This window comes from Seriola aureovittata, chromosome 9 (genome assembly GCF_021018895.1).
Source record: "Seriola aureovittata isolate HTS-2021-v1 ecotype China chromosome 9, ASM2101889v1, whole genome shotgun sequence".
Lineage (NCBI taxonomy): Eukaryota > Metazoa > Chordata > Actinopteri > Carangiformes > Carangidae > Seriola > Seriola aureovittata.
In genome coordinates this window covers 1,459,251-1,586,341 of record NC_079372.1, presented here as the reverse complement: position 1 = coordinate 1,586,341, position 127,091 = coordinate 1,459,251, and the positions used below count along the sequence as shown (strand labels likewise).

The 127,091-nt window shown below is 40.5% G+C and overlaps 5 protein-coding genes and 1 long non-coding RNA gene across 16 annotated transcripts; 3 read left to right on the top strand and 3 right to left on the bottom strand.

The window, feature by feature from the left end:
* The first annotated feature begins 6,772 nt into the window (after window positions 1-6,772).
* espn (espin) lies at window positions 6,773-46,223 on the top strand. Of its 4 annotated transcripts, none has more exons than XM_056385757.1 (14): window positions 6,773-7,877; window positions 10,466-10,659; window positions 17,279-17,465; window positions 17,915-18,097; window positions 19,578-19,709; window positions 21,405-21,660; window positions 22,031-22,317; window positions 26,016-26,174; window positions 28,734-28,962; window positions 33,321-33,466; window positions 33,969-34,346; window positions 42,248-42,327; window positions 42,891-42,902; window positions 43,966-46,223. In XM_056385757.1, the coding sequence occupies exons 1-14, from the start codon at window positions 7,578-7,580 to the stop codon at window positions 44,111-44,113; spliced, it is 2,691 nt and encodes an 896-aa protein (XP_056241732.1). In that variant the 5' UTR covers window positions 6,773-7,577; the 3' UTR covers window positions 44,114-46,223. The 4 variants fall into 4 exon arrangements, with proteins under 4 accessions (XP_056241732.1, XP_056241731.1, XP_056241730.1 ...); XM_056385756.1 differs by having other exon boundaries at window positions 26,013-26,174; XM_056385755.1 differs by having other exon boundaries at window positions 6,776-7,877; window positions 42,882-42,902.
* Window positions 34,356-39,274, top strand: LOC130175324 (espin-like protein). Its single transcript, XM_056385758.1, has one exon. It carries the CDS (start codon window positions 36,138-36,140, stop codon window positions 38,280-38,282), a length of 2,145 nt encoding a protein of 714 aa, XP_056241733.1. The 5' UTR covers window positions 34,356-36,137; the 3' UTR covers window positions 38,283-39,274.
* A 4,377-nt stretch (window positions 46,224-50,600) lies between the features above and the next one.
* On the bottom strand, window positions 50,601-78,852 carry LOC130175422 (voltage-gated potassium channel subunit beta-2-like). Of its 2 annotated transcripts, XM_056385896.1 has the most exons (16): window positions 77,004-78,852; window positions 70,506-70,586; window positions 68,802-69,142; window positions 66,434-66,477; window positions 61,949-61,986; window positions 60,325-60,404; window positions 58,690-58,734; window positions 58,045-58,089; window positions 56,764-56,807; window positions 56,512-56,598; window positions 55,986-56,071; window positions 55,654-55,774; window positions 55,317-55,411; window positions 54,414-54,534; window positions 53,933-54,021; window positions 50,601-53,157 (listed from the first exon to the last, which is right to left on the bottom strand). In XM_056385896.1, the coding sequence occupies exons 3-16, from the start codon at window positions 69,029-69,031 to the stop codon at window positions 53,068-53,070; spliced, it is 1,215 nt and encodes a 404-aa protein (XP_056241871.1). In that variant the 5' UTR covers window positions 69,032-69,142; window positions 70,506-70,586; window positions 77,004-78,852; the 3' UTR covers window positions 50,601-53,067. The 2 variants fall into 2 exon arrangements, with proteins under 2 accessions (XP_056241871.1, XP_056241870.1); XM_056385895.1 differs by lacking the exon at window positions 70,506-70,586.
* Window positions 78,853-78,995: 143 nt separating this feature from the next.
* si:ch211-218o21.4 (actin-associated protein FAM107A) lies at window positions 78,996-87,487 on the bottom strand. Of its 7 annotated transcripts, none has more exons than XM_056385897.1 (5): window positions 87,289-87,487; window positions 86,182-86,504; window positions 84,213-84,314; window positions 81,726-81,874; window positions 78,996-79,736 (listed from the first exon to the last, which is right to left on the bottom strand). In XM_056385897.1, the coding sequence occupies exons 2-5, from the start codon at window positions 86,327-86,329 to the stop codon at window positions 79,617-79,619; spliced, it is 519 nt and encodes a 172-aa protein (XP_056241872.1). In that variant the 5' UTR covers window positions 86,330-86,504; window positions 87,289-87,487; the 3' UTR covers window positions 78,996-79,616. The 7 variants fall into 7 exon arrangements, with proteins under 7 accessions (XP_056241872.1, XP_056241873.1, XP_056241874.1 ...); XM_056385898.1 differs by having other exon boundaries at window positions 86,182-86,501; XM_056385899.1 differs by having other exon boundaries at window positions 81,726-81,867; window positions 84,212-84,314; window positions 87,289-87,478.
* Window positions 87,488-90,854: 3,367 nt separating this feature from the next.
* efhd2 (EF-hand domain family, member D2) lies at window positions 90,855-102,267 on the bottom strand. The gene is made up of 4 exons (XM_056385256.1): window positions 101,746-102,267; window positions 95,692-95,839; window positions 95,471-95,605; window positions 90,855-94,553 (listed from the first exon to the last, which is right to left on the bottom strand). Exons 1-4 carry the CDS (start codon window positions 102,030-102,032, stop codon window positions 94,422-94,424), a joined length of 702 nt encoding a protein of 233 aa, XP_056241231.1. The 5' UTR covers window positions 102,033-102,267; the 3' UTR covers window positions 90,855-94,421.
* A 9,453-nt stretch (window positions 102,268-111,720) lies between these two features.
* Window positions 111,721-116,692, top strand: LOC130174319 (uncharacterized). Its single transcript, XR_008828574.1, has 4 exons — window positions 111,721-113,554; window positions 114,992-115,014; window positions 115,232-115,270; window positions 116,412-116,692. It is a non-coding gene; the product is annotated as an uncharacterized LOC130174319 (long non-coding RNA).
* Window positions 116,693-127,091: the final 10,399 nt, after the last annotated feature.

Here is a 127,091-nt window from a genome sequence, read left to right as displayed (position 1 = left end):
CTGTAGTACATGTGCGTTTTATTGCGCATGGTACAAACCGAGCATCACGCGCCACTTTAAAACATGAAACATCCCAGAATATGCCATAAAACAGACCAAAAGGCACAGAATTAAATGCTGGATGAAATATCACAGATTATGGTTCTCTGTGTAAACAATGTGTGGCGGGCATGAAGACTGTAGATTCCTCGGAAATGTTACTGTAATAACTTTGTGCTTTAATCACTTTACAGACGCTTTACTATTTATCATATCCAGTGTCACTGCTCCAAGTCAGCGCGAAGCATCAAGCCTGGCGTCGTTTTCAGGGGCGGAGAAATATTTGTACCTATTGTGCAATGGCTCAGACAGGATTTGAATATCCAAATAAGTCTAACCAAGCCAAAAGCCAAGCTGCAAGGCAGAGCACACATCTGGTGGTGCGCATTTGTTTTGTTTCTTCGAAGTTGTCAAGGTAAACTTACAGCGTCGCAGTGGCTGGATGCTTCTCCGCCAATAGCTGCTCACCTCAGCTCTGACGGACTGAGCGGTCATGCACCTCAGTGTGCGCTGCACAAGCAGCCAGAAGTCTAATGATGCGCAGAGATAAACAGATGCATTTACCGAAAACTGCAAAAATAAACTGCCGTTTATTTCATCATTTCTTGGTAAATGCTGCAGCATGTTAGAGGCCGCTGGACACGGCGGACAGGCAGCTTGTTGGCGGGTTTTTTGAATATTGGATTTCTGATTGAAGGAGATCCATTGTGCAGCCATGTCAGGGGCACGAGAGCAGCACGAGCCAGTCAAACAAAGGTGGCAGATGGCTTTCCTGCTCCGATGAATTATTTTGAAGTCACAAAGACACAGGGACCATTAAGATATTGCAGCAAGGTCAGATGGCAGATTTATTTTATGTTTCAAAAATTAATAATGTCGTTTCTGTAACTGCTCATAAATTATATATACATATATTATAATGACAATAAAAGGTTCACATTCACAAAAACACATTCAGAAAAACAGAAAAGGTGGTGCCAATACTGAGGATGTAGACTTTTCCTTGCTGCTGAGAACATCAGAACATGAACGCCTATCGCTGCAGTCCTGGATTTCTTTGGAACATTTACCCAATCAATGTTAATACAATTTGAATTGAAAAGGAACCTGGTAACAAGGAATAAGCAAACGGTTCTTCTTCAGGTTGCAGAGGGACTCAAGCTTTCATCAACTGAGTAACACTTCAGCAAAAATAAAATCAGCTCTAGCCTTACAGAATTTAAAATCTTTTAAGATTTGCAGACCATTAGAAACTTCTGTGTATTTTTCTGTGCTGTGCAGTTGCATGCACCCGCGCAGTCCTTCCAGGTTGCAGCAGAGCCGAGCCATCAGAGGGCGGGGCATGTACACGGGGTCCGCCCACAAAGACAACGCGCCTCATGTCATTGAGCCACAAACCTCGTGTTGTAAAAGGGCGCTCAATACAACTGCAGCCGTCAGCCAGCAACGATCTGCAAGCGCTGCAGCACTGGCTTTAACGCACAAGCAGAGGAGCAACGTCTGGTAGGTTATTGTTTATTTATTCGTTTATTTACTTTCGTTTTAAAAATTTGTATCATAGCTGTTTACTTGTTTTGAACATGTCGTTTGTGTGAAGTGTATAGGACTTCATTTCATCCCAAAACACCACGATTTACATGTAATCTCAAACTGCTGTTTTAATATGATAAATGTTCGTGGCTTTGGAATTAAAATATTATTTTATTTCATGTAGGCTTATGTTGTCTGAGCTTGAGTAAGATTTACACCTATAACCAAAGCTTTTAACTGTAACACGTGACTCTGAAAATGTGGATTAGATTTTATGATATTGAGACGTGTGTATAATCTGCTACTGTACATCTTTACATTTCTTGTACGGGCAACATTGTGTCTCCAGTGTTTGATGTAGTTATTTGGTGTAGCTGCAGTAAAACTAGGCCGCTGAACCTGACTGTAAATCCTATCAAATAAAGTCAGCAGAGACACAGAAACTATTTCAAGTCCACTTTACCACATTGCCAGTAAATTACATCACACCATGAGTGGTCTCAATATTTTTTTTTTTGACTTTTCACTGCAGACGCTGCATTGTTCAAACGCTTGTCTTGTCAAATTAGTTGTCCTGTTTCTGTCTGTTGCTAATGAGCCTGAGTGTGAGAAAGTCTGAGCACAGATATTCTCACTGCAGCTCATGGATGACTGGGTCGCTGTGGGAGAGACACCGTGACGCAGTTCAGGGGGACAGAAGACGTCTCGCTAATGTCTTCAAGCTGCAGGACAGACAGGAGAAACAAGGTGAACTTTAGGATAAGATGATAGAACTTATGATAATTTAAAATTCTTTATGATTCTTAGCTCCACATATGGTCATATAAGGATCAACCTCAAATGATATGTTATCATTACTATATAACTATAAATATACAGGTAATGTGATCTCTTTATAGGTCTACATCAGTCTGGAGCCTGTTTATTGACAAAGATTTATGTCCATATAAAAACTAAGAATAACTTGTTTTTCCACAGCATCTGCACAGTTCCAGTTGTTGCAATGTGTTTATTAGATATATATCAGCTGCTAACATGACAGAGACATGGAGAAATTTAAACCTCACATTCTGTGTTTGTTTGTAACGTTTACGATGAAGGAGTGTGTGAAGAAGGGGAATCCTGCATTCCATAAAAAATCTGAAAATGTGAGGAAAATCATTGTACATCAAAATTTAAAAAAAATGTCAAATCAGTTACAGTATAGATAATCAATTTCTATACAACAGAACCTCCTAAATGTTTTGTGCTTCATTCGAAAAACAGTAGTAGCCTAAATGTCAGAGTAGTCTTATAGCACTGGTTACATCAGGAAATATGGCTGCAATGTTTATTCAACCATCATTCAAGAACAGATTGACCTATATTGATTCCATATTCATGTCTTCAGGTCTAAAGCAATGTTGGCAAAGTGTGTAAAATTGCAAATGATCAAGCTTAAATATCAAAATGTATATGTAGGCTATAATTAGATTTACATGTGCAATCATCTACTTTTGAATTCCTCCTGCAGAGAATGCTTCACAAGAGACTGCTTTAATTTAATATGTTTCGCTGATGTTTTAAATGTGATACAAATTCATTTCAGCTCCAGCAAGAATGACAGACAGTCAGAGAAAGAAAGAAAGAAAGAAAGAAAGAAAGAAAGAGAGAGGAGAGAGAGAGAGAGAGAGAGAGAGAAAGAAAGAAAGCTTAAGTTTGGGGATAGTAGATAAATAAAGTAATATCCTCTCTGTGTGCGTTGGTCTTCTTTCAGCTGCTTAATAAAGTTTATTTTGCCTGGTGTCTTTTTTATGAACAGTACATCTACTTATTATCAACCACGGTGAGCAACAGCTGTGTGCTTTTTTTCTTTTGTTATACAAACGTGTAGCAGGTTATTAGTACTGTAGATCACACATTAAGGTACAGACACGCTTCTCTCTGTGCTTCGACATAGACTGAAGGCCTCTTCCCTGCACGCGCCCGTTTGCTCAAGCGAAAGCAATTAGTCTATGGCACGCGCCAAACAGCTGAGCCGCTGCAGATGGAGCGTGGAGCTGCTCAATGTAACTGCAGGCCTACGCTGTAATTTTGATGTAAGAGTGTGTACAATTTATTTTGAAATTGTGACGCCTGATATGGTAAGGAAAAAGAATACATTATTATTATTCATATTCATGTTACCCTTGTTTATTATTATTATTATCATTATATAATATTAACATACCTCATGGACAAAGTCGGCACAGTAAATTTGAGTCATCAGAGCTGGCCTCTCATAAAGAGGGTTCTGAGTTGGCCATAAATTTGAAATTAACGGCCATCTTTGATAAGCTTATAAGCTTGAACTGCTATGAAGAGTTTGAGGAGCACAACGGTCAAGTCTTCACTTAGTAAAAGCCGAGAGAATGCGGCACTCCTCTCTTGATGGTACCCCTCTGTTTAAGGTACTTTTAGGCCATTTATTGTTGCAAACAGACAGTGGGTTGTTACGTTATAGGCAGCATGAACTTGAGCAGATAATGTCCTAAATTTGAATGTTCCCGCGCGGCGGCAGATGTAACGACACAATAGATGGGGCCCACGCGCTGAATAATCGAGTCCAATTTGAATAACTGTCGCACGTCTGACGCGTGCAACGAGTATCCCAGCTTTCCCAGGCTTCCCAGGAAAACCGTTGGCAGCCCCCTTTCCAGTTCAATAGGGATTTAGCTGCTCATTGCTTGAAGTTGTGGGAGCGTCTTTAGAGAACCCTGGGAAAAAGCCCCATTTCACCTACACATGATTAAACCCTGTGTAACACCCATCATTATACAGAGCAGCTACAGGCTGCAGCTGCTGCCAACACGTCGTTTGAAGTGTGGGTTTTATGAACCAACAGACAAACGAGGACAAGTAAACAGTATTTCAAAAAGACAACCGTTAAGTAATCAATACCCTATTTCATATAAAAATAGGCGAGTGTTATCCAAACGTCATATCCTGTAAATAGTCCGTTTGTGCCATTATGTTGTTAGAACTGGGTCGGTATATTTAAACAAAATGTGGGTTTATATTTTCCTATAGACCAAAAAAATCACAATAAATAAATTCAATTTACTATACTGATAACAAGGTACTGGCATACATAGCCTATATTATAAAGAAAATAAAATATCCCATACACACCAATAAATGGGCTGTATTCAACCTAATAGTAGCCTAGCCTATCTGTCTACATTAACCTATATAGCCTAATATTAAGATGAAATGCCTGCAGGAGGTAATTATAACCCCCTAAATATTACATTTATTATAGGCCTACACATAGGCCTATTTTTATCCGCAAGAAAGACCATCATTATCATTCCTAAAGTGAAATATAGCCCTATGCAAGATATTTAAGGCTATAATGGCATTGATGAAGTGTCCCCTAAATCGTGTTGGAGAGTTTTTATTGTCCATTTCCTTTAGGGAATTGTACCATTAGTCCAAATGCTCGTGGGAATCCCCCACCCCACATTGGCGCCCGGTGTTTATTACAGTTGGACTTGTGCAACAGATGGGCCGAGGAGGCACGCGCCTAGCACGAGCCTCGCCCGCAACCCCCCCCCCCCCCCCCCCCCTACTCCGCAGTGCACACACCCACATCCTGCAGAGGCCGCTTGAGCGGAAAAATCAATCAACCTAACCATTGCTCTGATACGTTAACGCCCTGACGTGAGTAAGACGGCTCACAGTGACTTAATGAAGCCAATAAAAAAAAAAAAGATGACGTCACACCTGCACACCTCTGCAGGCATTGCTGCACCTGGCAGAATATGAAGCGTTCCTGCCACCGTTTGGTGGTTAAAAGTATAACAGTTCACCACAACGGCGGATTCATAAACTGAAAATATGTGTCCCCTTCTTTTCAAAGCAGAGAGCAGGGTGTGAGGGGCTACATGCAACAGCGTGTATTTATGGGGGCACTGCAGTAACTAAATGTAACTTAAAGAAAAATGCAAAATGGACTTATGCATAGTGTTTTAAAGGCTAATGTCTCTATTGTACATAAAATCTTATGTGGCAACTAATGCTATAAGCCTAATTCTCAGTGGACTACATAGTTGGCCAGTATTTCCCTCTGAAATGCAGTGAAGAGAGTGGAAATACTCAAGTACTTAAAATTGCAATTAATTGCAGTTCCACCACTGCACATATCACAATAAAACTTTATAAAAATATGAATAAAATAATAAATAAAATTCAAAAATATTTTCGGTACCCCTTTACAATAAGACTATCCTTATAAAGGATTTATAAATGGTTTCTAATGAGGTTATTAATTCGGTTGTTAACACTTTATAAATCATAAATAAACAAAGTTATAACACAGTTTTCATACATTGATGCAGCTCACTAGCAAGATCAAGTTAATGAGATACTGCCATTTATAAATGGTAAAATGAGCCTTATAGTAACTCATTAATAAATGTTGATGTGTCTCACACTTTACAATAAGGCTCCTTTCACCAGTTCACCAATAACTGACAGCTACAAACGCTGATGATGGAGAAAACAAAGAAAGCTCAGTAACTAATGAGACATGATGATTAACAGTACAGGCAAGCAACAGGTCACTGTTGCCCTTTTTATCTTTAGTGTTATAACAGCTTATAAATGATTCATAAAGTATTAACAAATTAATTATTACTAGTTATAAGTCATTCATAAATTCTTTATTAGATTAGTCTTATTGTATTTATTTATTATTTATTATTCATTTTATCATCAACCATTCATTACTCAGAGGTAACTTGTTCAACTTAGACCCTACCAGAGCATCAGTGATTCAGTCTTCACACAGTTATAAAGTAAAGCGCTTCTCCAGAAGCACAAATGATGTTGCTAAATACCAGAACATTTAAACCAATCTGATTATACTGTGGCTCACTGGCTCACAAGACAGTCATTGTTTTTATTCAAATTATAGCAACACTGCAAAAATGACTGATGCATCACCATGAACTATCACAACCATAATTTAATATAATTTAATAAGAGATTTCTTACTTTAAGAAACGCGGCTTTTTACCAGAGCTTTTTTTTGTACACATCCTAACTTTACAGAGAAACGCACACGCCATCATCATCATCATCATCATCATCATCATCATCATCATCATCATCATCATCATCATCACCATCACCATCACCATCATCATCATCATCATCATTTTGAAGGTTACAGTTTCACCAGGGACCACCAGATGGACCTCTACTGTCCGCAAACTGTGTGTGTCCAGTGATGCTGGTTTCACGGCCATATGTGGACGGATGCAAACAAGACTGTGCATGTGTTCAAAAGCTCATGGCTGAATTATCATGTAGCCGTGGGTCTATACCTGCCCGACACTCACCACCACCGTTGTATAACTTTCTCTGACGGGCTATACTCAGAGGTTTAAGAAGCCTGCTCGTACTGCCCCTTTAACTTCTGAGCCGATTTCCAGAAAGCAGCAACCTGTAACAGGCTCAGCGATCCTCCCCCTGATGGATTATTTAACAGGCGCAGAGTCCCATGTCGCCATCTGCTATAGGAAGAAAAACACGGCGGAATATTCTCCGAGGCTCATGATACACGTTAGTTATTCGGAAACAAATAGGGCAAAACAAAGAAATAAAAAATGTTTATGGGAACACAAACAGCAAACTAGTGCAACAGGTGTTGAGCGTCCTGCGGGCGTCAGACAGAGCAGAAGCGGATTACTGGCCCACATCGCCCGGCAAAACATAGAAAGCAGGTTAGTTTACCACCCAGATACAGAATAGTGGACTGAGCTTCATGACAACATGTAAAACGCGTCGCCTGTGAAAGGAAACTGATCTTGTTTTGACCGTTTGGCTGTAGAGAGATGTGGAGCGATAGTTGCGCCTTCCTGCTAAACTGACCGACTGCAAATATCTGAAACTTTGTGAGTACAATGTTGATCCCATCCACACGGTGAACTGATCGGGCTCAACCAGCGCAACCAAAGGAAGGAGACGTACAACCTGCAGCGGTCATGGTGGTGGAGGGGGACAGGACGCTGCTCGCCGCAAGGCAAGGGGATGTGCAGAAGCTGAAAGTGCAATTAGCGGCAAAAGCGCTCACTGCCGACGTCAAGGATGTGCTGGGGGCTTCACCGGTCCACCACGCGGCCCGAGCCGGAAAACTGACCTGCCTGCGTTTCCTAGTGGAAGAGGCAGGACTGTCGGGCAACTGCCTGGCGAACAACGGAGCAAGTCCGGCGCATGACGCTGCAGCCACCGGCAACCTGGCCTGCTTACAGTGGCTGCTGACCCAGGGTGGATGTCAGCCTGCGGTGAGTGACCTGAGCGGGACCGGTTGGAGTGTGGCAGACAGAAGCCTAATTCTCTGTTTCCTCTGGCTTGGTTGTGTAGCCTACGTGCCATGCCCCCGCACCCAGTTCCTTTCCAACATCCAACCCCTTTTCAGTTAGACCTCTCCAACTAGAGCTGGAGCGGTCTACATGGGGTCCTCTGACCAATGACAGTGTATTTTCATGCCTAAAACATACAGTAGATGTTTGGTGTATCAGAACAGAGTTCTGATACACCAAAGTGTCTGAAATAATATTTAGACCGTCATCAGATACTAAACCCGTGCTAATAAAATCCATAAGTGGCTAAATGACAAAATAACATTCTACATCTTTTACAGGGCGCTGTGTCTCTGTGTCCATAAGAATTATGATCTAAACCTAAGGACACTGTGAATTCACTTCTTGTCCCCAAACTGAAACTGTGTGAAACTGTAAAACCACAGTCCTTTTCTCCTGAGTGGTAATTATCAGAGATGAATGAAGTTAACTTCATCCAAGATGGCAACTGCCTGCAGAAATCCACCAGTAACAGATGTAGCATAAGAGCGAACCAGACATCACAACATGGTGCGTGTACAGTGGTCTGGTTAAAAAACACGCACTGCTCCCTTTCAAAAAGAAGAGATCCTCAGACATTCACAAGAGCCTGAATGCTGTTGTGTTACTGCTCTGAGAAGACATATTTAAAGTGCTAACACTCTGATATGAATACAAACATCTCATGGAACACATGAGACGTCAGGTGTGGGTCAGTGGAAATGCTCTGAAAATGTTACAAGATCTCTTTGGTAATTTGTGACATTTAGTTGTAGTTTAAAAGCCACTATGCTGGCACCGCCTCATGTCCCAGTGGTAATGAAGTATGCAAAACTGGATTTGCAAATGTAATTTCCTTTATACAGTGTGTATTGTGACGTCGAGAGAGCAAAATTAGAAATACATAATGACAGTGTTGTTTGATCAGTGGTGGTAAAGATGTTTGGTACCATAAGTACTATAGTTAAACCTTCACATGACAGATTAAAACCTTATGAGCTCTTATGACTCAGTTACCTCGTTCCCATGTCCCTGCTGGTAGTAAGATGCGAGGCATTCACACCAGTGAAGGAATGCAGCAGGCACCATGAAGGAGCGTACTGCTCTCCAAAATATACACTCATGCACCGCTCAGTTTCCCAGCACTCATACAGACATTATAGTGTGTTGTGACTGTAATTACAATACAGTGTTTCTCTTTAGAAACACAGAATAATAGATACAATCCATCCATCCATGTTTAATATCTGCTCACACTACGCAGGTTATCCCAGCATGCTTTAGGTGCGGTCAGGTCACCAGTCTATCACATACAGGTAGACAGAACATTTAGAATTAGTTGCCACTGTGACTGTAGAATGAAAGCCATGCACACATGTGGAGACCATGCGAACTCCACACACGAGGGACGGGCCAGATTCCTAACCAACACTGTGTTCGGTCTGAGGCCACAGTGCTGAGCCACCGCGCTGACCCATAATGTTTTCTCTCACTCAGAAATGATTTATACTAACACGACAGAAACAGAAGCACCACACCTGAGTCATTCAGGCACTTGATCTAACCTGTAGTAATCTGTGACTCTAAATTTGAAACACAGAGTAATAAGAGCTCTTTTATCTCCATACTGTCTCCATTACTTTTGAGGACTGCCTGACAGAGCACATAAGAGTGGCAAAGAAAACCCCATGCCAAGAACTGATAAGATACTTGGCTGACATTTAGTAAAAACCTATCAATTACCAGTTGCAGGGCAGTTTACTTGATGGTAGTCAACGCTTGTTTCCACTTTTCACTATTGTGTCTTTTGCTTCGTGTTACTCCACTCGCATCCTGATTTCATCTGAAGGTTCTTTAGTAAGACTTCTATCCAAAGAGCATGTAATTACAATTGTTACTTATTGGTCCATCGCTTGATCCAAAGAATGAAAGTAAGCAACGGGTAAATAACAGTTTTAAAAGGAACATGGCAGCTGTAAAACATGTCTCTTTGCAGTCAGGGTTGGAGGAGAGAGTTGGAAAAGCCATGACAATTGAAATCATTTCTTTTTTTAATTAGTAACCACTCCAGCCCTGACGGGTATGTGGCTTTAATGTCTGAGTCCTTTCAGATTCTCTTTTCTGGCTTTTCTTATTTCCAGGTTTGAGTGCAGTTGTCGGCCTATGCTGCTTGGAAATGCAGCAGGTTAGAGGCTCATTAGAACGTGGGTTGTGTGTGGACAATTTTGATGTAGAAGGTATTATTATACACAAGCTAAGCGTCCTTTCTCAAATATGCCCACTACCCTTGTAGTAGTTGTGATGGTTTCTTACACATTTCAGAAAATCATGTACAATAATGAAAAAAGTCTCTGTTTGAATATGATTAGTAGGAACTGCTTCCTGAAAACCTCTACAGGAGCAGTATGCTGTATAACTGATTAACAGCCTGATAATATAACTCGTGGTGTTATGCCGTCAAAGTATTGTTGTTATAAAGTTTTTCATGTTTTACATATTTCAGCTCTCTTGCTCTTTGGTTTAATTTACAGGACAGGGACAGTTCCGGTGCCACCGTTCTCCATCTTGCATCCCGCTTCAGTCACTATGAGATCACTGATTGGCTGCTGAAGAGCGGTGAGGTGGACCCTGGGGCCTCCACCGACACAGGTGCCCTACCTGTTCACTATGCAGCTGCCAAGGGAGACCTGCCATCTCTGCGACTGTTACTGGGGCACAGCCCGAAGTAAGAGCAACATGGTTTTGTCTTTAAAGGGCGCTGCAGGCCTCCGTTCACTGTGCTGAAAGCTGTACAAGCTGTTGGTTTCTTCTTGCTGTTGACTAAAAGTGATTTGAATTGGTATCATAAGTTTTAGTTGATCTTAACACCACCTCTAAAAGCAGACTGGGCTTCATTGTGTGTAAACACAGTATTCAATACAAATTGCTGTTTTACTTAAAAATGTGGAAAATGACATATATATGATATTTAGTGATACACAGGTTTTGTCACTTCATGGTGATGAGCATCACTATAACTGATCCGTGCTAAAATCTATCTTGAGAACTTATTTTCTTGTATCATCTTTTTGTTATTCCCATCCTCTATGATTCCGAAATTCCAATATTGAAATGAAAATCTGAAGTCATCTTAAACCATTTAACAGACATGACAAAATTAGGATCAACAAACCAAATCAATATGAAAGTACATTATAAGAGTTGGATTTAAAGCTCAACTTTCATGCCAGATCCATCACTCTCACCCACCATTTCTTTTTCTCTCTCTCTTTCTTTGATCTGGTCCCCTTCAACACTGCCTTCAGCCTTGAAGCAGCTGTACAGATTTGATTTCAAAAGCCTTTGATGATTTTAATTCTTTCAGCTTTTGCCCGCTGTTTGTGACTGGAACAGGTTGCACTGGATCCACAGTTCAGATTCAGATTCCAGACTCTTGGCACTGTAGCAGTCTCACATTGATAAGTCAACTCTCATTTCTTTTCGGATGCTTACCAAGTAATTCAGATACAGAAACAGCCGGAGTTTTAGTCAGGAGATCAGCTTCTGGCTCATACTGTAGGAAGTATTTGTTCCTGAACCTGAACTTTTTGATACCTGTGGAACAGTCAAAATACTTTGTGCTCAAATCCCATTTAGAAAAGAACAACAACCTCTCAGTGGTTTGATTGTCCCAATTATGCGTGAGAACTAATATTATTAATCGTCTTGTTTTGTCAACCAAACGGTCCAAAACCCAAAAATGTTCAGTTAACTGTACTAGAATGCAAGGCCAAAAAAACAGCAAATTCTCACATTTCAGAACCTGTGACCAACAAATATTACAGATTAATGAGTGGTTTTATATGTGTGTGTTTGTGTGTGATTACCCCTTGATGAATATCATCCTTAATCAGTGCAGTGCGCAGTATCAGGCCCACCCGTGCACTACAGAGATAACACCCGCCCATATGGACCATATGATCGCCATGGACACGGGTGAGGTCTGAGTTGTCTTTGTTGTTCTGGGATGCAGCTCTGATCACACAGGATAAACTCACACCACAAACTCATTATATGCAGCAGTCAGGTCATTTGCAGGTAATATTTGCTAAAAAGTGTGTGTGTGTGTGTGTAAAGGGTGTGTGTGTGTGTGTGGGGGGGGGGGGTGTTAGGGTCACTCTCATTTCAGTCAGCTCAGTAGGTTTCTTCTACAACAAACACCAGAGAGTTGGTTTTGGTTGCATTAAGATGTATGATGATCATGAGATGCAGCAGTGTAGGGGCAGATTTGGCAGCTCAAACGCTCCAGTATAAAATGGTTGTTAGACGGCTTTGACCAAGTGCCTCAAAGTTACTATAACTGTATGGTTCAAAGAAAACCTGAACTGAATCTCCTCAGTCAGATTAGTTATTTGTTACACATCAGCCACACTGAGCCACCAGCTGTGATATGAGAAAATGTGCTGCACTCCCAAAGTGAACTGCAGTTTTGATGTATAGTGTATTATCCTCATCAGATCACCGTGAATACATTCTGTAAAAAAAGAATTCACAGGGATTTGTGTTTGGCATTGTAGGTGAGTGAGCTCATTAGTTGACAATTAGCCATATATTTGTGGTCAACAACCCTCTCAGCACCATATACGTATATATGTATACATATGTATATGTGTACTAATTCAACCACTGTGACAGAAGGTGTTAGCTGTGCGTGAAATGCTTCATGTTATTTTTTATTTTTTTTTCTTTTTACAGCTTATAGCCTTTAAGCTAAACAGCCTTGTGCGTTGAACTGCTCGGACACAGCTGACCTCGGTGAGTTGAGCAGTTTGTCCAGGCACTAGCTCCAATATTGTCTGGTTGCACCCCAGACAGGTGCATAGTTGCTGAAAATTTAATGAGTCTCAGGGACACGGTAGCTCCCTGATAGCTGGCTCCCATTCACTCTTCTCCACCACCCCTCCCTCTGTTGCTGTTTACCACCATCTCCATGGCGACACACAGTAGCGCCAACCAGCGATAAGATAATGAGGAAAACAAAAACGTTTGAATAGACGGACTGCTTTCTACTCACTTCTCTGGAGCTTTGTTTAGAAAGGAACTTTGCAGCAGTGAGATAGCATTCTTGTTTCACCGTTTATTTCAAGCCACAAATTTCTATCAGCGACTTTTAAGAGGTGATTGGATGGAGTTTGCTCTACTTGAAAAATCACAAGGATAACATGACCCCCTGTTACAGCATCATTTTAGTAACTGGTGGCCTAATGATGGCGCTACATAATGAGAGTGTTGCTGCAAAGAGGTAATAGTATAGTTAGTCAACAGTAAACAAACAAACCTACTACATTTCAAGTCCTTTGTTGCTTATTTCACACCGTTAACCCTAAGACTGAATAAACTCCACACAACCTCAATTTTATGTTCAACACAGCATTTAGAGCAACTAAAACAACTACAGCTAAAATTCACTAATAAAAATACAATTACCGTATCTATTCATCGACTGTACAAAACGTGATGAAAGAGCAGGGCTGCAGCCCCCGCTGAGATGACTGCGTTTAAAATTGTATTTTTATTGTGTTTCGATTTAAAGGGTCACAAATGTGACACAACAAACGCGTTTTCTTTTGAACGCAGACAAAAGTCCTGTGTGAACTGCAGACAGGCATCTCAGTGGAGCCGCCTTATCATGAAACTGCTGCAGCGTTTAACTGCCTGCAATTTTCTACTCATTATGCAATCCCTGTCTCTTTGTTTCAAGATCGAGGGAACACAGATGCGGCTGTGTGTCGTGATATTTTAGTGTTTGTTAGATTTATAGGCCACATCTGAATTGGTTGGTTGTTCGCACGTTCAGGCTCATGTGCTGTGTCGCTGCTGATAGCCTGGGTACACAAAAGACTGAATGAATGACAGAGAGAGAGGGGAAAAGAACACAAGAGAGGGAGAGGGAGGGGGGGGGGGTGGGACTACAGACAGGTTAATCAGTCAATTAGTGCAGATTAAAATCTTTGTCCGAGCCATAATTCCAACATGCAGTTGAGAAGGCTAGAACTCTGCGTTAGGATTTTCTAGAAAGTTATCTGCCTGAACACACGAGGTGGAGTCACAGGGGAAGACTTCATCAGTTTCAGCTAATTAGTCCTCTCTTTCACTTCCATTGTTTATAGAACAGTTGCTGAATATGTGTAACTCAAATTGTTCAATCAGTCCAAACATAAAATAATAACAAATATTCATTTCCTCACCCTCAAAATCAAGACTTTGTTTAAACGTGAAGCAGGAGTTCCCCCGGCATCGAAGGCAAAGCTCCAGTGTTAGCACAAAGGAGGAAACACAGACAGGTACTGACAGCACGGATCAACTGAAGATGACAAAGGAAAGTGATCAAGATGGCTGTTAAACACCAGCAGTGTTTTCTGAGGATCTCTCTCTGCTTCATCGCTGAAAGTCATGCATGTTATTACGATTACAGCAGAATTGGAAGTGGATAAGTGGGACTGATGCTTATTCTGTGTAGCAGTCCACTAAGATGCTCAACTAGTTCTCTCTCTGGCTTTGACTTACTGGAATAAGTTCTTAAGTTGTTCACCGTTAGGCTTAGATGCACGGAGAGAAAGGGCTAAATAGAGTAGGAGAAGAGTTTTTCATCCAGCCTTTTTTGCCAAGTTGCACATATTTCCTTCAGCTTTAAGCGTCTCAACTTCTTGCTACAAGTTTGATACAAAAACCCTCTTTCTGTTCTCCTTAACAACAGGAGGTTTAACATGCCATTTTCAGATGGCCCACAGTGTCACAACTGTACGCTTTGTAAGAGCATGTTGTCAATGATGTGCGATTCACTCAAGTTTTGATTCTGTGTGAGAAATAACCTAAAGCTAAAAGTGTTCTACTCATTTAGGACCACACAAAACGTCAGAAGAAAACATACACAAGACCTGTGTGTATTATGAAATCTATAAATATCCATGTTGGAATATGTAAAAGATATCATACACAAGACACTGAGGTCACATTTCTAAACAAGACATGAACATTTGTCCTCAAACTTTTCATTATTTAGACAGGAAAAGCTATTGAGAAGGTAAGAAGCCTTTATTAAGCAAGAAGACCATTAGTGTGACATCAGTTCGTCAGTAATGAAGATAACCTCGGTCTTTGTTGTCATGTACATGGGGGGGAAGGGAGGGGACGGTGTACAGGCAATTACTGAGCTAAATTACTTATCGGCGCTGAACTGGAAATATATCAAATGTCTGCTACTTCACAGTGTGTTTTTTTTTTTCCTTTGACTGACAAGGCAGCACCCCTCGTGCCACTTGCTAGCTGTGTTGTCACACAAGGGTAACCTCTTTCTTAGCTCTTTGAAATCTACACCTGTTCTCCAGAAGCACCTCTTCAGTGGAGAGAGTGTTGAAGACTCTTTGCGTTGAAGCGGTGAAGCCGTGTGTGTTTGGTTCCGATGGTTTCCGTCTCCCTCACGTACTCTCAACTTTGCGTCTCTCGGAGTTTGTGGTTAGGATTAATGACAAATGTCAGCTCTCCCACACGGACCCCGGTGCACAGGTGAAACTTCAGCCCACTTTGGTTACAGTCATGAATAATTTACCTGTGTGCCCACTTCCTGATGACACAACTGCAGGTTACTTCCCCTTCTTATTTAAGATGTGTTTGTTTTTACTTGTAACTCTTCCCTTCAATTTATTTGGTACACTGGACTTTCCATAGAAGATTTCCTATCCATTTCTAGTTCAGGATAAAACCGCAGTGATCATAAACAGATGCAGACCTGCATGTTAGATTTGGACAAGAACAAATCATTGTCCACATGTAGTTTTAATGCAGGGTCTTTGGTGAGTAGTGTTGGCTTGAGCCACATCCCTCAGAGGGAAAGCCTGGTAGGATCATGTTTGTGTCTACAGGATCCACCCATCCACTTAAGCCATGCCTCTCATTTTCCCCACCTTCTCCACTCCTGCTCTTCACTTACTCACGCTGTTCTGGGCCCTGGCAAACCCTCGTTAAGCAAACAGCAAGTCGGGCAAAGCTAGTGGAGTGCTAATCCTCTTAGGAGACTCACTGCTCATTTGTCAGTGTCCAAATAAAGCACGACCTTATTGGACTTAGTGGGGAAGCGCTCATTCACTCCCTGACCTCCCGCTGTGACTGAAAAGATCTGGGCCAAGGAGGAAAGCAGGCATTGGACGAGCGTTTGCATTAGAGGCGGGACTAAGGGCCTTTGGAAATAATGGGGAGCAGGATTTGGCTCAGCATCACCGCTGTCTGCTCTCAAAATAGTTGCATGTTGACACTGATGAAGGCGTGTTTTCCTGTCACAGTAGCCTGTGACCTCCATTACTCATCTACACTTTCAGATAAATGTGAAAACACAGTAGTGTGTAGAAAATAAATAGATAAAACTTTACATCCACTCTGTACGGCAGGATTTTCTTCTAAATACTCTTGTAGTTGGCCAACAACTAAGTGTCTATTATAGCCGTCAGCTGGTAAGGAGCGGCACTCACTCATGCCAAACAGACAGTCCAGCTGTGCAGAGTAACACAGTCTATATCTGCTTCTGCTGTTGAACAGCTAAACGTGTATAAACAATCATTTGATGGTAAATTGTGTATTGGTTGATTATGATTATGATATCTGTTAAATCTTGCCTTAACCTGCCAACTGCAAATATTTTTTCCAGTTTGGGTCTCAACAGAGTTTTATTATCAAGAACTGAAGCCTTAAAATGTTCTTTATTATAAGAACAAACTGTATATGTTACATAATGGGAAAGTTTGTGAATATGATGTTTGTAGACTCAACACCAGGAGTAAAATGGTGTTTTGTTTCTTTTGCCAGACTGTGTAATTGGTTTTGCATTCAATTTAAATGTTGCATTGTCATTTGAAACCCAGGTTTCCTTCTTGGTTCATTTGGCCTGAGAAAAAATATAGCTGCGAGCAATCCATGCTTTCATGGTGTTAAAAAGAAATACTGTACACACACTTAATGCACACACTGTTAACTATAAACTTTCACCACTTCATTTGCTTCAGCGTTAAAAGTCGTTTTAGATATTCAACAAAAAGTTTTTACGTTCTACTGCACCTGTGGGCCTGGACATGGAATTAGTTCCACCTTCACCAGTCAGTCCTGTTTGTACCAAGATACCATCACACACTTAAACTGTGGAGTCACAATTGTAACTATCCATTTCTGGATGTCAGTAGTTCTTAGATAGGATGTCACCAATCCGGTTTATTTGATGCAGAGTGTGCTGTTGTGCTACTGCAGGTATAAGTGACAAAGAGAAGATAGGCTGCCACAAAGTCTTTTTATTGAGCATCCCATTTCATTTCATGCAGCGTTGTCAACTCCCAAACTAAGAATGGTGCCACACCGCTCTACCTGGCCTGCCAGGAGGGCCACCTTGAGGTCGTCCAATACCTGGTCAAGGATTGCGGAGCGGATCCGAGCATCAGAGCCAATGACGGGATGACGCCACTGCATGCTGCTGCCCAGATGGGCCACAACACCGTCATCGTCTGGCTGGTATGTTGCGACGTCAGGACACCATTGTAAACAAATACAGAGTGCACTGATTTATTCTAAGGAGAGGGTACGTACTCAATATACTTAATGTGTTTTCATTCTTTTTTTTTTTAACTAAATCTGATCAAATGTAAATGAACTCACGGATGTCAATGATCAGGGAAATGAATGTTGGGTCATTTGATTGAATCTTTAAAATGTTATTGTAATTGATGTTATGTAATGTTATGTAATGGATACTTGGTTCTAGTCTACTAAGTATTTTGTTTCCAAAATGACTTTAACACCAGAACAACGTTGTTTCATCATGATTTAACTCTTAATTTAAATTTTATGAAGAACTACTTCCATATAAAACTGTATTGATTCATCATTTATTTAAAAATTGGGCAGAATTCCTACTGTTGTTGAACACGACTTAACTTGTGTCATTATTCCCCCTCTTTTAGATGAGTTTCACAGAGATCGGCCTGACGGACAAGGATGGAGACGGGGCCACGGCCATGCACTTCGCGGCGAGCCGCGGCCACGCGAAGGTGCTCAGCTGGCTGCTGCTGCACGGCGGAGAGATCGTCACTGACAACTGGGGAGGGACCCCACTTCACGATGCGGCAGAGAACGGTGAACTGGAGGTGTGTGTGTATGTGTGTGTGTTATTTTTTTTTTTACTTAATGTCGTGCGCAGAGTCAGACTAGAATTAACAGTGACATAAAATACAGGTAAATAAAACCGCTCCTTTTCACATTATATTGACATAGACATTGAAAAATGTCATCAGAGAAAGTGACTGTAAGGTGCTAGTGTTTTAGTTTGGAATCTCGTATAGATCTCATCTCTTTAGCTTTTTCATTAGTTTAACAATCATTTCTCAAAACTTAAATAATGAACATTAACAGTAACAATAAAAGTAGAAATTTAATAATATAATAGCAGCAAGTTAATGTTGGAATGTCAAGGCTTTCTACAGAGACATCTGGTGTTTGATACAGTTTGTACATTTTAATGGTAACAGAACAGCTTAAAAACTACTAGTTAACTAATTTATGAATACATGATTCATGTAAGTTATGTGGGAGCAATATGATTCTTGGTTCTGAGCTATCCATACTGGGTTTCACACGTAACCATATGTTTTGAATGGAAGGCCTCTAGCGTGTGGTTTTGTTGCCACTCCAGACTAATACTTTGAATAGTGCTTTGTTGTATCAACATCTGGTCAGTGAGCTGTTTCATCACAAGCTTAATGTATTAAATGTAAAAGAAACATAATTTTTGTGTCACATAAGCAGTACAGAATTGAACTCAAAGGAAACTGACCCAAACCTTGACTTACAAGGTGCTGGCCCAGGTTTTGGACTGGAGAGGACATTTTTAAGAAGCTAATTGAAACACAAGTCAACATGGAAACACAAAGGTCGCTCAGTGTGAGAACAACAGGCTTAGTCTGGCTTCCACCTGGCGCTTTGCAGAGGGGTTTCAAAACAGATGCTTTTAACTGTTTCCAAGTTCCTTCTGATTACGAATACCTACACTCTGTCTTACAAAAGATGGAAGTTTCACCCACAGTTAATAAGCCATGGAAGTAAAGCATAACAAACAAACATTGACTCATTCAAATGTCGCGGTTAATGCTCATACTTTATAACCAGAACGTCCCTGGGTGCAATTATTTAGCGAGGGATATTTTTAAGTTTAAAATGATGGTATTATCAGTAGAAATATATCATGGGAATTTAAATATAAATATGTTTTATACTGTAATAAAGTGATAATGGTGACATTTTTCAGCTGTATTCCTCTACAGTTAATTATTCCTCAAGTTGGGTGCGGTGTCTTTGCTGGACATGTCATCATTATTGCAGAATACAGACTATGTGCAGAGTTGATATTTACTGCCATGGACAGTGTAAACTGCCAAAAGCTAAACCAGGGACAATTCCTGCCAACAACAGAAGGTCTACATTTGAGTTATCCAGTCAATGCTTTCAACTTTTTTTTACAAAGTTTGCACAGAGGTAATTATCTGCAGGTGTTTTGTGTGGATTCAATTTATTTCCACTAACTGAAGCACAGCAGTGACTTTCTGTCTCCTCCGTCACATCACTCTTCAGTGCTGTCAGATCCTTGTGGTCAATGGTGTGGACTTGGGCATCAGGGACCAGGACGGCTTCACAGCAGCAGACCTGGCTGAATACAACGGCCACTCCCAGTGCGCCAAGTATCTGCGCACGGTGGAGAACATGGTAAGAGACACGGCGATGCTCAGTTACTGCATCCTGACCTCTGACCTGCCAGAGGACAGGCTCAATCAGAGGGGGGGGGGGGGTTTATCAGCATTTTGTCTACACAAACATCCAAAGTTTATTCTGTCTACTCAAGAAAGTAAGTTGTACAGTTAGGACAGTTGTATATTTAGCCTCAATACACATTTCAAAACAGAAATCTGTGATTTCAGCAGGATTTTAATCAAATCACTGGGAGGTTTCTCAGGGAATTTTAAATCTAATAGTATCAACAATAACATTTAATTATCTCTGAATCATAAACAATATCTTTCACTCCTGATTTCCTAAAACTTCACTGAATTATGTGCTACTTGTTAATTAAAAATTCCACTGACCCGCAACCCTTTAGGTCAGTAGTTCCCAGCCTCAGGGTTGGGAACCCTAATGGGGAACCGAGACAAATCTGAGGGGTCATATGGTTAAAGAGTTAAGAAAAACACAAACTATGCTTAGTCTTTACAATTTTTCTAAAATCTTTACTTTTTGTCAAATTTTGACATTTGACCTTTTTCAGAGCGTTAAAAATTCCCCAAATGAGAGAAGGGAAAAAAATCAGTTCTGGGCTGAACTGTTCATAATTCATAGTAAAGGTATAACCTATGACGGAGTCGTTAGTAGACTGTCGCAAGCCGAGAAGACTGGTAACCACTGCTTTTAGTTCTCACCAAACTTGGGGACATACTGTATGTCTTACTGGTGTGTTTTGCATTTTCTAATACTAATTGGTCCCGAGGGATCTTAACTCTCACACGTCAAAACAAGTGAACATACAGTATTTGTTCTAGACGGCATGTGAAATGTTGCCTTGTGTGTTGAATCAGTAGCACAAATAGCACGACCCCAGCCTCCACTTCATCCTACTCTGGATGAAATGACTGTTTGTTTTCATCATTCATGTTTTTATCACATCTGCTATGCAAACTGTAGTCTATATTCTGCATCATATATGTCAAAAATGTAAATATTATTAATAATAATTCATCATTTGAATCCTAACTTGGTTTGTGCCCGAGAACAAAAGTACAACCTTGAAAAACACAAGACTGTGCACAATGCAGCAACAAAATAGTTGTCACTGAGCCAACATGTCCCTTGACTGACATCAGTTTCTCTCAGCTAATTACTACAGCTATTAACACTTGACATACAGTGGCCTCCATAGCTTCAACCCGCTGAAATCCCCAAGTGGTTAGAGGAAAAATAACTCCTTCACACTCAACTCTTCTCTGGTGTGCGGGAAACACACACCTCCCCCTCATATTCTTCCCAAGAGGGATTGCATTGTGGGAAAAGCAGAGGGCCCCAGAGGCTTTCTGATCAGCTGTGAGATGTTTCATTAGTGTGCAGTAATTAAACTCATAATGCTGTTCTCCTCCTGTAACTCATTAGGGGCTGAGAGGTAGTGGAATGGGGAATTATGAATGAAAAAGATGATATTAATGATAAGTCGTTTTTGCATCTTGTATAATGACGCTGTATCCTCGCATCTAAATTTAAAGAATCAGACATGATTTTAGAATGAGCAGTTATTTAAGAATAAATAGAATAATGGTTTTGTTGTTTTTGCTACTGTGGAAATCATGTCCACATGTTGGATGTTTCAAAAAAACAGATATAATAATGCTTGTATTCATGAGCTGCATCCTCTGACAGAGTGTTGAGCACCGGGTTTTGTCCCGGGACCCCTCAACGGACCTCGAGTACAAGCAGCCGGACTCGGGCCTCTCGTCCCCAAACACCACCATGCCCCCCGCCAGCCAGGTGGCACACTTTGACATCAGCTCGCCGTCCAGCTCCCTGTCCAACTACGACTCAGCCACCTCCAGCCAGTCCAGCACCGGGGAGAAGAGGAGCAGCTTAACAGCGTCTCGAGGCCCGCCTGCTCAGCTGAACACAGTTGCACACACAGGTCTGAAAAGTTGCCGTTTTCAATCATTTAGCCATGAATCCTCCACTGCTGTCTCTTTTACAAGCCAAATATAGCATTTTAGAAATGATGAAAACCTCAACTATTTACTGAGGTAGAGCCAACAACATGCACCAGTTTGCTTCTTGCTGTTCCAGGTCACAGGGGCATAATATAGTGGTGCTGCACCCTAGTGGTGAAGAGTAGCTCATGTGTCTCATTCATGTTTGAACGCTGTATTAAGAGAATGGAATGGAGTAAGTGTTGAAAGATTTACTTAATGCTTTGTCTTATTCATTTGAAATCAGCAGTTCACCGTGTTTGGGTTCCTGTAAGAAACTCAGACAGTCACGTCTACGTGTCTTTGTGACAGGTGCATCAGAGTCGGCCATTTCAGACATGCAGGCCTACATGGACATGCTAAACCCAGACATTGGCTCTGACACGCGCAAGAAGAACGACGCACCGGCTGATGCCACCTCCAAGCCCCCGCCGCCGCCACCAACCTACCCACCACCACCTCCCCCACAGTCTCCTCCGGCGCCCCCTCCACCCCCGACCTACCCAGCACCGCAGCCCCCTCAGGAGCCGTCGTCGGCCGAGTTCCTCAAGGTGAAAAGCAACTTGCGGCACGTGGGAAGCAACACCTGCAAGAAGGGGGTAAGGACAGTGGTGATGAGCTCCCACATGAGCTCAAGAGATTTGTGCTCATTGATGGTGCACGTCCTTCAAACAGTTGCACTGTGCTCAAATACTAAGCAGACTCTCATCTGACTTATTTGTAGTATAAAGAGTGAGCAAACAGAGTGTAGTCACTTCTAGTCCTTCTTATAGGGGACGTATACTGTAGCTATAGGTAATTGTGAATTATGCATACATTAGTTTACTATAACTGTAGATATCCTGAATTCTGTCCTGAGTGATATAGAACAATCCTAAACAAGCAGAAGGAGTGGGATGTTTGGGATAAATCGGCCATTTTCCCTTGTGTCTAATCAGTTGGCCTGTTGCTCTTGTGTAACAATGTGCCTTGTCTGGATACCCACAATGATGTTATTGTGTTAGCATGGCTAACAAGGCTAACAAAGATGCTCATTAATGTGACAGGCCTCTAGGTTGGCACACACAATGGTTGTTGTGATGGGTTTGATCTTAATTTCACTAATTAATCTGGCCTCAGATCACACAGAAGTGTGTGTAAAGAGCTGACAAGGAGGAGCAATTAAAACTGACAACAGTAGTTCCAGTGCTGCTTCTGAGGGTTGAGTGCTGCTGTAAAGCACAATAAAACTGGTTGTGAAGTTGTAATTCTGATTGAATTGTTGTTCAGTTGTTCAGGGAGCATATGACAGATGACCAGTCTAAGGACTCACTTTCCCCTCATGCAGTGGTTTTATCCTGATTGTTACCATGTCTTCCAGTAAGATGATAGCAAGAGTCTCTCCAGTCATTGCTTTAGCTTCAACCAAACACCACAAGAGATACAGAAGTGATGAGATGTGAAAGATATATTTTTGCTAAATAATTTGTGTCAGCAGTGACAGAAGGAGTGACAGAATCAGCTGATTTACAGTAAAAATCAAATGTTCAGACAGAAAGACAGAGGCTGGATGTATAGTTCAGTTATGCAATAGTCAATTTCTCTTAGCTGTTATAAAGTCCACAGGTACAGTCCTGTCTCCAGGCTGAGCTCTTTGTCTTTGTGCATATACGCATGCGCCAGCAGCCATGAGGGGGAGAGTTTTTAATTAGTGCTGCCCCCTCCCCTCTCTATACCCAGGTGACCAGCCCCGGGCACACTCTCATTAACAATTTAACAAAAAGGAACCCATGTACACACACACACACACACACACACACACACACACACACATCATATACATTGGGAAAAACAATCTACCTTGGTCAACATAGTAACAGGGAACAGTGCCCTAATCACATGGACCGATCTCAACCTGTAGACATTAAGCTTTGTGTGTAGAAAATTTACAACCCAGCTCTTATTCATTCTCACTTGAATTGTCTATTTGCCTTGACTGAAGTCAAATGTCATGTGACGCAGCCAAAGCAAATGACTGCTTTGCTAAACACTTTTTTACTTTTTTGACCTGCTGTAGTCCCTTGCACTACGATTAGGAGTCCAAGTTCACCGTTCTTGCTGCTCACTTGAGGCACTTAATGCTTGAATATTGTAATAATCCTAAATCTTGAGAGATCTGAGTGCAGCCGACCATGATGAGCCGGCCAGCACCGGGGACTTTGTGTTTTACATAAGAGGCAGGGTTGGGGAGTGGTTGGTCTGTGGGCTGGCGGTGACATCATTGTCACTGCTGTGGACGACCTGATAGGTTATTGATGAGGCCTGTGGGTAAAGTGAGAGGGCAGGTAGAGTGACAGGTGTAGCACTGAGCAGAGCGGTGGTAACGCTGTGGATCTGGTGACAGCTACTCTCTGTGCTTTGCTGAGCTTTGTGGATAAGGCTCGGTCCAGACCGGAGGAGTGCTGCCGGAGAGGAGTTTTAACGCTAAGGTAAGGTGTTAAGAGGAATAAGAAAGCTTCGTTTTTAGCAGTGGCAAAAGTGATGTCATGTCAAAGACGGGGGGTACGGATGAAACATTTTACAAGGTGCTTTGTTTAGTTCGGCTAATCTCCGGCTCCTGGAGGCGTTTGAGCTGCTGAATGGTTGGACATTGAATGTGTAACATCATCATGTTTTAACAGTTTACTTTCCTCTGGTTTTCTTTTTTATTTGGTTGTTGTAAAGCATGCGTGTAAGTTTTTACTCATTTTAAATGACACACACAGTTTACCAGTATATGACCTTTTGTAATCTGCAAAACCACATGAAAATGTAACTGAACAATGTGAAACAGCCGCCAGGCTAAACAGCCTTCCATAATGCATCCAAAACCATTAGACCGAAAGAACAAATATATCACAATGACTTTATGCTGACAGACACATCCATATAATGGGAAGAAAGGCTGTCTGTGTGTGTCTGTGTGTGTGTGTGTGTATACGTCTGTTAGGGGATGGTGTGCCGCTAAAATGCTTTGTACATTTGCTATTGTTGGCCCACCTCCCTGGAGGATGACAATCAAACCATCTGTAGCGCTCCCCTGCTCACATTACCCTCCGACCTGATGAGTGCTCAGGGACCATTTCTTTGACAGCAGACATGAGTCAACAAAATGAAACAGGCTTGTAAGAACTCAGAACATGACACCACAAAGGAGGAGAGGTCAGGGGTCAATTATTTCAGCTTACATTAGCGTCAGACATCTGCTTGACGTCTGAGGCTTTGGCTTTCGTGAGAAGTCATGGCTACGTGAGCAATGAAATGTAAATCAATTCAAGTCTGATTTGACAGGCAAAGTAACGTCACATTTCGCTGTGATGACTAAGGCGTGTTGACATCTTTCAAGGTTCATTTCTGGAAATATACTGTAAAAAGAGATTTACGTTTTCACATTTACACACCATTTTTGTGAAATGCATTGTTGGAAAAAAGTAATTCCAAGTAAAGGATTTAACACAAGGTTTATTTAGAAGAGTACTAAATGCAAATGCACGGCTTTTTGCATAAGGGAAATGTGGTCACAGATTGACCAGAAAAAGCATGTTAGTCACAATGGCTGGTCAAAATGCAGGGTGAGCTTAATTCCCGCTGACGTCCGTTTACTCTGAATTATATACAGTCTGAGCCACATGGGCCACATTTTAACAGCAGCATACAGCGAAGACTTGCTAAATGACATGAATTCAATATCCTGCCTTGGCAGCTTCAGGTAAAGATAGATGTCAAAGCAGAAGGAGAGAGTGCTCAACTAAAAAGGCCAAGTTAGTGACCTCTGACCCTGCTCTGTGGACAGGAAGATATTCTTACACTGGACTCAAAGCTGCCTGTGAGTTCTTACCTTCTGTGGCCCTGCGGTCTTTACATGAAACATGCTTGTGTTTTACTTGAACTGAATTAAAGCCTTGTTCTGTTATTCAAACAAAGCGGCTTTGGTCACACGGGAGAGCTAATCTGGTCGCACACCTCCTATACATTTTACAGTGTGGTGTTCCACACGCGACAAGCTCACTCCGAAAGCACCGTTTATCCACATAAATCCATTTCCCACTGAGTATTTTTTAAAGCACCATGATTCTGTTACTTTGTCAGCAAAATACATATGTCGGCAACTTTTGTTTAAGAAGCGTATTTTATCACTTTCACTTTCTTTGACTCAATTCAGGTTACTATCACATAAGACAAGTGATTGCCGTAAATCATCATTATGGTGGAAAATCATTAGGTGGAACCAAAGCCTTTTACGGGGTAATTATATTTCTCTGATTTATTTCTTAAGCAGCTCACTGCTGGAGAAAACCACGAGACATTGCGGCGCGTGGATTCAAACAGAAGGTCAAGGAGCTTCAGCAAGCAGCCCAGCACTGGGGACTACTATAAGACCCTCGGCAGTGACCCGGCCGAGCCCCGTGGGAGCAAAGTCATGGCGCCCAACGAGGAGGTAAGACGTGCAGGTCTCTGCTGTTTATTGCAACATTAATGTGTTCAGTGGCAGCATCACACAGAATCTGGTTCATTATATAAAGCATATGGATACATATGCTTGTGCATGTCTAATGTCCAATATGAGTCCTTTGCCATCTTGTCCTTGTCTTATGGTTCAGAAAATGTATTAAAAAATCATCAGCTGCTGATTTCAGAGAAGTACTGATAATAGGATTATTTGGGGTTTTAAATGACTACATTTTAACATATATTGATATGTAACGAAGCATGCACTGCAAAGTGTTTGCAAAACAATAGTATATGGGCTGTAATTCCGATGAATACTGGGATATGGTTTGTAAAGGCTTAATATACTGTGCCCTTGATGGACTGTGCGCATCTCAGCATCCCAGCTCCTTATCAGGTCTTTTTCAGGATAAGGTTTGGCTGGGTGATGGCATGTTGGCGTTAGGTTACCACACTGCCTGCACCATTTGCCTGTGCATTATGCCACTCAGCATGTTGCATAATCTTGTGTCCTCTTCAGCTTTTGTTTGTCACCTGATGCAAACTGCCCCCTAATTTCCATTGCCTCTTGAGTCTCCACCCTGTTGTGTAAACTGACAATGGAACAAACTCAGGACAGTCCCAGATAACACACAGCACATAGCAGGAAGTCACCAATGACCAGATATGAATACTCTTAAATCTTGTATTTTTGATATGTTGTATATATTAGCATATCTTAGTGACAGCTGGTGATTTGTTTCTTATTGTTTTAATAAATGCTTTTTATTTTCTTTTTAAAATCAGGAGGGGGGGGGTAAGCTACAAACAAATCTGTGAGATCACAGTAAACAAATAAGGATAAAGATTAAAAGGTTAATTTAAGCCTGACATTTAGGTATTACACCACAGTCACATTTTCTCTAAGTAATCGATCAGCACAAATGCTGTGATTTCTTTTGGCAATAAAAGCTCACACGTTAAATGTGTTGCACCTTGTTATTTAGATTTTTCTGAATTGTAAACGTTTTTCAAAATAGAGTACTGCTCATCATCCAGAATAAATAAAATATGCATTTTGTCTGAAATGTTTAATCTTTAATTTAGGTTCAGTACTTGATATTGGCACTTCAGTTACTCAGTCTGGGTAGGTTGTAAGAAGAACACTGTCATTTCTCATTTTTGAGTTGATGTGTGTCGGAGCTGCCACTGGTTGCTGTTGATACAATGAGCAACACATTATTTACTTATTATACAAAAAAAAAACTATAAAAAAACAGTTAGTTTTCTTGTCAGTGCTAGATTACAAGGCAAAATACATTTGCTTCTGTATGTGCCCTATAAATGTTCATCAAGGTAAATTTCTGTGACTCCAAGTGTTCCCCCAAGATTATTGGTTAAAACACTTGTTAGCTGCCACATGCCTGCACAGGCATCTGAATAAAGAGAGTCAGACTCTCATCAGTGTCCCAGGAGATTATAATTTCATGGGTATCAGGGGTGGGGGGTGTTCTGGGTGATATGGGGTATAATCCACATTTAGCCAATTAAGGTCTCAGTGCGGCCCCTCCTGGTCTCAGAGGCACCCAAGCAGATGGGCCGCTTAATCAACGGAAGCAATGGCACGTGCTGCAAAGACCCATCTGGACATGGGAAACCCCCCCACCCCACCCCCCCACCCCCTCCAACTCTCAGGGGGGTTTTGAAAAGTAAAGGGGACAACAATGATGAGCACGCGTCTGAAGAATAAAGGAGGGGCGGGTCGAGTTAAATGTCACAGTCAATTACGGCACACTTTCAGATGGTGTCAGACGCGTGTGTGCTGGGGGAGTGCAGGGTGTGGGGGTCAAAGCACTATCACTTGCAGTGACAGATGGCTTCTTCCCACTGTTTTCCCTCCGAGTTTCCCCCAAGAGATTAGGTCGTGTTAGCGCCGTTGTTCGCAATAGAGTATTATGTCTTTATGAGGTGATTAAAGATGGCAGGAAGCAGAGGGAAGGCACCTCTGTTCAGGCTGCAGACATCTGTCACTGTCCACGGCCTGTGCACAAGAATTCAGTGCTTGCTCCGCCCAGCAGGAGTTTCAACTGGCATGCCAATGCAAGCAGGGAAAACACATTCACTGTCGCTGTTGATTTATTAATTGTTTTCAATTTAATGAAAAAGCTAATTTTTTTTATTAATAGTCAAAAAATGTATTTTGAAGAAGCAGATGTGTTAAATGTTTAATGTGTTTACTCCTGTTTTTATTTTTGTTGTTGTTGTACATATTTTAAGAATATAAATTCTGGCATGTGGGATACAGAAATCCCACTATTTACCAGAGGCAAAAAAAGCTTTGGGATTTCAAACACCAACATTCAAGTGGTGTTTAAAATGAAGTGGACAACATCACTACATGGGCCACCTGTTTCATCCCTGTTATCAGTGACCAAATATTGGCAACAGAGCAGTACAACAATGTGGTTGCTAGGAGAAATCCACCAGGGTCACCACAACAAGTTAATGGGTATACAATATGACAGGCTAATTGAATTCTGTCACGTCCCTCCCCCTCTTCTCCCACCAGGGCTCTGTGTTATTGGAGGAGCCTACCAACAGCCCCGCCCACAGCTCTGAGAGTGGCACCACGGAGGAATCAATCCCGCCCCCACCGCCACCTCCGCCCCCTCCTCCCCCAAGCAACCCAATGCCAGCACCCCCTCCACCTCCTCCTTTGCCCCCGGAGACGCCAACCACCCAGAATAATTTCACTTCCACCTCCAGCAACCAGCGACGCCCATCTTCCTCATCAGGAAGTGAGTGCTCCCTAACTTTTTTCCTCCTGCTTCCTACACCCTTTTATTTTTTGTTTTGTTTCTCTTCATTTCCTGCCTTTTTGTGGAACTAGACGTCTGTTCAGAGTTCTTGAAAAAAAAAAAAAAGGCAACACATTTATGCACGTTTTTTCTGATGAATGGTTTGCTTACACATCATTGTAAAATCATTCCTAGAAAGCAGAGTCCCTTGCATTATGGGTACAATGTAATCCTTCAACAGATAGATTGAGTCTGACCCTATAACAGATTATTAATTAATGAAGTTGGGCTACGATTACCCTGAGAACTGGTTTAGTGTTCAGCCATTTCCTTAAGTGCCCTGTTGCCCTGGATACTGCTGTCTGTACACGTTGTTCTAGTTACAGGGAAATTTTAACTGTGTAACGTGTGATGAGTTTTTTAAGTGGTAAAAACTGCCCAAGGTTCCCATGAATCTTGAAAATGCATGAAGATCAACTACACGACTAAATAAATAAATGACATACTTGGAAGCAAATTAAGCCCAACATCACTCAGCCCAGCCTGTTAGGCACTGGTAACCTTTCAACCTCAGAGAAGAAGAAGAAAACTTCCCAAAGTAACCTTTATTTGTCAAAAAAAAAGGTGAAAAACAAGAGATAAAACACACATATTTCTCTTTGGTAATGACTTTTATACTGATTTCTGTAACAAGCCTTTTCTTCTGCTATCACCCAATCCTTTCTCCTCATTAACCATTTAATATACGTTACTGTTAAAATATTCCTTCTTTTCTGTCACCTACTCCATTTCCTCCCGTTTCGCTCTGTTTTGGTTTTTCTGCCTGCCATGGCCTGTCCTCACTGCTGCTCCGCCAAGTTGGGGAAATCTCTGCCTCTCAAGCAGAGGGAGGGACACTAAGACCGATAAAGAGTAAGTACAGACTAAAGCGAAATCAGTTCATTACACAACACATTAAGGCGTCACCACAGGCCTTCGCACTTTCCTAATAAGATTTTAAAATCATTATGTTGGGCTTTTCATAGAAATATTTTGCCTCTCTCTGTTGCTGACATATGAAAACAACAGTGACCCAAACCTGTATATGCAGCTTATCGTTGTAGTTCTGAACAATCAGTGTCTGTTTCACAGTAAGTGGTGTGTTGTTGGTCCAATAAGAGGAAAAAGCCCTCTGAACTGTGTAGATAACCTGATATGGCTTTGCAGACAAAGGAGCAACATCTACAGAAGGCGGCCGTTTCACCCTTAAGTCAACAAGTTTGCAAATTTAAAGTGCAAATTACAAGTTCAAGTACCCATCTGATTCCTGAGCTGAAGCAATTTTCTTTTACGCGCCAAGATGCTCTGTATTTATTTTATTACATTTTTTCAGTACAAAAAATGACCCATTTAATTAATTTACAGTAAGAAATAATTAATATTTTAATTTTCTCAAAAAATAATTCGATTTTTCCTGAATATGCTGAATCTTTTTGTTTCATCTTGATACAGTAAAGCCAAACCTCCAAAACATACTGTTCTCCTGTATACTTGCTTGAGAATATACTTCAAATTCAACTTTTAAAAAAGGTATATTTATTTACCCAAAATATTTTTCCTGTAACATACTTTTATAAATCAGTAAAACCGCCACACAGGGTGCAGGATGCATATTTGTTTTGGACCAAGTACGTGAGTCAGCTCATTATCTTAAGTAAAGGTTTAAGTGAAAGAAGGTTTTCAGTATAATATGGCTTCAGCACTGGGTTACAGCTGAGTCATAAACAGCAATCAGTTCAGCTGTAAACTATTAAATTCTTCATTTGGGACCTTTTTACAATCGATGTATTTTATGTAAACACTTTGTTCACCAAACATCCAATTGCCTCATCAGTTCATGCTCCACCTGCTGCCTAATGGCAGGACGGCAATAAAACGGTATTATATGTTCACTAATGGCATGATTTGTGCTACAGCGTTAATCAGGCGACAAACAGGCAATTAGGTGGTCGTAAAATTAAAAACCACCAACACATCTGAGAGCTCGAGATGAGTTTACAGCTCAGGCACTCTTTGAAACGATGGCAACACACCAGGTGGCTGATTTAAAGTGCTGCCACAACATCGTAAACGCTTGCAAGTTCCCTATTGTTTTACATTGATTAACGGGATAGAGAGGATCCTACTTTTATTTTTAAAAGACATACACAGGTACACACCTCTATCTGATGCGCTAACAGATGCAGCAGCTAACCCAGAGAAGAAAAACCTTGTTCCATGATGTCGATCATGAGAAGCTATTTGTCAAATGTTCTCCACCTGTCACAGCTCCACCCTCCTTTTCATTCAGCCTGGCAGACCTGCTTAGTCCACACCCCTAGCCTAAACAGAATTTAACTCACACACATACATAACCTTTGACTCCAAAACACACAAATGCGAAGGTGTATTCAAGGAGATTTCCAGCACCAACTTAATTTTTCTGCCTTTGACACACCTGGCTGTGGATGATCTGCTGCTCAGGGGCTCAGGGGCTTGTCAGGGGTATGGATGAAGGTAGGCTGTTTATATTTCCAAAATGTGAAATTTTATTATTAGTATTAGTATTTTTTTGTGACTGATCCAGTTACATTCTAGGAAAAAATTACAAGAATTACATTTATATATGATTGCTGTATCCACAAACTATTTACAGGCAACAGTTAGAGTGGGTGGAAGCACACTTTGTATAAGGCTTGTGTGTGGATGATGGTCCTTAGTCTGTCTTTCTCTCTCTCTCTTTGTAATCCAGTAAATGTGAGGTGAGACTGTATCAATGCGTGTGTGAGTGAACTGTGTTCCAGGTTTGTTGCGGAGGGGATTGGTCCGGTACGCAGGACTAATGAGCTAGGGATTGGACGGTGACTCTGTTTGTGTGTGTGTGTGTGTGTGTGTGTGTGTGTGTGTGTGTGTGTGTGTGTGTGTGTGTGTGTATGTGTGTGTCGCCTGACTGCATCCGTCCATGTGTGCGCGTGCACATGCGTGTTAATTCCTAGCCAGCTTGCCAATGGCTCGCTGTCACTTTCAGTTACTGGTGATTCCTTTAGATTTCCCCCAACTGTGATGATGGGTTTTTAATAGAAAGCCGCTCTCTCCTCCCTTGGAGAGAGACGGAGAGAGGGAGAGCAAGTGAGAGTGAGGAGGGGTGGCAGGCTAGTGAAGCTCTGTGTCCAGCTCGACCCCATTGTGGTCGCCTCGACGGGGAACATTTTTACGGGAGGACTGTCTTTCCATTCTCCAAGTAGAAAATGAGTGACCAGTGAGGGACTGAGGAAACTCAATTCACTGAAGGTTTACATTCACTAAAGCAGGTGAGGCAGCAGTTGGCTCGTAGTGTATTCAGGCCACAATATGTGAAATTTAAATGTTGTAAATATGTGTAGTGTAGTTGTACATTACATTATGGTGCTTGACTTAAGAATTTGAGAGTTCAGTTCTACAATACATCTTGGAAGATTGTTGTGTAGATAATGTAATCAGCACTGCAGTTTGCTGTATGAATATACCTGTCTGTGGTTCATCGTGTATTACCGTCACCATTTTGAAATGTTGATGTTTTTAAAAATATTAATGTGGCCTCACATGTAAGCAGTATTTTGCTGGATTGACATTTTTAGTTTCTTTAATTTAGTCTGTCCCATGAAAATATAGTTCCTGCGTAGTCACGTTACCAATAGAGGTCATAGTTGAAATCTATGTGAATTTGCTGCATTGTTCACTGTAAGGAGATTAGGTTCCGTGTACGATGAATGCATACATTTCACCATCGACCTACTTTTTAAAAAGATGAACATTCAGCAGTAGCTTGGCTGGATATATTAACATGTACGCTCTGAGAGAGATTGTGTGTGCCTCCTCTCTTTGGGTTCACTGTAGTGAAATAATTTTGGAATTGTTCCTCCCCATCTACCCCGGCTCACTGCGACTGTGGACTGATGCAACAGTTTGGTAGCTGGTAGACCATCTGATTAATCCAAATACTGTCAAGCATTTCAGAGAAACATGTCTTAAGCAAACCCTGAACCCTAAGAGGTATAAAGGCAAATGCCAATATATGTAAGTAAACAAGATACAAACAACAAAAAAAAGACACTTATTAAGTTTATCTATGAGCGGAAGCGTACACCATAATGATCTCCCATCGCTGTCCAACCCGCTCAGCTCAGCATTGTTACCTGCCTGATCCAATGAAATATTTAACACTGAAATGCCATCCAATCCCTCTTTCAATCCCTCTTCTTCAGTGGATCTCTCTCTGTCACTCTCTCTGTTTCTCTTTCCCTCTATTCTATCTTTCTTTTACCCGGTTTCACTTTCTTGCTCCATCCTTTTCTCTGCAGGCACAAAATCTTTCAACATGATGTCCCCCACTGGTGACAACTCCGAGCTGCTGGCAGAGATCAAAGCAGGAAAGAGCCTCAAGCCCACACCTCACAGTAAAGGCTACACCACTGTCTTCTCCAGCACTGGGCCCACAGGCAACAATGTAGGTCCACCGCCACCCTCCACTTCTGATGATACATTTAAATTCCTAATTGCAGGAATTTAGCTACAGCTTTTGTCTACTGATTTAAATGAATCCACAAAAGACAGAAATTAAGGAAAATTATCACAAACCATCAAAAGGAACAATATGTATATATATATATATATATATATATATATATATATATATATATATATAGCTCTCTGACTTCAATGGATAGACCACAAATACCACTACCACCTTAAGGCTAATGAGTAACTGAATACACATTAAGCATGAGTTTAGCTCAGTAAAGGATGGTTACAAGAAAGATCACATCTCTTGGGAAAGTGGGAAACTAGTTGATGTGTCATAATGAAAGAAGCCTTTTACCTTTGCCTTCTAGCTATATCTGTTTAAGGATGTGGTTAAGAGCGCGCTTGCTGGTTAAAAAATTCCACCAGTTATCAGTTTGGTTGAGCCCCATGTTCTCCATCCATCCGAGTCTTTATTTTTCCTCCAGGGAGACACTACATCTCCACCAGAGACCCGCGCATCCAGCCCACCAGCCAAACCAACTTCCCCTCCACCATCCAATACATCCGTCACCTCCCCACCTGCCACCCCGAGTCCCAGCCCCAGTCCCACTGGCTCTGGATCTGCCAGGTCCATGTCGACCTCTGCGAGCTACGAGCAACTGCCCTCCAACTCTGTAATCAATGGGAACAGTGGCGGTGGCACGACAGGAGCGGAGTCGGGAAGGAAGACTAGCCTTTCAGACGTGGAGGCTCTAGTGCCCACTCATGATGAACAGGGAAAAGCGATACCCGAGTGGAAAAGGCAGGTGATGGTGCGAAAGCTTCAGGTCAAGATGCAAGAGGAGGAGGAGCACAAGCGCAAGGTAGGCATGATGTTGCAAGGATGTACAAAGGTCCAGAAGTTTTGTCATGTCTAAGCTATCCCCATTTCTGGTCTTAAAACACTCTATAAACTTGATAATAAATGGCTTCAGTTTCAAATAATTAAACACCACAGAGGGGATAGCTGCCGCTTGGATTTGAGTGTGGATTTTTGTGATTTTGGCAAAGAGCCTGTATGAATGTGTTTTTAGTATTCATGCATGTAATACTGGCTCTGATACTGTGGTGCAATTATGTTCATGTAGACAAGGTATAAATTAGTAATTCACACTGCAGCAATCTGAACACTTGTTAGTCCTGAGTAATTCATGCAGGACTTTATGTAATTGATCTGCAATCAAGGTTTGCAATCTTATACTCTTAAATGATCCAGCAGGTAGCAATTTCTTTCCAGTGTCTCTTAGTGAATGTGGCATGTATTTCTTTATTTGTTGAGATGCAGTGGGATTATCAGTGTAATTGTATTAAACTAAGCTGAACATAAAGTATTCTCATGATATATTTCTCCCTGTAAATAACACAAAGGAAAAATGACTTATTAGTACTTGCATGAAATATTGGACCTAGATAGCTCTGAATCCAGACATCCATGTGCTCACTACTTTAGTTCCTTCTTTGTTTCTTTAGGCGTCTTTATGCATGTTTTTCTTCCATATTTATGGTCTTTCTTAATAGCAATAGACTTTTTGGACTGCAGTGAACTGAATACTTGGCTACAGTGCCCATCACAGCATTAACACACTTGACTAACAGATTCACAGTGTGAGCTGGTGTTTGATGGAGTTTTGCAGCTTCAAGTTGTTACATGCTGATTCAGTGGTGTGATGTCAGGCCTATTCACACTACAGGTCAACCAGTATTGGTAAAAAAAAAAGTACATAAAATAATAATAATACTAACTACAATTGCATAGCATGTTACTTTTAAATTTTCAAAATAAGGCAAATAAAATGTACATCCAGTGGAAAAAAAGAAACAAAAAAAAAAAGTTGTTTTTTTCCTTTTTTTGGAAAGCAGATCAACACCTCTCTAAGAGTGATACCACACCCAGTCCCTTACTCAGAAAAACCTTTGTTGCACTGACCACAGTTGACAGTTTCAACTTTGTTGCACCTTTAACCACACCCAGTGTGGTTTCCCATCACTGTTGTATGCCGCACTGGTGCCTGTGCCCAACAGTGATGTTTGGGATGCAGCCAGAACATGCAGCAAGATGAAAATTTCAACTGCGGGATGTCAGTAAAAGCAGACTTCTCAATGTTTGTGTAGTCACTCTTTAAACTAAGAGAAAACATTAAAAACTGACTCTCAAAAATGGGAGAGAAAAACTGTAAAGAGGGATTGAGCAAATACAGGAATACAGATGTAAAAGTTCTGGTCAGTGTCAAAGGCCTGAAAAACACAAAAGTAGACACATTGTAAACTTATGAATTACTTATGGTTTAATTAATATTTGCCAATTAATTCAAGAAGGACACAGGTTTCTGTTCTCTTTGACTCAAAGTGAAGTAGAAAGTTTTGTGCTTTTAATGAGGCAGTGCCATTGCACCACTAAATCCATGTAAAACCTGTGTGTCACAATGGATTTGCACTGAAGCGTGTATTAACACCAGGAACGTCGAGCTGAAGGAATCCCCCCCTCCTCCCCTTTTTTCTTGTCCTCTGGTCTCCTTTGACCTCTGATTTAGTTTGCGGCAACTGGACACTACCAGCTTCAGGAATGGCACTACTCCCATGTCCACAATGCCATTTTGGGCCCATTTGGGGAACTGATGACAGAGGATGATCTAAACCGTATTGAGAAGCAAATTGAGAACCTGCAGGTCATGCACAAGGTCTCAGAAGTCGAGAAGGAGCTGGGAGATCTAGAGCGTGAGCTTCAACAGCTCCTACCAGTTTCTGCTGCCCTCAATCAAGGGCATTTCTCAGTCAATCCAAAGCAGGTACATGGCCAAGCTGAAGATCTTCCAGCTTGGTGCAGCAAGATCTCTACCCTACTCAAGAGTATGGCTATTCTTCTTGCCACCCTAGGGGGGAAAGAGATAGACATCTTGGATCTTATATGTCCTGGATATTCTCAGGAAGAGGCAAGGACTGTGAACCCAGGTCAGTCTGAAACAGCAGCATCAGCTGGCAATGGATTTATTGGACGTTCTCAGTCCTTCTCAACAAGAGAGGATGTGGAGAAGGAAATAAAGCAGTGTGGAGTTTCAGTGAAGAACCTCAAGGCCAATTATGAAATTCAGAGTCAGTCAGAGCCTGCAGACAACAAAACGAATAGGGTGTACAAACGTAAGAGGTCACTCCCTGTGGTAAGTGAGTCTAGTTACCCACCAGAGACAATTCAGGAAGATGTTTCTTGTTCCTCTGCTACAATCATTCAGTCCAATACCAATGGAAATGTACCTTTAGTGGAGGAATCAGTCTTACCGCTTGTTGAAGAACCAGTTATCATCGCATCTCATGTTCCTCAGACATATGCACCCCCTGAGATAATGGCTTCAACTAACATTGAACAGTTCAATCAGATTCTTTCTGCAGATGCCATTCTAAATAACGAACAACTAACAAGAAGCTTGGAGGTGCAGACAGATCTAAGCTATGTCCAGGAGTGCATTGAAATTAGGAAAGAGAGAATTGTTTTCCTGTTCCTTGAACACTGGCGGAAGTACACTATCTCTGAATCTTATCGGACTAAATATTCAGGCAGGAGAGGTAATCATTTAGATGTTGGCTGGGAGGACTACAACCAATTTAGTGCACAGATTGGTGAGGAGGTACAGAGTGAAGATGACAAACTCCTTCTTTTCATGAAGTCAAAGCAGGTAGTAGGCAATCTGATTGGCCACTGGAGGACAATCATGAGTCAAGTGCCCACACGCCAGATCCGCAGGCTGAGTCGCACCCAGATGATCTACTGGCCAGAGCACTTCTTGCCACACATCAACGGGTCACCTGTGAGCTACGAAAGCCTAACCCTTGACCTTTTCATGCTTGGATACTTCCAGTTGCTGGAAATGAACATGTCTCGCAGTGAGCGCAAATTCCGCCACCTCTTGTGCTATGAGATGTTTGACCGTCTTGGTAACCGTAAGTGGGAGATCATAAGGCAGTTTCACAAGGAAGTCATAGAGGAAATTGAGAGAGGGAAGAGAGACTGGGCGGATGGTTTTGAAGACATAAAGCTTAAGTATTTTGGAGACTCTGATGAGGGGGGAGGTGTAATGACAGCTTCTCTACGTTCCATGTCTCCTGACATGCCCATTATTCCAATGCAGGAATCACTCCCTCCCCCACCTTCACATCCTCCACCTCCTCCCCCACCCACACATCCTGCACCCCCACCTCCAAATGCTCAGTCCTCTTCACCTGCATCATCACCACAACCTTACCCACCAACCTCACAATCACTTGCTTCTCCATCATCATCATCATCGTCATCATCATTACCATCACCTCCTGCAGCCCACGATGGTGTATTCAACAATGGCCATTGTGTGGATAAGAGAAGCCTGAAGAACTCACTGGAGGACAATGGTCAGGGGCATGTAAAAGCCAGTGAGCAAACATCATCAAATGAGTCTGCAGTTTCTAATGGGAAACGTTCAGAGCAGGACCAAATGCAGAGCTTGGCAACTGAAACTGTACAACACACTGATCCAACAGCAAAAGTCAACACAATACAGGACACAAGAGAAAGCTCAGAACTACATCCAGTGAAAGATGTTCCACCTGTCACTGTTAAAGTCATAGAGGAACCTCATGTTGATAAACCCCCACCAAGAGATGAACCTAATGAAGACTCAATCAAAGTGATCTATGATCTAAAAGAGTTTAGCAATGAAGAAATCATCAGATATATTGACCGAAGCTTCGCTTTCTGGAAAGAAAAGGAAGCTGAGCTTTTTGATATCTAACAACTATGGATTAAGGGTCCACTAAAAGCCCAGTTCACCTGTACAACCAAAGAGGAAAGAGCAGGATCAGGGAAACTAATCTGGTGTGTTAGTGTTTAGGCCACATAAGGGACTTAACTGCAGCAAAGCAAAGAGCATCCACTTAGCTGTACTGACTTTATCATTTGCATTTGCTTAAGTGGATGAAAAGAAAGCATGTGATGTCAAAGAGACATACATTTGCTACAACCATTTCATTTTGAATTGTGTTGAACCAAGAGCTCTTTGAATCTAGTATGATCAATTGCCATGGTACACTGCTTCTGGGAAAACAAGTTTTTAAAGGAAAAGATTTGCCATAAAAGTTATAGTGTATTGTGTTTTAGATCATCTTTGTAATGAAGGATATAACTGGTTAAACTCTGCACACTTTGTTTATATTGAGTAATTCAGATTCCATTTCATATTGAGATCACTATTTCAGAAAGGCAAGGGACTACACAAGTGAACTCAGTACCTGATTAAACACTTGATAGAAATAAAGCAGTTTAATAAAACTTAATCTTTCATCATTTCAAAACTGCATTATTTTACTTTGTTGCTTGATTCAAGGGCAATGCAATCAAAGGTGGTTTGTAAGAGTTTCAGGTTACTAAGTGGTTCACAGATGGTCCTTGTTTTAAAGTCTTTGATTTTGTTTATGCAATGGGTGCCTTTCAGTATACAGTGTGGTAAGTGCAAGGCATTTTGTTACTTTTATCATTAGTAATTCAGAACTTGAAAACTGCAAATTGTTGTCAGCAAATGGAAGCGTTCACCTGACAATGCTATTATCTAAATTAAGAGTTTGTAGTTGTTTTATGAAGAATGTCCCATCGTTTTGTTACTATTTATAATTGTTGAGTGTTTTGGAGAGATTTGCTCAAACTTTCCATAATTTCATTTGTGTTCCTGTATTTTTTTTTTTATTTCTAGTTTGCCGTTAGAAATAAAGTTTGTTGACATTTTTGTGATTATAGGATTTCAGTAGTTCTTCCCGACTCAGTTCTAACTGCTGGAGGTTAATCTATCAATAAACAATCGATTAATAAAATTTACATATTTTCTATCACAGTGAGAACCTTAATAATCACTTTTATACATGTACCAATGAAAAGGGTCACTGTCAAACACTGAGCTCTTGAATGTGTCATCCTTCACTTGGAAGAACCACAGTATTCTAATAGTGCATTCTCTGCAGCATCAAGATTACCTTCAAATAACCCTCTTAGCACCACCCGCTGACATGCTATCTATGGCTTACAGGAGCCATAAGGAGGTTACAGTGAATCTTGATAAACTCACAGCTCAAAAAGGAAGGCAGTCAGCTGGTAAACTTAAAGGCAGATTTGTTTTTATGTACAGTATTTCTGTCAGATTTGATGAATGTATAACCACCCCACTAAAGAGTGTGAGTTTAATTATGGCAGTGAAGTTGTGTGTAGTCAAAAGACTAAGTAATGAAGAGCATTAGCAAATGACACAAATAATCCATTAATTAAACTGATTTTGCAGTTCTCTGCCCAATTCAACAGAGTGTGTCCGGATTGTACAGAGTTATACGTATTGCTTCATACAGTTATCTGTGCAGTAAAAACTGGTAATAGGCCACTGTTTAGAGTTGATTCAAACTAAATGTCTCCTGAGGCATGATATAGATACCCCAGTCTTTCAGATTCAACCTGACTACCACGTTCACAACCAACAATGACCCACAAGCACAAAATACAAGTAGCTTACAATTGCCAATAAGCTATTCCTCATATTTAGTGTTAATATCACCACACAAACTACCACAAATAACCAGCACATGACAATTCATAATATCATAATAAGAAAGCATCTGCCTTATCTGTTACTATCGTCATACAAGTTTTGCCAGACTCAGTGGGAATTTTAAGAAGCTTAGCTGTTTTTTCATTATTACATCTATTATTGATTGTAAATGATGTGTGTCAGGCTAGTGCAGTGTGCTGTCACTCATGTGGATGCAGTCCGCTGGCGCAATACATGACACTAACCTGACCCACAAGCCAATACCTTTTAGCAGAACCTCAACAATCATTTATCAGCTGCTTTTATTAGCTTAACTTTTGCCATTACTTAGGAAGTTAATTGAAACATGGTTCAGTTTTAAAGCAGCAGAGCACTGATAGCAGTTATTGATTTCAGAAATAAAACTGACGTGGTGCTCCTAACTGTTAACCTATCACAAGAAGGTCATGGGTTCAATTCTTGTGAGGAGCCCATTCACTTACGTAGCTTCCTGCTCCAGACAGTTGTGTGAATTGAGGGTTTTGATTCTGAGGTATTTATGTGAGTGATGTCATGTGAGTTAAATGAGCAGAGCACAACAGTGACATTGCCAAGGCTCTAGGTTCAAGACGTCACTGGTTGAACGTAAGCATGTCTGCATGTAGCTTGTTATCAATACATATGGCTTGTAGCCCCAAGGATCCATTAGCTTAACGGCATTGTGCGCTAACTAGCTGCATTTAGCGGATATGACAGAGCTCAATAAGCCTTTTCCCAAAATGTGACAAAAGTATGGTGACTCTATCATCTATGCAACATAGGTGCCATGCTATTGGCCTTATTGGCCCACATAACCCATTCTAAGAAAGCACTCACAAGGAATCTGACTCTTGACTAGTTTCATGTTACTAAAGGATAAACAGTAAGTAGCCTTATTCCAGTGGTAATGCAAGCCGTATTTAACTAATAGCAAATTATAATTCCAGCAAATCTATCAGCCATTCTTTGTTTAGATTTTTTTCCTGTTCTGTAATTTCCAGGGGAATCATTAAAAATTCACTGTGTGGATAATTTTACCTGGATTCTTGTTTGCCAGGGCGAGTGAAATGCTTTAGTAAAAGGAATGCAAAAGGGTAATGTATCTTGTGAAGATGGGATATCCAAGATGGCTGCCCTCTGGTTGCTCCACCTCCAATTACAGCCTGAAAGAGAGTAAAGGATCCAGTTACTGTGTGTGTGCACTGTCTGAGAGAGCATCCTGTAAACAGTGTCCTGCCCATTTTAAAAGGCTTTATTTTAATTCAAAGACACAGGAGAAGACTACCTATTGTGATTTCTGTCTGCTGTTTTAGGTAGATACAGCGGTTTACACAGTATGCTGTAGCTGTCTTTAGTCTTCAGAGTCTTCCATAAAAGCTATTTGTATAAAATTTGAGAATGTCTGTTTTGGTTGAAATAATAGGTGGACTAACATTTCAGTTTTCTCTCTATTCAGGTGCTCACCTGCCCCCTACAACATTTAGAGAGGCATTATGTGACACTGCAGGCATGAAACACCTCAATCACACCTTTGATAGATTGTGATTGGTTTGTGGTTTCAAAGCCCATGACACAACCGAAAGTTATTGTGAAAAAATGTTACAACCACCTAGAAAATCCAATTAACTCCAGATCTATCTGTGTTATCCTTTCAGAGGGTAAAAACCTGGAAATGCCAAAAAAAACACAAATTGATTGAAGTATTTAAAAAACGAATGAGTGGCTCTGTTTTACACACGTAACGTGTTTCTGATGGAATGCCATGGCACACAGTGAATATCAGTTAGATCATGTTTTACTTGATTTTGCATGCATGTTTTTATATAGTTAATTTTATAGTTTAAATTTAGACTGATGATTCAACCTGTGAAGTTACAAGACAGTGATCATTTTGCTAAACAGCTTTTGTGCTGCAGCAATAAAGAGTATATTTCACAAGCAGAGGAGGGTTAGAGAGGCAATGCGTTTGAAGCTGATGCTCAGGTATTCAGTTAGTTCCTTAAATGATAAAAGAACCTCGGTCATGGAGGCTGATCTCTTCATTAGGGGGATGAGGTCATGCAAAGCAGGAAAGCGGGGCTTCCGTTACTATCACAGTCCTTTACCAATCGGGATGGGCCCCCTATCTATCTCTCCTATTTGTCCATCTGCAGGTGGAGGAGGAGGCGGCGCGCCTGGCGTCGATGCCGGCCTGGAGGAGAGACATGATGAAGAAGAAAATGGATGAAGAGAGGTGAGTAACAAAGCTGTGTTACTCTGCACGTGTGATTTTCATCTCATCTTGTTTTCAGATGTATTATATCCTGAGCCAGCGAGGGAAGATTGTGCTCATTGCGTTTGTGTATGTTAGCGTGTCTCTTTTTTGTACTCATACTTCGCATTCTGCCATTCTGCACCACACTGTTGCACTGATCATTTCATTAGCAGTATTCTTATGCAGTGCCTGTTATCTTGAACAATCAATGCTTTTTTTGACAGCTCTTGTCCACCGGAATGTAATGTAAGTCAGGCAGTATCTGAATTTGTGGTTCACATGGTTTACTGAGGCAGAATGTTGGAGACATCTAACTTCTAGTTTTTTATGTGAAAAAAAAGATGAAGGATTTGTGTTCTGCTGTCTTCATCTCTCCCTTCAGTGTTGCATCAAATGTTTTGTGGATCTGTTTGGAAATGTTTCTTCATTTCTGTTTACTGTATTACTATTTCCACATTGTTTTATATTGTGGAATAACTGTTGTTGCCGTTTAAGATATTTACACCTTTTCTTCTTGTGCTTACGTCATCCTGATGTGACAGGGAACAAAAAAGGTAAGGAAACATTTTTTCATCCACACATTCATGTTTATATGACATTAAGCTTCTTGTGAAATGACTTAAATGATAATATAAAAAGTCTCCAGAATTTCATAATGTGAATGAATGTAGGAATTTGAGGTCAAGGATCCCATCTAGTGGTCAAAAATGGTCACATCATGTCCCATGAAACAACAGAGACAACTCCTTATCTACAGAAACCAGATACTTCACAAACCTGTGTTAAAAGTAAAAGGCACAGAGGAGGCTCTCCAGCAGTCACACTGTTGTAAGGACTGATGCCAGCAGACGGTGCCCTTCTCTTATAAAGAGAAAACGTGAGCCTGGATAAATCCTCCTCCACAGTTGCTCTCAAAACTAAGCTAACTTGCATTGAGCCCTAAAACACTCTGGACCAGGTCACATTGTGCACACACACACACACAGATGAGTGTACATGTGTGCTATCTACTGACACAAAAATAAATCAAATGTTTTCCAGAACTTCTTGTAGTTACTCTTACAAGTTCAGTATAGCAGCCCCGGTTTCAATACTGCTGTTTTATTCAGCCTGCTTAAACAACCAATCCCATGGCTTCATTCCTGAGCGACGCCTAATAAGGTCCGGCTGCGGCCTATAGCATCTCAAGCCACGCCCATGTCATGCTGGTCTCAGTGCCAAAATATCTAAAATCATCTAAAATAGACCTTCTTCCACAGTGGACATTCTGGCTTGGAATAGCAGTGTATAGGTGCATACATACATAACAGTTAGGTAAATTAGCTTCATGGTGCTGGAGGGCGCACAGGGACACTGAGCCGTCCTTAACGAAACTTGTGTCACCTGTGCTTTTCCTCTTATGACAAGTCAAAATCTCTGCTGAGAAAAAAAGGTGTCAAGGAAGATCAGTGCAGAAACACTATTTTACCAAAAGTTGAATATGAGCAATGTCTTCAGTCAGGTTTGGTCCAGGGAATTGGACCAAATTTCATGTGACTAAAAACAGAGCGTGTATATTTCCTGTACAAATTCTAATTGCTGTTTTGTTTTTGAACCTTTCTTCCTGGACGCCTTTAGACAAGCAGAGGAGCAGGCCAAACAGGCTAAGGAGAACGAGGAGAAGACGGAGCTGGAGCGTCTGCGGACACTGGGCTACGATGAGACCAAGCTGGCGCCCTGGCAGCGGCAGATTATCTTGAAGAAAGGGGATGTAGCCAAACAGTGAACTGGGCCATCTTCCCCTCCTCTGCCCTGCAGCACCCCCCCACCCTCACACACTCAGCCCAAGGCCTTCACTGAATGCCTCCCCCTTCCCCGAGCCTCAGCCCTGCACTGTACACCGGACAGTGGGGAAGTGCTTGCTTGTCTCCCCTAAACCCTGTCTCACTCTTTGGCCTCCAGAAACCCGGGACCATGCTGTGGTTGCTGCTGTCCACAGCAGTGTGACCCTCCACCTCCCATTGAATGTCTCCTGGACACAAACTCATGGCAAGGATTCTCCTGCTTAAGACACTTGCTATTAATGCACCTGTCCTGAACCAAGTTAAGATTATCTGTAGTATCCTTCCATTGGCTTTCCTGCAAATCAATAGAAGCTATTATACATACATTAGAACGTGTAAGAAGCTTGTGATAGATAGAGGAGGGGCTACTGGTGAGTATGCCATGGGGAAAAAGCCTGTTATTGCGTTATATTTGACCTTTATTAGCCCCACTCTCTATTAAGTAATGAATGGAATAGTAGCTCCAGGACAGTTTTGTCATATAAACATGGCATGAACATTCCCAGCAAAGGCATATTACACCCTGAAGCAGCTAATGCATTGTATATGTAGACAGTCATGAGTCTTTAGTCATGAGATTTTTGTATGAAACTCATAGAAGCCCTTTCTAAATTGCTTCATTTTACTGCCAGAGTTGTAATCCCTAACTCAAACTCATCTGTTTCTTTAGATAAGCTTGTTGTCACTTCTCTGTGGATTTGGAATATTGATATACCGTATATCCTATTTTACATAATGTAAGGATTATGTAGCTGTGCAAATCGAATTTTATTCATTGTCACTGGAAAAAAAAAGCCGCAATGTTCCGATTTAATTTTTCTATATGTGACCTAAATGTCAAGCTATCGTGATCATGAATGTGAAATGTTGTGTGCATGTGTTGCATAATGCGTATCAAGCATGTTGTGATGTATTATTAAGCACATTTGACCCCCAGGGCCCTGGGCTTTCAGAGAAAAACAAATATGAGTACAATCTATTTGAAAATGGCCTTTTCTAAAAAACAGTACATGCACATGTGAAGAGCAGCATCTTATGCCAGACGTCTCTGGACACACTGAATATTGCAAAAGTAGAGAAAAGACATCGGTTTGTCCCGTGTGCTGCTCCGGCCTTTGTCCCACTAACCTGGAGGATGAATGTTTGATGAGCAGATCTGCTTACATGCGTGCACGCTGCCTGCCACAAACAACCGTGACATCAAAAAGGTACTGTTCCTTAGATAATGTCAGTTGTGTTTTAGTAATCTACAGCAACTAGTGTGACGAGTGCAGTTTCAATACTCAACCCGATGTCTTTAGGCAAACATCTGATCACAAAAATGATTAACAAAGGTTATACAAAGTACTGTATAATTAACTGTAGACACAAATGCCAAGTTGATTATTATATAGCTAATTTAATATTCATAATTTCTCTGGTGTAAATAGCTCCTCCCAGTTCCAGGTGTTCAAGAATTCCCACAATTCACACGTTTTTGGGACGTTCATTAGTCAATGTGGAAATTCGGAGTTGAATATTTTTGGCAGAACTGAGGAGATGCGTAGATTTGTTATGAAAGCATGAAGCTGTGCATTGACATCTAAGAGTAACTGAAACAAACAATCATGGGCGATATCTCTTTCTCAATATGACACATTATAGAAAATATTCCTTATGTTTACTAAAAATTATGTTGGATGTACATTTTTACAAATGTAGGGTATCGAGTGTAGACATGTTGTCATGAAAGACATGATCCTGGTTTGGGAATCATTTGGAAATATTCAAATTCACTTTCATCGGATGCCATATGATGTTGAAATTGAAAATTATGTTAACGTCATTGCCATTTGATTTTTCTATATATAGTCTATATCTATCTATACAAATATATATATAAACTCTGTATATAGTGACCCTCTCAGAATTTTGTCATTCATTGTTTCCATATTGCATTATATTACATGTCTCAGCCTTGCTTGAATAGAATGTTGGCTAATTCATGTTTAGCCATAATTATATTTTCAGACAGTGAAAAATGAAAAAATAAATAAATCTTTAATCACCAAAGTTCAGAATGTGCTTGTGTTGCCTCCAACAAACATGAACAATAAAATCCACTAGAGTTGTACAGTAGTAAAAAGCCCACAAATAAACACCTGAAGAGACCTGAAGCTTATAATGATTGCTGATGATTCATCTGTGCTGATTTTTGAGGCCTTTGTTTCTGCTGTTGTATTGGACTGAATTATGGAACATGCTGGTAAAACAATGTACAATCACACATCACAGCTTGAACAAAAGGTAGGGGAATTAAATATTAGAATGAGAATTAATACAATAAATACAAACAAAATACAGCCAATGACAAAACCAATGATAATAATAATAATAATAATAATAATAATAATAATACACAATAAAAATCAACAAATAAAATAAATTATCCAAAAAATGTGCTCCAATCTTTATGTTACATTTGGCAGTATAATTTCCATATATTTCAAACACTTATAATATGTATTTATTTATTTATTGTTTGTTTGCTGCTTTCAATGAATCAATGTAATAAGAAAGCTCAAACCAAAAATCTCTGATATTTGGGAAAGACTGTTGACAGTTTTGATGTTTGTATGTGGAATTTTCCATCACATGTATTGTTTACATGTTTGGGGCACCGAATGTAAAAATTCACATTTTATAGCTGATATATTTTAAATATTCAGCTCACTGTACTTACATTTAGCTCATTTTGCTCTCACTTGAGACAAAAATATGTAGTTTTTAAAAGTGTAAAAACCTAAATGTTAATCTAAATATTAAATCTAAATGTTAAATCTAACTCTTAATGTTAATTGTTAAATCTAATGTTAACTGTAAAACTAAATGTTAAATCTAATTTTAACTATAAAACTAAATGTTAAATCTAAATGATGAATTTTGAATGTTAAATCAAAATCGAAATCAAAATATTAAAATGAATCTAAATGTTAAATCTAAATATTCTAAAATATTAAAGCTGAATGTGAGTGAGCTCAAAATTCAAAATATATCAGCTATAAAATTGTAACAGAATTTTGAAGATAATAAGAGCAGATCAGTCTGAGCTCAGTATTATTATTTACAAGCTTTGAAACTTGAACATTTTTGTTGATATTTCTGTAAATATTTGCTTATTACTATTATTAATATACATATATTAAGTTTAAGTTGCGTTTGCTCAGAAAAATTAATTCTCAGCTCGGTATACACTTCAAGCTGTGTTTGCATCAGAGAGGCTTTACGAGGAAATGTCCTCATGCAAACACTGAAAATCCAAAGAATATGAGGCTAAATGTGCTTTTATGTCTAATTCTGTCGGTACAGTTCAGTATGACGTTAAACCGTCTTTCATGTAGTTTCACAAACACATGTAGGCTACTGTTCAAAAACATTCAAAGCAGGCAGCCAATGAGGGAAGAGATGGTTTCATGTAACTTTGATTAGTTCAAATCGTCTGCAGTCTCTCTTTTGGGTCACTTTCCTTGAGTTAAAGTCATTTTAACGTCAGCGTTAAATTAAACTATCATTCCTTTCATGCCGTTTTGGTAACTTTAATTTACAGGCCTTTTTAATTGTAATGTAAAGAAATTGCCAAGAAATAACAGTCAAAGTCAGAGTAATGTAGTAGTATAATCACTGGGAATTATTGGTTGATTATGGAGTAAAGTTGAAGGAGAATAAAGAGGGTTGGTCGGTCACTATATGGGAATTGTTGTAGTAAGTAGTACAGATCACATACACACTAAGACAGCAGGGGCGTTTCTGTATCAGCTGCCATTAATATCGATAGTATTAATATCCCTTATTGCCTTGTGAAGAGGCTGTTAGCAGGTGATACCAAGGCTCATATAACAGCCAAGTACTTTCAGTGAAATAAACCTGATGTATTTGTAACTTCCACAGTCTTAGCTTTCGATGAGCCAGGAGGACTGGTAGCCACGGCAACAGTTGTGGTAGATGTGGCGACTGCTGGAAATGTCACTGTGGTTAACCCATAATCACCTCACCACTGCCTGTAAAGTGTAGTGTGCCTTGTTTCTTAGAAATATATGGGTAGTTAACAAGAACTGTCGCTGTTTTTACATCATTGTGTCACAAGAAGTCCCTTAACAACAAGTCAGAGACAGCAGAGTCCGAACGAGCATTTTAATCCTAGTAATCAGGCCACGTAATGTTCACAAACATGTTTATTTTCTGATGACAACGACTTAAAGGTAATAAACAAAATAAATTTGAACTCAACTTACAGATTTAACTATGGATCTCTTTTTATACAACACAAACTGCTTCTATAAGAATATGATATTTTTGCAATACGCTGCAATGTCTGGCAGAAATAACAGTTTTAACAGTAACGCAGTGGCATAAACAATAGAGGCCTACAGATTGAGTTGAAAATGACCAAAAATTAGCAACAGCTATAAAATCAGTTCAACACAGTTTCATGGTTTGTATTATTGCATCGTCCATATTAAATAAATAAACGAACTAAAACTAAAGGTGACTCATGGTTGTATATACGGTAAGATAAGTTAAATAAAAACACCCTTGTATATATATATTTTTTAATTTCCTTATGCTGTAATTACTAGTTAAATGCCAACTTGATTGTATTTCACTTGTTACTGTGTTAGAGCGATACTCCAACAGGTCAGTCGGTGGCGCTCAGCGCCTGTGAACCTTAGAAACCCCGCAGAGGCCGCGCTGCAGAATAAATCCTGCAGTCAAGCTACAAGCAAGCTGAAGTTGCGCCTCTTTGTTTTATACACACAGACAGAGGCAGGATTTACAAATACACCCCCCTCTCCCCGACACACACACCAGGCCAGGAGGGGGGGCAACAAGGATAACAACTGCAGTGCGTGTCTGCGTTATGATCCATAAACTAAATCAAACTAAATCTGCCTCAGCTGTGAAGAAATAAGTGCGTAAAGAAGCTTAATGTTTGGCCCATTCACCCAATGCAAGTTCTGCAAACTTTCAAATTTAGTCTACATTATATTAAATAGTTAACAATTTAGTTCACTGTTAGTAAACAATGAGGTTTATGCATAGTAGATGGAACAGGTTGTTTTCTTTGCAAATACATTATTGACGCGTAATTACGCACCAATAACTATTTATGGTTGGAAACAAAGCGTTGGCTGAATAGTATCCATTTATTTGGTGAGCTAATGAAACATTAAAAATAACATTTTATCTGAAACAACAAATTCTGACTTTGCATTATTAATAAGATTTGTTTGATTTCCTGTTGCTGTTCCACGCTGTTTACTTTTTATTATGCTTATGAGCAAGTTTGATCACATATCACTGAGGTAATGCTGAATGTTTTAAATAAATAATAATATAATAATTTGAACAACAGGGTGCAATACATACATTGCTGACATAGGGGTCAGGGTTGCGTGTATGGAAAAGTGTTTGCAGAGATACAGACTCTTACTCCAATCACATACCCAAGCCACGCTACTTTCAAATAACATCTGCTCTTAGATTTTGACAACAATAGTTTTGCATATGACGTTTCTATGCAGTTTCTGCCCGGGGGAGTCTCTACCTGTAGGATGTATCACCTGGTTGCCAACGCCTCACGCAGCGCGGTGGGGGCTGAGAAACGGTGGGAAGCCAGGCAGGAAATGTGATTGTGAAACCTTCTGGAGAGAAATGACGTGAATAAAGTGAAAAATGAATCTGAATTGAAGAAAAAAAACAGCATCATCTTTAATGCAGAATGAAGTGCTGTGAGCGAGAGAAGCGCATTCTTAGGTATAATTGCAGTCACACTAATCATCAGTGTACTTCAAGTGTGTTAATGATTAATTAACCTTAAGTTTGATATTTTGAAAGAACTAATTTTGTACTAAGTACTGTTGTTGTAATTAAACTGTAGAAAAGCACAATTTGAAGTGTATTTAGTGTACTTCTATATGTATACCTAGTACACTTAAGTGTATGGCTGTGTTTGTACATAAACACTTGATAAGTGAGAATAAAGTTTACTCTGTTTTTATTAGAAGTACATGAAAAATGATTGTGGGAGTCCTACAAATATACAAGAAATAAACCATTAAAATATTATTATTGCAATAAAAGTATGCTCTGTTATACTTTTAGCTTCTTCCAGTTAATAAAAAAAGTACACTTTGTAATTAATCAGCAATATACTTTGTCATTATTTACCTGTGGTGAAGAGCAGGTTTGGAGGAGGAGCTGCCTCAGGAGAAGCAGGAGGGATTGATTTCAGGTGTCAGGCCCTTTGACCAGCAGCAGAAGAACCTGGGCTCCTGGTCACAGTCGTTTGACTGAGTGTAATGTGAGTTCCTTTGTTGTTTAAACTTTACAAGATGCAATTATTAGTTATGTTCAAGTTGTCAGGCCTGGACTAGAATGAGGACTCAGATGCAGAGTGTCAATAAGGCAGTCTTTATTTAAATACTCCTACCTCGAGAGGGAGTGACAAATAAAACCAACTATGAAAAATTATGCTATTCAGGAAGAATCTAATAAACAAAAACCATTCCAACTGGAGGGACAAAACTGCTGAAACAAAAAAGGAATAAACCAACAGAAAATCACTCCACAAGGAGGCTACAAAAACTGCTATGAACTTGACAAACAAAACTCTTCACTATGAGAATACAAACAAAAAATCACTCACATGGAGGTTACTAAAACCACTCTAAACTTGACAAACAAAAAACTCTATTCTATGAAATTACAAACAAAAAATCACTCACAAGGAAGTAAAGACGAAGTATAAGGCAAAGACAAGGCAAGGCATGGACCGTGATAGGAAGCTGGGGTGCACGACTGGAACGAGACACTCTGGCACAAGACAAAGGGAGACGCAGACTATAACACACATTAGGGCAAATGGGGAACAGGTGGACACAATCAGGAATCAGGGAAGACACTCAGACAGGTGACACATGAGGAAGGGCAAGTGACCTGAAACGAGAGGAGAGTTAACCTTTCAAAATAAAACAGGAAATGACAAGACATGGAGACAGGACAAACCCAAACTTGACCTCACCGTGTGACACAAGTTATGTTAGTAGTTGCTTATGACAATTTATATGTTTCTAATGGAATTAATACATACAATCAATACATTTTCTGTTTAATAGATAAAAACGAGCCACAGTTGTCAGCCACCTTCCTGTGATAAATAAGCTTAAGCTAAAGACTGGAATTGAACTGCTGCTTCTCCCGGTGTCTCATTGTGCCTGACCACACACACACAGTGTTTGCATTCCCTGGAAACCAGTACCACCACCATCCTACTCATATTTAGCCTCACTAACATTAACTATACTACTTTGTCCATTACATGCTCCTACACATAGAAATATATATTGCCAGTATACTAGATTAGCTGATCTTTATACTAACCTCATGAATTTATGACATCACCCACATCCAGAAGCCATACGGGTCTTGGTTCAGGTTATTGGAATCTCCAGGATACAGGTCGATAAGTTCCTCTGGTGGAAATGGACTAATAGCAAAACAGTTTTTTAAAAAAAATCTAAATTTTAACTCAACTGTGAACATTTTGGCTAAGTGGAATCTAAACCCAGTGCAACAGTGTGGTGTGTGTGTGTGTGTGTGTGTGTGTGTGTGTGTGTGTGTGTGAGAACTTTTAGTTGCAGCTCTCCATATTTGTGGAAGATGTCATTCTACAGACATTCATGTTATTCCAGTTTCGAGCGTTTGTTATTGTTGACCCCCTTCAGCAAAGACATGTTTCCAGAATTTGACCTCATACACTGATGAAATATTAAGCCACATGAATTTGCGACCAAGTTTTAACCCCCCCCCCAACACACACTTGTGAAGTTCCACATTATTTTTCTGACATATTGACTGATTTCTTCAGATTTTCCCGTCAAAGAGGCAGAGTTTGTAGTGTATGTAAACTTCTGACTCATTTGCCTCATTTATTTCAATATTGTCTGAACAGTCAAGTCATGTTCCCTTCTCTCTCCCTCTCTCTGACACAAAATATTGCTGCAGCTTTTTGTTTAAATGTATTACTTTATTCTTACAGAGGGTCACTTGGGGATATGTTGCAGCTATCTGAGCGTTAACAGGTGAAGGACACTGGATGCTTTGACAGTCACCAGTCAGTGAAATCAACAACATTTAACATTCAACATAATGTTCAGGTGTAAAACCCACTGTGTGGCATCCTGTGTAAAAAGTGCGCCTTTTCCAAATGCGTTATTTAATAAGTCACTGCTCTGTCTATTTCAGCTTTATTGACAACTTTACGACCGGACCGACTGCATTAAATGTATTAAACAGCACCATTCACTTTAAGATTTGACATACAATCCAACAAGTCCTCCAATTCACGACCTACCTTCAGATCCGACCCTCAGAAGCGCGACAGACCTCTGTCATCCTCGTAACAACAACATCCCAGAAAATAAATCCAAATACCAAAATGAACACCGTTTAACATGCTTGTTGTTACTGCAGTGAAAATGTTATTATATCACACTATTAGGTTTTGTGGTCAGTCGGCTTCATTGCACAGAAGTTACAGACTCTGCAACATGCTAAGGCAACAAGACTGTGTAGAAGTGTTTGTGTCCACCAAGCCGGATCGAACTCCCATGATTCACTTGTTCAGTTGATTCGTTTTACAAATTGTAGAAACTGATAATATTAGGTGGCGATAAGTGCAAACGTGACGAAGAAGGTGGAGTGACGGTACAGTGACTTGGTGAAATGAATGATGGCACAGTTTTTGTTCGTTGTGTCTGTTGTACTGGAAACAGATTCCAGATCATTCATGGTTGCTGCTGTGTGTCGCTGCTTGTTCAGAAGCAGAGGACAGTGTGACAGTTCATCACCGCTGCTTCTAGGATCTGAAGTCCTTTTTATTATAGGGCTTGTTTCCCAAGATGCCATCCATCTCCGATACAACAGACAGCGATAACTTTGGAAGAACCTGTGGAGACGAGAGAGAACGGTCACTGTCATTTTCTCAAACAGTTTACCTCCTGCCTTATATTTGAGACAAACCTTCACTTCAAGTGTCGCACAGATCTCTGGTGTGCTGGTGTGTTTGGTCATGGGCAATTTCAGCTGGTGTGAGGCCTTTGACCTCTGACGTAGCCTACAACCAGACCAAGAGGTGTTTGGACAATCCAGCTGCTGGGTGCTGAGGAGCTTGGGCATCCTCTGGCAACAGTGAGCACCAACATACTGTGAAGTGACCACTGGAAGTCAAAGCAGCCTCTAACAGGAAGAGGTGCAGTGGATGCTAATTTGTCTCAGAATACAAACAACAAACCCTCAGAACACATTTCACTCACAAAAACTGATCTAAACAATATTTTCATCTACTTTTACAGTCTCTATTTTTACAGTTCCTCATTAAAGCCATATCATTACAGTACAAGAGGACTTGAAGGCATATGAAGTACAGTTGCAGTCTTGACTAATAATAATAATAATAATATAAGCACTCAGAATAAATCCATCAGTTTGTGTTGTTTCTCAGGCTCGGGGGTTGAGGCTGTGGGGAAATCAGTTACTTGTGGGTTCATATGATTTTGTTTTTACACTTGGGGTTTGTCTGTACAAAGTCAGTCAGATCAGAATTAAAAGGCAACAGTGGATCATATATTTCTTTGGTCAGGACCAAGTAAACTTAACAACAGGTGTTTGGTATCATTTCATGTTACCTGCAGTTTCTGGAACTATGAACAAATTGTATTGACCTGTATTGCTCTGATATTCTCCAGCAGCTGGTCGGTCCTGGAAGCTCCCAGCAGCACAGAATTCACCCCTTCGTTCCTCAAACACCAGGCTGTTGGAATTTACAACACAGACAGAAAAGACTGAGAGCAGTCCACCAGCTGCCATGTTGTTAAAGTCTTGTGGACAACAACACAGGCTAAGGAATTACAACAAGCATTGTAAGTGCAGTCATGTATTTTTTTATTGTTCTACATGCTGTGTAAAGAAGATTTTGTGGTGTGCATGTCCTTTTTTATGAAAAAACAAAACTAAGACTTTTTTGAGGTGGAACAGTGGGAGACTATAAAACTCGAGGTCACCGTGAAACATGGGAAATCAAAGATGGTGTTCTGCAGAAAACCATGGATAGAATTTACAGAAGTGTCAGGTATTCCAGTTATAAAAATGTAGTAGGGAACGATGGATGAAAACAGAGCGCAACACATTTCCGCTGTGTTTTACCAATAGCTAGTTGGGACAGAGTGCAGCCCAGTCGCTCGGCAACCGCCTGCAACTCCTTCAGTTTTTCCTGCTGACGGTGTCCCTCCTCACTCAGGATCTTGTCCTTCATCCACTGATAACCCTGTAGACAGCACAGTGCAGAGCTCAGGCCCAAAGGTAAGACAGGTACTCGACCATGACTGCCACAACAGATAACTTCTCTACATAATCCTAATAACAATAGGTCAGTCTTGATACATGGAAACATGCAGTTCTAATATGAACAAACTTCATTTTCTTTATTTTGAACATAATGCTGGTTTTCATGCTGATAATGCTGGTCCATGAAGCCATGAAGGTGTAGTCCTAACTACAACGGCACGGGCAGGAGTCCGAAATGCCCCTGTGTTGCATGGCATCCCCTCCCTCTCCCTGACTTTCCGTCTCTCTCACTGTCGCTGTTGGAATAAAGGCAAAAAAAATGCCCCCTAAAAAAAAAAAGAAAAGTGATGAACCCGGCCGGGACACACTTGCATGGATGTATTATAATACAGCCATGCGCACTTGATGAGTTTTTTTTTGTTGGTATTTTTACTTTTATTGTGATAGCAGAGAGAGAGACAGGAAAGTCAGGGAGACAGAGAGAGGATGACATGCAGCAAAGGGCCGCGGGTTGGACTCGAACCAATGGTTGCTACGGTAACGACAGAGCCTGAATGGTACAAGCTCTTCCAGATGAGCCACCGAGGCGAAGACACTCAACTTCAAGAGTCACAAAGCATTGAACAAGTGCGTCCCAGCTGGGTTCATCACTTATCAATGTCCCTTGGAAACACTTGAGTTGTGTTGTGAGTGTAGATGGAGGTGATGAAGAACGTGACACAACAGTCTGACATAATAAGTAGTGGAAGACGCAGGTGTTACCTTCAGCGAGGCACGTGAATGAGGGGGGATCCCACTGTTATACTTCCCTGAGATAATCCCACAGGCCAGTGGAGACCAGGTCATAGCTCCAATACCTGCAATGCCGCACATTCATGAGGGGTTTATTTGCAATTTTAGGGACAAACAAACAATATTTTAACTAATATGCTTAAGGTACAACGTGACAAAGAATTCAATGACTTCAACAAAAGTGAAATGGCAGCTCGCCACTGCAATTAGCACAGCTGATTCAATCTTACAAACCAAATAAATAATAATACATAACACTGATGAGGACTGTGAGCTCTTCCTCATTTCCTCTATGGCAGCTGCTCACCGATCTTGTGGAAGAGGTCAGGGAGCAGCACCTCAACCTTGTCCCTCTGGAACATGTGGTACTCTGCCTGTTCGCAGATGGGTGGAATCTGGTTGAACTGTCGTGCCACAGAGTAGGCCTCCTATAGCAGAGGGGGCAATGAGTCAACATCTGCACACAATACATCTCCACCTGATCACAAACCCCCCCCCCAAACCCAATGTGCAGCAACACAAGTCTCTATTAGACCAAAGGATAATCTGAACCTGAACCTCAGACTGAATCTTAGTTACAAAGAACCAAACATATGATGCTGATAAGACGATTTGCAGGAAACTTGTGCGCGAACTCACCATGATCTCCATGGAGGTCCATCGTGATGTACCCCAGTACATGGCCATCCCGTGGTTGATCACATGGGTCATCGCCCTCACCGTCTCTACCAGAACAGCCCAAATTAGCTAAGTCACAAAGATTCAGCAAACCTCAGACAAAAGACAGAAACAGCTATAGGAAGAGAAAGGAGATGCTGCTTGTAAGAAGTTGTGGGTTCGGCACACGGTAGATAGAACGCTCTTCACTGCAGCAGAACCACCTCTTGGACTTGAGCTCCCCAGATCAGAAAAACAACACAGCAATATTGCACAAGGGCTTGTAGCATAAGTGAGCACAACCAGGTTTTCTGAATGAAAAGGTGTTTAACAGCTAATATCTGAACGTGTGTATTTCTCAATATATTTGTGTAACCTTTAAAAAACTGTTAATGTCTTAAATATTATAAAGTAAATAAGCAGCATCACCAGGTTGGACCAGTCAGACATGAGTTAATGAGTGTAGTCTCACCACCACAGGAAGCTCTCGGAGGATAAACATACTCACCTTCTATAGGTGTGTTAGGATCCGGTCGATTTGCAAAAATCACATCTATATATTCGAGCTGAAGTCTCTCTAGTGACGCTCTTAGACCTGTTTCATAAAGATAATTACATATTGATTGTGTTATCATATATAAGCATCCAGATGTTGGGCGGCTGTGGTGGCACCTGCAGCTCTGAACAACTTGTGTGTGCTATTTTTCAAACAAATAAATGCAGGTCTAATTATAATTCACAGAGATCTTTAGAGCCTTACCCTCAATGATATGTTTTCTGGACAGTCCTCTTTCCATCTCTGCTCTGAAAAACAAACATTTAAATTTCACAACTCAGGGTCTCAAAACTAGATCATTTCAGAGGGTCTCTGTTATATCGGTCATTGAAATACATAAACACAAAGCACAGAACTTAACGTTACCTATACTTATATATTTCTTGACTCAATTACTTTATTTCGCTTCATTTAAAGTTGGAATTGTTAAAAACAAAAGTCATGTGATGAAGTCATGACTGACTGTGTGAGAATGCAACAAATGACCAGCAGCTGCAGCAGAGAAGAAGCTGCTGATTGGAGGCATCACACCCGGCGCCCACAGGTGCATGCTGGGTGCGGCTAACTCTAAATGCTGAAATACTGATGGTGGATCCTCCAGCTGTGTCTGAGAACCAGCAGGGAAGATGGATTTAGAGCAGATTGTGAAGGACGCAGAGTGGCGTTCAGACAGATGTGTGCACACTGTACACATCAACAACTACTGGGTTGTCCAGCAACATGGCATTTTGTCTGAATTTGTCAGCTGCGGTTTATGTAGTTTATACATCTCTGCTTGCCTGTCTAACTGTCACTGAACACCTAAACACCTGTCATGATTATACTGCAAGAGACCAACTGAAATTCAGTGTAACAGACAAAGAGTTTTCCAAGCTGCCAATTACTCAAACCAAACCACCTCCATTAAGAAGGAGAAACCCAACACCAACAACCGTCCTGACTTTGTCTACTGCTCAGCTGATCAGCACGAGATCTGACGAGCTGGAATCACTGATTCGAGAGAACGAAACTGAAATATCACATCTGAAGAAGAAACAAACACTGGGTCTGTGAGGAAATCAAGTTTGAACAACTTCAGAAAGAGAGAAAGTGCACTGACACCTCAGAGACGCGAATCACAGAGAACCAAAAGGTGTGAATCGAGATGATTAAAATATACCAGGCTGTCTTACCACAAGTGATGGACACAGTGCAATTACTGGCAATGAGTGTGCTGTGTGTGTGTGTGTGTGTGTGTGTGTGTGTGTGTGTGTGTGTGTGTGTCTCTGCTGCTGCGTTATAGTGAGTTTTAAATCATTCATAAAATATTTAGCCTATATTCAGCTAATAAATCCTAAGTAAGGGACCTAAAGTAAAATCCTCAGTCATCATGTAATGTCTCCTGCCTCTAATGCCTCAGCTTGTTGCTAATCGATTCTGCTTCACTGTCGTCGTTGAGAGAAACAAGGAGAGATAAAGAGAAGGGGAGAAAAAGATGATACCTACTTTCCACCCCAGAAGATTTTGGTGGTGATGACTAAACTGGAACGCCTGCACGAGAAAACAGATATAAACGTAGATATTACACTGGGAATTTCATACTATCAAATATGACAATATGTTTCATTGACAAAATATTCAATATTGCCTTATTTTATCTGTCAAATACCAAGCAGTCATTTTTTATTGAAAAATATCCTTTTCAGGCTTTTCTGGCTGGTGTGAAATAATGTGTCTTTGCATTACAATCTTGAATGTCTCTCAAAGAACTGAGTGTGAGACTGCCCCCTTGTCATTGGTGTGAAATAACAATAGAATAGAATGGGAGCCATTTTCTCAATGCATCAAGCAGACTGAAAGACGACACAGGGACAGGGTTATATGTTCCCCCTGGATCACTTGGATCCAGACTACTTGTAGCTGAAGACTTACTTTTCTACTAGAACAAACAATTGTTTCAAAATAAGGGGCCAAACGTGAATTATGCATCAACTACTGAATTGTATTTTTGCACCAATGGGGTAATGCCGTTGAATTGAATATATACTTAAATACTAATTATGATTATTATTGTGATCATGATTTTTTTCATAAGTCATGCATATCAGTTACTAATTTGCACAAATAAGACACACAATGTGAAAAGTCTACCTCCATCCTTTCTTCTTTATGATACTTCCCAAGACGATTTCAGCCCTGGAGAGGGAGAGGAAGGGGGGGTGGGGGGGGGGGGGGGGGGGTGGGGGTGGGGGTGTGTGGGGGGGTGATGTTTCTTTAATATATAAAAACACACTGAATAAGGTACAATTTTTCCCTTTAACTGTTTCTCAACAGCCACTTGTCTAGAAATGTATTGCAATTAACTAATTAACAAAACAATGAACAGGCAATATAATCTGTAAACAAACCAACATTATGTAAAGAAAGTAGCACCAGAGCAATTTAACAGTTTGACTAGTAATAGAAAGATGCAATGAAACCCATGCTCAGGTGTTTCAATGTGCAGCTCAGGTTGTTCTAAATAGAACAGATGAGGTGAAGAAACATTACTATATCATACGCTTCATTTTTATTATATTAAAATATTCAATGTCTTCCTTTTATTCTTCTTCTTAATTGGTTCAATTATCTTCCCTTGATGTAATTACAACAATGACATGGTTAGTACAACAGTGATGCATTGTGGGGCTGATCTGGTCCGGCTGTGAGGGGTCTGGAAAAACTGTTCCCCACATTCCTGGGCCAGGGCCCCGGCGGGGGGGCGGTATTGGGTTAGATGGGACCAACCTCTCTCCCTGATATTAAACAACAACCAGAAACTAGAATGACCTCCTCGCAGTTTCATGCCTCCACTCACCAACCTAGTTGCAGGAAAAACCGTCACAATCTACTTCCTGAGTTACAGCATTGAATAATGTCCAGAAGTGTTTTTTGCAGAACATTATGATGTCACAGTGACCTTGATCGTTGACCTGTGACCTGTGACCTGTGACCACCAAATTCTAATCAATTCATCCTTGAATCTAAGTGGATGTTTGAAGTTCCATCACGGTGATACTGAGCTGGCTGTCACCAACGTGAAGGGAAAACAGAAGAGGGGAGAAAGGTGCTGGCACTTAACAATAACATGGAACACCCTTTCCTGGACGATAGAAGGAATAATGAGCTGAAAGTGACTTCAGCATTAAGTATTTTGTATTAAACTCAGTGTAGCGACTACTTTTCCATAAGGCCGCTGAGAGACTTAGTCGGCTCTTGTCTGTGACGTGTCCACAAAATCATACTAAAAACCAGATGACGTTTTAGTGAAGTTTATTGAATGAAAATCAAAAAGGACTGACAAGGAGCTGTTCCACAAAACTATAAAACCTGATGTGATCCGACTGTGAGAATAAAGTGATGAAAAGACGATGGTGATAATGATGACGATGGTGACGCGATACGTGCAGCCCAAGCAAATATAAACATAAGCAAAAACATATTTTGGCTCCTACACACAGATCTGGACTGTTGATCATGTTGGCTAACACACTTAAGTCCAGAGAGGTTTTAACCAGTTTTGTCTTAATTTGATCACAATGGGTCACGGAGACGCACATGGAGGCACATTATTATGCCAGGTGTGAAGTGACGTACTGTCCACTTGTCCTTAGATTACCCAAGATGCATATTAATACCAGGTACATGAACGGGGCCCAGGACAGCTACAGTCAGATTTGTGATTTAGCCAGATGCTTTTACAGAATGTGGATTAGTGAAACTAAGTTTAAATAGAGCCATACTTACTTTCCAGCATTATACACTTCAGCCGTGTCAAAAAGATTGATTCCATTTTCATACGCCACGCTCATCAGCTCCTCTGCCACCTTCAACAGTAAATTTGAGTTGATAAAGAGAAAGATGAGCAATGTGTGAAAATATCTTCTCAAAGCCCTGCTGACAAGAGTGCTTCACTCTACAGTATGTCCTGTTTTCTGCCACAGCGTTGCCATGGCTACAGGAATGGCTTAGTTAGCTATGGAGCCGTTTTGGTAAAATTCTCCCCTCAGGTTGTGGCACATGGTTTGGTTATGGTTTGGGGTCAAAATGCATTGGCAGGCATATTCCCAAACCTTGACATATTCAGTGTGATAATGGCATCTGTGCATTTTTTTGTATGAGTATAAATTTATTGCTAGCCAATAAATTTAGCCTCATGCTGCCATTCATCCTAATTCAATAGTCACTTGGTTAGAGACTTGGATCTTGTCTTGGGACTTGCTGCTTACTTTGACAGTGGACTTGACTTGGAGCTTTACAGCCAAGTAACTAGTAAGTCTTCAAAAACACTGACTCTGTCTCTGTTGTCAGGTGTTTGGTCAAATCTTTTTGACCGGATAATCATGCTAAATGAAAAGACAAGTTCTTACAGTTCATCCTGTGGGTGCCAAAATCTAATTTCATTGCAATTCATCCAATAGATATTAGGGTTGTCACGATGATAGAATTTCGAACACTATTTTTAGGTTGTCTGAGGTAATGCAATATATATATATGTATATATATATGACATGCAAATGTATTCAGCTACGTATTTTCTGTGCTCCTGGTGACTTGGCACCATGTTTTCGTTGCTGATCAAATAGAGTTGTCGGGTAGGTCGCGCTGTTTCTGTCTAGTTGCTGGTTGACTTTTCCCAGCTTCAATCTGGGACTTAATAATAATAAAAAATAACACCTTTCAGACACAAATAACTGTGTTATCCTGTTAAATAGTCTAGTTATCTAGTTAAACAGCTAATGTTACTGGGTGCCGCCGGCCAGGTAAAATAATAATGCTAAATAATTCCAAGCGGCACTTTTTCCAATTTCAACTAAAACAGTTTGCGATGGTCCTTCAGCAGCAGCAGCACCTGACATGTTAATGTAGTTTTTTTTGCTGGCGACACCAGCAGGTGTGCCTGCCTGTCTGCAGTGCTGCTGTATGAAGTTGTGTCAACTGAAGGAGGCGAAGACGGCAGTGCTGGTATCCATACTGTGTATCTAATCCAATACTCATTTTTAGTATCAGTTAGTATCTGAGTATCGATTTTTTTGACAACCCTAATAGATATGTAGATACATACACTTGAGTCTGGCCCAGGTGGTGAGCTCTATTAGCGTGGCTACAATGATTCGTGTAAATGTATCATCAAAGACATATTCAGCAGAAACATCAAACATTATTTCAACATGTTTAAAGTTTCAAGCCAAACCCAAGTCTCATTTCCTGCTTTTTCCAGTTTATTGCATCTTCCGCTTCAGAGGCCAGTTCCTGACAATCAGAGCACTGCTCTGGTCTGTGAAAACACAGATTCACACTTTACTTGTTGAACCTCTTCTCTCATTGAGCCTGGATTAAATGAGAGAGGTGTGTAGGTGTTCTCTCCTACCTCATTCGTTATCTGTCCTCCAAAGGTAACCCACGTGCCTGCACAAAAATAAAAATGATTACAATGTATATGTGTGTGTGTGTGTGTGTGTGTGTGTGTGTGTGTGTTGCTGCAGAAGATCAGGGATCACAGCACACAATAATGATATTTATAGTAACAATAGAAGATTGTAACACATTAAAATCTTATTGAGCTGCAACAAATCTGGGTATTGTTCAGTTTGCAAGCCAACATTTGAGAGTGTGCACAGATCTGTGAGAAGAATGAGTGAAGACAGAATCTGTATTTAACACAAGTTTTGAACTCGCAGGCAGAATTGTGGCACTAACTCTGAGCGAGAAGTTCGGCCTCTTGCTAGTGAATGTTTGAAAATGTTTGTGTTGATGACCTGTGGCATAAAAGGAATCTGTGTTTCTGGCACAATTGAACTTTCCACTTTACGTCCTCCATGTTCCTAGTGCAAACTTTAAAACTGTGTTGGTGGATGTAGTGTAAAATTTAAATGGTAAATGGACTGCGAGCTTTTCTAGTCTTACCAACCACTCTAAGCGCTTTACAATACTTGCTACATTCACCCATTCACACACTTATGGAGCAGCCATCAGGGCTTTCACACATGGACTGGAGGAGCTGGGGATCATGCCAACGACCTTCTGATTAGTGGACAGATGAGCTAGAACCCTTCTGTGTTTGCATCACTTTATTTCGTGTCTGTGTTTGTTTATTATCATTATTCTATTTCTAATGCCAAAGGGATAGAACCTTATTGTTTTTCCTCCTGTTGATTGAACAGAGAGACATATTTTTATTGTAAATGCACAAGATCGGTTGGAAAAGATGGCTGCCATCAACCAAAATATGATAGAAAATGGTGGTTCCTAGTGAATATTGGCCATAACTCATTAACCATTCGTCTGTTTGACCCATAGGGGGCGACACAAACACCAAAAAATACAAATAACATTGTTGTCCTGTTAAATTAACACTGTCTATTAACGTTACAGACGGGCAGGACTGATAGCGTTTGCTGCCTAGCTCCCACATTAACGTTAGTCGTTTTATTATTAGCCTGTGTGCCTGGTGGACAGAATTTCACCAGATTTGGTACACATGCTCTGGGGGCAAGTATTAACCAATATCATAAGTTGGATAGCTTTAATGATGGATAGATATATACTTTATTGTCCCCAGGGAAAAATTTGACTTGGACCTGTCGTTCTGTACTGATTGATGAATATGGGCAAGGCCAATTTATCAATATCTGCCATCTTATGCTGTTGTTAAAATTTGCCATGAGCGGGTGGCACATAAAACATCATTTGTGAAATTTTGGGGGGGTTTCTAAAAATATTAACAATGTTATTTTGCTGTGCATTTTCTACTTTTTTGTATCTCATCAACATGGATGATGCGTGACTTTTAGCCATGCATGAAGGCGATTTATCAATATTTGACTTCAATAAAGATAATGTTGTACTCAAGAGGCGTGGCTCCTTTAAGAATAGCTGTTTGCAAAGGGTTGGAGTGGTGGAGCGAGAGAGAGAGAGCGTAGTAGTTGTATGTGAAGGTGAAGCTGACAGAGTGACGCCAGAAACACACTGCCTGCGTCACGTGACTGTGGCGGCCGACGTCAATGAGCTACCGCAGAGAATCACGCAGTTACTTTTCATTATAAATTAATTCCTGATTTATTTTTAGGGTTGGGTACCGAACCCCGGTATTGAACGGGCCCCGGGCTTCTGCTATCGGTACAGGAGCATTCGCGGGTTTTTTTTTGTTGTTGATTTTAGATAAAAACGTTATTTTGCAAATTTATTTCACCAACTCCGTCAAATATCCGTCTATGTATGACATATTTTTGCTATTCTCACAGAAGAAGAGAGATCTGTCGCGCGCTCTCTCTCTGCCTGCAGGGGGGCGGGGCTGTTGTTCCAGTGCCACACACAACCATACACACACACACACACGCACACACCAGACAGTGCAGCGCACGCACCAACTCAAGCTCGTAGCCTACCTTTAGATAACAATGGCGGAGAGAACCAAACGGTCACGTGTGACAAATATTTTGTTTGTTCAAGTTTTTTTTTTCTTCCTCAAAAAGTATCGATAAGAGTACCGTTTAAGTACCGGATCGATAAGCAGTATCAGAGTACTAGTGCCGTTAAAATCTTATCTATTTATTTTTGAAAATGTCTCCACATGCAGCCAGAATGGTTAAAAAATATGTTTATATTTTTTCATGTCTGTATCATATTCAGATTGCGGTCACGCTGACACGCCAGAGGAGGTGGGAAGCATTAAGGTGGAGGACTGGTTCTGCTTGTGAACAATCATATCACAGTGAAGGAGAAGCTCTGCTGTCGGTATATTCAACTGTTGGCCGTTGGTCTTAGACCTTTCTATGTACCGAGGGAGTTCTCTCACAACGTTACCATTGTTGTTCAAGTCAAGGTTTTGAATTATAGGCTACTGATTATTGGAAACACCCGTAGCTTATACAGGATGTACACTGACAGGCTACAGCCTATGATCACAACCTGAAGTACAATATCAACACCTGTAGATTTCCTCCATCATACAGGATTTACACCACATGATTGCAACAATGCTTTCCTGGGCCAGCAGCAACAATATCAAGACATTATCCTACGTAATGTAACTCATTGGCATATGCAAACACATACTGCCTCACTTCCACCAATCCAGTTCTGTGGGGCTGCCTCTCTTTGTCTGACTGTCTCCTCCTTTCCCCCTATTTTCTCTCATCTCCTCCTCTCTTCTTCTAGTGATAAAAAAGGATACAAACAGCATAAGTCAACCAAAATCTAACCCAATCTCTCATTTTGTGATGTCAGACCTTTTTTTCTTTCTTTAACAAATCAGGCAGAGTACAGGGCAAATATGAAAAAGTTCTATTTCATTGTGGAGAGCACTGTACCTCATAGGAAAAGAGAATCCAGAGCTTTCTAGCTTTTTGATAGTGATAATATCATGTTTCATCCGATGTAAGCTGTAACAATGCACTATGTTGACTGTCCCACAAGGGAAAACAAGACACTTGATCTGTTGTATGTGCAGCACATAAGATATTTATTCAATTGCCCACTCATTAATCTGTGTTGTTTTATATGTATATATGATTTGTATTTTTACAGAACATTATAATTGTAAATAGTCAAATAATATCAAATTAACATTGTAAATATTTGGTGAATAGTTTTATTGTATTTTTGAAATAGTGTAATTTTGATTTTGAATTATTGTTTTATGTTGCGATTATTGTGATGGTTTTATTGATTTAGTTGGCAGTTCACCCACAGCGCCTTTGGTGTTTATCCTCACAAACACTCAAGTATGTCACCCTGGAGTACTCAACTTTATGGGCGTAACACAAACCTAGGAGGCCTACACTGCTTCAGCTCTACCACCACTTGGCAGATCAGATCATAAGCTAGTTTTTCTTCAGTCTTCCTACAAGCCCTGTGTACTGAGGCAGGCTGCAACCACCCGCTCATTCAGGAACTGGACCCTGGAGGCCAGTGAGTCTCTAAAAGACTGTTTTGAGTGGACGGATTGGGATGTAATACCAGCAAGGACTGTAACCTGCTTTCCAAACAACAAACCCTGGATCACCAGTAACATCAAGACCCTCCTCAAGCAGAAAAAGGAGGCTTTCAGGGATGGAGACAGGGAGAAGCTCAGGTGTGTGCAACATGAGCTGAAGAGGAGATTAAAGCAGGAGAAGGAGGACTACAAAAAGAAAGTAGAGAGGAAGCTGCAGCAACAACAACACCAGAGAGGTGTGGAAGGGGATGAGGACCAGGCAACATCAGGTGATGTGGACAAGGCCAATGAGTTCAACCTGTTCAACAACAGGTGTGACACAGCCTCACCTGTTCTCTCTCTCACTGTTTCAGCTGCAGCTTCTCCTACAGCATCTCCTCCACAACCTGACACTGCAGCTGCAATTCCCTCCACACTGGGTCAAGTCTCCTGTCCTTTACAGTGTAGGAGGTGAGGGCAGAGCTCAAGAGGCTACGTCCTGGAAAGGCATCAGGCCCGGATGGTGTGTGTCAAGCACCAGGGATATATGTGCTGGTTTTTTAGAGATAAAGAATTTTATCTTCACTTCCACTTTCACATGTGAGATTTTGAGCAGAACATAGTATACATGGCGTAGGCACTACTTATCTGCCCCACTGCTGGGATTTTTAAAGGCACTATATAGTGCATACATTTCACACATCTGGATATGGACACGTCCTCATGAAGCTTGCAAGACATTAATAGTTAGCAAGTAATTGTTCCATCTGTGAAAGCTGTGTAGGAATTACTGCACACATGACGAGCTAACTTGCAGACTGAATAGCAATTGAATTTGTTTGGTGCTCATTCAGTTTAATCTCCACATTATGTACTTCCATAGATATTCATGGTTTTGCTGTTATTGTTGACGCACTTGTATGTATGTGCCACACTTACCTAATCCTAGACAGGACACCCTCAGCCCTGATTTCCCCAGGTTTCTGCAGACAAAAAAAAGTGAGCTGCACAACAGCTAATTATAAACTGTTTATCATATTAATGATATATATTACTTTAAACATCAGCAGAGGAAGAGCAATGAGAGGGCAATTCATTATTGAATTTCTGCTGTTTGTTTTCACATAGGCTATACCTGGTACATGGCCCTATAGCCTCTACCACTGTGTCCTGCTGAGCAGCACAATGAAGTGTGCTGAAAATAACACACATTTGCCTCCTCCATACTGTGTTATATGCCTGTTTTCACAGCAGTCAATTTGACTTTGTCATAGCGGGAAAGGTCTTAATAATAATATCAATGATGGCTCTGTAGTGGTGGGGGTATGTTGCTTCAGGTGTGAGACAATGTAATCCAATATAAGAAGTTCAGTTGAAGTAAAAGATGAAGCATTCAGAGGCTTGACCTGATGCCAAAACACTGCACGACAGTTCATAACATTCAGAGATATGACTTTACAACTCTGGAACATTAACATGGCAGCAACTTTTATTTTAGTTTAGTTTTACCAATGAATACAGAGAAATAGAGAGAGAGAGAGAAATACACTGTTACATGATAAGAAGTAAAACACCAAGAATGTGTGGTTTTATGTGACTGGCCACTGCAGCCCAATCACCAATCAATGAGATATATGATTGTGGCATTTGTGGTACCCATCATGGGGCAGGCTCAAAAATGATTGACCTACTCCCAACTGCTGACTGAAGTTAACATTTATGATGATTGGACAAACGGTTAATGGGTTAGAGCCAATATTTGCTAAGTCCCACCCTTTGCGAAGATATTTTCACCCAGTTGGCAGAAAGAAAGTTACTACTGCGTGTGGTGAGGTGAAGTCTCTGCTGAAGTTGAGATTAGTGGAGCAACATGGAGACAAAGGTAAATCTAAAGTTGCATCTTTTAAGAGGGAGAGTTGGCAAGAGTCTCAGAGACGCTGCTCAGGCACTGCAGGAAATGTTGTCCAGCAGAAGATCATTGTCTTACTACTTCGGACCTCCTTTGGTATTTTGTTATTCAATAATTACGCAGGTGATTACAATGAGACTAAACAACACGTGTTGTACAATTCACCATGCTCTACTGTCTACATTGGATTATGGAGATATCCTGTCTGCTCATGGTGCTGCCACTACCCTTAAACACTGGACTGTCTACCACTGTGCCACTGGACACATTACATGAGACTGGAGTTATATGAAAAGGTTGGATGGTTGTCGGTGGCATCTAGAAAGAGTCCTCATGCCATCTCGTTATGTAAGCTGACAAAACATTCAACATCCATAGTTGAGTTCAGGACTAATGACCATGACACCAGATCCCAGAAGAAACTGTCCACTCCTCTACCTACCTGTACCTTGACATCATCCCTTCATCTTACCATAGACTTAATAAATTAATCTTTGCTTCTAAACTACCGTGTCTCTGTCTGTGTTAGGGTCCAAACAAAAAAGCCCTTTTGAATTTTTTAAAAGATTATTTTGTTTTAAAATATATATATATATATATATATATATATATATATATGTGTGTGTGTGTGTGTGTGTGTGTGTGTGTGTGTGTGTAGGTGTGTGTCTGTGTGTGTATATATACACTGTTGCTCATAAAGTTGGAATAAAATATTTTTTACCTCTTTCCATGAAATGATTGTGACAATGTGATTTATTTCATTTCACCTGGGTAATTAAGACACATTATGTAATCATTGCACCTGGTCAAAAGTGATTACTGATGCATTTAAATAGGAATAAACAGAGGATTGTGTCTGAAAACAAAATTATTACAACTTTATGGGCGACAGTGTATATATATATATATATATATATATATACTTTTTTTTTGTAATTAGTTTTTTTAAAATTTCAATTTATTTGTTGCCCCACCTGCAGTACCTTTGCGGACCACCAGTGTGAGGTTCCCATTTGTGGGCTGCAGCAGTGGGCTCTACTGCCGTAGCGTATACATGGTCAGCCACAACATTAAAACCAGGTTCCAGGGTGTGGCTGTAAACCTCTTTCTTCTCTCTCTACTTCCTGCTGCTCATCAGTATTTAATTACAATTGTCTATCACAATCAAAACAGGCTATAATTAATACAATGTTATATTTGAATGCAAAACCCCTGCATCAGATAAAGCCTGCTAAAATCAAACATTATATGTGTTGAGGAACAAAGTGCTCACCAAAGTTTCACTGTGAAGAAAATGCCAACTTACTTATGTTGCTACTAGGGGACTCAGAGTGGGTTGTTGTGCATATATATATATATATATATATATAGGCTACTGTATATATGGCCTCAGCTTACCTGTAAATCATACCAGTGGAATAAGACATGCTTTCCCTGAGTGACACATGGTTCATCCTGAGGAAATCCTCCAGGTTTTTGAGCTGAGCAGCTGCACGAACCTCTTTCAGGCGTTGAAACTCTGCTAACTGGCGACTGCGCTGCTGCTTTTCTTCCTGCTCCAGCGCTTGCTCTGACAGGAAACAGCTCAGGCCACTGTGCATACTGTCACTCATGGACGACAGAGACATTATCTTGCCTCCAGGCCCGCCGCTTCCACTGCTGATGCTACTGCTTCGACAAATCCCACCGCTGTCTCGACTTCCAGGTTGCGCCCCTCCACTGCCCCCAGGCTTGGGAATCTAGAAGTGGATGCAAAAACCAAAAGGAACTCTAGTAATTAACTTAATAACTACACCTAAAATGACCATATCAATAGCTAGAGCGGTTGGAGGGACATACATTAAATAGACCAGTAGATACTGTATATTCAAAAACATTTATATCACCAAGAGAGTGAAACACGCAATATGTAATCCAGTTTCTAGATTGGGTTAGATATTATTGTTAGGTTACAGTGCTACTATATACAGGTGTGTGTGTGTGTGTGTGTGTGTGTGTGTGTGTGTGTGTGTAGGAAAACAGACAAAAACAGAATGGCTGATTCAAAAAGGCATCATGGATAGCATGCTGTCTATGTGAAAAGTAAAACAAAGGAAACTATAAGCAAAAGATGGCAGAATCAAAGATGGCATGAGAGTGTGTTTCTTTGTTTAAGGCCAATTCATTGAGGCACCAGGTTTAACCTGCAGTGTGCAACTGTTGCCCCCTTCTGGCAGTGAGAGTAATTACACAAACACTGAGCTAACTGAAGCTGGACCTGAGAGAGTGACTGAGAGAAATGTGTTGTTGGTCCACTCTGATTGGTGTAGTCAGATTTTGAGTAGTCAGAGACACATAAGAGTTACCAGTAAGGCAACATCCATGTCTGCCCTCAGTCTCCCTATTTTCTTTAATAGTAATCCATGTTTGTCTTTGCTATCGATCGCTTTTTTTTTCAGACTGTAATCCTTCCTCTTTCTTTTTCATCTGTAGCATCAGAAACTTTTTGTTGACTCTTCATAGTTTTTTTCCACCATAGACTCCACCATACTCCTAGCTGCTGTAGCCTACTACTTCTCCGTCACTACAGCTGCTCCCCTTAATGTGTGCCAGATCGTGCTGGACACACCTCAGGACGTCCCAGATTGAGACCGTGAAACACAACACTCAGTTTCTCAGCCTATTTGCTTTTTGTGGTTGTAAATACAACTTTTGGCCCTAACTCTATTTTCCCTCCAGTGGAGCAGTGAAGAGAAGAGAATGAGGCAAGGGAGCACGGGGGGGGTGTGTTGACTTGTGACATCATGAGGCCAGGCTACACAGAGTAGCTGGTTGTTGGGTCCGTGGGCAGAGTTCAGGTCTGGGACTCAGACAGCCAGACACTAAACATGCTGAGCTGAGTCAGTCGTCCGGACAAACCTGACACTCTTCACAACCTTTCCATCTACCATGTGCATCATAATCACAGCTGTTTCATGGTTTCTGCATTATTGAAGTACACTAAGTAATTTATAGGTGAGTGACAAGTCGTATGTGAAGGACATATGTGCTTTGTTGTTTGTCTGTGCAGATGAAAAGATGAACACGCACACATGCACATGACATCACAAGATCCATACTCACATACTAGGTGCCTGGGTAGACATCTATGGTATTGTGACATGCATGAGGATAATTCACTGTGGGGAGACACACCACTGTTTGCTGAAGGAAGAATTGAAAGACAAGATAATCTTTTGAGAGTTGAAAGTTTCACAATTGACTTAAGAATCTCTGCTAATTTGTTCTATAAATGCTTCCCATTGTAATCGATGCAGATACACATGGTGAGTGCACAGACACTGTCTTGGGAAGTATTATTTCATGGTTGGGAGGGGAGGAGCCTCAGTAGAGGGGGAGGGGTTATCTGTTTTGTCTTTGTACTGAAGGGAAGGTCGTCCGTCTTTCACATTTTTATTCCCATTTTATTTCTTTTAATTTTCCTCATCCTGCATTTATATTTGTCAGCTCAGCATTTGTAAGTCAGCTCTTGTGTGTTTATACTGAGGACAATCGGCGTTTGGAGATTTGCTAGTTAGAAAAGTCCCAAAGTCAGTTACATGCTGCATCTGAAGATTTAAATAATTCATGAAGTTATCCACAATGCACCAGTTGTGTAATCCAGTTTGTTGTGTGAGGTCTGAGTGTGCACCTCTGGAAATATAAGTGAATATAATTCATACTTTAGGCCTGTTATTACAGGACAAGCTGACAGGATGACAGGATGACAGGATGACAGGATGACAGTACATCTGGAATCGATTGAGATCTGCACTGGGAGATAGCTTTACAGGCTCAGAGTGGGGATGATCAAGAGGTTTAAAAATAACCCATTTAAACTTTTAGTTCCTCTGTTTGGAAGCACAGCACAGGATAGTGCTGTGATGCTAACCAGCGTCACACAGCGAGCATGCTGCACACAGCTTTCTCTGTGTCTTCCACACAAACAGAAAAACAAGTTACCTGGATATAATCCCCAGTTCTATTAGTATTTGCTTATCCCTCTAATGCAGGGTTCCTCAAACAGTTCCAGACCAAGGAACCCTTTCAGACGGTTGTACTAAGCACAGTTATGGTTGACAGGCAGAATCTAATGTCATTTTCCAAGTGCAAACATGCTTAATCTTTATTGCAGTTAGTGTGGAGACGAATGACTCAAAAGCTTCATGGCATCAGAGGTCAGTACAGAACTGACAAGAATACTCCATATCAATCCTGAATCTTTCCAGTGTCTTTTTTGCTGGATATGTCCAATGAAGAATTTCATAGGAAACCTCTTTAATTTTAATTTGTCTCGAATTATCCAAATTTTCAGCCAATTACTTTCTCCATTAATTAGAATCTTCCTGGGGGCAGAGTTACAGTCTGTATACAGTTCCTTATGTTTTTATTGGAGCATATCTCCATGAAATATACCACTGTAAAGAGGATCATTTCTGAACCTCAAAGAAGCTGTAACTTGAATTCAGAGATGAATTCATTATTATTCAGTAACTGTCCTCCAGCAAGTTGTCTAACTATTACAATTCTCAACCCATTTTCCCTAATATAGAGATTTAGTTTTATATAGAATCTTCTCATTATTCCAAATGTAGTAATTAGTTGGGGAGAAATTATGTTTGTAAATGAGTTTCCAGGCCAGCAGCACTTGTTCATGGAAGTCACATAGATTTGCAGCTAACTCACACATTTTATAATCATACTTGAGCAGAAAATTAATATTATCCATCAAATTAAAAACATGTTTAGGGAACGTATTCCTTCGTTCTTCATCAAATTTCAATCAATTATATTTTGCATATTACAGAAGACAGATAGATAGATAGATAGACAGATAGATAGATAGATAGATAGATAGATAGATAGATAGATAGATAGATAGATAGATAGATAGATAGATAGATAGATAGATAGATAGATAGATAGATAGATAGATAGATAGATAGATAGATAGATAGATAGACAGATAGATTAACTCTTTGGTTAATTGGTCAAAAAGAGGGCTGAACACCCCGGTATGTAACTATGTTTTTCATAGGGATAATTTCAAACTCTCTGCCTAAAGTCACTATACCTTGGAACTGACCTTTTTTAATATGTATAGCCATTATTTGTGTGACAAGAGTTCAGTGGACAGCCTTGTCTTGTCCCACGACAGCTGTCGACACAGTCGTACCGTGTTATCTTAACTGAGCTGTTGCGTAACAGCTTTCAAAAAGTGATTTCCAAATCCAAAACATTTAATAGCTTTTATTATAAATTGGTGGCTTATTGTATTTGATGCTTTATAAAAATCAACAAATCGACAAAATCTATCATCCAATATGTCTTCATTGTAGTCAGTCATGTCCAAAATGAATCTTATGTTATTGCAAATGTTTCTTCCTGTCATAAAACCAGATCGCTCTTCATCAGTAATATCATCCAATCCTAATTTTTATGATTTTAAGATTTTTCTAAGATTTTAGCAAAGACCAATGCAATTTTTTATTTTTTTTTCTTTGGTTTAGGGATGAATGTGATAAGACTTTGTCAAGGAGTTGGTGGTAAATCATCAGTCCCTAAAGATTTATTCTCTTTAAGAGAACCAATACATTTTTTCACTTCGATTAGACTAATTTTCTGGTCACAGACTGTTTTAAAGCTGTTTCTCTTCCAGAATAAAGAAGTACTGCATTTTTCACCTTGATCTCGCCACTTCCTCCTTCATCTGACAAAGGCCCCTCTGGCCTTTTACTCATATATTTGTCTTTGTCTTTTTTTGCAAATGTTATAGCTAAATTTCTTATTTCAAATTTCATTAGTTCCCAACATTTTCCAGGGTTGTTCATTAAATGTGCTTGTCTCCCATATTCGTCACTTATTTTTTGGGGATCATTTTTAAATTCTTTATTTTGTAAAAGTGTTTTATTTAGTTTCCAGTACTCTCTGTTAAAGTTCTGTTTAGTCAATCTCATGTTGATTTTTAATGAAACAGCCTTATGATCTGTCAGAGCTGTGGATTCTATTAGCACTCAATCTACTTTATATTCTATGTCTGAGGAGATCAACCACAAGTCTATGTGAGATTGCTGAGATCTGTCACTATTACTCCATGTACACATTCTTTGGTTTAAGTGTTTATGTCTCCAGATATCAGTGAGGGCCATTCATATACATTCAGTTTCCAAATCACTCAGTGCTCTTAATTGCAGGCATAACTGCACAAGTGACAAATACTGGTTGCCTTATCAATGTGCGATATACTTCTATGGTTAAGACAGAACTTAGATATTCCATTTAACTCAGGAGCTTCCATCGACTGCTGGTGTCTCAGTTCACTGTAATTCAACCCACTCTGTTTCTCTTGTAGTTCTCCTTTCAGTCCATTTTAAAACTCCTTCCTGTTTATAAATGCCTTGTCTCCTCGCTTCCTTGCTGCCTCCACCGCTGTCCATAGACGACTGCAGGTGTCTCTGTCTGCTGAAGTCAAATCCTCTCTGAAGTGGAGTCGCTGGTTCTTTATGTAGTTGGTTTTCTTGGATACTTTCCACAGTATGTCTCTGGCTGTTCTGGACTGGAACCTGATAATTACTGGTCACACTGGTTGGTTGGTTTTAACGTCGGCCGTATCGATGACACTCGTTCAGTCAGACACTTTCTTCTGCAACGTGTTTTTTGATGGCGGTAATCCAGTGATTGGTTAGACTTCCTGTTTGAACAGTGTTGTAGAGCTCTGCCTTGTCAGTTTGGTCTGCTCTTTCTTTTATGTTCTGAATAATAGCTGTGACTCTAGTGTCCTGCAGCTCAGAGAGCGTCAGTTCCTTGTATGAGGAAAGTGTTGCCTTTTTTGGTTCCCCTTTATCTTTGTAGTTGTTTGCTTCCCTGGTGTGTTCGGAGACAAAGTACATTCTTCATCGTGTTCAGCTCGACAAGCGTAAGAGTCACTCTCTCTTATGTTCTGTTTTCCTCAATAAACCTACATATCTTCCGCTGACTTTTCCATCACATCAGCTTAAAGTTAGACAACTTTAACTGTTTCTCGTTGTTCTTAATGTGGTGCTAGGGTACAAACAGCAATATGATACTTAACAGGAAAGGTCCTTGTGTTTCTTCTAAGAAGTTTCTCACATTTTTGGCAACAAAGGACGTTCTATCAACAGTTTGTGCAAATTCCCACAACAGTCCACTAGCGTCTCAAATTATGACTGGTCTTGTCGCCATCTTGAGCTGACCCCGATCTCATCATGTGAATGTTTTGGCATCATAAAGGTAACGTGATGTAAGAGCTGTCCCATCCCTCTTTATACCATTCTGAGCCCTTGCAGCCTCTTGCACTCAAACACTCACCAGATGACGTCAGTTAAGTCAGTGAGAGTTCAGGGCTCAGGGTTTAGGGGGGGACATTGGGATTGGGCCTCTCTCTCCTTCCATCTTCCTGTCAGTGGGTATGCTTGTGTTTTTGTTTTCTGGCTACACAATGGAAAGTCCCTGCAAAGATCCATTCAGATTTCACTCCAGGAGGCCTGGGTGAGGGCAGCGAGTGTACCCCAATGAAAAAATTATGACGCGATTTTTTCAGTCAGAGAAATCGTACCTATTGGTTACTGTCTTTGTCAGTCTTTCTAACTTGAAAACAGGCGTCAGCTCTGTCAAATGAAACTACATAAAGGGGGATGGGCACACACATGTATGAGGGTTTGAATGATTTTGAAAGGTTTTTTAGGCATCAAAATGCTTCAGTGTGTTTTCTGTTGGTTCAGATTAAAGGGTTTCAGTCCATTTTTCCACTTTTCCTTTTAAAGAGGTGAAAAAATAAACTACAGAGTCCACAGCTCCCATATTAGGCCCAGAGGACTGAATCTTCACACATTTTGACAAGATGTAGAAGGAATATGATGATTTTCATGTTCTTGTATTAGGTATATCCTAGTTATCCTACTTTTATCAAATATGACTTTTTCAAGCGAGGACAAAAAAAAAATACCATGTACGAGCTGATGTAGTTTAGGTTGGGATTTTGTCACATACAAAACAAGCAAATTTCAGAAACTAGAAGATGTTACCTTTCAAATGATGTCTTATAAATGCATTTTGGCCTTACTGTTAAACTTTTTAATATAAATATACAAATGTAGGCAAATTTCATTTAAAACAAACAGGTGTATGTTAGAGGTTTTACCTTATTGTAACAGGGATATATGCATAGCGCTCCATTGTTTGTGGTTTTACTTATTTTTTACTTTTTATCCGTTTATATCACACACTAACAAGGAGAGGTTCGAGTTTCTCAAATGTCCTACTGAATCAAAGTAACCAAAGGTGTCAGGGCACTGACCATCTCACTGCAGTCAACTATAGACAAAAAATATAAAGAGCAACATGACTGACATTACTGTCGCTGAGCAGCGGCCCTTACAGGCCGGTTGTATTAGAGGTTTTTAGGTCCTGAATTACAACATCTAAAATCACTTTAGAGTCCTGGCTGAGTAATAATTTAGTTAAAGGTTATCTAACTGACTCACCAAAGAGGGAGTGCACACATGGACATGCAAGAGAGGGGGAGCATGCATATGGAGAGAAATACAATACTGTATGTTCCAAAGGTCTATCACTGAAGTGTATGAACTAACTTACAGACTAGAGTCACACACTCCCAGCTGTTTCATAAGAACAGGTCTAATGGACCGAGCTGAATGCACATCATTAGATCAGCATACACACTTGTCTCCTCTTGGTCGTAACCTCGCTGCCCTAAATTATTATAAGTGATGAACTGGTCATGGGTGGCATCTCTCACTCATTGACAGGACTTAAGTTCAGTTGCTATAGCTGCTCAGGCAGACAGTATGCTGGAGTAAAACATTCTAAAATGGCTGCAAATGCTGTTATAATAATCAAAACCATCAGTATATTTAATATGTCATTATCTATAGACTGACTGTTTCTCTCAGCACCTCAACTCTCCTGCTGTTGGATGAGGTAAGAAAAATTCTGCCTTCACTTTTCCTGTGAGGTTTATGTATCATGGAGTAATGTATGGAGTGTTGGGGTTATAGACACAGCCAATACTACCAGTATATATTATGATCCCCTACATACGAATCAAGAACATCTCTCGCAAGAACACAAGCCTAAGAGAGGTGATATTTATTGCAAAGATCCACTGCAATAAATGCTCACAAACCCGCAGATTATAAATACAGCTGTATAATACCCTTTATGATGTCCTCAACCATCCAAAGAAATCCAGTGTACAATCGCTGCTCTCTCCATTTTCCTAGCCTGCTAAATCCACAGCCAATCAATAATTGAAGAGTCTCTTCCTGCATCCTGATGACAATGATGGAACACATCATCCAGCTACTTTCACTGAGACTGAACAGAAGAACAGTGGTGTCTCAAGAAACAGAATAAGGGGAGAAAAAAACATTAGTGAACCACGTGTCAAATTATCTTGACAGCCACAACCTTCGCCATTTCACTATGGAATGTGTGTTCCCTTATAATTACTCCAGACATGGGTAGTATATCCATGCAACATTAATCTGTCCGTCCCATCATCTGTCCATCCATTCATCCTAACCACTAGGAGCTACTCACCCGACTGGTTGGCGTTCGGCCGATGTAGGGGTTCTGGACTACACTGCTCATGGTAGAGCTCGGTGATGGCTGGATGAAGCAGTGTGTCTTTTACTCAGTCTAATGCCAAACAGAGCTGGCTCTGGATTGCTTTAAAAGTAGTTGGTGAAGGAGTTAATATGGCTTTCCTCTCCCTCCTACTCGGTCACACGGCACACAAAGAGCCCTATGAGCAACCCTGTCTGCACTGCAGAGGACAGAAAATAATCTCACAAGTAAATTATTTATCTTGGCACTAAAACTAGCATCTGCACTAAAAGCTTGTGATTGTAACAGCAGAGAGCAAGCTACAACTCTGTCATCCTGCTTGCTCCAACAGGGATGGGTTTTTTTCAGACACTCTCTGTGTATTTATTAAAGGGACTACTATTACTACTATTACTACTGCTGGGGTACAAAGTGCCATATGTGTAGATTTGTATACATGGTGGGGACATATGTCCCAACGCTTTCGAGATGTGGATCAACAAACCAATATTAACAATCTCAAATAACCATGCATTTTCAACACCTCGCAGAGTTAGCTGTTGTTTGTGTTTTGTGTTTTGATGACGAGATATGAGTGATGATGATTTGATGACGTGTACTGCAGAATAAGGACTTTAAGCAGCGACAGTTGAATGATGATGCAATGATGTAGATTCTATGTCGAAACTTCCAACGATACCAGCTGACAGGAGCAAGACTAGTTTGTACCCTGTGACACATAAAAGAGTTAGTGGGTAATTATACGTTGTTGTCATATTTGACACAGTCATGTTGTTTATTTTCAATTATACCGTCAGTAGAGGATTGTGAGTGTATTTGTTTAAGATAATTTGACAGATTTTTCCAGTTTATTCATAGACATGTCAGCACAAACTGTTGTTAACCTGCCATTGTCTGTGTATTGATGAAACCATGTCCGTGGTGCTGAAGGAACAGATGGATTTAGACAAACTCTCTCAGGTCATTTTAAGAGGCATATTGTAGCAATGTTCAGAACTCCCTCGCTTTCCTGAAGTAGTAAAGCAGCCATTGTTAGAGTTAATCACTTAGTGATCTTTGATTTCCATCACAACGAGAACTCATTGGAATGTATATGGGCGCCGTACTTTAACCGTCACTGCTTAAAGTCCCTGTTGTCAACTGGCTGCACCACTGCAGGTTGCATGTGTGGGAACATCATGGAAATAAAAGTCACATCTATCATTACGGATATAGCTAACATCAGTCAGTAGATACAATTAGGTTATCCACTCTCACTGACTTCAGTGCAGTACTTTTATAAACCTGTAAACATATAAGAAATCATTGTGCTGATGATCACTATCTCAGGGCATGGAATAGGGTGAACTATTTTGATGCCATTTGATGCCTCTAGATAGAACATACTTTGTCCCCTTGTGGAAACTTTCCTTGAGCTTAGCATCACTGGATCACAGACCATTAAAGGTCCCATATACTGTAAAGGTAGATGTGTTCTTGGTCTAGGTTCTATATTTATACTGTGAAAGTATTGCAGCGAAAGGCACACAGTCTGTATTCAGAGACAGCCCTAAAAGCAGCCGTCAGGACCTTAGACTCTAAATAAAGATGGACGTAGCCTCCGTGGCATCACCCACAGGTTTTTGAAGAGCAGTTTTGAAGCTCGAGCTGCTCTGCTGTTGCCACCTTGTGCCTAACTCTGCCGAACTCCCGGCTAATCAAAAAATGGGCAAAGACGAGGGGGCGCACGTGGAGCCGACACTTTGGTTTGTGGCAAGCATACGCCCCCCCCACCTGTCACTCAAACAGCCAGCCTCAGGCAGCCATTCAAAGAACTGCAGGGTTTGGTAATTCAGTGTTGGCTACATTTTTCTGCCTCAGAGGTTGCTGCTTGGTCAAGACTGTATATATTTGTATTGTTTTTAAATATTTTACAGGAAATTATCTTTAAAAATATAACATTTTTTAAATTAAGGCATGTCACTGTGATAAGCCAAGGAACTTTTATGTTGTAGACGTAAACTTGAAACCAAAAGATTACATCCATGGCAAAAACTGGAGTATCAAAATGGATAGCTGGAGAGCCACCTGTGATACTGTGGGTATAAGTTTTGCCTTTAGCTGCAGATAAACACAAAGCATGAACTGATATAATACTTTCAAAGTATTATCACAACAGTATGTCCACCAAATTCAAGGTACTGTCAGTTTTTTACAATGTCCCACTCTGGCATTTGAATAGTTAATATCAGTAGTTCAATAAATAGTAAATGATAAACCAATCTTTGACATAGTTTCACAATCATGACATTAACAAGTCAAAGAATATCAGGTATTCACAACATACTATTGATAGAACAACTACTATATCAAGCAAAATTACTTACAAATATTTGACTTACACAAAGCAGCAGATGTCATTTCTTTATATAGCTATGAAAGCAGACTGTATCCATAAGTATTTATGTATCTATATCTTAAAAGCCAGTATTAAATACATTTGTACTTATTGTTTTTAAGCTTGTTGTTGTTCTTGCATGTTTGGGGCAGTAGATGTTGACTTTGATGAGAACAAGGTTCATGGTGGATGCATTCTTCTACAGCCTTTCAGAAATGCGCAGTCTTGTTCTGGATCACTGAGTGGATCTTTCTGAGGTTCTGTCGGACTCTAACAAACTCCATCAACTGGGCTTCCTCTTGTAGCTTCTCCTCTTGTTCCTTCTCCCTCTGACAAGAGAAAAAGAGAAGCATAGACACTACATAGTCATTTATAGATGGCAAAGATCTTCAAGGCAAGGGTGAAGCGTATAATGTGCACAGATGGATTGCTCTCTCTCTCTCTCTCTCTACATCTATATATCTATATTTATATATATACATATAATTATTACTATTATTATCATTGCTTAATGGTCCCTCTAACTCTTTGTCTCTCTCTCTCTCTCTCCTCTCCTGCCTCTTAAAAGGAAGAGCCAGGAGCTGCTCACGGTGGGAACTGTTAGGTCTCTGTAATCGATATTATAAAGAGTACGGTCTAGACGTGCTCTATTTGAAAAGTGCCTTACAATAACTGTTGTGATTTGGCGCTATATAAATAAAAATACTCTACTTGATGATAATGGTAGTTATATCTCACATCTTAGATGGACACAATAGTGAGTCAGATGACAAGGGCCATTTTCATGGCGGGGCAAGGATGGCACCATCCTACAGCTAAGAATGGTTCGCCGTCAAGTCACATCCTGACAATTTATTTAATCTTTATTTAAGCAGGCAGTATCATTGAAACATTTTTTCCAAGAGAGACATGAGAACAAGAAGCAGTCAAAAGAGACAGTCAACAACAAAGACTACTGAACTACATAATACAAGAAATTAAGATACAAAGAACTTACAGTGGTCATAAAATCTATCAAATAATAAAGATTTAAAATCTCCAAGAGAAATGTATAGTTTTAGGGCAGTTTGCAGTTTGTTCCATTTAAATGGTGCATAGTACCTGACACCAGATCTCCCAATATTAGTGCGGACATGAGGGATATGGAGGGTTAGGTAGTTACTGGATCGTAGTGTGTGGATACTGGATTTAAATGAGAGAAGAGATGTGAGGTAGTTTGAAAGCTTTAACAGAAGAGCTTTATAAATGAATAATGTGAGATGACTGTTTCTTCTTGACTGTAGGGAAGTCCTGCCCACGATGAGATTCAGAGAACGATGAGTACAGTATTCGTCATTTCTGATAAAGCGTAATGCACTGTGATACATAAGGGTTTAAAAGCAGTGTGGATGGGGCAGCATGACAATACAGAATGTCACCATAGTCAAAGACAGGCATGAAGGTTGACTGCACAATAGTTGTACAGCTGGAGGAAGACAGACATCTTTGAAAGGTGCACCGTATAAGATCTGGCCAGAATTTTAGTTTAAAATGTTCATAAAATGAATTTACACTACAAACAGTATGTGAAGGAGCCACAGTGGATGATGTCATGACCAAAACCTTCATCTATTGTATTTCAGAGATATCTACTGAAATGAGCATGCTAACCAACTAGCTGCGTCCCGGACCGTGTTGTAATACCACTTTATGACACTAGATGCTGTGCGAGTCAGTGTAGCATCTAGTCTGCCCTCGGTCCCACGAAGAAGAAGAGCTTCCTCCAGAGCTTGATGTTATGCTACAGCTCCCGACCAAAGAAGAAATCTTTGTATGTCAGTGACCTTTTAAGCACAGAACAAGATGACAGCTGTCTGTGCCAACCTGAACACAACGTGTAATGGATGAAAAATGTCTTCTCTGACTTTAGTTTTACCAGAACTGTACAACACCACCCTAAAAATCATTCTTATATAGCATGGTGGAATTTCAAGTCAGGCAGAACTACCACATTTGTGGACAGGGAAACAGTAAACAATGAAACTCTTCTGCTCCCACCTAATGGTGAAGTAAACCTTTGCTAAAATAGGATCTCAAGCTGCCTTGCTCGGAACATAGCTCATACTGCTGATTGTGTGTAGAGAGCCAAACTGTAATATATCAAGTAACATTTTATCTACAGTTGCCCCATGGCCTTGGACCCTCACAGCTGTCTGCAGCTTATTCATGTTTTCCTTGATCTCTTAAGGCAGTTCGGTCCATTTGAATTAAAAGATTCAATGAAGGGCTTTCTTCTTCCATTGTTGATAACCGTATAACCTTTAAACAGAATCTATTACCTCAAGTTGTTTCTGCTGACGTCTCAAGAGCACATCTTCCAGAGGAGTCCTGCTCTGTCCCACCTCCTTCTGGTCATTCTGCACCCTCTTCCTCCTCTCCAGTACCTGCTGAAGCTCTGATCTGCTGCTCAGAGCCAGACCCCTTAGCCCATAGAGGAAGAGACAGCTGTAGTTAGACATGGTGTATTACACGTATTACATGACAGTATTACACCGCTTTCTGAGTCACTCAGCTGACCTGTGGCTGCTGCGTAATACAGTGCACTCCATAGGTGAGCTTGTACGTAGGAGTACGGTAGTTCAGAGGTTGGAAAATGTAGTACCAAAGGAAAGTACTGTTTTCACAGGAATATAAACTGCAGAAAATATTCTACATGAAGCGGATATTGGATTGTTTCGGTGGACGTTTTTAAAAGTGTCTAAAACACGTTTTTTCTGTTGCACAGCAACACATAGCTCTGCCACTCTGCCAGGTGCTGCTGGTCAGCTTTCCTAACTGAGGGCACATGAACAGAATCTACTGCAGGTAGTGTACTGACTATTCATGAGTACCTCACATAACCCCACGTCCAAAAACCCCAACTATCCCTTCAACATAGTGGCTCTTCAAGATGGTGTTTTAGCTTCTCTGATGCTGTGCTCAGTTCTTTTTTTTCCAATTTTCTTTAAATTTGAATGTTCAAACTGTCATTTTATTTAACTAAATAATTTACCCATACATCATGTTCATTGTGTTTTTGATATAGATTTCTGTTTCGAAGGTGTTTTGTTTTGATTTTGCTGTAACCAAACAACTGGTCTCACTACTTCCATTCTTGTGTAAGTTTATTGAAAGGACGGGTTTCAAGCAGGTCTCAGAATTCCTCTCATGGAATGACCTCCTTGAACCAAATCTGTTGGGCTTCAAAAATGTCCACTCCACTAAAATGGATCCGTTGTCTGTGACAGAAACCCTGCAGCAAGAGCTGCAGCTCAGTCCTTGGTTCTTATCTTGCTGGACACATCAGCAGCCTTTGATACAGTGAACTGCCAAATCCTGATGTCTGGGCATCTCAGGCAAGGAACTTTCTTGGTTTGATTCCTATCTCACTGTGCTTCAGTGTGTCATGGTAAGGACACGTCCTTATCCCATCCCCTCCTCACAGGAGTGCCCCAAGGATCGGTACTGGGGCACCTCCATCGCAGCCAATCAGTCTCTCCACTACCTTGGCAATATCAAAATCTCCTCTTCATCTCTTCCCCTAACCAAGGTCACGAGAAACCTATGTGTCATGTTTGATGACCCGCTCTCCTTCTCTGACCATGTTTCATCCTTCTCCCAGTTGTGTCTTTTTGCTCCATGCAACATCAGACAAATCAGGTCTTACCTGAATCACTACTCCACTCAGCTCTTGGTCCAGGCCATCTCTCACCTCAACTACTGCAATGCTTTTCTGGCAGGCCTCCTTTCACTCACAGTGAAAGCCTTGCAGATGGTCCAGAATGCAGCTGCCTGTCTGGTTTTGATCAGCCCAAAAGGGCATATGTCACTCCACTACTCATCGACCTCCACTGGCTACCACTGGTCGCCTGAATTAAATTCACTAAGTCACTAATGCTGCCTTCAGAGTGACTTCTGGGTCTGTACCATCTATTTCAGTTCAGTCATTCAGCCTTATGCTAGTTTTCAGCCACTGTATTCCTCCAATGAATGTCGTCTGGCATCACCATCCCTGCACACAAGACAGTCTCAGTCCAGACTGTTCTGGTCTGTGGTTCTCTGATGGTGGAACAAGCTACCAAAGTCTATCAGAGCAGGACGTCCCTCGCTATCTTCAAGAACCTGTTGAAGACTCCTCTCTTCAGAGAGCACCTCCTCTCCTAACACCTCTGACACACTAACATGTCAAACACGTAGTATGAACATTCAGCTCACTCTCTTTGCGACTGCTGCCCCCCAAGTGCAAGTAATATAGGAATATTATAAACTTAAGATGTTAAAGTAGAGTAATGTGTTTTGTTGAAAATTCTTTCTAGTATGAATTTTGTAATCTGTGAGGTCAGATCAACAGACACAACACACAGATCCAGTGCTTTCACTGGTACTGTGTTTGTTATCAGGACAAGCCAGTGCTGGAGCCAGGTCTGTCCTCCTATTAGGATATCACTTTACACTGCTTCAGGTTCCCATGGCCTGAAGGGCTGCAGCAGCATGGAGAGAAGGTGTATGATTGCAACTTTGTGAAAGAAAGAGACTCTCATGTATTCTTAATGAGACCTGCTTTAGAGAAGAATGAGAGGAGAGAGGCCTTCGATGCATTTTGATGATGGACACAAAAGCAAATAAATTCCTACAAAAAGCTGAGTTAAGGTAGGTTAATGGCCCTTTGTTCATGTCCTCATCTTACAAAGGAATAAGGTTTGTTTGTAATGAAACCACATGAGAGGGTATCCATTCATAATTTAGAAAGGATGAGACCATATTGTTGCTCCTGTATGGTACCTACCTCTTGTGGGCCAGTAGCAGCTCCTTGTGAAGCTCATTGTGAGTCCTTAAAGTCTTGATGGGGTTTGAATGACCTGAAGAGGCTTCAGTGTGGACTCCGTTATCTGACAGAGAAATCACATCAGAACATCATCAGAACAGCACTGAGTACTGAAGAGGTTCAACAGCATTTCATCGAATCTGAATCCAGCTCCGAATCCACCTATGAAATCTAAATTCCTTATTGAATTTTTTTAATTAGGTTTTGGTGGAGAATGACGACCTCTGTTTTTATTTCACTCAGCACTGTAACAAAACAAATTTCAACCATGAGGTGACACAAAAGATTTAACTTAATATGTTTAAGAAATGAGCTTCTTCTAAACACATCAATAACACAGTTGGTCATCATAATTGTAATTAATTACCAGAGAAGCACAACACTGACACTAACATACACTATGTTAATAAGTATCAACCCATGCACGTTCTGCTGAACTGACGGCTTGTAGGGCTTTCACCATACAGTACTGTTGATCTCTGCTCTGTGACCTTCATTAACCCCGTGCTCATTCTATGGGCTGTGCTGCAGCTGCACAGTAAAAATAATATGCATTCTACTGTCTCCTTCAGTGAATATCAATTAAATAAACTGCTTATGTTCTGCACAAAAAACTTAACATTAGCTGAAGATAAAACTGTCGCACTGCTGCAGCTCACAGAATCTGAGCTTTTCCTTCTCAACTTCTCAAAAATGCCACAAGGTCTGACTTTAACATGAAGGATGGGAGATATTTAAACAGAGGACTTGTCTTCCTCACACAAATGTTAAGCTGTGCATTTGTTTTGTTGACTTTGGAACAGTCAATCTGCAGTGTACGCTGTTGATAAAAGCATCGCTGACTTATCACACATTTGTCTATACTGACTGAGCACTTTATTAGGAACACCTGTCCCCCTGCTTATTCATGCAGTTATCCAATCAGCCAATCATGTGGAAGCAGTGAATAAAACTCTGCAGATCCAGGTGAGGAGCTTCAGGTAACGTTCACATCAAACGACAGAATGAGGAGAAATGTGACTCTGTGACTTTGGCTGTGACATGATTGTTGGTGTCAGACGCTGGTTTGAGTGTTTCTCAAACTGCTGATCTCCTGACGTATATGAACCACACTACGACAACAGAAGACCACGTCAGGTTCCACTTCCTGTCACCAAGACCAGAAACCTGAAGCTGCAGCAGACACAGACCCACCAACACTGGACAGTTGAAGGCAGCAGATGGTAGGGTCAGAGTCTGAATGCATGGAGCCAAACTGTCCAGGCTGGTGGTGGAGTCATGATGGTGTGGGGAATGTTTTCTTCTTAATAACAATCAATCATGGTCTGAATGTCACAGTCTATATGGGTACTGTTGCTGACCATGTTCATCCTTTCGAGGCCACAGTTCACCAACTTCTAATGGCTCCTTCCAGCAGGATAATGCTCCATGTCTCAAACTGGTTTCATCAACATGACAGTGAATTCAGTGAACTGCGGATGACATGAAGAACTTAGGAACTACCCACTGTTAGTGTGTTGTTCCTAATAAAGTGCTCACTGGCCCGTAGTGTCAGAGATGGAGGAAACAAAGACTAACAGAGTGTAAATGAAAGATTCAACACAGAATTCATCGGCTGCAGAGCTACATGAATCCAGTTATTTCACTAAGTGGGAAGCAGCTATCGTAACCATCCCCAACCCCTGAACAGGTGCTGTGGATCAGTGTGACCTGGCTGTGCAGCAGGGAGAAGTTAAGAGACTGTGTGAGGCTGCTCATGAATATGGTACAATCAGTCAGACAAATTCTGAACAAGATGCTACTGACATTTATGAACTGCTAAGATCTTAAAACAACAAAAAGAGTCTTGAGTAATAGTGTCACTTTCCTAACTGAATGCTGAGTAACATAATGACATGAGGAGGGTAATGAGTGATTCGTAATTGGCTTACCCACGTTGTCACGTCCATCACAGATATCTGTGTTGTACAAGTTGAACTGACCTTTTCTGTGATTGTTGCTCTGCGGATGAGTGTTGTTCAGCTGGATGTCCTTATGTGTGTGAGTATTGTTGTTGGGTAATGAACCACTGATGGACATGATGGTTTAGAGTTGAGGTGATTCAGTTGGACGGGGGGTGGGATGGTGTGGAAGCGGTGGGTGACAGAAGGAAGCAGCGGCAGTCGTAGTTCTCAGAGCATGAAAACACTTGATAGATGGCGCCACCTGAGGACCTAACATGGAGCCCCAGCTGTTTCTGCATGCTGGGCAGCTGCTGGGGGGGGGGGGGGGGGGGGGGTCATGGATAATAGAAACAAAATAAAGTGCTACTTTCACATGGGAATCGTGTCATATTCATCCATCCACTACAACCTCCTCCTGACGTGGACTTTGTCTCTCTTTATACTACATCACCGCACTTTTCCCTTTGCTCCTGTCATCATTACTATGACCACTAGATATCGCCTAGCAACAAAACCTAACTATGGGTCATAATAACCTGCTGCACAGAGACCTTTTTTATATGAGGACAGTCTCTGTAAAATGTATATTTGTCATGTCAGTGAGCAGGTGCACATGCACATGACTGTTCACAGAGCAGATAAACACACTGTGACAGAAACTCCGTGTCAAAATGACCATCGAGCTCAATGAACAAGAACAGAGGAGCGAGGACGGAGAAAAGACCTGGGGTCAGGTTACACATCTAGAAAATGTAGAAACTGATGAAAGACCGGCTGCATAACAAGTATTAAACTATTAAAAAGCAAAACACAGTTGTGTCGCCTACACACACTAGTAATTGTATGAATTTCCAAACGGCCCTGCAGTTGCTCTCATATTGTTTTTCATAATATTAATCACTGATGTGGGGAAAGAATTACAATATTTACAAAAATGACAAACTCAAAAAATGCATATGCTGCATGCTTCAATAATATCCTGATCATCGTGTGATCGTGTGTTTACAGAGCCTGTGGAAATGTAAAGAGGTCACTCCACTACACGTCAAATAACACAGCAGAATCTACAGGAGAATAATGACAGTTCAGTCCTACCTGTGTCGCCCTGGTCCTTCATGAGAGGCTGTTGTCAGAGAACTTTAGCCATCGCGTGGAGCCGACACACACTGATACTACAGAGTAGTGTTACCTGAGAGCCTTCAGTGTGGCACCCACTCACTGTCTCCCTGTGGAAGACACAACAATGCTACGCTAACAACCGAGCTTTTACCTGTTTTCTATGTCTTATACAACTTTTATGATGTCATCGGTCAACTCTGCAAACACACTGTGCACTGCTGCTGCGTGCATTACCACATAGTCTCATTTACTATTATCAAATGTATTATTTATGCACAACCAGTTCACCTCATGTAATTTAGTTTACAAATAAATAAGTATATGTCTGCACTTATTTCTATCTGCATATTTTATTATTGATAACTCAGTTCTTTCCTATGTTTTTTTGTTGGTGATAATGCTGTATTGATGTTGATGGACAGGACACTTTTCACATAGAACAGAACCAGACTCATGGTGGACGGCCATTTTTATTTCTGAGATGATTTAATGAGATTTAGCCTCACATGTCTGAAAATGAGCTGATTGTTTAGTTTGGAGACAGACTCATGATAGATGAGAAAGAAACTTGTATATAAATAGTAAGTATCTGAATGCTGATGGTCTATAATCTAAACACACACTTCATTAACAGAATTCTGTAGTTTGTTTATTTGTATTTTGACCATTTGAATGCCTGAAACAAACATTCTGATGTAAAATGAATGTCCTGTGCTCTACAACACGTCTAACAGGTCAGCTGTCACGCACAGTCCATGTTCTCACTAAATTAGCCGCCTGATGAATACTGAGCTCCATCACAGTTTCCTCTGAAATGCAGTTGATCACTACTGTTTGTAGCAAGGACGTAGGTTTGCAAATAGACAATAGGGACATGTCCCTACCAATATTTAAATGAACTCGTTCATACCACATTTGCTGTGGTCTCTGTCTCTCTCTCTCTCTCTCTCTCTCTCGCTCTTCTTAGCCTTACAGCAGATCTCACACATGGTGGATCAGTGTAATTCCCTCATTAACTTGTTACAGCTGCCTCTTAATGCTTAAAGCACAAGTTTAGTTTCCACACACATCTGCACATGCATTTAGGGTAAACTGGGGTAAGATGCCACCTTCTATTTTCTTTTGAAATATATATATTTTGAATACAAATATAATATGTACACAAGAAGTACGCTTAAGTTAACACATTTAAAGGGAAATTAAATTATAACAGGCTACAACTTTTCATTCTTTTTCACATTCTGCATAGGGGCAGCAGCCCAGGTGTGTTTTGTCCTTCATGTTTAAAAATACTTTAGATTTGAGAATAAACCTTTGTAAGAGGATTGATGTTTCGTGGCCTTTGTTCTGTCCATGCATCCTGACCCTGTGCCCATGATGATCGTTCACTTTGCATCCTGAACCTCCCACCTAACATCATCAATGATCTCAGAATGGCTCAGAGACAATACCCTGATGCCACCACAAGAGGGCAGTACATTACACGCTGAATCAAACAGGCATCAGGTCCTTTATGGGACAGAAGCTGTTCTGAGATCAGATGTCAGGAGAGATATCACTTCCACTTCAGGATCATTGGTGGGATTGCTGCAAAAGCAATGCACATACACATACACAGATACAAAGAGATACACAAAGACACACAAAGACACACACTCACACAAACGTACAAGCAACCTGGTAGCAGCATCAGAGCACCAGTCATCCATTCATCATAGTGGTTTGGCTCCAGCTGTTCCTGAAACACCGTAGTTTAGTGACTGTGAGAGAAACTTTCACACCCAGTGTCATTTAGTCTCTTTCTACACATTTTTACTTTCCCTTAAATACGTCAAACTTTAAACAGGTCGTAAATGAAAGAATTCTTACACATTAATTCAGCTTTTCACAACCTTCATATTTATAGGTTTCATGCAAATTTCAGGCCATTCATAATCAGTGCAGTTTGGCTTAGGGTGTGTATGAAGCAATGCAGCTCAGTCTCCGTGTACTTCAACTCACTCACACAACATGACACACCTTTACACTTCTTCACTGCTTACACAACAGTTTCCTTTCTTCATCCCTTTTCCTTCTTTATGCCTCCACGCCTATGGAGTCTACATCCAACCAACTAAATGCTGTTTAACACGGAAGCATTATTATGATAAACAACAATAATAACAATAACAGTTATTATTATTGTCATTATTAGACAACATTTAACCCTGAAGGCAGCAGAGACACAGGGCTCATTGAGGTGAGCAGCAGCTCCACCTAGTGGAGAACTCACGCCACTGTTCAAGTGAGCGGACTTCATCTTTGAATCTGGTATCTACTGTATGTCCTATAATAAACCCATGGGTGGGATTATTATCAATCAGACTAAATGGCCAATTTGCCAATTTGCAACCGGAAGCTTCCGGTTGCAAATTGGCAAATTGGCCATTTAGTGATTGAACTGTGACGTGCAGCTGATGGATGAGTGTCAGGCGGAGGAGGAGGCTCTGTTCAGGACACATTGGTTTTTTTTATATCCCTGTTTTATACCTGAAGGTGAATAATACAAAGAGCAGACCAGGCTGATACTGTGAACTACATGTAAGTAAACTAGTAGTTTAACTACATTTTGCAGTAGCTTGCATGTAGTTCAACTACATCCACATGTGCATAGTATGAAGGACTATTGGGGCCATGGATGAGAAAATGTTTTTCTATATTATAATGATTCAAGTAGTTAAATAGGTTTTTCCCCATTTTTATGTGGTTAACAGTTGAAACTATAAATTCTGGGCCATAAAAGAAAGAGAATGTTTGTTTGTTTGTTTGTTTTCCCATTACTTCTCTACTGTAATTGAACCCCCTTTGACCAGCCCATGTAGCTCAGTGCTGGAACAGCAGGGACATCATCGTAGATAAACCCCCTGAACCAGCATGAGGAAGAATCACCACGGTCATACCAAAGCTGACGTTCCAGCACTTTCCCTTGAATATTGGGGCATTTTATTTTGTTGGTTGATGTTATAATGTTGGCACTTTCTGCAATAAACTCAACTGAGTGGCATGTTTTGTTGTTAAAATGTTGTATCACATGTACATTGTCAATTTCATCAATGTCTTACAAAGTAGTTTAAATGACTTTTTCTAAGTAGCTTCACTTAAATACGTTTTCCCTACAGTAGCTCTGCTGTAGCTCAACTTCTCCCAGTGTAAAGTAATTGGTAGCTCGCGAAACTGCTTTCAAAGTAACTTCCAACACTGTTGTTACCAATGAGAAACAAATGCTGCTGCTGTTAGCCTGTTAGCTTCCTCCCTTTCTTTGATAAAAATTCTAATTTTGAAAATTAAACAGAGTTTTGGAGTTCGTCCTACTAAGAAGTTTTTTGAATGAAGTTACTAGGTTGAGCTGACATGAAGCCTACAACCCTGACCAATTATGATTCAATTATAGTGTGTACATTTAGGATTTGACCATAAGTGGTCCAGACATGTTCTAGGTTTAGACCTGGTCTTGTTTCTTCTTGACATTGTGAACAATTAGACAGTGACAACACACTACAATCTACTGCGACAAAAGGATGTTTTATTGAAAATCAAAATGAAGATGTATTAGAGTTTCCTCATTTGTTATCAGCATACAAGACAATACAACTGCCGACACTAACAAAAATAGAAAATGAAATGAAAACATAGAAGGAAAACATGTTAGTTAAACCCTCCTTGATCATGTTGTACAGAGCAGAGACCACACACTCCCTCCAGGCTCACAGAGAAGTTTTCACATTCAACACAGTTCACAGTTGAGTTTGTGAACATCAGCAGTGAGCGAGGAGGGCACAGCAACAACAAGAGGAAATATGTCTGTCAGAGGCAAAGTTAGATCCATGACACCAACAACACCAACATCGGCCAACAGCTCTCTGAATAACTGCATCTCATCATCAATATCATCTCCATTCACATTTGTGTTGCTGTGGAGTGAACAGCTCCACTGAACTGGACATAATGACAGTAGTCGAAACATTTGGCACTTTAACAATAAGGACATGAAGAGGATTCAGTAGAAGGACACATGGACTCCACTGTGTGTTCACTGAAGTCACTGTTCTCCATCAATGAGGTTTAATGGGATGACGTCTAAAATAAATAATACTTTAGTTTCCTGTTACACCTCCAGTATAACACAGTGCTGGTATAAGTTTGCTGGAGAACCACAGAGGAGGCATGATGATGAAGGGTTTGCTCATCAAGAACTAAAGAACAGTAACTGTGTTTCTCTTGAATACTGGCGCTGAGAATCCGCACCAACAAACCAACATAATGATCCGACTGTGACAGCTGACAGTGTTGAGTTACAACAGTAAATGACTGGGACAGGCCTCTGTTGAACTACGAGCCTTACTGTATAAATGATACATAACAGGAAAAACAGGATGATCTGACAAAATCATCCTCCATTTTACACTACAAAGCAACAAGCTAAGACCCTGAAACCTCCGAAACGTCCTCCCAGCTCACTGATGAAGCTGCAGAAACCAGACTGACCAGTGTTGAGTCATCAACAATGAGCTGGGAAGAAGCTTCAGAGACAGCGTTTCATACTGTGATGAAATATTTGTTCGGTTCCTCATGAAGAAGGTTTCAGTCACGGTGCGGAGAGTCCTGGCATCAACAGACAGTGCCGTGTCAGTAACTACACTGAGGGAGCTTGCATATTATTTTATACAGTATCCAAAAGTTCCTCCCTCACACATTTACAAAGTGGCTCAACAGCAAAGTGTTAAGATAGAAAAATCTTCTATAAAATAATTGAAATTGTTCTGTGCCACAATACAAAAACTAAAGTCCCCAGATTTAGATTTAATAGACTGAGTGAGAATCCTGAAGATTGAATCTAATCTTTGTCTCTCTGAAGAAACACCTGTCAACACACAACATCTGTGCTATGAGTCATTTCAAACAAATGCAGGGTCAGGTCATGTGGCTGTATGACAGTGTTTCATTACAACACATTAGCACACACAATAATACAATACAACAATACACAGTCGTATTTAGTTATCAGTCCCACACATACAGTTTATACAGGTCTGTGTATTTGTATTGGTCCATTACTCCATTACATAACTACGCTCACAGAGCAGCCACTCTGATCTACTGCAGGACATGACGCCATTTGTTCTTCCCTTTTCTTAACATGGAGGAAACCAGTAAGCCACACTGAGAGTAAACCAGAAGTAAAGTGAAGAAAAATGTGACTTGGCACCAGAGAGGGCGCGACTGCAGAGAGAGGTGGGGTTATTAACACAAAGTCTTCCTCACTCAGTGAGGGATTCATGGAGCCATGTGGTTGTTCTTCATTTGTTTGAACTGATTTTTAACAGACACACCAACAGATGACCAAGAGGTTAAAGGTCCCACATGTTAGTGAAAGATGAATTCATGTTACAAACATCATGTGCTGATTATCTTTCAAATCAATGATGTTCCATTATCTGTCTAATCTCTGGTGTAACAGTAATTGTGCTACTGTCGATTAAACAATCTTCAGGATTAACACCTAGTCTCAAAGACAATGTTGAATTAAATTTAACAATGCCAAAGTTTAATCTACTATCTACTGATCAACACACTTACATCAAATGACCAAGTAAGTGCAAAATGTGCAAATCTCTTGGCTAAAAAGATTTACCTGATTACAGAAAATACACAGATCCCACCAGCTGATCTCACAACTGGTGAGGGCCACAGGAAACGAGTGGATTAGCATTCAAGGCTGGTTTCAATTCAGGAAGAAGGATTTCACATTAGTCACAACTTGACAGTGAGAGAACAGTGGGAAACATAAAGCAGTGGAAGCTGTGAAGCTGAGTGGCACTGGTCTAACTGCTGGAATGGCACAGGTGATGTTCTGAACCTCCAGGTTCATCATCAGGTGACAAAACGAGAACATGATCTGCACAGTTTGGCTGTCGTTTCCATCGGGTACAGAAGCATGTTACTCACGGACCAAACCGCTGATCAGAAAATGAAAACTAAAGTGAATCCAGATGAAGCAGGAAGTAGCTCGTGGACCACGGAGACACTTCACTTTCAACTGATTGTGAAAGTTTCAAAGTGTGTGGTGGTTCCTGTGGTTGGAGAACAGTCGCTACATCCACACATTACAGCAGTGAGGTTGGCGAATAAGATGATGCATGATGGGAATAATAACCAGAACTAGACAAGACAGACCCATGTTCCTAAAATAACCTTATTCTAAAGTTGTCTGTTCATCTGAGGTCCCACAAACCACCACCAACTACCACCCCCAACCACAACCACCACAATCTACACCCACAAAAAAACAGAGCGGACAGTGACACTGTGGAGCTCAGCTCTTTGTTCAACATGTAACACTATAGATAGATGAATCGAATGACTGCAAAGTCTTACTGTGGATTTAATATGAGTTCTGGAATGAATGAAGTCAATCAAATATAGGTCAACACTGTAGCCAGGACAGTGCAATAAGTGCATTCATCACCTGTCTACGTAAATACTGGGAACTGGACTCCAGACACAGCAGGTAGTCAACAGCTGGCTGTGTCGGTGTGTGTGTGTGTGTGTGGTTTTAGGTACAGGTATGATAATCAAATACTAATCATGAAGGCTGAATGTGCAGCTGTTTATGATCCCATGAGGCCATAATGATAAAATGATGAATTTTATCAGCGCCCCGCTGTGCCAGCACAGGGGCCAAAGAGTTTATATCTGGGTAAAAATGGTTCTTTGCTGTTGCAGACACAGTGACTAATGTCAGACTGTAAGAGTCTTCTGTTCATTTAGCTCAGTACAGACTGTGGTTACACTAAACCTTTATTTCACTTGTATTTTGATGTTTGAGGGTGTTACTGAGCTAAATGTACTGATGATCTTTGATTCCTAATCGATTATCTGCATAAGCATGGACAGTGAGGATTTTTCAGTGTGTATCTAGTCCACTGTATCAAAGACTAGTGATCAGCATGTGTGGGACTTCTGGCCTGTGGCTGACTCAGGTCTACCACTGTCATACACAGAGCATTAACAAAATAACAGCATTAGTACAGCACAGAGAGTGAAAGGTCCTGAGGTGAGGGGGGGGGGGGTCACTTGAAGGCCGACTGCAGTTCTTTGAAAGCAGCTCGTCTCTGTTTCTGCTCCTCGGCCTGCTTCTTCTTGACCTCCTGCTCCTGGCGGATCTCTGCCTCAAACCGACTGGACTCGCTGATGGCCTGGACCTGTCCACAGGAAGCACACAGTGGTCAGCCGACAGAGAATCACAACTGTTGCCTGTAAAGGCAAATCACTTGGGCTTGGGAGGAACCTGTATCTTGTGATTAGCAACAACATTGTGTGTTGCACTGAATATCAAAGACTACAAGTCGGCCAACAATGCAACAGTCATATCCGAATTTAAATCAACTTCAGAAGATGACGCTGCAGTTACTGCAGATGAAATGTGGAGCTTGAAAACACGTGTGAAAAGTGCACGCATTTAAAAGAACCTTTGAAGGAACAACATCTGAGAGGGGAGTGGATATGAGCTGTAACTGTGACAGTGGGGGGCACAGAGTGCGTCACTAACACCTAGAGGACAATGAGCTGGCATGACACTTGACCGTGAGGATTCACTGCTACAATGTATTTGAAAAAATAAGACAGAAAGCGATAACTAAGTGATGATCTCAGTGACTTTGACTGCGACATGACTGTTGGTCTGACTGTTGGACTTTTTATAAACAAAAAACATCGGAAAAGACAAATCTCACTTTGTACAACATGGGAGCTTGAAAGAAGAAAATATTTTTATGTCAGTGACTCTGGTCAGATCACCAGGAGGTAACATACATACCGTGCTATGCTTTGAAAGCTAGATGTAATTAGCTTTAAATTAGCTTTTAATTAAGTATTAAATTACAGTGGGACAGTCACATCACTGGTCACTTTACTGAATCACACAACCTGTTGTATCAAATGTACCTGCAGTTGTAGCTACAAATCTCTAATCAAACATATACCAGAGACACTAAATGTTGTGCAGATGATCTGAGTAACCTGATGAAGCTCGTGTTTGATGAGGTGGTTCCTGGACCACCAGGTCTGACTCACTGATGACACATTGTCTGTTTGTTTTAGAAGTTGAGAGTAAACCTACTTTGGCTTCAAAGAAGGTCTTGGCTCCTTTGACCCCCTCTGTGGAGACGTCGATTTCAGAGAGGCGAGCGAGGACACTGAGACCGCTGTCCTCCGCCAGCTCTCCTGCTGCTGCCTTCCTGAAGATCAGCAGGAACTGAAGAGGACAGGGAGAACACTGAGACATGATGTAGATAGAAGGAACATCACATCACTGATTCTGATCTGGCTCTCTCCTCTCACCTCTCTGAAGCTGAGTTTGTTGTCGAGGTCCTCGTCGACCTCCTTGATCATGTTCTTCAGGCCGAGGTGTGTCTGTGGAGCACCGAGCTTCTCCATCATCAGCTTCAGCTCCATAAGGTCGATGTAGTTGTCTTTCCCAGCATCATACCTGAACAGTATGGAGAAAGGGAGAAAACTGCTTTGTTACAGAGCTGAAAGACCAAGTGTAGCTATGCAGGTAGTGGGTTTTACTTATCCAGGTTTAGAGGTTGAGGGTTAACAGACAATATAATGACAGTGAATGGCATTTAGTTTGTGATACTCATAGCTCTGGAAAAATACTTAAAGATTCAAATACAACATCTGTTTGTACTAACAGTTATCTGCTACTCTGGAAATGTTTATACTGAATAAAAACAGTTCACTCCACTGCAGGAACTTAAACAACCCAAGATGCATCTGTTCTCTGGTTCTGCTGCTCACTGTGGGACAAGTCCCTGGACCTAAATCAGGGCTCTACTCAGGAGGTGACACTGAATGCAGGCTCCAGGTGCACTCAGGTCTGGACTGAGATGGATCGAGTCACATCACATCCACAAGGATTTGTGGAAAGGAGGCCAGCTGGAGCCAGATGTTAGACAACAACAAGAAATAACCAGTGCAGGAAATAAATAAAAAGATGGAACAAGATCAGAGAAAAATCAAGAAACCACAACAAACACTGGAGTGAGCCAAAAAAAACAAGTGATGTGATGAGTTGGAAAGAAGGTTGAGATAGGGCTGAATGATCACATTTACGATAATATGATAAAACGTGATTTTCTAACCACAAAGGCTGTAATTACACTCCGGTCACGTAACATGCAAGCGAGGGTAGAGCAGTTGGCTAAAAAGGGAGCAACAGCTTGGCGCGCTACACTTTGACCTGTTGTATAATGGCCTATAGCTAGACACAACCTGGCACTGAGGAAACTTTAGTGTCTAAGAGGAGCAGTACGTCGGCTGTGTGGAAGTGTTTTGGCTTTAACAAAGGAAGATGCTGCACAGTGTCAGGTATTGTGCACAACCTGCCTCGCTAATGTTGCTACGTCACAAGGCAACACTACTAGCCTGTATCAGCACAAAGCCATGTATCATAGTTGCACAGCTACAATGCCGACCACCAGTGTGTCCGGTAAGCCAAATACCACCCGACAAGGATCACTGACTGAAGTGTTTGAAAGCATAACTCCATATGAACGTTATTCAAAACGGCACAGGGAAATTACTCAGGGAATAGCAGTTCATAGAGAAAGATACGATGCCTCTCAGCACGGTGACCAAGCCTGGGTTTATGGCTTTGTATGAGCAGGTACAGCAGGGACCTGGGTTCTCCATCAGCAGATGTTACCTCATGCTCAAGTGAATGTGAGAGAATATCGAACAGTGTCAGCACCACTGTCTGTTGTGATGCTATCAACAGCTGAAATCTTCTTGTGTCATATATAAACCCAACTTTAAATGTCAAACAGTGCTAATAGATTCTGTGAGAAAAATGAAAGTGTGTTCTGTGGATGATCCTGTTGCTGATGAATAATATTATTATAGAATTTGAATTTTTCACAAACTAAATGATCTTATAGCCGGAGGGAACTGAGAGGAAGGTTGTATATCTAAAGTAGAAAATCATACAAAACCCAGAATGCACTGCACACAGAGGCTCCCAGGCCCCTCCCTTCATGGGTACTTTCCAAAGGTCTCTGCTGGGGTGGTGTGTTTACGGAGGACAGGCCTGGAGTTTGTTTCTCAGGCTGTGACCATTTTAGCTGAACAGTATCTGATCTCTCTGCCGAAGCTTTCATTCATTTCAAACAAATGTTTTCTCTCACTCTAGAGTCCAGCAGCATCGTATCAGTGTGTAAGGATCACAGTGATCAAAGGAGACTTAACAAGAACTGCATTGCTGCTGCTACAAACCAGAAGACTGTGAGAGCACCTCTGAGACCATGTCCTGCTTGGTTTGGGAAACAACGTAGAGCAGTGCTGTGACGCGGGATGTTACAGAGACATGATAAATGCAAATGCAATCTGCTCTGACTGCATAAAGAAGTTTACTCTTGCTTACAATATGGGAACACATCACAAAATACTGAATTATGTATTAGATTCTAGCCGATACACAGCCCTAGCAGCTACAGGCTGTAATTTGCAATCTGTAAAGTCTGGATCTGTGACTGCAGACCACCACCACCCCATGATCCCACCCCACCAACTGCTGCTACACTTATTATCATTAAACAATTATGTTATTATTAGTCCTATTAGTTGTCATATTTTTGTCTTTTGTTATTAATATTGGGATATTATTACACCACCAGCCCATGGAACCATTCACCATGAGTCTGGTTCCGTTTGAGGTTCTATAATATGAAGAGACGCTCTGGACTCGCTGTGTATGAAAGGGCTTCTAAATATCTCTTTCCTCAACAGAGGGATCAACAGACGGACAGGTGCTGCACAGCGCAGGGCTAATGCTGTAGTCAGTTCTACGCTCAGCTACAGGAAGTGTGTGCTCATCAGGGTGCATTTCCTCTCTGGCAGGCAGACAAGTTAATTACTTCCTGTATACTCACTCCATAGTCAATAGTGGGACTTTATTTACATAGTATGTTATCTGACCTGCTCCCACAGACCAGATACATGCGAGTATGAGTTCTTCAATTGTTGACCTTCTCCGGTCTCCGAGTTGAGGAACTTTTAAATCTAAGTTTTCGAACTTGGTCTCACTGGTTGGCACAGTTCCAAGTCTATTTTAAGATGTTCATTTTCCAAAGAGACTTCTGAGAAAAATAAAGAGGGCTTTATTTCACATGAAGGAGGATGTTCAGTGTTCTCCTTCACATTTTTTATCAGCCAAACCCAAGCATCACCCAATTTTTGTGCCAACCCAAATCCATCAGTACGACAATTACTACCACTGTGTGTGCTGATTGGTCCGGTGCATAAAGATGATTATTTTAATTTAATCTGAGACTATAATTAACATTTACCCACACACTAGATTATTTACATTATGTCTTGGTGCCCTTGCTGGGTCAGCTGCCAATCAAATATATAGAGTATATCAATCAGAGTGCCACAGGAATGAGCCCTAAAACCAGGAAATGAGTTAGCATTTTAGCATGTTAACATAAGCTCAAGACATTTTCATGTTTTAATCTCCAACGTAAAATCAGTCAGTAAATACTCCGGTCCTGATTTTTTGAAGCTTTTACGTCCCGGTTGCTAACAAGTGTCTAAATGACACTACAGAGGTTGTCGGGGACGTTAAACATCGCCACGTTGAACATGAAAACTGATCTACTCACCAGTCCACCTTTACATTCTCATTGTGTTTCTACAAACTGTCACTAACTCTGTCAGAACAAAGGCTTTTATAGAAGAGGTCAGAGCTAAATCAAACTACAAGCTGAAGTTTAGCGCTGGTGACGTCATGTGACCGTGGTGTAGTTGGTTTATAGCCTAGCATTAGCTTTTTACTTACTGCTGATTGTATTTAGGCTTCAAACATCATAAAGTGGTGTTCAATGATGAAGATGATCCTGCTGGACTAAACCTGTCAGGATCATAAACTATTGTTTGTCACAGAGTTTTTCTGAATTCAAAAACCAGTGTAACAATCCTTGCTTTTTGCGGAAAGAACCAGAGTGATGCTAACATCTGGGTTATACGTCATCCCTACAGCACTCTATTGGCTCCAATTATACTGTAGTTTTGTGACTGGGCAGGATTAATAGGGTATTAAACTCTAACACAGGCGGTCTAATCATTTATTGATTAGTTTGAATGGGGACACACTTCCTCCCCATCACACTAAAAAGAAAAATGTGAATTGTAATGAGTGTAAGTGCTGAAATCATACAGGTCTGATTGGAATCCTTTGAAGATGGCTGTACAGAAAGTATGTGCAGAAAGTAGTGCAGTTAAAATACCTGGACAGGCCTGGACATGATAGGAAGCTGAAGAATCTGGGCAGAGCATCACACAAAAACACCCTAAATTTATGGTCATGCAAAAACAAAACCTCAGAGTCAACCTGACTGAAAACTGGAGCTCTTCAGCTAGAAAGACACGCCTCAACAGAAGACTCTTTGTTAGACCAAGATGTATTACTAGATGAGCAGTAGTTGCTAGTAACAATAACTTCCACTGTCTGTGCTTCTCAGGATTTCACAGGTTCAGACTAAATTCCCTGCACAAGTCAGAGAACAGTAGAAGTGAGAGGAAGTGGTCATTTCACCACACCTACCACCCACACCGCCTGCTGCTGCTACCAGGCATCGTGTTCAACGCTGGCTGACCCTGAATTCCTGCCACTCAGCTCCAGCTCAGCTGCTGAATGTGACTCACTGTGCAGTCAAGCTGCCTCAACAACACTCATTTCCGATTAGACCAAGAGATATGTGTAACCAGCGATGCCTTCAACAGTAACCACAGAGGTGAATGCAGTTAAGTTCACACTTATCAGTGTACAAGTGTGAGTGAAACACTGTCATGTAACTTGTTGCTAACGATATTTTGTATGTTGTCTCACCCCACTGCAGGTTCACTTCAGAGGACCCAAATGAAACCTTCCAACAGCCTGACTACTGACCAATCAGATCGCTGGAAACATGGAGTCATCATTCCTACAGCATCCCGACAGGGACAAGAGTGTCTATAGCACTAAATAACAACATAATAACTATTATAGCTCTATATTAAGAACACAAAGAGACTCTGTTATGACAATTGGAAATAAAAACTAAACCTCTTATGACTTTGATGAGAAAAATAAACCTGGTGCATTAAATGTTTCCCATAATTATAAATGCCAGTGAGATGGACCTCATCGTTAACTACTTCTCACCTCTGTGCACTGGCAACAGAAACAGTCTGTTGTTACTTTCAGCTGGAACACATATTCATTAAGTTTGTTCATCATCAGAGAAAAATACTTTGAACTAAAAACGTGCAACAATTGTGTATTATAATACAGATAATAATAATAATAATAACAATAATAGTAATACAGATTTTTTTCTAGTTTCCACACTGAATATCAATTTTTGAGCTGTTGCTATAAATTAATTTTCACACAGGTATCACTGTTTCATATTCACCGTCTTATTCAATAAGTCATTCATGGTTCTGATGATGTTGGTTGTTATTAACCACTTCATCTCTTTCTCATGAACATGCTGGTAGTGGACAGGTAAACCCAGAGTAAACAAGGACGGCCAATGTTAGGATCATCGAAACCAGATAACCAGAGAGCCAGACTAAGTTGAACTTTAACAGAGGTTCGCGATTCCTGATTTCTGAATGTTCAATCTTTCATTGTGTCTGATCTTGTGAAGACAAAACTATCCTCAGTGTTGGACTAATGTGCGTAATTACATTTAAAATGAATTATTCATTCTCAGTCAAAATGAATAATTCATTCACTGAATCTGTAACAAACTGAAGAGGTCAGTTCACCACAATAGTTGATCTATTAACCACACATCAGGTCCTGAACTGAGAACAATTTACACACACAGAAAGGCTTATCTCATTTCCTTGTAACCTACTTGCGTCCCCACCCTGCAATCACTCCAGCTACAGAAATCAGTGAGTACATTAGGCTTAACATATAGTAAAGCTGCAAACATTATTTTCTTTATAATTAGTGTTTTTTCTTATTAACTGTTCATCTCATAATGTACAACAACTATCACATCAACAGTTCCTGAGCTCTGCATGCTGTTGTAAAGCTTGCATTTTGTAACAATATTTCCTCCTTCTTTAAATTCATATTCAGATTGTGTTATTTTGTGGTTCTTTGTTGCTATCTGGTATTACACAAATGATATGAGATTATAATTTCTGTTTTGTGAAGTTGTGACTACATGAGCAACATGCCAGCTCAACTTCCTTATATGAGCAAACTTCCCTGATAAAAGCAACTGACTCATATCAGATTAAAATGGGGAACCACTGGCCTGGAGGCAGGTCTAAGATGTGGCCTCCAAGCTGCCAGGAGCCACCAAGACAAACCTAGACTGTCACACTCACATTTTGAACATCTTCTCCATGTCTTTGATCTGCTTTCTGGAGAACTCTTTGAACTCGGTGTAGGGGTTGAAGACCTTCATGCTGGGCTGGGAGGGCTCACCCTGCCCCTCGTTCAGCTCTCCTCGTCGCATAAGCTTGGCACCCAGCTCCGAGTCTGCGTTGGCCGTACTGGGTTTCTCCTCCGACCCGTTCTGTTCTTCGGGTGCGTCCACGGCAACAGGGTCCTCGGCTCCTTCTTCGATCTGCAGCCGACGGCTGAGCTTGGACGAGAGCTCATCTGTGGCCATTTTAAACAGGAGACGTTATCTAGCTAACTAACTGTCAGAATGGAGAAGGCTAACAGCGTCCGCCCGGCTGTTTCCCCGCTAAGTAGAAGCTGTGCTCGGGTATTAGTGGTGAATTAATCACAGATACAGCCTACGTGCTTCTCTGACGTTCAGTTTTGATTTCCAGACTCAGACTCCCAGCCTTGATAAATGCCTCTACTCCAGGAAGTTCTGTATTGGCTCATTAGCTACGTAGCATTATGTGGCCGTGTCACGCACTCACCCCACCTTTTAAAGACGCAGACCGGCTAGTGCGGTCGTTGTCGTGGTTACGGGCGGCAGTGTTCAGCCCCGCCTATGTGTAGTACGTCAACCGCGCCTCTTTCAGGACAGGCGGGGATTTTGGATGCTGGCCAGATTATTTCGCCCCACCGTGCTTTTCCTGTCCATATTGTCTTTACTGACAGAATCAGATGGAACCTGAACTAAACTCAAGCTCTTTTCATCTTCTACAGACTGACTGAGGCTTCTCTTCCCCAAATAGTTTCTCCACTATCCTCACCCAGCACATGTTTATAAAGGGTGTCAAGTTTACTGGCAAACATTGAATTATTCAAGACAAAACGTACACAAATGAATTTGTATTCCGTGTTTACCAGTATAAATAAAATCACCAAATTATACAACTCATGCACATACAATCAAATCACAAAAAAATATATTTTTCACCAGTTTCTCACTATTACACACCTTTGCAGTCACGTCAACATGACTGCACTGATACATCTAAATTAGTGTGAAACCAACAAGAAATACAAAGGATAAGTAGCGATTGCACTTGCTGTTGAACCAAAGCTGTACACACTTTCACATATTTTTAAATTGAATTGTTGGATACATATATTATTGAACTAATTAATTTACTCAATGTTATATATTTATGAGTTTTCTATTTATTTACTTTAGCATATTATAAATGTTCCACCATCATTATGGTTGTACTACTCAAATTTGATATCTCAATATCAATATTATTATTATTATTACTATCATCATCACAGCACTTATATAAAGGTTCCTCAAGTAAGAGCAGGTTCTTCTAATAACCTTTTCTTGAAAGTTCCTCAAAGCACCTTAAGAGGTTCCTCCACAGTTTCAAATTGAAGAACCTCCAAAAGTCCCTCAAGGATCTTTTTGTCTTAACAGTGTGATTAGGGAAAACCTTAGTGTACTTTTTCAAACCAACATCATCAACACAGAAGTTGATGGATGCAAACATTGTGGAGGTGTAGTATTCAATGTGTCCTGCACATTGTGTCCCATAGTGCTGAACAGGATTCTTTGGTCCAGATCTGCAGGTTCATCTGAGAGTTGGATCTGTTGATGAGGGGTTTGTATTCTCAAAATACAGTCAGAAAGACAAACGATCAGATTTTCTCGGTGGGTATTTTGTAGGCTCCAGATATATTTGTATAAACCTGGTCCACTGTTTTGCACTTCCTTGTTTTAACATCAACGTTCTTGTGGAGTTTAGGTAAAACAGTCTGGAGACTGGTGTGGTTAAAAATACTGCCTGGTAGCTTGTTTTGTTGCCTGCTAATGACATCATGCAGTTTGCCCATAGCTAGTTTAGCACTAGCTCAAGGGTGGACATACACAGCTGTGATAAAAAAGCACTGGGAATTCCCTGGGCAGGTAAAAAGGTCTTCATGTCTGTATGCAGATCTGTATCAGGACAGTAGTGACTTTGAACATGAAAATTTCACACAGTGCTTTGAAAATAATGATGTTTAGCTGAGGATCCAAAAGACATGAGAGACACTGACACACTGATTATTATTTTACAGTGTGGTATCTAAACCTGAGTACAACTCAGCAGAAAATATCACAGACACATCATGTATATAATATGTTTAATGTAAAGAAGTTTGACAACATTGTGTTTTCAGAGACACTGATAGAGAATGATGTCAAACTAAACATCTGGAATGCCACTCAGTGTTCTTTGTGCATGTATTGTGGGGCAACAGTGTACATACAAACACACAACAAAATGTGAGTACCCTGAAGTAACTGAACCAACAGCCTTGTCCTGACATCACCCTGTGCACACTCTTTGCTGCCCTCCAGTGTTAGTGGAATGATAAGACAAATAGAAATATACACAGGCCACTGCTGTTCACTGTAAATCTCTAATAAGAGAAAAAAAGACAGAAGTTTCAACTCTTCTGTTTGTTGTTACAGTAATCACAATGTTCATCAGTTATTTTTTTCATTGCACAGTCACAATCTGCATGACCTTAGTAAATGGAGCCCTCTAATCAGTCTCTGTTAACATGTCTTGACCTGTTATTTTTTAAATGCATATGCTAAGAGGAAAGAAGGGGTCGATACACCACTTGAGTTTGTGGCAGAATCTGCACCTGTGTGCCTAGTGGCACCAAGATGGCCAAATGAATCCAGTAACTACTTGATCATTGCTACACAGATCTTTCCATATAGCAGCTAACCTCCTTTTTTTTTTTTAAATACTCTTTATTTGTCAAATTTCCATCCCTTACAGTGGTCACTTCTCAACAACTCAACAAAATATTCCCCCACCCCCCACCTCACCCAAAAAAATTTATCTAGCTCCATAAAATACACAGATACATAGGCTGCATATATGCATATACACATACATATATATATATATAGCTGATTAAAAAAGTAAATTTAGCAAGATAAATCAATTTAAAAAATAAGAGAGAGAAAACTCATTTTAAACTATAAAGCTATTCTATACCCTTCACACCTTTTGTCCAGCAAAATGGTCACTTCCTTAGAGTATTTTGCTTGGGTGACAGGTGTGACAACCATGACTGAATTTTCCAAGTATCCTCTCTAAATTATTGAACTAGTGGTTTTCCATGTATTATTATTATTATTTATGTCCTTGCATATTTCTGGTGATATGATTACATTCAATTCCTTCTCCCAGTTTAGGGTTACTTTAATTTCTTGGTTTCTGGATTCTTCTTCCAAAATTCAGTAAATCTAGCCTAGTCTGTTTTTCGTGTTAACTCGATCAGATATATTAATCATACAGGCTATTAGTGAATGTATCTCCTTCACTCTTTTATTTTCTCCTATTTCTTTTATGAGGTAACTTCTCAGTTTTAAGTATTTAAAGAAATTACATTTTGGTAGATCATATAACTTTGATTAATTCTCAAAAGTGTGTATTCCTTTATCTGTAACTATCTCAATGTATTTAGTCAGTGTTATTATTCAGAGTTGGTTTATATTCTCCATCCAGTGCAATCTCTCTCAAAAATCCTTTTGAATGTCCTTTGGTTTTGTGACTTTAAAGGTATAATGTGTAAGATCATGCCACTTATTCCACACCCATAGGGGGCAGCATTTCACCTCTTTGTCCTGTCTAGTAAATCATATAGTTGTTTTCCTATGTTCCTTATAAATGATTATTTACATATTCATTTATTGTTGATATTGTTAAAATTGTTGACAGCGCTGAAACAAATTATGAATACTTGTAATACAAACAGTATGTTTATATCATTAAAAATATGAAAGCAAGGGGACACTGCATGACACATGGGTGTCAGGCTACAGCAGCATGAGGAAGGGATGATGACATCATCACAAAGGCAGAATCAGAGAATAAGGTTTATTGTCAGGTAGGTTTTTACTTACAAGATATCTGGCTTGCGGTTTGGTGCATTATATGATACATTTTTAAACCCCTGCTGTATGTATCCAATAAACATATTAACAGGAAATAACAATAAAAAGGTAAAATACTGTAACAGTCAAAAAGATAAACACACATAGATACATAAAAAATTAAACAATGAAAAAATGCTACAAAAAATACTATAACTATGTACAAATGTGTTTTACAATGAGAAACTCCTGCTGGACAAGAAGTGAAAAAGGAATTGATTAAGGGAGGTGCAAAAGATCACAGTATAGACAATATCTGTTCTGTGCAGGAATAATACTCTGAGATGTTACTGTAATGTGGTTGTTGTTGATTGATGATGCCAGACGCAGAAGAAAAGGCAGGTGCTGGTCCATCACTGGGGAGGACTGGACTGGAATTCTGGTCCTGATACAGACAAACATGTGAGAGGACAATTAGTTTAGATCATACAAGTTCTTTATGTTCAGACATGTTAGGTCTGTTGTGTGTGTATAATAAATAGTAAGGATAGATATGAATATGCTAAAATCAATACAGTATTAAGCAGTGGTATAACCCTGGTATAATTATTAATTTTTCTGAATCAGCAGTATGAACATGTATACAATGTGGCCCTGATATAATCACAGTGGTATAGACAAGTGGTGCAGCGTGGAGCAGGGTGACAGCTGAGGGGAAGAAGCAGATCCTGAACCCGCTGGTTCTGGATCAGTCTCTTTGTCTGACTTGTAAAAGTGAATGATAGATTCACCTGGACCCTCCTCAATGTGTCTGTACACTCTCTGCCGTTGGTGTTGGTGGGACAGGTGGAGGCGGTGTCTGTACTGGCTCAGGTCCTGAGAAAGACAAGGGGATGCTGAAATCTCCTCAGAAAAATGTAAAGGCCTAGTTTACTTTCAATCCTGCCTGATCTCATAATAGTAATGTAAAGTGTTTAAAATATTATGGACCAATCGACGTGTATTCAGAACAGGCTCAATTCTACTGAACCTCTGACGTCTGTCATTCATTTATGCCACTTGAAATGTTTGTCAGTATGGTTTGTCACTGGTTGCACTAATGATACATTTCGTTAAAGACCAATATTAGATGTTACTCACTAGTCTAAAAGAACACTTCAAACAATCACACTGCATCTCTTTATTCACCAAGAGCTGTCTCCAGTGGTTGGAAGCCACACCAAGATTTACTAGTGTTTTGCTTCTTTCCTTTGCTGTTGAATGTGGTTTCTTGTCTGAGCGGTCCTTTGGGATGAAGATAAAGATTGTTTTTGTTTTTTAAGTTATTTTTTGGGGCATTTTTTGCCTTTAATCCGATAGTTGCGGTGAGAGAGAGAGATAGGAAAGTCAGGGAGAGAGAGGGGGGATGACATGCAGCAAAGGGCAGTGGGTGAACCCAGGCCACTGCGGCCAGGACTAAGCCACCAGGGCACCCAAGATAAAGATCGTTTTCCAGGAGCTTCAGCCATCTCTGTGTTTCTGTGATGCTAGTCGGGGGGTGTGGTGTAACTTAAAGCTCTTAAAGCTTCTTTGTGGGACTGAGGACAGACTAGAGGCTACACTGACTCACACAGCATCTAGTGTCATAAAGTGGTATTACAACATGGTGCGGGACGCAGCTGGTTAGCATGCTAATTTCAATAGATATCTCTGGCATACAATAGATGGAGGTCTTGATAATGACATCATCACTGTGGTTCCTTCACACACTGTTGTCAGACAGGAGTCAGACATCCAGTCTCTGCAATAGACAGAGAAACTTCTGTCGATTAGATAGGATGAAAACCCTACATACCACCCCACATTTTCTGCTAGAAGAGTATGAGGAGAACCACTGAAGGGCAGTCCCAGAGATACCAACCCATGTTCTCAACCTGTCAAAAATAATGCTACCGTGTCAGATGCATCATTTAGATCAATGACCAGAGGACAGAGTCTATGCAGTAAGATTTTAGGACACAGGCCTCAAACCTAGAGAGCTCGTTGGAAGGTAGCAGGCCAGATTTAAATGACTTTTTAAATACACCTCACACCTAGCCCACTACCCCGACCACCAGCCCTGAAAATAATAATCCAGGGGCAAAATTCTAAAAACAAGCTGTGATTAAAATAAACTCAGTTAAAAGTCTTACTAGAAAGTGATTGTACATTTATAAGAGCTAACTTAACATAAGAAGTCAGCAGTTTTGGCACCTAGACAGATAAATGTAAATGTCCCTGGTTGGTTGGTTTGGTGGGTCTTTCTAAGAGCAGTTGAAAATCTATTTGTGATTGAACCTGGGATGTTAGTGTTACCTGACTTTGAGGCAGGGCGACCATATTCAGGACATTCAGACACTGAGAGCCACAGACAGAACGGGTTCATCAGAGGTCACAGACAGACCCTTTGGTCTTCTTATGGGACTTGAACAGCAGGAAGAATACAGAATAACACCAGATTCATTTTTCTAAGTAATGTGGTATTCATCAGTGCTTTGGCAACAGAGATGTGGAGAGATAGATAGTGTGTATATATGTATTTTTTCCTCATTTTATTATTATATTGTCTGTAACACTTTGACAATATTGTCCACCTGACATGCATGCCAATAAAGCATATTGAATTGAACTGAATTGAGAGAGAGAGAGAGAGAGAGAGAGAGAGAGAGAGAGAGAGAGAGAGAGAAAGAGAGAGAGATAGAGAGAGAGAGAGAGAGAGACAGAGCACAGCTGCTGTTCCACTCTCATCATCCTGCTGCTGATGGGAAGAAAAACATCATCATCTCTCCGCTCACTCCCTCTCTTTCTCATTACACAACTCTCTCTGATATGTCACAACATCACAAGCATACAACACACACACACACACACACACACACACACACACACACTCATGTACAGTACATACATGCATACATCTGTGCGTGGGAGCAGTGCATGGGTGTTGGGGGTGGGGGTGTCTCAGCTGTTGTGCTTGTCAAAAGCCTGGGAAAGTGGCATGTCCCCCCTCAAGGTGGCCTTGACTCCCCAGTCCAGCCTGCTCCCTGTTTCCCTTCAGCCCTGACTCATGTCTGAGTGAAACTTGAAGCCGTGATTCTGATCATTTTTGGGAGATGACTGTGTGCTGGGACGGCAGAGCAGCTCCGGAGGTCTTAAACAACCATTTGGACTCAAACATGAGAGCTTTTATTTGCCAGTGATTCATGGGAAGTTGTGAGTGTGTGATTTTACAATGAATTCAGGAGCTACTTTTAAAATGATACCATGTGCTGATGATGGGAACTGTCAAGGAAGCAATTTTCTTAAAGAACTACACACTGAATTATCTATTTATTTATGCGCTGTACACATAATCACATCATTCTCATTGGCAAATTATATGAATACAACATACACTATTTTTGAGTTTCGTTCAGCTGAATTTAAAGCACCTCAACCATGATGTGACAGCCAAGACCCTGAGGTATATTCTGTATATTGACTCACAGAGAGCTACTATCTCTGTTTATGTCACAAAAATGTTCATATTCACCACAAATATGTGTGACTTACACTGGAAGTTGTTTCCATTCTCAGTATACAACAAAACTGAGACACGCCTGGTGTTAAGCGTTGCTCCGGTTCGGTGCTGTGTTCCTTTTGGGGTTTTTTTTCTTGTTTTGCTCTCTCCCTCGCTCTTCTTTGCTCTCTCTCTTTGCCTGTCTCTCAATTAGGAATCCAGCACCTGTTGAATACTGCAGTCAATTACATCCTGACAATAAAAGGAGGGACCTGAGGAGTTGACCAGCCAGCTGTCTGTTGCCCCATATCTGTCAGGTGTTTGGGAGTGGGACCTCCTCCCAAACTGATGCATGTTTTCCAACATGTACCAGGCTGCTGGATTTTGTTGGGGTTTTTTTTCCGTATTTTAGGAATGGGGGTTGGAAATGAGGGTTGTTCAGTTATCAGTCCATGGTGCGGGTGGCTCAGCAGCCTCCCCTTCTTTTGGCCAGGATCTCCACCCCTCTTTTGTTTCCTTTAGTTTTGTTATATGCTTTACATTTTTGCTATGTTCAAAATAAACTTATTTCTGGAGTTTGCAACCCCTATCTGGCATCCTTCTATATGTTCCCATCTCCAGTTTGAACCTGTTAAGTTGGTAATAGGGAGACTGTAACATATTTGGGGGCTGGTCCGGGAGTTGAACCCAATTCGCACCCAAAGCAAAAATCATACCCCAAGAATGAGATGAGAATTTAACTCCCTAAAGTGCCAGTTCAAGCTTTCTGGGGAAGAGGGAAAAACTCAGAACTCACAGACATCCTAAGGAGGAGGCTCATCACACTCAGGCGGGTGAAGTGGAACCGGAGGAAAGGCAAGGAAAAGGACTTGGGAAGAGGGACCCAGAAGCGCAGTGCATTCATTATGCTGTCAAGAATCTGGAAGTAAATACGTTGAAAAGACGCAACAGTTTCCTTGTCTCCATCTTGGTGCTGGTTGACCCCCAGGTCCTCCAGTCATGGCGATGATGTTTGCGTCAGAGCACAGTTGCTCTGACTGCCTGGACTGATCATCATAAATGCCACTGAACATCTCATCTGTTCTTGTGGCTTGAGGCGCTGAGAATGCCCTTGATCTGATCGTGGCATGTTTTAATGTCCACCGTCATACTTTACAGAACTTGAAAGAGTGGTTCTTGAAAAATTGACTGAAAGACACAGAGCAAGAAAGTAAAATGTCAAGTTTCTGCTTCAAGGCTGCACTGTGCAATGATCTCTTTGTCCCATCCCGGCTCTGTCATGATCTTATCGAAAGCGATACAGAGCGGCCTGCGTGCTTCACTGATGGCGTGTACCACGTGGCTTTTGAAGTTCCACCTCACAGCACAACCCCCTGGTACACGCACAGCTCTGTCAGCTTCACACAGTAATGTCGATCTCTTACATGAATGTGAGGAAAAATTGTGAAAGGCATCAAAACTAGCAAAAAATTGTTTTGCTACTTGAATGTTTTTTGAGCCTTGAGCTAAAACCAAATTTAAATTATGAGCATAACAGTGGATAAATAGTGCATTGGGGCAGTGGGATTTCATTAAAGCCTGTATACTTCACCATGCTGTCCATCCATGCAGTTTGCTCCATCAAATGACAAAAAGTGACAAAATGAGTTTATTAGTGGGATTGTTTTCCCGATGGCTCTCATCACAACTGCTGTTATAGTTTTCGCATCTTTATCTAAGCTTAGGTCAAAAAAGCCAAGAAAACATTCACACACACACGTCTTTTTCATTAACATATCTGAAGATGACAGTGAGTTGACACTTGTTAGAAATGTCTGATGTGTCATCCACTTGTATAGCAATGAAAGGAACCATATTTCTTTCTTTATCAGTCTCATCCTGGATAACACAGGCGATGATCTCAATCATGTCATTCTGTATGGTGTTTGACATACCGCTGAAGACTGTTGACAATCCCTACTGCTCGGCAAGTGGAGTGTCAAACGTATGTCCCAGTACCATGTGTGTACCAGGCGGGCAAGGTACAGCGCTGCAACAATGAGTCTCATATGAATTAATCAGTTTTTCTTCACTTTTGATTTACCGTGCCTCTCAATTGCCCGTGACAGGTTGGCAAGGTCGATGAATCCTGTTGTGGCCCAAGAATTGTTCAGTGAGCAGGAATCCTTGTTAAATAGAAGACATGGCCAGTAAAATAGTCGTTGAAGGTTTACGCCACCAGCTAGCCACTACGTGCAGCCATAGATTTCCTCATTGAAAGTTAGAATCCCTCCTTTTTTCCTCTCAGTATGCAGCTCTGGTCTTGGTGTTGGTCTGCCATCTGATTTAATTTCAAGCTGCTGCTGTAGTGATAGTTTGGTAAAATTGTTATTTACTAAAAACTCTCCACAATCCATAACTGCACTTGCCAATGTTGTTGGGTTAGCAGCATCTCCTGTAGTTTCAATGTCGATGTTCACTCATTGTGAATTAAGATTGAGATCGTGAATTGTGAATTATCATTGAGAATGGGCCCACTGAGCAAGCAACGTCTGTGGACGTCCAATTCTAGTTGATATCACGTCCGTCCGTCCAGGCCACAATCTGGACGTCTATATGACAGCCAGAACTAGTCGATAAATGACATTGAGTGAAGTAGTCCAGCCTGGCCCAATTTTGGACGTCTAATTACAGACAGAACTAGTTGAAAATAGACGTTCTGAGAGGCCACAATCTGGACGTTTATATGACAGCCAGAACTAGTCGATAAATGACATTGAATGAAGTAGTCCAGCCTGGCCCAATTTTGGACGTCTACTTACAGACAGAACTAGTTGAAATGAGACGTTCTGACCGACCACAATCTGGACGTTTATATGACAGCCAGAACTAGTCGATAAATGACATTGAGTGAAGTAGTCCAGCCTGGCCCGATTTTGGACGTCTATTTAGAGACAGAACTAGTTGAAATGAGACGTTCTGACAGGCCACAATCTGGACGTTTATATGACAGCCTGAACTAGTCGATAAATGACATTGAGTGAAGTAGTCCAGCCTGGCCCGATTTTGGACGTCTACTTACAGACAGAACTAGTTGAAATGAGACGTTCTGACCGACCACAATCTGGACGTCTATTTGACAGCCTGATTTAGTTGATAAATGACACTGAGTAAAGTCGTCCATCCTGGCCCAATTTTGGACGGCTACAGACAACCAGAACTAGTGTAAATGAGACATTCCGATAGGCCACAATCTGGACGTCTATATGACAGCCTGAATTAGTTAATAAATTACATTGAGTGAGGCAAGGCAGGCCCCTTAGAGCTGTTTTTTTGTCATGAAGAGTGAGGTTTCAATGGCTGTTCTCCATTGATCTGCCTGTACAGCATAGACTTCTTAAAAATTAACCAATACTCAGCAATATTCATTGTTTTTAGTAATACTTCAATGATTTTTGGAGGTTTATGTTACTTGCAACTTGTTGCCATGCAAATAAATAGTAGTTTGAATTCAAAATCACAGAGACTAAGCCAAAACCTGAGTACCTGGGAAAATATATATATTTTCATCATAAATGTTGCATTTTGGTGTATTTCCATCAGGTTTACAGTTACAATTGTTGTATAGGAGTTGGAAAACAAATTCAGCAGAAAAATTGGCTACTGGAACTTGGTTAATGGTTATAGTGCTTTATTGTTATAGTGCATTTTTACAAGGCAAGGATAAAAAATTCCTTTGTTGCATCTTGACTCTATAGAAATGGTTTAAATACCATGGATTCATGTTAGCTTCTTTCAAAAGTGACCAGAATAATGAATATAGGCCATATGGTTGAGGAGTTATTCCTGATTTGGGCAGGTTTTGCCTCCGGATTCAGAGATTAAAAAAAAAAAAACGTTTTCCGTATGCAGTACCGGCAGCCATCCTAACATCAATAACTTGAATTAATCTATTTATCCACATATTCCCCGTTTGTTAATAATAATTTGTCATTTTTTTATAGAATATAGAATATTTTTTATTTAACAACTGTCTCTGTGGTTTGGTATTTAAAACATTTTTGGCTGTAAGGTCGTACGGTATTAATAAAGTTCGGTTGAATTAACCAATCACGTTCTTGTTACCAGACTGATATCCTTCCGCTGTGAAAGTAGTTCTACTTTTATAGTGGTGATTAATAATTTAATTGGGACTCGTAGTGGTTAACATTGCCTTTAACGACTATTTCAACCTTTTATGAAATGACATTGCTTTTTTAATCGAGCCAACTTGCCAGGAAAGTTTTCTATAGTGCTGTCGCACGGATGGATATGAAGTCTGCAAGGAATTGTACAATCACACAGTGGACTTGGCAGTTACTCGGCTCGTGCAGATCGTAAGGTAAGAAATTAAACTAAACTTCCATAAAACCCTAAAACGAAAGTCTTTGTAAAACACACATGACATTGTTAGGCAATTTATCAAGTCTCATTTTGTACATACGACTTGGAAAACAACGTTTGCTAGAATTTTTTTTTTTTTTGGCGCCTGCTAGCAAACCGCTTCGTATAACGTTAGCATAATGTTAGCCGTTAGGTTAACTTGGTTGTGACTACAGGCAACATTTACAGATCAGGTAGTTTTGCAGTTAGAGGAAATGTGCTTCCTAACTCTCTTATTATTTTATGCATCCAGGTTAAAAACGTTATATTGCTGTTTATTCCTAAATTCAAAATCTGCTTTTTTTGGATGCACAAAAGCTAATGTTATCTGTTTTAAATGGGAGTGCGGTAGGCTTCATATCAGACTTTTCCCTTTATGAATAATTTAATTTGTTTTAGTACGAAAAATAATATAGTTTTTCATATGATTTTCTACATATATTTAAGGCCAGAGGCTGTGTGTGCGAGTGACAGTTAGTGAGAGCCAGCCTATGCTGGCTAGAATGGGCCGTGTGAACTGGAAAAGCTGAATGTGCAGGGGCTAGCCTAAGGGACAGTAAGAGTATATAATATTTCGTAATGACTCATTGAGACGGACTGGGAACATTATCTTTTAAGTAGAGAATGTCGAGCTGTATGTTTACTTCTTTACCTGAGGAAGATGAGGTCGAAAGAAGTATTCCTATCATAAATAAGACAGTAACTTTGTGTTTAGTTGGAAATCTTAAAATTGTCATGTTAGATGTCATAATATAAATCTTCATATAATCTTTAAATTATCAGATGGTGTGATCTTTTTGTAAATTATGGTGGTTTTAATTCTACTGATCTGACATGCCCACTCCAAACTCCCCTGTCCTCAATTTCCGTGACAGCCAGCTGTCGCAAAGCTTAAACTTCTCGAGACTCAACACAGACAACTCACGCTGCTGTCTATTTTGAAATACTTAGTTGTTGAGGATGACACGTCTAAGAAATACAAAATACAATTCGTGTGAAAGCTTTAGAGTGCACAGTTTACCACAGTCCTCAGCTAGTATTAGCTGCTGCAATGTCTAACTACTGTTGTGTTCTTTTAATGCCCTCGTTTAATTAGACTTATGTGTCCTACAGAGGTAATGCACAGTTGACAGATGGTCATCAACCCCACCATGGTTATTCTGTAGAGAATATTTTGAATAATTCAGTATTTTCAGTTGTCTGGCTGGTCCTTTAATATAGTTTTGTATGTGATCAGTCTGCAGTTTCACTTTATTTTCTTGTATCATCATGTAGCTATTAGTCTAATTTGTTGTACTTAACATCGCCATTGTAGAATGTAACAATTCATTTTAATGCAAAATGTTTTTCTGACATCTTAATACACTTGATAAATATGTTTTTTATATCTTCATAGAGAAAAGAAGAGCTGCCAACCAGGTAAGTTCACTATTAAGACATGTCCTTGACATTTTGTTATCATTCAGCTTTGTGGAAGAGTTTCTCTATATTGCTTGAATTAAATTGTTGTGATTTTCTTTTAAAATGAGAAAATATACAAGCTACCTACACTGTTTCCCCACAGAATTAAATCAACATGCAGATAACTAGCATTGTTGATCGTGACTGACTGAATATTCTGGTGTTGACTTTTCAGGTTCATCTAAGTCATACAGCAGGGAGAGGTCCACTGCATGTAAGTATAGCCATTCATCGTATATATAAAATCAGCATGCAGATAACTAGCATTGTTGATCATGACTGACTGAGTCCCACCCGCGTTCAGGCACCGTCTCAATCCCCCTTCTCTTGTTGAGTGAAAGAAGGGCAGCGCATACCTTGTGGATACAGTAACTGTTACAGTAAAATGGTTGCAAAATGTGACTAAATGGAGCCATGCACTTTATCAGCAACAGAGACTTCACACCCCACGGACCACATTTTCTTAACCATAATGATATGTAAAGCAGTCCTCCACCATCATTTCAGTTGCGCTGCATTTGACAAATGTCTGCTGTGTGATCCAAACTCCACAAACATACATTTACGAAGGGAGAGCAGTCACAGGACTGGGATAGTCAGGTATAGGGCGTTCGATCACAAAATATCAATATGTCAGAACGTGTCTCTGCCTAGCAATTAATGTTACTAGTATTTCTTGTGCTCAAGTAGCCTACAACACAGTGACTCGACTTAAAGTTTAAACATAAGTAACTTACTATTAATTTCGAGACGTCTTAGTTTTTTAAGGGAGGTGCTTAGCAAAGGGTCAATTAATGAAGCTGCAAATGGAGGACCCATGAAGCATGTGCTTCTTAAACTAGAGACTCTTGATGTACTTGTCTTGTTATTTGTGCATCAGGACAGTACAAACTTGGATTAGCTAACACAATGTGCCACATGAGTTATAGTTGATGGAAATGGTTGTTCATACAGAAATTTAGATATAAAAAAAAGTTTTAATATAAATGTTAAAAATCTAATTTATTTTAGCCATTTACAAAATACGGAGACGGAGAGAAACTCAAGGTTCATTGAAGAAACCTGCTCCTGACAAGGTTAGGTTCATAGATTCAGTTACCATAGTCATACTCAGAGGTTAACTTACTTCAGTTTCTCAGGTGTGATTTTCCTCCCTTTCTGAAATGGAAAGCCCAGTTTCCCTCATTTAGGGTTAACAGACTCAGAGTTTTCACTATAAACCTGCTTTCTGACACGGGCCTCTGAACAGTAGCATCATTATGTATTGACACAGGCTTTCAATTTGGCTCCTCTGAGGATGTATTCACATGATTTTTTTGTTGTTTGTTTTTTGATATTATTCTTTTTTATTTTAGCTGCTGTTATGCAATGGGATTCTGCTGCGACGGAGGCGCAAATCAGATCTGCAGCTGCAGATCACTTGAAGCATGCCCCGGGACGAGTTGGAGGAGGAGGTTACAATTAGGTCTTGTTAGCAACTAAATTTTTACTCTTTTCTAATTTTAAATACTTTTATATATTAATAGTTTTGTTATTTTCGTTTTATTCAATGTTCACTGTTGTACAATGTATTTTAAATGTGTTCGTGGCTTTTCATCAAAGTTCTTGAATAAAATTGGATAGTGTGAATCTTAAATCGGCTAATTACCTGTCATCCTTACATCTATCCCCAGCAGTGTTACAGCTCACCCCAGTGGGGAGGTTGTAACTATTAGATGTATTAGATGTTCACTTCGATAATTAATGAAGTCCAATACTTTTATGTGTTGTAGACAAATATGGATACTGTGTGTCGACAACTGTTGAGTCATTGATGATCAAACAGAAAGTGATACTATATCATATCATATAAGAATGAATGCTCACTCACTCACTGTCACACACAGATCCAAGTTGTCTATTTCTGCTCAAACATGCATTCTTCACTTTTTATGTTTGTGTCAATTTGAGGACAGTGGAACTTTATACTAATTATCTTTAACGTTTATCCATTTTTTAATATCTGATTAGCAACTCTGGTCATCACTCATCTAATCAGTACAGGACAGTAGTGGTTAATTGTAGTGTGTGCATTTCATTCATGTCAGTGAAGGGTACTACTTTTATAAGCTGTTCTCATTAGTAACCAAGTTTGAATTTTTAACGTTTAATGTCCTGAAAAGATGTGGCCTATATTGCCCTCATGGATATTGTCTTCTGGATGTCCAATAATTGTGTCTTTAACACGTACTTTTATGACATCTATAAAACGTCCAGAAAAGACATCTTTAAAACGTCCGGAAAAGACGTATTAAAAACTTTCATTCTGGCTCCTCTGAGGACGTCTTCTGGATGTTCGGATATCACGTCTTTAACACGTACTTTTATGACATCTATACAACGTCTAGAAAAGACATCTTTAAAACGTCTAGAAAAGACATCTATACAACGTCTAGAAAAGACATCTTTAAAACGTCCGGGAAAGACGTATTAAAAACTTTCATTCTGGCTCCTCTGAGAACGTCTTCTGGATGTTCGGATATCACGTCTTTTTGACGTGTTTTGGACCACTTTTTGCTCAGTGGGGGGAAGAGTAGAGATGGCAGTAACAGCACAGAATATCTACTGACTTTGACTGTTATTATCAAAGTGACAGCTACAGTTGGAAAAACAGGGGAAGCCTTGCTTTTATAACTATGACGTCATCTGACAAAATTACCAAACACATTTGTTTTATTTATTTGTTTTGACAGGGACAATGCATATTAATAACATTTCTGAAAATATGCCAAAGTTAGCCAGAGAGGCTAATTTCCATCTGTGGTCCATGGGCAAGCAATAGTTAAAAAGGCACAAACATTAGGAATACATAAAAGCATAGAAGACATAAAGAAAAAAAGGCGAGCTACCATAACAACAAACAGTAAAGAGGATGTAGCAACAATCAACAAATCAACAAAGAGAAAGACAAAAACAATCAACAAATTAGCAAATAGCAATTCAGCAAACAACAAGAAAACACAAGTTTGATTTCTAATAAACTAGGCTCTAAATGTTGTGGAAAATGAGTGGTAATTAGCACAGTTTCTTAAGTGTTGCAGTAGGTTGTTCCAGTCCTGAGAGGCTCTGACAGAAAAGGCAGATTGACCGAAACTACATTGTCTTCTATGAGTAAGACAATCTCCTTTAGTTGTAGGTCTAGTAGTACATCTTGTTTTTAGTGTGATGTAAGTTGTCACACTGTGGTGAGGTTGTCTTGTCCTGGGTTTGTTTTGTCCTGTCATTTCCTGTTTTATTTTGAAAAGTAATTCTCCTCTCGTTTCAGGTCACTTGCTCTTCCTCATGTGTCTCAGTCTGATTGCCCTAAGTGTTTCCACCTGTCCCCTATTTCCCTCCATGTGTTTAAATAGTCTGTGTTCCCCTTGTCTTGTGCCAGAGTGTCTTTGTCCTCGTCCTGCACCCGAGCCTTTTGTCCATGTCCACAGCCATAGTAGTCGCCAAAGTAAGCCGTATGTACCTTGAGAAGAGTGATTTTTTTTGTTTGTAAATTTTGCCATGGCTAAAGTTCATAGCCCTTTGCTTTTCCTCGTTAAGAGTGATTTTAATTGTAGCTCTTGCCTTAGCCTATTTCCATAGATCTTAGTTTTTCCTCGGTATGAGTGATTTTCATTTCATGTAGCCCAGTTATTTATTATTCTAGATCCTCCGCTTAGTAGCGTGTGTAGATTATTTTTTGGTTTATTTTTATATAGTCAGGTTTTTCCTCCGTACGTAGCGTTTTGTGTTTATCGGTTTGTTTCTTTTGATTAGAACCTTTTTCCTCCTCCTGGAGTGTTTTTTTTTTTTTTTTTTTTTTTTTTTTTTTTTGTTCCTCAGGATTCAGAGTCTAGTGTCTAGTCTTTTTTTCATAGCCATTTGTTTGTCACTGTCTGAGGTCTCCGGTGAATTCAATGAAAGCCTTTTGTTTTCCCATATCTCTGCATCCGAGTCCTGCTTCGAGTCTTGGCCTGACATAAGTACGAAGTGGTGGAGGAGCCATATTGTGTAATACCTTGAAAATGAGACACAGTCTACTGTATTCAACCATGTTGTCCCTACTTAGTAAATTGTGCTTTTTTTTTTTTTTTTTTTTTTTTTTTTTTTTTTTTTTTTTTTTTTTTTTTTTTTTTTTTTTTTTTTTTTTTAGAATATTACAATGATGATATCCTTGTGACTTCTTGTATAGGGTTTTTATTGCTTGTTTGTACATGGATTCTATTGGCCTTTGAGTAGTTTTGGCTGTTTTGGAAGCAGCCTGTGTGAGTGCCAGTGCAGAGCCAAAGATACTTTCTGGGGCAACTGGTATGTCAAGGATATCATCTTTTTCTTTGTCAGACATGTTAGCGGGTTTAAGCCACTGCGTTTGTTCATCCAGCCGAAAGCGTTGTAACCCTATAAGCTTTCTCAGACTGAAACCGTGTAGGACTTCAGCTCTTAGTTGGGGGCAATGTCTTCCCCTCATAATGGGATCTGGTGGTCTCCATTACAACAGCAGGCCAGGGAAAGTCCAGCTTCAGCACGTTTGCACATATCCAGCAGGTCTGTGGGGAGAGGAGAAGTTGGCATGCTCCTCTAATCCCCGTCCCCAGGAGCAATGAAGGGCCCGGGCTTTGCTGCTCTGGGTGTGATGAAGAAATCATCCTCCTCTTTGTCCATTGATATGACTATTTCCAAGGTTTTGTCTTCATCTTCCCCTATAGTCCAGTTCCAGGACGTCTTCCTTGTGCGACTGACCCAGAGCTGCTTGGACTGGGACTCTTGCACCGCAACTCTCTTCTCCTCTGCGCAGGGGTGTGTCTAGAATTTTTTTTCATGGGGGGGCACAGACTGTGGAAGGGTGGCACACCAAAATGACAATTTTTTTTTTTTTTTTTAAATGCCCCACAATCTTAGATCATAATAAACGGTAGGCTGAGGTATGAATAATAGAACTATTTTATTTACCCAAATAATGCACAGAACAGTTTAGCATCCAGCATTTAGAAGTCTTATCTGATTGAGTAAAATGTTTTTTGTTTGTTTGAGTGGGTTGATCTGAGCTCCAGAAGAGTATACTGGTGTATCTAGTACTAGCAACCTAGTAGTAGTATTAGTTTCACTGAAGCGTTTATCTTGCTGAAACTGTTTCGGCAAGATAAACGCTTGTGTTTCATAGGTATCTAAGCCTATCTCTTCGTTAACTTACAGAGACAGAAACAACCAATTGAGTTTAGTTATGAATGACTTTATTGCTATATATATATATATATATATATATATATATATATATATATATATATATATATATATATATATATATCTCATTCCTCAGTTAATATGGTGTAGCGAAATGCTGACATGTTTTTTCGTTATTCTAGCTTGTTTAAATGGTTATGTTTTGGTCTGTCCTCCATGTGTATCTGAAGGGCCTGATCAGCCACTATGTAGGTCTCCTCTATGTTTCAGTCAGGAGGTCAGTTTGTGCTGTTGTGTTGACCTTTTTATGGGAAATTTCATTTTCTAGGAAGAATTACTTTATCATTGCTTTTCCTTTTTTGTAAATGAAAATATATTTATTATTTTTCTGAAGACCTGTGTCTCCCTGGTCTATCTGCTCGGTCCCTGAGAATAACTAAGCTTAAAACATAAATGATTGTTATAAGAGTTAACCAACTAAACAACCAGTAATGACACATATTGCTGCATCTGAAAACACACTCAGAGGCCTCAGTGAACCTCAGTGAGCCTCCGTAAACCCTGTGTCTTACTTTCACTTGTATTTTGAATGATTTCATTGCTCTGTCTCATCTTGAAATGTGTTGGAACAAACACTAATGAAACTTTCAGTCCATGAGTCATGAGTCCTCTGTGGAACAATGGTTTGTGCCTGGCCACAGAGAAATGATCCCCACCACTGTATTTCCCTCTGTGGTGATACTGTCTTCACCAGACACCATGTTCACTTCTGACCCTCTGACTCTTCTTGTTTTAATTTGTTCATTATGATGCTGCTCACAGTGGTAATTGTCTAATCTCCACCTGCTTCTCCCACACACACACACACACACAGCTTGTTGATGTGATATTGTAGATAGTCCACAGAAGTCTAGGCTCAGTATTCAAGGATGCGACTCCTTGAGTTTTAGTTGAAATACACTGGCTGCAGAATGATGTAATTTTTCATGGTACGTTTTAGAGACACAGAGAACATGTCTGGACAGGGTCATCACTGCAGATAGGGGTGAGGAGAATTAGCATAGCCATTGTTTTCTCCACTGTCTTCTCATGTACTATCACCCCTAAATTAATCTTTTCCTTTTTTTGAAATTGAGTCACCTCACCCTGGTAATCCTGTTTTTTGAAATCTCTCATAGTCCACTGCTGTGGCAGAGTGATTATCATAAAGGCTTCTGATCTTCAAAAATTAAATTTACCTCCCAGGTCTGGAGTTTTCTCATCCCAGCTGGATACGGCGGATACCTCTGATGGAGCCACAATGGAGGGTGGGGTCACACCATCTCTGATATAAGACTTTTGTAATCCTGAGCAGTGGTGTACATGAAATCCTGCTGTAATTGCCTCCGTTCCCAAAGGCAGGTCAGTCAGAGCTGAGCCATTCACCGTTCTCAAGGCAGCTCACAAGGACAATGGAGGGGATTTAGTTCCTCTGCAGATACTCACACGTGCTGAATATGTTTAGTGCAGGTGATTTAGAAAGTCTCTGTTCTGACAGTCCTGACATATATATATATATATGTATATATACTGTATGTATATATGAGCGGAGAGGAGGACATACTTTTACTCTGTGAGTGTGTGTGTGTGTGTGTGTGTGTGTGTGTGTGTGTTTTAGCAGTTGTAGTTCATATTTGAACATATTAGCTTTCATACATAATTACATAATTAACAGAAGTCATCTGACAATAAATACCACATCATCATCTTGTGGGTGCTCGGGGAAACTTCTCTGTGAGGAGTGTGGAACTGGACTAAAATATATCACTGCATCAATACAGAGTGACGTCTGCGAGGATGAGAACTGTTACCTCAGATCATCACTTTAAATGTGGCGTCTGAGCCGAACGTGCAGAGTCAGATCATGTGACCTGCTCACAGTATAACTGACCAAACAGATCCAGACCGTCAGACTGCCTTCATCATCCTGATGTCACTGTTGATAACAGTTCACCGAGCTGAATGAAAAATGACACATGCTGTATTTCATTATGGCTTTTCATTTGTCTTCATTGCTTTTATTGTCATTCCCCCTCATCATCACAGTCCTCCTCATCATCACAATCCTCCTCATCATCACAGTCCTCCTCATCATCACAGTCCTCCTCATCATCACAATCCTCCTCATCATCACAATCCTCCTCATCATCACAGTCCTCCTCATCATCACAATCCTCCTCATCATCACAATCCTCCTCATCATCACAGTCCTCCTCATCATCACAATCCTCCTCATCATCACAATCCTCCTCATCATCACAGTCCTCCTCATCATCACAGTCCTCCTCATCATCACAATCCTCCTCATCATCACAGTCCTCCTCATCATCACAGTCCTCCTCATCATCACAGTCCTCCTCATCATCACAGTCCTCCTCATCATCACAATCCTCCTCATCATCACAGTCCTCCTCATCATCACAATCTTCCTCATCATCACAATCCTCCTCATCATCACAGTCCTCCTCATCATCACAGTCCTCCTCTCATCATCACAATCCTCCTCATCATCACAGTCCTCCTCATCATCACAATCCTCCTCATCATCACAATCCTCCTCATCATCACAGTCCTCCTCCTCATCATCACAATCCTCCTCATCATCACAGTCCTCCTCATCATCACAATCCTCCTCATCATCACAGTCCTCCCCATCATCACAATCATCCTCATCATCACAGTCCTCCTCATCACAGTCCTCCTCATCACAGTCCTCCTCATCATCACAGTCCTCCTCATCATCACAATCCTCCTCATCATCACAGTCCTCCTCATCACCACAATCCTCCTCATCATCACAATCCTCCTCATCATCACAATCCTCCTCATCATCACAATCCTCCTCATCATCACAGTCCTCCTCATCACAGTCCTCCTCATCATCACAGTCCTCCTCATCATCACAATCCTCCTCATCATCACAGTCCTCCTCATCATCACAATCCTCCTCATCATCACAATCCTCCTCATCATCACAGTCCTCCTCCTCATCATCACAGTCCTCCTCATCATCACAGTCCTCCTCATCATCACAATCCTCCTCATCATCACAGTCCTCCTCATCATCACAATCATCCTCATCATCACAGTCCTCCTCATCACAGTCCTCCTCATCATCACAGTCCTCCTCATCATCACAGTCCTCCTCATCATCACAGTCCTCCTCATCATCACAGTCCTCCTCATCATCACAATCCTCCTCATCACCACAATCCTCCTCATCATCACAGTCCTCCTCATCACAGTCCTCCTCATCATCACAGTCCTCCTCATCATCACAATCCTCCTCATCATCACAATCCTCCTCATCATCACAATCCTCCTCATCATCACAGTCCTCCTCATCACAGTCCTCCTCATCATCACAGTCCTCCTCATCATCACAATCCTCCTCACTGTCATTAACTTTAGGACAAATCATGACTTGTGAACATTGGAGAATCACATGTTGTGTGCTTGTACAGTGTTTCTTTATTTTAAAAATAATGAGTCAGTGGGAGTCAATTAACATACAAGTGTGTAGATACAGAAACACAGGGGGTGCAGTTACTGGTTCTGTGCAGCTACTGGCTCAGAAGATCTGGTTCCGCAGTTCATGCTGGACTCTTGTGTCTGTGTCTGCATATTGGGACTGCAGTATAATAGACTTAAGGATGACATGAGAGGTGGGGGTGGGGTGGGGGTCCTCCATTATAAACCAGGCAGAAGCTGCCGTTGCTTTAAACATCATTTTGCAGAGTTGCAAACCGACGATCCCGTTCTTACTGCCCCTCTATTGTGGCGGTTTAATCGGGAGCATCCACAATCCAGGCCCTGATGGCTGGAGCCTGCTTACACATGTACGTCAGACGTTCAGGCCTCCTGTGATCTTGCAAAGAAAGCAGCCAGAGTCTCGAGAGCCACGCTCCACTATCAGAGTGAAAGGGAGACTTAAGGACACAGGCAGGGAGCACAAAGAGCAGAGGGATATAACTCCTCAGTGTGTGTGTGTGTGTGTGTGTGTGTGTGTGTGTGTGTGTTTGACTTAGCTTCCTCCATTTTGTAAACTAGTACTTACAACAGTAAGTAAATCCACCTCAGGACCAGTTCTCATTGTAGAACAAGATGATGATGATGATGATGATGATGATGATGAGCAGAAATACAGAAATACATACGCTTTATTTTTAAAAAACACAGAGGAGATAGTTGGAGATGTAAACCCTCAGTAGAAGACAGAAAAACACATGTTCTGTGGAGACCAGGGTCAAGACGTACAAATGATGTGTACGCACAAAAACCATGAGGACGCCATTTCCCGCTGATAAATTAGTATTCATAAACACGGAGTGTGTCACCTCACACATTCCTTTCACCATGTGAACACACAGTTTTCAAAGAGATCCAAGTTACAGTAAAATATACAAAATAAGACGAGACACGTACATTAACATGAAATAAAATAACCAACTTCACGGAGCTCCAGTCATTAGCATCATTATAAGATTACTGTTTACACAGCGATAACAATTTTACATTTCATAAACAGAAATAATTGTGTTCGTGTTTAATATCCTTATTATTTATTGTGAGTCGTGTAAACTGTTTCATACTATTTTAATACTGGTAGCTCTCTTCACCACAACACAGACACAGGTTGGTTTGTTTATTGCTTCGGCACATCTTGTTTCCCTGATGTCTCCACGCCTTCATTGTGCCTCAGCGATGCCGTGAGAACTACGTTTGTGAGTGTACATAATCCAAAGACACATCAACGTCTTGTACAGTAAATAGCATGGAAACATACACGGCACTAGGCGCTAACATGAAACAAAGGTATTTTACGAGTGAAATAAAATACCTCTGTGAGTTCTTTACTTTAGAAGAAGCCTTTGGAAAGTCCTTAGACCGTCTGCTTTGGCTTCAGACATGAATAATCCATACTTTAATAATAATAATAATTGTGTGAGTGGAAATGAGGCTCGTGCACATGTGAGTGAGATTAATAAAGCGGAACCATGTGAACGCACAGCTTTATAATTCTGATGATACAAATGTTTCTGGTTTAGTGCGTCACACAGTTTTAGTCATGAATCTATCTGTCAGACTGATGGGCTGTTAACAAACACGAGACCACATCCTGTGAGGTCACTGATGACCTCATCAGTATCAGTACTTCCCACCACATTTCTTCGAAAAGCCAAAAACGACAATAACAAATTGTATCAATATTAACAATAATTACATTCTTAATAAAACAGAGACACTGAGAGGACCCCACCTGTACCTGTACATTTACAATGATTAATGAATGAAAACTTTTTTACTTCTCATCTTAGGTATTTTACTTAGAGATTAAAGAAAAGGAAAGAGAAGAAAACTGCTACTATCACATACATGTGCCACATAAAACAGGACAGTGCTGAGATGTACTGTTTACAGACACCTGCCTGTACAGTAGATAATCTCGTGCACTATATATATTATTAAGACATATTTTTTACCTTTTTTTCATGATGTTTCTCCACATTCAAGATTTTGAAAAAACATGGCAGATTGTCAGGTCGGAGACTCAAGAAGAGATATTTGTTTTACACCCACAGGAAACACGGATCACACAGTGTGACACACAACACATCTGATTTTCAACACAAAGACAACAAACATCTCAACTTCACTTTCAAGCGCTGGTCTGTGATTCTTTGTGGTGTATTAACAGCCTTTATAATTCTAGTGTTAGAATGAAGATGTATTCCCATTAACAGGAAGGAATTGTTCTTCATTCTAGGGGAGGAAAGAAAAGGAGGAAAGAGAGAAGAAAACAGGATGAGGAGAAGAAAGAAAGAGAGGAGTGGAGGATGGGAGAACAGATGAATCAGTACGTCAGTCCTCCCTCTCTCCCCTCCTGACCTTTGGACATGACCTCACCTCTCTTCTGCTTGATTTATGATGAAAGATTTCTCCTACGATCAGGCGGTGAATTCCTCTCACTCCTAGTTTTTCGGGGTGGGTGTTATCAATCACTGACCTCCCCCTTTCTCCCAGCAGCTGCTACAGTGTGCCATGTCCGAGGCCAGCAGCCTTTTCCAGGTTCAGGATCTGTCCTCAGAGAGACTGTGATGTTTTCCATCTCAATCCTCTTTATATCTGTGGGATAGTTTCTGGGATTCAGTTAAAAAACAGATTCTTCTTTTCCTTGTAGGTTTTTAAACCCCGGCCGTTACTGAGAGGTTTTCCCTCTGCCCCTCTCACTCACAGATGGTGGTTTCTCTCCTTCCACTGACTCTGCTTGATACATTCAGCTCCTCCACAACATTCATACATATAGTTTATTTTCTGGTCATCCTACAGTCTGAACCCTTAATACTCTGAATCTGGAGGTGCTTGCTCTGCATGATCTCCAGTTCACCTCTGACTCCTGGACTCACCCAGACCAAGTCCTCAGTATCAACCTGCCTTGATGTAAACACTGTCCTTGAAAATCAAAGCTCTCTCAATTAATAATAATAATAATAATAATAATAATAATAATAATAATAATAATTAACTTTTTCATCAACTAACTCTTTGTATAGCACATTTCATACATCATTTGCAGTTCAAAGTGCTTTACAGTGGAAAATAAAATCAAACACAGGAAATAGCCGCAGACATAAGGGGCAATATAAAAAATAAAAGGGCAAAAAAAACAATATAAAGATAGTTTTAAAAAAAACATAAAAAGGAATAAAAGGAATAACAATGTATCAAGTACAAGCAAAGTATAGTTAATTAAAAGCAAGATCATGAAAATAGGTTTCCAGCTGTCTCTTTAAACTATCGAC

Bases quoted from the DNA above. Each gene is read 5' to 3' on its own strand.
- LOC130175422 (XM_056385895.1), bottom strand. From the start codon at position 77,054: ATGAGCAGTGTAGTCCAGAACCCCTACATCGGCCGAACGCCAACCAGT. The intron at 61,987-66,433 runs GTAAGTGTGGCA...ATTTTTGTGCAG, and splicing joins GGTGTCCTGTCTAGGATTAG to GCACGTGGGTTACCTTTGGA. The intron at 55,775-55,985 runs GTGAGTTCGCGC...CCTCTGCTATAG, and splicing joins GGACCTCCATGGAGATCATG to GAGGCCTACTCTGTGGCACG.
- LOC130175324 (XM_056385758.1), top strand. From the start codon at position 36,138: ATGACAGAGGATGATCTAAACCGTATTGAGAAGCAAATTGAGAACCTG.
- espn (XM_056385754.1), top strand. From the start codon at position 7,578: ATGGTGGTGGAGGGGGACAGGACGCTGCTCGCCGCAAGGCAAGGGGAT. The intron at 7,878-10,465 runs GTGAGTGACCTG...TTTAATTTACAG, and splicing joins AGGGTGGATGTCAGCCTGCG to GACAGGGACAGTTCCGGTGC. The intron at 18,098-19,577 runs GTGTGTGTGTAT...ATCACTCTTCAG, and splicing joins CAGAGAACGGTGAACTGGAG to TGCTGTCAGATCCTTGTGGT.
- si:ch211-218o21.4 (XM_056385897.1), bottom strand. From the start codon at position 86,329: ATGTCCATCAGTGGTTCATTACCCAACAACAATACTCACACACATAAG. The intron at 81,875-84,212 runs GGTAGGTACCAT...TCTTCCTCTATG, and splicing joins GCTGCTACTGGCCCACAAGA to GGCTAAGGGGTCTGGCTCTG. The intron at 79,737-81,725 runs GTAATAGATTCT...TTCTCTTGTCAG, and splicing joins GTCAGCAGAAACAACTTGAG to AGGGAGAAGGAACAAGAGGA.
- efhd2 (XM_056385256.1), bottom strand. From the start codon at position 102,032: ATGGCCACAGATGAGCTCTCGTCCAAGCTCAGCCGTCGGCTGCAGATC. The intron at 95,840-101,745 runs GTGAGTGTGACA...CATACTGTTCAG, and splicing joins ATGGAGAAGATGTTCAAAAT to GTATGATGCTGGGAAAGACA. The intron at 94,554-95,470 runs GTAGGTTTACTC...TCCTGTGGACAG, and splicing joins AGACCTTCTTTGAAGCCAAA to GTCCAGGCCATCAGCGAGTC.